Genomic DNA, 137,028 nt, shown 5'->3' with positions numbered 1-137,028 from the left:
TTTATACTTATGGTAGTGACAAATCATGTAAATAAGTTTACAATTTACGTTATTTTTTGGAAAGCAAACTGCACAAGTACCATTTAGGTATATGGAATATTTTGTATGTAAAAAGGAATGCAAATATGGTGTATATGTATTGAAATCAATGTAATGTAACGCTGATGTTTATTTCAGGTTTAATTATATGCAAGTGCAACTGCTGTGATAACATAAGACTACTAAAATTACTATCGTAGAATGGGAAATTATTATTGTGACTTGAGAAAATATGGACCACACTTGGGAATAGATTTTTTCCCAGTATTAAAGAAACTTTTGGAATGTTGCAAGGTTATTTATGAATATGCTAATGTGGTATGGGAATATTGCTATTGTATCTTGTGAAAATATGAAACCCTAATTGGGAAAGATTGTTTCCCATAATTTCAGAAACTAAGCTTTGAAAAGTTTCAATATCACTCATGAATATACTAAAGTAGCTTGAGAATTCACTAATGTCAGTCAAAATAATTCACTAATGACTTATTAAATTTTATGCTTGTCAATGTATAATTAGCTCCATTTGGAATTCACTAATGTGGCATGGAAATATTAGTATTGTATCTTGTGAAAACATAAAACCCTACTTGGGATATAATTATTTAACAAAAAATGACTTCTTTAAATTGAGATTCACAAACGTGACTTTGGAATTCACTAACATAACTTGAAAATTCACTAACGTGGCTTGGGAATTCATTAACGTTAATCAAGATAATTTACCAATGATTTGTCTAGTTTCTTGTAAATTTAGCAAAAAATATTTAGGATTAATTATTGTATCATATACATTGAGCCATAGAAAATACTTAAGTACATAAAATTTTAATTTACATCATACATATAATCAAAACATAACTTGTGAAAGTCTATATCACAGTTGCATAACTTGTGAAAGTCTATATCACAGTTGTTTAATCTATGCATTTAATCTTTTTGTTCCTCGATGCTCGATATTTGAAATAGATATCATCACTTGTGAGGCTATTCTATTCTGTCATTCTGTGGATGAGTTACCAGCCAATACAATAACTTAAATCTCATTTTACTCAACTATTCCTGTACAATTAGAGTAAATCAACTAATGAAGGCATGGTATGATAGCATCATTCCTCTTGTATAATATTGTTGCAGTATCTAAAGTAAATGATGACATACATACCACAATCAACTCTACATAAACAATTTTCAAGATAAAATATGTTAATGATTTATTACTTTACAGCTATCCTTCCCATAATTCCAACTATGACTACAACAATTCAGCATTCATGTTATATTTTTGAACATCAACATACTTTTCATTATAGAACAGAAAAAAATTAGCATCCACATTACATCTTTTTTTAACTCAATTTTTGTCCACACGATCTATTTCAGAAATCATTTATTGTGTATATAATCTATATAATAATCAACAAAATATCTTTTTTTCTTAGCTATAGAAGATAAACGATGTAAAATATCATTTAAAAAATACAAAAGTTGTCTTTCGCCCAAGAGAGAAAAGAAGACATAAAAGATAGGGAAGAGGAAAACTTTAAAACTTTAGTTTTTTCACACAGGGGAGGGAAGAAGATGAAAAGGAAGCAATGAATGTAATTACTTATCACTAAGAAGGGGAGAAGATGATGACCCAGATGACGATCCACTCTACTGAAGACTATGATTTTTTGCTTAGATTTTTTACACACATGAGAGCAAATTTTTCACACCTAAAATGAACATAGAATGCAAGCAAGAGCTGATATCTTTTAGTGTTTAGCAGAGGGCAATTCTGTAAAGTTAGGTATATTTTTTTATTCCAATTAAAGACCATAATCCTTAATTGAGATTTCAATATTTTATGGTCCTTAATTGAGATTAATATTCTTAAGGGATCCTTAATTGTCATTTTTCATTTTTTTATGGAATAAGAAGGCAAGCCTAAGGCTTGAGAAAATTAAAAACCCATGGCCATCTTAGGTAATAGAGGCGTTGTCTTTGTAAAAATTTTAATGAGGGATATTTGATCAAACATAATAAAAAAAGAATTTCTGAATTTTTAAAATTTCACTGAAGGATCTGTATGAATTTTCATTTGAATTTGTGACGGAGATGAAAAATTTGCCTTCATTTAAATGAATAATATAAATAACTTATTCATTCCCCTGCTGTATGTTACTCATTTACTTACGAAACCTTGTTCATTTCCTTACTTCATTTATTTATAGTCCTAGTTTCACTTGATTTCATTCTAAATGTCAGTTTCATGATAAGATGACTTATTCATTCCCATATTGTATATTGTTTATTTAGTTACGAAATGTTATTTGTTTCCCTACTTCACTTATTTATAGCCTTGGAATGAAATCAAATGAAAGTATGACTATAAATAAGTAAAGTAGGGAAACAAATAACATTTCGTAAGTATACGAACAGCATATAGTATGAGAACGAACAAGTCATTTATGTTGTTCTAAATGAGGGCAATTTTATTATTTTTATCAAAAATTCAAACAAAAATCCCTATAGGCCTTTCAGTGAAATTTCAGAAATTCAAGGATCCTCTTTTTCATTATATTTGGTCAAGGGTCCCTTACTAAAATTTTCTCATTGTCTTTGCCTAGTAAAGCTATTACTTGAGCAAAAATATCATGAAAGTAATTAATTATAGACCTTGTACTGTAGCTTTCCCTAGCAATAAAGTTAGCATATTCGAGAACTTCCCACCAGGCATGGTATATCTCAACTTCAATGTTACCATAGATGAAACCTCGAACAACATTGATTTCCATTCTCTAGGTATGATTAGCAAAATCATCTCTTAAAATCATGCTAATGGCATCTAAGGAGTTAGAATAAATATAAACTTTGGGAAAATCAAGTTGGTGATACACTTCTAATCTCGTTTTGATGGCTAGTAGCTCTGCTATCACAATCAGAATGTCAACTAAATCCTATTTGAATCCATAAATCCAGTCACCATTAGAGTCTCGATGTAACCCACCGCAAGTAGCATGATGCCAGAGGCTGATTGAGGCATCCGTGTCTATATGAACAGCATAGCATGGTAGTAGGTTCTAAGTGTAGTCAATTGCAACGGAGTTAGTTAGGATGATATGCTTGAGAGCTCTAGCTGCAATATGTTCATGCATGTGATACATATATTTATTAATAAATTCCTTAGCCGTTAGGTGTGATCCTTTTGAACACGGCTTTGCTTATATATTTTCCAAAGTAATTAACAGCCTAGCTAAACAATCTCGTCTAAGGCCATTTGGAGAAGGTAGTGCTAGATGGGTTACATGTTATGTTTGAATCATTCTTGCAAATCAAGTAAAGAAACTAGATAAAGAGTTAGCATAAATCATTCTTATCCAAAAATTCCCTCGCAAACTCAAAATCACAAATATAGTAAATCGCACTCTCCTCTTCATTACACTTAAAGGGGCATTTACCAGCGGGTAAAATCTCTATTTTGGCTCTTAGTGAATTAGTGAGAAGCCTCCCATGAAGGACTTGCCAAAGAAAGAACTTAACTTTTTCCCAGCATAGACCATTTCCAATTTTTTTGCCAAAGAGGTTATACTATAGTAGAATTTTTATAAAAGACAAATTGATAAGCAGATTTGACACTAAAATGGCCATAAGGGGAAGCTTTCCAAATGCAAGAATATGGATTGACTGATCTAGGAAGGGGAACACTACAAATTTTGCTCACTACCTAATTAGGAAGGAAACTTCTCCAAGTAATGATATTCTAAGATCCATTAAGTTGAACAAAATCAAACATAGTGGCTAATGGATTAAGGTGTTCATGGTTTATCAGCAAGAGTAAATAATGGTATGTCTATGGATGACCAAAGGTCCCACCAGCATGTTGTTTCAAATCCATTACCTAACTTTCTCCTAACACATGAATAAAATTTACCCTACATTATAGTGATGCTTTGCCAAATTCTTAAGGATCTTCGTTTATGACAAATGGCAGGTAGTCTATGCTCTCTATATCTATATTTGGCCTTCAGACTTATGACCCATAAGGAATTCGATTGAGTAAGAAGACCCTAACAGAGTTTCATAATAAAAGCCATATTTTGATTGTAAAGGTCTTTAAAACCTAAACCCTATTTCTTTTGCCTTCCTTAGCTGTATCCCAGGAAATTAAGTGCATTTTCCTTATAGAAGGTTTTGAGACCATAGAAATCTCTTACTGAAGCCCTCAATCTCTTTGAGAATTCCCTTTGAAAGTAGCATTGTCTGCATATAATGATAAGGAAGAGCCGAAAAGATGAATTTAATGAGAATGAACCTCCTTGCCTTATTTAGGAATTATCCTTGCCAAGAAGAAATTCATTGCTGAACCCTTTTAAAGAATAAGGGCAAAGGTTATCTTAGTTACCTAGGAGTGTAATATTAGCACGCTTAAGTGCTTTCCTAAATTAGCTGTAATACTAATACAAAGAATTTAGCAAAGGTCACATATGATTATTAAAATGAACATTCTTATAGCAGAAGGCTTTGGATTTCTTTAGGTTAATCCTATGGCCGAGGCAAGAAAAAACTTCAATATGTCTCTAATCAAGTGCATTTAGTCGAAAGAGGCTTCAGTAAATAGAATCAAATCATTAGCCAAAAATAGATGTGATATGAATGGTCCTTTTTTAGAGAACCAAAGAGCTTTCCATCTCTTTTGAGCATAAGCTTCAATAATTAAAGGTCCTAATCTTTCCATGCAGAGTATAAAGATATAAGGACTAAGAGGGTTACCTTGCCACACCCCTCAAGAAGGCCTAAAAGATGCAATCTCTTCCCCATTCCACATTACACTACTACAAAATAAGTTTACAGGAGCGCTTTTTTTTTACTTTAGGGAGCGCTTTTGAAGCGCTCTCATATCGAGCGCTCCGAAATGTATAGGAGCGCTTAAAAAAGCGCTCCTGTATATACGCTATACGGGAGCGCTTTTCGAAAAGCGCTCCTGTAAGGGAGCTACATACGGGAGCACTCTCTACAAGAGCGCTCCCGTATGCAACCATACCGGAGCGCTTTTATAAAGAGCGCTCCCATATGAACCATATAGGAGCGCTCTCTGGAAGAGCGCTCCTGTATGTTACTTTACAGGAGCGCTTTTCAAATGAGCGCTCCCGTATATTACTTTAATTTTTTTTAAATTAGATTTTTTGAAATTTCTCCTTTTACGTCTCTTTAATAATGACAAATCATAATATCAAAAACTAATTTAAAAATAATATTAACATAAAAATTTATATACAAGAAAAGAATTTGAAACTGATACAAAAATTTTAATTTCCTAACTAACCTAGTTTAATTTCTAACAAGCCTAACAAATGAAACTATTATTATTTTTCTAACATTGAAATCTAACTTCCTATCATAAACAGCCAATAATATATTCTAACAACTCTTCAACTAAATCTTCTATTTGCTCCATAGTAAAATACGAACATCTTACTCCAACAAAATACTACACAAGATATGAAAGCAATATATAAGGAATTAACATTATATCAACTTAATTTTAAAGTTTTTGACTTACATTTTCAGAAATGATCAACTCTTGTTATGTGATTACTTCTCTCATAAACTTCATAACATAGTATCCACACTCCCAACCTTGTAATTGTGTAGGTACCTATAAAACAATAAAAGATGTCATTATCAAAATATGGTGAAAATAAATTCTAACTTAATTTAAAATACTTCAGCGATGAAGTTATATATATGAATCATTTCATCAAGACGGTCAACATCATATGTCCCATTATCACGATCAAATGTTGAGTAGCTCGCACTATCCCTCCAATCATTTGCATCATTCCTTGTCTCCCCATGCATGATTCAACAAGTATAAGTTGGATCAATCCCATTACAGATTAAATGATCTTTCAATTTTATTAGCTTTACTCTTTTTCTATAGCAACATTTCAAACAAGGACATATGACTCCAAGGGGGTCTTGATCACAACAAAATGCAAATTCAATGAATTCATCCACACCATCCCAATATTCTCTAGATAGTTGATTAGCCGACATCCACTTATGATCCATATCACTAATATGATTATCAAAATTCAATAAACAAAAGACTTAGATTTCTATAAAAAAAATTCAACAACATCTTCCTTAAAAGAAGAACCTCCCAAATGATCAAACAATCAAATTCCACAACACAATACATTTAAACTCAAAAAATTAATTCATCCAAATAAAAATTTAGTAGCATAATGCATCTAAATTCTGTCAATCAATTGTAATTTAATTAATAACAATAATCTCCCTTAAAAGTATATTTCATAAATAAAATAAAAATGTTCAAGTAGTTTCCTCAACTTTAATCTAATTATCAACTACAAATACTCCATAATTCTAATATAAATAACTCCAATTCATATATTATCTATAATATTGATTATTAAAAAATATATATGAAATTTATTCTCAAATATATATAAATATATCAATATATTACATTATAAATTAATTATTAAAAAATACCTTCACAGTGTAGTCTTCACGGCAGAAAACGGAAGTCTTCACGGCAGTAGAGGAGGTCTTTGCAGCGTTGCTTCCTCGGCTGTACAGCAATGACACACGGCTACAACAGAGGTCTTCATGGTGTCGCTTCCTCCGGTGTACAGCAGCAGCACAAATCTGGAACAGCAATGTAGATCTAGAATAGTGATGCAGGAGATGGCGGTGACGGCGACGGCAGCGCAAAAACAGAGACAGATGGCGCGACATGACACAGAAATGAACAAACAGTAATGAACACTAATCTGGAACAACGAACAGCAGCAGACGATGATTTGGAACAGCAAACAGTGGCAAACGACGATCTGGAATAGCGAACAGCGGCGGACGACGATCTGGAACAGTGAACAGCGATGGAAGATAGACTGATACAGCGATGATCTAGAACTCGTTGGGAACGCACAACCTCAGCAAATGAGAGAGAGGTTTGAAAGAAACTCATAAATAGGGAAAAGAAAACTGACGGGAGGCAGAGATATAAAAGACCACCTCTTCCGGAGCGCTCTTCAAAGAGCGCTCCGGAAGATCTCTCTTTCGGAGCGCTCTTTGACGAGCGCTCCGGAAGAACAACTCTTTTGGAGCGCTTATTAAAAGAGCGCTCCGAAAGATGAGCTCTTTCGGAGCGCTCATTCCAAGAGCGCTCCGAAAGAGTTGATCTTCCGGAGCGCTCTTTGAAGAGCGCTCCGGAAGATAGTTTTCCGGAGCGCTTAACTACGAGCGCTCCCGAAGGTCTTTTTAAATTTTTTATAATATTTTATTTATATTAATTAGGAGCATTATCTTATTGAAAAGCCCTGACATACAGGAGCGCTTTTCTAAAAAAGCGCTCCGGTAAATTCCGCATTTACATTTTAGAGCGCTTTTTAAAGAAGCGCTCCTAAATACCCGCTCCTAAAGATATATTCTGTAGTAGTGTTACCTTCAAGGACATAGTGGTTATACAATTCATTATGATTTGAATGAGATTTCTGTCAAGGCTAATGTTGTGAAGGGTTTGATCAATAAAATCCCAGTCAAGTCTGTCAAAAGCTTTCACCATATCCACTTTGATTGTCATATACTTCTTGCCAATTCTTTTACATCTCATTGAATGAATGGTTTCTTGGGCAATGACAACATTAGTAACACTTTGTTTTCCTTTAATAAAGTTACAGTGCTGAGGATCAACCAAAACATCCATAATTGAGTGGAATCATCTTTCCAAGAGCTTAGTAATAATCTTAAAGCTAATGTTATAGAGATATGGGTCTAAAGTCCTTAACGGAGCTAGGATGGTCAATTTTTGGAACCAAGATAATATTTGCTTGATTTCTATGTTTCATGAATTTTGGATTTCAAACACATGTCTTTACCATCTTACAAATCTTCACTCTTACATGGTGCCATTGGGTCTAGAAAAAGTATTTTTGAACGCCATCTAGTCCTTGTGCTTTAAAGGCATCCATAGTAAAAGCTGCATTTTTAATTTGAATATCTAAAAACTCACAATTAAGCTTGGAAAGAGTTTTAGGATCCAAAATGGAAAATTTTAAAGGCCAGTCAAATAAGTTGGGAGATAAGAGAATCTTGGTGTATAGGTTTTGGAAGTAAGACAAAGCTAACGATTTCAGAATATCATGATTGTCCACCTACTCACCTAATTCGGATGTCAAAGCCTCAATCTTTTTCGTCTTTTCTTGATAATGATCATAGCATGAAAGAAACTAGTATTTTTATCACCCCCATTGTAATCACTTACATCGAGATTTTTGATACCAAATTAATTACACCTGCACGGTTAAGTTTGAGTATTCTTTCCATAAGGATTTTTCAAGTCTAGCCAATCCATTGTTAGGATTTTGAGACTAGCCTGATCAATTCCTTTCAACCTTCTTAGAATCTCTTTTTTCTTCCCAAGTATATTTCCAACTTTAGTACCATTCCATATTTTAGTTAGATGATGAAAGGAGGATACCCTATTTATCTAATTATAGTTATGCCAAGATTTGGCAACAATATCACCAAAATTTAGTTCGAGACTCCAAGCAACTTGGTATTGGAATGATAGAGGTCAAGAGGGTTGTAAGGTCTCCCTTAGTAATCTCCACTTAACTCCAGCATTAATATAATCAAGAGACTAACCCAAAAGGATTACTTAGTTTGTAAGTTTTGTAAATTAGGGATCTTAAATTTTCAAAATTTAAACACTTCAATATACCTTTACAGATAAAAAATCAGAGTTAAAGGTGTATACGGAAGCATGGGATCTTAAATAAATCAAAGCATTTGCAATAATGTTGAAAACTAAAAATAGTACCACAAAAAATAGAGGAGGACCTCAGCTTGCTATATGTGTGTTGCTGCACATTGCACGTTTTTGATAGTATTGTTGATGTCATGCGATAGCAACTAGGGTAGACTTTTGATGCACCCCATTTCTTCACCCGAAATTTGATTAAGGCGATCTAAATATCTACAGAGGGCTTTCTCCTAACTCTAGCTAATAGCACTAATTTTACAATCAAATTATTTTTTAGTTAAAAATTGGACACCCTTCTCTTAGTTCACTCCTTTTCACAATTCAAACATAACTTGGGTGTCATAAATTCAATCCAAGTCCTAAAAGCCTAATTTACACCTTAGACCATACCCAGTAAATCATAATGAACCTGTGCAATGCACCACATTATATAATTAGCACATCTAACATATTTTTAATGCTTAACCCCATAATCACAAAAGTAGAAGGGGAAGCCTTAATTTCATAATCATCGTACCAAATCAACATAAATTGTATATTTGCTCACCTCTCATTTACACTAATATTTTAATCCTTTCTAGTTTTCACAATTAATACATACACAAACGAGGGCCCAAAATACACACAGTAACAATATCAAACCCATAGTGCAAGTAAGTGTATATAGAAACTCCTGGTTAGGAATATCATCAATAGTTATACACATATAATACTCAAAATAAAAGAGGCCTATAGTTTTAAGATCAAGATCCTAAGTCTTAGTCTATTTCCCTTGGTATTTTTCAAATGAGCTAGCTTCCATGATATTAAAGAGAAATGGGTGAATACAATCACTTGGTAACTAAGATATGTTTGACTTATATTAATACATGTCAATCAATTTAAATGTAAGAGGCAATCTATTATTTCACACACATCATTCTCATTCAAATTCCATTTTCATGAGTTATAATATCATTTCCTCAAAACTCACAATATTCATTTCACAGTTATGATATTAAACTCATTAGCACATGCTCTCAAAACAAGGGACATAATACAGACAACTATGTGCTATCATCATCTTCGAGGCCCCTTAAGGATGGTGAATCGTGAAGAAGTTGATTTGCTATCACCTTTTTCCCTTTAATCTAGATGTTTTCCCTTGTTACCGTACCTTCCTCTGTAAGTTTATTGCCTTGAGAATCAAGACCCTATTGGGTTAAAGGCAAAGTTCTAGTTACTGTAAATTTCATCATCTCCGGGGAGTTTCACCGCTTGCAACAAGAAGGGTTGCTAAGAGCTAGTTGAAGATTCATTGGAAGTAGTTGACGATGCTGAGCATGTTTTCCAAGGACGAGCTTCCTTTTGATGTTTGTAATGCCCACAGTGAAAACAAATTAATCCCAAACCCTTATATTCCACGTTGAAAAGAGTAGCTACTGAAATGATTTAAGGAATTAGTTTTTTATTACGATCTAGTTCCATACATATTCTCACATACCTTCTACGTTCAACTTTAACCCTTTGAATGTCGAAGTAAGAAATGGTGTTTATGTCCACTTTACTGGTTTTACCAATCCTATCACCTAATCTCCAGATGAAACTCTTTGTGTAATAATGCATGGGGATATTTAAGATATAAATCCCACTTGCTACTTTTCCTAAGGGATTGTGGAAAAGGGTCAAAATATGGTGTCCAACATTGAACCATAAAACAATGTTGAGCCATAACCCATGGACCGTCAAAGAGAACCTTCTTGTAATGCATTGCTTAGTTGTTTTCATCAGTGAAGTGAACAACATAGTAGTTGTTCTGGAGATCAATAAGCTCAAAATCTTTGATTTGCCATAGTTTGCTTAGCCTTTCTTTAAGTTTCTAGAGAATGTATGAAATGAGCTCCCAAAACTGTGATGACTAATATGCATTGCTCTAAGGCCTACACAAGTCATTGAACTCCTTACTGGCAATAAGGACTACTGGATAGATATTAATTAATTTTTTTCTCTCCTCTAAAGGTTCTAGTATATCTCCCATGACTAATCAAGTAGATCCGAGATGACATGGTCATCTTCCATATCAGAGCTTTCATAAGCAACGCCATTATAATCAGTCCCTTTAAACCCTAAAAGAGAATCTTTGTATAAACACTGTTATGAGGCCCTTGTTGGAGTCATTGCCTCATTCTTAGAACAAGTTTTAGCATCTTCCATTTTATTAAACATGATAGCATCCTCTTTTACCTCCTTTTTGGTTTTATTCAGTTGATCGTTTGGTGATAATTCCTTTACAGGTCGGTCTAATAACATTTTTTGATGATAAATTTCTTCCGTTGGACGTGGCATAAATTTTAAGAGAGAGCAGGTTGTTCACCTTACTGCTTGCTCAATGCTACGTTTTAATTTTTTGTAGGGTATATTTGGATTAAAATATCAATATCAATTAGAATGAACTGAAGTTTTAATATTTTTTTAGAAGTTGACAAACTAAAAATTATTTAAATGATTTGATTTAAAAATCAATTAAAATATATAATAACAAAAAGACATGAATTATAAAATATATATTTTTGTCACTCATTTGATATTTTTAGAAAAAATAATAAACTTTAATTTACAATTTTTTTCTCAAAAAGATAGAATTTAAGAATTTAAAATAAATACATAAATCATAAATTTTATTTTTTTAAAGGTAGAATTAAAATTCAAAATATTCAATTATGAATAGTTAAAATAAAAAAACATAAATTAAAAAATATTCAATTCTAAAATAATAAAAGATCAAAGTATATTTTTGATTCTTTAACTTTATATAAAATTTTAATATAGTCCTTTTAATTTTTTAAAATATTTTTTTAGCCTTTTAACTATAACAACATTAGTTTTAAATAATTATTTTTATTTTAATCATTGTTATTTTAAAAAATTTAACTTAATATATTAGTATTTGAAAATATTTTGTTAACATTTAAAAATTTAAGGTGTAGATTTTTTATGGCAAAAATAATGATATTAAAATTAAAGGACTTAAAATACACTTTATAAGATTAAAGAGTTAAAATAAAATAATATATAAAATTTAAAAATTAAAAATATATTTTGATCAAGATAAAATAAATTCATAACTTGTTTCGATACTTTTTTTTTTAATGACGTCAAGTAAGTTTGCATTTTTTTTAAAGACACTTTGAAGTCAAACCTAATATAATTAAAAGTATGTTTAGATGTATAATGATATCATGTACTGTGTGTGATTTGATATCTTTAACGTAAAAATATTAAAATAAAATTAAAAAATAAAAATATTTAAAATAAAAATAGGTTAAAATATATTTTTAATTTTTTAATTTTAGATAAAGTGTTTTTTTGATTCCTTAACTTTAAAAATAGGTTAAAATATATTTTTAATTTTTTAACTTTAGATAAGATGTTATTTTGATTTCTTAACTTTTAAAAAATATCTTTCCAATTCTCTAATTTTAATATTATTAATTTTAAATGATTATTTTTTTATATTAATTAGTATTATTTTTTTAAAAAATTAAATTTAACATATATTTAAAAATATTTTATTAATATTTAAAAATTTAATGTATAATTTTTGTGATGAAAATAACAGTATTTTTATGTTAGAGTTAAAAAAATTTAAAATATACTTTATAAAAATTAAGTGATAGAAATAAAATTTTATGTAAAATTAAGAGATTATAAAAATAATTTTTATTTTATAAACAATAAAATCTTGCTTTTAAAATTTTCAGGCATATTCTTTTAAATGAAATAAGTAGTTTTAGCTAGAAATTGTGAAATATAAAAGAAACTTTTTTAAAAAATAAAATCATATTTTAATTATTCTCAACTATAATTATACTATAAAAAAAAGCAATATAAATAAATCATTCCAGAAAGCTTTTCAACTTAGGTGGGAGAGAAAAGGACAACAGGCTAAATCATTTTATTTCCCCCAGACTGAACAATTTCCCTCCAGATTATTGCAGGGGTTACGCCGTGGGAAAATTTCCTTCACTCTCAGCACAACAATGGCTGCTTCTTCTTCTTATAGCAGTGGTAGCAACGCCTACGACGTCCCTTGGGTTGAGAAGTATCGACCTACCAAGGTCGTCGACATCGTCGGTAATGAAGATGCCGTCTCCAGGTTCCAAGTTATTGCTCGCGATGGCAATATGCCAAATTTAATATTGGCGGTACGAACCCTTCTTAAGCTTTTTCGCTTACTTTCGCATTAAGTGAGTTCATTTGAAGTGTAATCGCCGCCTCCTATATTTTGATTTCTTTTGTATTCTTTCTGTGGGTTTCTAAGGTTTAACTCGCAAAATTGCTTTGAACTAACAAGATCAATTTCGCGCGTTTTACTCGCCGAACCCTAATTTACCTTCATCTTCTCTGGTGGGGTATAACATACGTGCTTTCGAGTGTTAGATAGTAGCTTGTGCAAGTGTTTGTTCGGGGATGAAATAATTCAACACAAGTAGTTCCGTGGTGCTTTCTTTTCTTGTAAATTATAAATTTAAAAGGATGAGGATTGGCGTCGAATGGCTGGAATCAACGAACATGCTTACTGATTTCAATGAAACGTATAGTTTTTTTGTTGCTCCCTTCCTCTTCAGTTCACTTGAAGTCACTCCATTGTTAAATTGTGCACGCTGCTATTTTAGGGTCCTCCTGGTACTGGGAAAACCACTAGTGTACTAGCGCTTGCACATGAGCTTCTGGGACAAAATTTCAAGGAAGCTGTTCTCGAGCTAAATGCGTCAGATGATAGGTTGGTCATTTGGCTAATTGATGGCAGTTGTTTTGCTTTATTTGGCTCTAAAATGTTTAATCTAGTCACTTTTTTCCTGTAGAGGAATTGATGTTGTGCGGAACAAGATCAAGATGTTTGCACAAAAGAAAGTGACACTGCCTCCTGGGCGACACAAAATAGTAATACTGGATGAAGCTGACAGGTACGTAGGGATTGTAATTTAATGCTTAAGCTTTTCACTAAGAGCTTCAATAAAATGTTTTTGTTTATGGACTCTAAATTAGCGATATTTTTTCCTTGTCCAATCTCACTCTCAGTCATTTCTTTTCTTTTCTTTTTTCTCTCTATTCTTTCCATTGGGGTGATTGATGCCCATTATGTTGGATTCAATTCAGCATGACATCAGGAGCTCAGCAAGCTTTGAGAAGGACTATGGAAATATATTCAAATTCCACTCGTTTCGCTCTTGCATGCAATACATCATCTAAAATTATTGAACCAATTCAGAGCAGATGTGCTATTGTGCGATTTTCTCGATTATCAGACCAAGAAATACTTGGCCGTCTCATGGTAGTGGTTGAGGCTGAAAAGGTACAAAAAATTTCTGCATTGCATCATTGTCAGTTTCGTTGTGGGATTTTATTTTAAAGGGTGTAGATCTATCCCCTCTTATTTTCTGTTAGTTTGTGGTTGAAAATGTTCTTGTTGATTGAATGTGTTACTATTGTGGTTATTTACATTCAGCGGGGCTGCTGAAGTTTCATGGCCCATTTTATCATGAAATTGTGGATTAGCATTACATATTTACATTTATTTGTTTTAATCTCTCATTCTCCTCCCTCCCTTCTCTTTATGGTGCGAACCCACTCATGAAGGATCCCACGAACCCATAACCAATTCAATTGTACACACCCCAAGATGTGCTCCTTGTTTGGATTTGACTTTCATGTTTATAGAAGATGTGGCATACATATATGTTATACTTGCCTATCTCTTGTCATCGCCCTCTGTTTTTGAAAACTTTTAAAATTTTTAAGTGGTATTTGAATAAATTGATTGGCCTTGTGGTGACAAACATCATAGTTTAATGCTGTTTGAGGAATTTAAGATTATCTGACCTCTGTACACACGCTTTATAATTTCTGAAGTTTTTTCGTTTTTTTTTTAACCTTTAACATGTTTATCACAAACTTGAGTACTTTTGCCATTTGAAGTAAAAGCTTGAGTATGAGACATGTTGTAGTATTTCATCCGTGCCAATTTATGTCTTAATCTACTTTCTTTTGGAATACATGAACTATTGGTTTGTGTGTTGCTCAGTGTTGTTAAAGGTGCTCGCCTTGGTGCAAAGGCAAGGCGCTAAACATGGCCATCACCTCTCAAGTGAAGAGAGGCGATGGTTTAAGTCAGGCACTCGCCTATGAGCGGCTTGTGCGACTTGCATGTCCTAAAGTCGCTTGCCTGATAGCATGTTGAAGCAGTAAATAGGAGATGATCAATAGGGAGGATGGCCAGGACTAGGGATTTCAGAAGAGAAGACGAGGTCGGATGATGGAGGAGTGAGGAACACTGACTAGGTATGGAAGAACCAAAGAAGAGAAGAGTAGAAGGCAATTTGTGTTTGGCCGCCAATTGGGTATGGAAGAACCAAAGAAGAGAAGACGAGGTCCACCGACTGGCTATCACTGATTGGTTGTGAGAATAGTAATTGTGATATTCATGAGTTGTGACTGATGACTGATGGGTATTCCTATATTTTATATCATATTTTAACAAATGACCCATTAAAGTATGATATAAAATGTAGAAAACAATTAGGAAAGACGTATAAAATCCTATCTTCTCTTCTGAAATAATATGCCCAGTCTTCTCTTCTAAAAAATAAGGAAACTTATACCATATAAAAAATTAGGAAAGATTTAAATAATATACCTTGTCTTCCGATTTCTAGTTTGATTATTTGATAGACTTCAATATTGTTGTTTCATGTTTTTAAGACTTTTTCTCCAAATGATTGATTATTGGAACAGTTTATATTGTTTTGCAGAAGTTTATGATTTAAGTAAATATATATTATCATTTTATCTATTGTTTGTTGTCTATGATCTATATATTATGCATTTTCATATGGTAGGGCCTTGCTTCACTTAGGCACACGCCTTTCTAGCTCCTTGCGCCTAAGGCGTCTTACAGGCTTTGCTCCTTGAGCGTGCCTTTCACCTTTAACTGTTGCCATTATATGATATGGTAATGGTATTGTCATGAATTTTTTTTAAGGTACTGAATTTATCTGACTTGGTTTGCAGGTAAATTATGTTGACTAAATCTTGTAGAAAAATGCATTATTTTTTATGTGCATTCTTTGATTTGACATTGTTGTATAATATCATCAGACAAGTTTGATTAACGTTTCTGTCATTTTTGAGGTAAACTTGTTAGGAATAGCCTATTTGTCAACTATATTGGTTTGTGGATCTATAATATTATGATAGAAATTATTAGTGGCCTCTTATCATCCTGCCGTGGGAAATGGATGGCTGAACTTGGCTATTATTGAAGGTCCCATATGTTCCTGAAGGCCTTGAAGCGATCATTTTCACCGCGGATGGTGATATGAGGCAGGCGTTGAATAACTTGCAGGCAACACACAGTGGGTTCCGATTTGTTAACCAAGAAAATGTATTCAAGGTTAGAATCAGCAATGGTTTGTGATCTACATTAGTAACAATATACCTTGGAATCCATGGATAATTGTTTTTGGTTGCAGGTCTGTGACCAACCACATCCATTGCACGTGAAAAATATGGTGCGTAATGTGATTGAAGGAAACTTTGATGAGGCTTGCGTGGGCCTCAAGCAACTGTATGATTTGGGATACTCGCCCACTGATATAATCACAACACTTTTTCGTATAATAAAAAATTATGATATGGCTGAGTACCTGAAGCTGGAATTCATGAAGGTAGACATCATCAATTGACCTATTGATTTCTGTGCAGTCTAGGATGCATCTGATTGCCATTGTTTACTTCAATTTGCAGGAAACTGGGTTTGCTCATATGAGAATTTGTGACGGAGTTGGCTCTTATCTTCAGCTCTGTGGTCTGTTAGCTAAGTTTTCTCTAGTTCGTGAAACAGCCAAAGCTGTTTGAGATGACCCTTGATACAACTGATTTTCTCATCATTCTGCCACTTGGACATTCGGATAGTGAAAATGTTCCTGTTCAGATGCTTGAGTGAATTAGTATTACTTCAGCCTAAAAATTGAATGTTTTGCTTGAGCTGATGAATCTTTGTTACGTATAATATTTAGATATGATATCCTTGTTCTGTGTTCCAATTTGTTAGAAATCAAGCATTATTTCCTGTGCATCTGGAGTATGTAATATTTTGCCTGTGAGGTTGGCTGTAGTCTAAGGAAAAGTATTCGTTCTGAATATCAAGAGGAAACTGATAGTTCAGGACTTGAGATGGCTATATCACCTTGTTACTGAGAGAATAGGACAAACCTTCGGCTTTATGCATGCAAGTAATTTTCTATTTTTAACTAAACAAATATATTAATTGCAAGTTAGTTACAATTGGACGAATGAATTTCTATCCAAACAAAAAATATCCTCAACCAGCGTTTTGCTTCTCAACTCAAGTTAGGGGCCATTAAAAGCTTGTTTAATAGCAATCCAAACAGGGCTAAACTTTAAAGTAACCAAAATCGTGCGTTTTATAAACTGCCTAGTGAAAAGGGAAAAAATAAAAATAAAAATAAAAAGAAAAATGGCATTAAAGACTTTAAAAAAAATTATTACAATTTGAGTATAAATAAATTTGATATTATTCTGCAGGCCTTAGAGCTCTTATTGTAATATTTCTTCACATCAAAAATATAATTTTGTCCTTTGTTTGATTTGAATTTAAAACTTGCGTGAACTCTTGAAGCAACTAAATAAATCATGTATGACACAACATTCATTATAAACAAGATGATGTCCACGCATGTTTGACAAAAAGTCAATGCATTTCAGGAATTTCATTAGCCTAGGCTCTAACAAAAATGACTAGGCAAACTATGCACGACACAACATCTACTATGTATCAGACAATGTCCACGCATGCTCAATAGAAAATTCATACATTTTGAATATTTCACTAGCCTAGGCTCAACAAAATGACAAGTTAGGTAGATCATGCATGACACAACATCCATTGTGTACAAGACAATATCCACGCATGCTCAACAAAAAATCCATGCATTTTTAGTATTTCACAAGCCAAGGCTCAATAGAAATGACAAGTTAGACAAACCATGTACGACACAATATTCACTATGCACAAGACAGTATCCACATATGTTCAATAAAAAGCCCATGCATTTTTAATATTAAAAAGGACAATTATATAAAATATGAAGAATTGCATGTTGGTACTGGCCTAAGTACTAAAACAAGTACCCACATAAAATTTAATATGATATTTCAAGTCTGATATATACAAAAAGTTAGCCACTATATCTAAAACATCTAATAGTTACTTCTCTATATACAAACAAAAAATATTTGTAATTCTCAATTATCCAAAAAAAATTACTTGGGAATGCTTCCATATATATAATTATAATTGTCTATGTACACCAAAAAGGAACAATGTGACTACTTCTCATGCTTGGTTAGGAGTCTTGCATGTCTTGCGATTGTGTCAAGACTCCCCACATCTTGAACAATGATAAATCTTCTTTTGTTTTAATCTACAATGAACAAATTAATCTTGGTAAATGTCCATATATAGAAGCTCAACTTTTATTTTACACAACTAAAAGTTTAACATAAATAACTCAAATTTTATTTTTACATAACAAAAACTCTAACGTCTTTGACAGCAGATTTTCTTCACATTGAAAGTCATATTTTATTCAATTTACATTTCAAAGTCCAATATGAACAAGTCAACCATTACTATTGTACAATAACTAATCCACTCTAAAACTTTCACAACCAACTCAATAGTTTAGCAACATTTAGCTTATATCGATAGGTTAAACTTAACAAAATACACAAATAGACAAACAATGTATAACACAATATCCACTATGTACAACATAAGATTCATATATTCTCAATTGAAAATCCATATGATTTTACTTTATCAGTAGCCTAGACTTAACAAAATACTCAAGTTAGGCAAATAATGGATAACACAATATCCACTATACACAACACAAAGTTTATGTATTCTCACTTGAAAGTCAAGTGATTCTAATTTATCATTAAGTTAGACCTAATAAAGTGCACAACTCAATGTTCAACAACAACTTAAAGTTCATTTTTGCATAAAAAATACTACAACATTTCTGATAGCAGATTTCTTTATACTGGATCATATTTTATTCAGTTTACATGTAAAAGTCCAATATGAATAAGTCAACCATCATTATTGTACCACGACTAATCCACTCTAAAACTTTCATGACTAAAATGGTTCAGTAACCTTTAACTCATATCAACAATAAAATCATAAATAAACAAGTAAACTTACAGGCTTAAACATATGTGCTTCACACGAAAGACCTATTACAACTTTAACAACTAAAAGATACGCATACACCAAATCAATGAGGGAGAAACAAAATTGAAGATCCTTATCTCTAAATAGTAATGATAGAAGCTTCAAGAAATAGATGATGTTGCTCGAATAAGGAAGATGAAGGAGATCAGTAATGGCTGGCGATGTGCAATGCTGGGAAAAATGAGGTAGAGAACCGACTACAATGCACAATACGAGAGGAATAAGGAAGAAGAATGAATAGAGAAGAAGATCCCAACCACCACGGTCCTCCTTTGATGGTAGCAAGGGGCTGAGTTCCACAGGTCACCCCCCCAACTGCAACCAATCGCGACTCAATAGAAGGAAATAAAGGAAAAATTGTGAACTATGCTTTATCTATCAACACCCACGACTTCTACACTCATCCACACTGACGACAATCAATAATGGCAGAGTGATGACTGGTGAAATGAGAAAGAAGACAAGAAAAACAGTGAGCCATGCTTCATCTGTTTCATTTCTTTAAGGGTTCAAGCAGCTTTTCTGATTTAAAACAAACGAAGGGAAAAATTGTATTTTTGGTGGGAAGAAATATTACAATTGAGGCCCCAAGGCCTACAGAGCAATATTAAATTTGTTTAGACTCTAAGTGCAATAAAGTTTGTTTTTAGGCCTCTTAATGCCATTCCCCCAAATTAAAATAAAATGTAACTTGATCAACTCATTATGCTCGTTATGTCGATTAGATGGACTTGTAGGGTACTAGATTACCAATTTATAGTTCAACTCAACTAGTCCAGTCCGGTTTTACATTTAAAGGTTTTATAAATTTTATATGTATTTATATGAATATATATATATATATATATACACATATTATAGGTATATAGATGAGTTGGAAATTTTTTTAAAAGGTACTTATTTGTGAATTTATAGTTCTTTTTTTTCCCAAATGTATGATTCAATCTTATCTCAATTTATGTATCTTTATATTTACCGTATTCAATTTTCTTTCAAAATGTATCTTTAGTTTTAAAAAGGACTTATTTGTGGATTTATATCTTTGAATAGCACATTTATTTTAAATCCCTTGTAAAAGTATGGGGTCCATATTCTAGTTTTGATTAATACATACAATAAATATAATTTTCTTCATTCATGATTATATTCTCAAAATAATTAATTTTGGTTAAATTTGTTCTGTATTTGGAGGATTCAATTGAGCAGCAGTGTACATGGATGATTTTGGGGGGGGTGATTAAAGGATGATTTTGAGAAATGAAATTGATGTAAATTATAATGAATGTGATTTGATTTGGAATTTACGCTTTCTCAATAGAAATAAGGTGGAACGAAGCCTGTGACATCCAATCCAAGCAAAGTAATCATTAATTCCCCGCACCAAAATTAAAGTTAAGGGTTGTTATGTGCACAGACCTGCATGATTACCCTTAACACTGCAACCGCGCACCGTTTGTTGTTAATTCTACTTTTATGAGCTTTGAGCATTAAACCCCTCGAAGATTCTAGTCGCCAAAAAGAGCCTAGTAATCTTCAAAACTTTGACTCTGAATGTCGACATTCTCTTCGGAGGCAGCTAAACAAATTCTTGCCCTAAACAAAGCCAATAAAATCTATATCACATAAACAGATACGGCAGCAAAAATAAACAAAGAATATATAATTGTAAATTGTAAGTTCAATTAAAAAGAAAAAAAAATTTAAATTTAAATTCAAATCCAAATGATCAAAGGGCAAAAACATTTCATTTTTTAAAATAATTAAGAAAAAATGTGCTAAGTAGCAAATAAGGACCATTGGAAGACACAATGGACACAGGGACCACAGCATCCAAGAGGCCTTGATGAGCGGAGTCCAATGGAACAGCATGCGTCATCATCAAACATCCATAGGGTGGCGCATGTCTCTCACTCTCCGACAGCAGGAGTGAGACTTGCTAAATTTTTCTTTTTTTTTTTTTCGGATTTTTAGATTTGGGCTCATTCTAGAGACTCATGTAGGCATGTGAAGCATTCAATTGAGACATGATTTATTTATAAAAATTCCAGAATTCAAGAGCTACATTTTGATATATAATTTGCCTATTTTTAGGCACATGTAAATCAATTTAAGAGGCTTTTAATGCTTGAGTAAGTGAATTTTAAGTATTTTAAAATCATAAAAATAATTATAATTATTAAAATTATTTATCATATAGATAAATATGAATTGTGACTCCACCAAAAGTACTCAAATGTTTAAGAATATCTTTGTAAGAGGTATTCAAATGAAATATTTATTTCAAAACGTAATCCTTTGAGTTAGGATTTTGAATGAAACCTATGGAGACATAAGTACCACTTGGTGAGATTTTTTTTTTTTTTTGACCACCACTTGGTGAGAATTTGAAAAGTGACCAGGAAATTGACCCAAATTAAAACAAATGTTAATCCAAACCAAATGAAAGCCAAATTTCAATGAAAGTAGAATAAATATAGTGAAACAATAATTGCATAAATTACTTCCTCTAAATCACATCTTATAGGCAGTGTTAATGCTTCAAATGAGCTCAATTAAAAAAAGAATTTTTTTCCTAAAAAAGTTTAGGAAAATGCTAAGGAAATGTTGAAAAAATTGAAGTAAGGCTAAGGCCATTTATGGTTGTTGCAAGTCCCAAATTTAAAAATAAAAAAAATGCTATTTTCTTAACATTTTGAAAAGGGTAAGGCATTATGAAAATCCTCTCATAACTCTAAAGAAGCTAAAAACAGGAGTCATCTCGTCTAAATGATAAACAAAACTCCTTATAAGATTTAAGGATTAAAATATTTTATCATGAAAATAAAAATAATAAAACAGCAAGTGATGGGAATGCATTAACATACCCTCTAGTTGAACATCCACTTATATGATTGTCTTGTACTTTTGATTTTGTGTTTCAAACATGTACAAAGACCATGTGTTTATTTTGAATATAATGAAGCATGTTTTAGAGTTTATATTATTGTATGCTTTAATATAAACATTGCATGCTTTATTTGAGTGGAAGCTCTTAAAAAATGAGTTTTCTAAGAATCATAGATGAAAATCAATTCTAAAGTATTTTTATAAAATTCTTAATAAATTTTATTAGTATTACTAAGATCCATGTGATGGAAGGTATAAATGCAGTCTCCTGATTGTGGATCTAATGGAGTCATTTTTATTCTAATTAAGAATGATAAAGCACATGATGTTGTTTGCTTTACTGTGCTATATTGTTAGAATGTTCTTTAATCAGTTCAATTCAATAATAGAAAATATTGTTCATGTGGAATAGTTTTGTAACTAAATCGAGAATAGCTACCAAAAACATAACTGCTGAATTGAACAAAGGGAATAGGCTAAATGGGGACAATTGGAATATCTGCACCAAAAGGTCTTATACATATTAGAGGAATAAAATGCTATTAAGCCATTGACGATAGTAATGATAGAACCTAGAGCTGAGAATACTACCTAACATAGGAGAGATCATGAGGCTTATATGGCATGGCTAATGACTTGATGTGCGAGTATGAAAAGTACACCACCGCTCATGCTATGTGGATTGCATAAAAGGACAAGTTTGGAGGTACTTCTACCACCAAACTAAGAAGGTCAATAAATAAGTTTGCTACTTTTAAGTTAAGGTCCAATACTTATTTGAGAAAGCATCTATGAGATATGGTTAACATGATTTGAGAATTGAAAGAAGCTAAGCATGTCTTATCTAATGAAGAACAAATTCAAGTTGCTATAAGATCACTCCCTCTTAGCAAGGAGAACATGAAAGTGAATTTAACCCCATAACAAAAACATCATCACTTTTGATGATGTAGCAAAACATCTAAAGCTTGAAGATAAATGACTTAAGACTTATAAATTGTACGAAAAGACATATATAACTGAGAGTCGGTCCTTCTAATAACACCCAAACTAATTCCTAAAAAGGCAAGAAGGGTAAGAATGATGGCTCAAATTTTAAGAATGAAAAATCATTTAAGAAGAAGGGCAGAAAAGGTGGAAAGAAAGTTGACTTAAGCATGGTCAAATGCTATACCTACTAGAAAATGAGCCACTTTGTAAGGAATTGCTCTAAGCAAAATAAATAGGATAGTATACTAGTAAATTGAGTCAATTCACATATTTCAAATGTAACTAGTGCTCTATTTTTCTAATAGGACTTGTTTATTCTTCTTGAAATGAATAGGGATTAAGGATCCCTCATAGAGTGCTAGTTGTTGAATTAAAAACAAGTAGCTTTATATTAGCAATAAGGAAAAATGAAAAATTTTGCTTTACATGGTGAAAAAGACATGGACTATTTGAAGTGTCTTTTAATCATCAAAACACTAATGAAACTTTATTTTAATTTTATGTATTAACATTTATTATAAAATTGTAGATTACAAAATGAACAATTTAGTTTTGTTCAATTTTTCTTTCAATGAAGTCCTTTGGGTGTTGTTGGCAACAATCATTTTCATGATTATTTTATCCATTTAACTCTAATATTGACATGAATAATTGACATGCTAGATTTTTTCATTGAAATTAGAAAATAATGAGTAAAACTAGCTAAACAAGGAATGCTAGACTCAATTTCTAATGAGAAAATATTCTAGTGTGAGAATTGTCTAACTAATAAAGCAAAGAGAAAACCTTTTGGATAAAATAACTAAAGTAAAGTATCCATTACAATCCTTTTATCTTAATTTATGTGGTGTTATAAGTGTGAGGGAAAATTATAGAATTTGGTAAATTAGTGATAATTGTTCACGATATGGTTATATATATTTGATTTCACAAATTTGAAGTTTTTAAGTGCTTTGAATAGTATCTAAGTGAGGTACATAATTAAATGAATAGTAAAATTTTTAATTGTTACTAATTGATCGAAATTATAAATATTTGTTTAGTCAATTAAAATAACTCTATAAAAAATAACAATAATTAAGTGGTTAAATATCCATACACTCTACAATAGAGTAAATATGTTAAAATAAAATATTATTAGATGTGGTAAAGTTGATAGTGGCATGGACAAGCTCACAAAATTTCATGTTTATTGTATCTCTTCATGGGACACAAAATAAGTTAGTATAGAACAAGATAAACCCTAAATTTCTCTCATGTGAATTTGTCTTCCAACATTAGTGTCTCAATCAGTTTAATGTTAAGAATACAGTTGCCAAATTGATCATTAATTTTATTAGGTTTGGTACCACTAATTTTATCCATTGTAGATAGGTAGGTATTGAAATCATTAAGCACAATCCAATCTCCAACTAAAGAGTTATTGATAGAATCTTGAGTATCCCATAAAAAGCTATCATTTAAGATAAGTCATCTTACATAAATGAAAGTAGTAAATACAGAGTTTTTCTTTTCAAGGCTAGTAATTTTGTAGTAGATAAGTTGAACATTAGAAGAAACATACGCCACCATAAAATCCTAACTATTCCATAAGACCCAAAGACCCCCTGTGAAATTGGTGGCCTCCACTCTGATCCAGTTATGAAACCCTATTTTTTAAAGCATAAGCTTAGCCTTAATCCCATTAATCTAAGTCTCCAAAATCTTGTATACAATATCTTTAATCATATTAAGAAAGCCCCTACTACTCACACCATGACAATTCTAATAAGCAATAATCATTAAAACTAATCAAATATGATACAAAATCAGAACAAGCCAATTACTTGTTATCATCGATTTCTCGATCCTAAAGTGGTTACTTTACTTTCTCTATCTCCTCTTCCGATTCAAAACCCTTTATATTTGTTCCTATGAATTGAACGATTGCCATAAAGATATTAAGGGGATCTATATTGTTTCCTGGGTCCATCATTCTTCCATCCACTACTACTGTATCAACGTCTTAAACTCTTTATGTCTAACCATGAGGGATATCCCTTGCTTCAGTATTCAACTTGGTTATAATGAGCCCATTCCTTGACCCAATACAGTTTGAACTATTGGATTGGGGGGTGCAGTATAAGATCAAAATTTAAAACCCTAATCACAATCACGGACTAATTGAATTTGTTTAAATCAAGGTGGATAAAAAAATACTTTTTAGATGTCAAACTTTCAAGTTTTCTTCAAGTGTTTGGATATCAGGAGTTGACAACGAGATGAGCTCCATCTATCGGTGTCCACATGAATAGCTCTCCAATAGGAACGGCGTGCTAGAGCTCAAAATGTTCATCCATTTTTTTAAAGGTCGAACTTCTCTTTCCTCAAGAGTGCTTCCTAAAACTCATTGTATTTTTTCCATCAGAACTTTTCTTACTTTCAATCAACTCTTGTGAAGCATGTCCCTTTTCTATAATATATATAGATTAGCATTTTTCTCTTTCTTTTAAATTTTCAAAAGTAATCACAATTATTTCAAAAATCATATCTTGAGCCAACAAAAATACTAATTAAATTTATATCATACATTTAATCTATGATATTATATCTAATTTAAATTTGTCTTATAAATTTAAATTATAGAACTAATATGATATCTTCTTATATCATGTTGGTTATTAAATTTAATCTATTATATAAAATTAAACTAAAAACTAATACAATATAATATACTCTCTCTGTTAAAAAATATAAGGTATTTTTAACCGAATTTTACCTCCAATAAAGTAGTTACCTCTTTTCAAACTAACCCTATATTTTATATTTACCCTTATTAAACACCCTACAATAAATATAAAGTCATTATCAATAGGGGCACTTTTGAAAAAAAGATAATAATTATACCTCGAAAGATTAAAAATGCCTTACATTTTTTAACATTCAACTCTTTAAAAAATACCTTATATTTTTTAACGAAGAGAGTAATATATATCAGATATACATATTGTGTGTGTGTGTGTGTGTGAGTGTATACACAAAAATACACACACACATTTCAAATATATATATATATTATTTTGAATTTTATATATCAAATACACACACACACACACACACACATATCAAATACACACACATGAATATACATATATATTTCAAATATATATATCATTATATTCTAAATTTTATATTTCATATAAATATATATTATCAAATAAATATTTAAATATATATATATATATATATAATTCGTTTACCCTAGATAAAGCATTACATTTATTGAATCGAGACACATTTTAGATTCAATAAACTTAGACATTATAGCTCAAGTTGGGCCGTTCTTGTGTGCAACCCTGTAGGCTCCTATGAAGTTAGCAGTAGGCTAATTACGCTATTAGCCCACAAGTCACAAATAGCCTCTAGCAAGACATTGTAAATACCCAATTTATATGAGGATCGATGATCTGATGTAATCTATCATATAACCGCATCATATTCCTTTTGTCACGTGATATTTTGGTCAAGTATGAGACATGAAATTGTCTCTTATACCTAAACATTGCTTTCTTAATCTTTGAGTGAATTAACTATAACAATGGAAAAAAAATCTTTTTTATTGTAATATGACCATATAATTTTTCAGTCTTACTCATTGAGGGGCCCAATAATATCTCTCACATAATGTGAGGGACTAATTTCATCTTGACCACTCATATTTCTCTACATGAATATCATAAACTTAATCACAGCATTTATGATCACCCGATTAAAGGTAACTTTTGACTAGGTTGAAGTTTAGCTATCATTATATAGGAATCCATGATAATCTCAAGTCAAAGGGTTTAGTGATATGGTTATATATAAGATAAGCTAATGACTTGTACTATGCAAGTTTCTCATAACGAGTTGGTCCAGCATCTTGTACCCTTTCAAGTGCATACGACTTTGATTTATATCTCTATAATTAATTAAAGCCATACTAATCTTGTTTTATCTATGATCCCTCACAGATGACTGATCAAGGACATTTAGGATAATCATTATAGGTTGTCTAAGGATATAATTATCATAGTAAACATACAATTAATATGATAACAAAAAAGAAATTTATTAAATAATAATACGCATAGTGTAACATCTCAAAAATTTAACCTTCAAAAATTAAGTAATTAAGCATCATTAATAGGATTTACATGGTGTGTGGTCAAAGGAGACTAATAAGTGTTTTTAGTTAGAATTTCAAGTATAATTTGGGTCTAAAGTGAAATTGGGTCACTTAGGGATCAAAAAGTGGAGAAAAATAAGTAGAAAAACCTTTATGCCACCTGCTGCAATGCATGCATGGTGTCAAAAGGTAAGAGACTGTCTTCTCTATACCACATGCCACGTTGTGTGGGGACATGCACTGCGGCACATGGTACAAATTATGCAAAAATAAGTCACGAATTGATGCAAAAAAACAAAAAGGAAAGAAAGGGGAAAACAAAGGAACTCGTCTTTACTTTGTTAAGGCACAATCTAAGAGAGCGTTTGAAAAGGTTTGAAGCTTTAAATCATCTAAGGTAATATTTCTAAACTCTTTTCTCTCTTTCTCTTCCAGTTTCTTAAATATTTGAGTTAGGGTTTGAATGAGGATGATGATTTTTGATTCATATAAGTCCCATTGACTCAAATAGAGTTAATGAGAGTTATTTAGAGTATTTAAACCTAGTATTGATTATTTTAGTGGTTGTTGGAAGGTGAGTTTCATAAATATCTAAAAATAGACATTAAATCTATAGTTGTGATAGTTGTTAAGGTATTAATAGAAATGTGGGTATTTAATGAAGCTACATAATGCTAAAGATAGTTAATAAACCTAATAGGTAGGCCCAAACTTATACAAACTTAGGATTGGGTAATCTAGAAGTAGAAGATGAGAGTTGATATGTGTGTGTTTGGAAATGCTGATGAGTTAAAGAATTGATAATTGTAGATTGAGCTCTTAGACATCAAGTTAGCTTCGGAATTCAAGCTTGAAAACTATAATATTGAGCAATAAATCTTTAACCTCTCAAAAGTTTGAGGTAACCGGGAGAACCCTACTTTGGGTAGTTAGATATTAATTGTATTGTGATGTTAAATATGTGTTGTACATGTGAATTGTGATTGAAAAATGTATGTATCATGCAATGAAGAGTTATGTTGATATGTTTGCTTCAAAATGAATTGTCAATGTTGCAAGGATGATTTTTGAAATGAATGGCAATTGAAATGATATGTGAAATTGAATAGTTGATAATGAATGTAATATAGAGGGATGGTTGGATTTGAAAATAGTGGACTGTGTGATAAATGTGAAAGGAGTATTGATGCTCACTTGAGTAGCACATGGTCGTGAGCCTAATGTGTTGTTTTCGATAATAACTAAATGAGCTTGTGAAAATGAGTGAGCATCATACATGGCATGATCAGTAAGCAAGAGTTTGCCTAGGTATTGGGAGTAAAAGAAATTCATATGGTACTTAGGCTGCCCTCTAGTGCACGGGGGTATAGCATTATCCTACAATTTGTTAAGGGACTGTCTCATAGTTTATTGAGGGTTTAAAACCTTGCTTTCTCTACCAGTTTATCAAGAAGAATAGCTTAAGGTGTACAACACCCTAGAGATTCAAGAGTAGGGAAAGCCGTGGTTTAAGAGTGAATACTGTAATTTTTGGCTAGGTCACACTTCATGATTTGTGAGCTTAGGTAGTCCATTCACAAAGATGAAGCCCTATTCAGTATTATAACCCATAATTTTAGTCAGAGAAAATAAAAAAGGTATAAAGTTAGTTGATCAGTGCCTATGTAATCATATAATGTGTCACATATTTGAGTTGTAGCAAGTCATGTGAATATATTGGGTCATAGTCACATGTCTAAGTGTCTTGTGATAATATACCCTATGTTAACATGAAAATGAACCAAATGAGTAATGATAAGTCATGATAAGTGTGCAAGCATGTTTTAAGAACTTTGTTTCATATGCATATATTTTATTATAATTGATATATAACTGCATAAGATAGGTTTTACCTTGATTACTAAGTGGCTAGACTCACCCCTTTCATTTAATATTTTACAAGCTCTAGCTCTGGGGCACAGAGCTAAAGAGGTTAGAAATTAGTTCATTCCTACTATATGCCTCTACATTATGTTTATTTTGTGTAATAGAATATTTTTGCCAATTCTATATAGCTTTTCTAGTTACACTTGTACTATATGGTTATTTCAATGTCTAGAAGGTATTTTGGGCCCTCAGAAATTGTATGTGATAAGTTATATATGTTGATAGGGCCAAAATATCAGTGCAAGTGTAGAAATGATGTTTTCAAACATATTATGATTGGTTTTGATGCAATGCAAGGCAAGTTACCTCCCCCTTCTATTTTTGGTAAAAAAAAGGAGTTGATGAGTGATTTTGTGTTATATTAGTATTTACATGTGTATAACGTGTTGTACTAGTAGTCCTTAGTCTAATGAATAAGATTCGGGTGTGAAGTAAAGCTTTTGACACTCATTTTGAGCTTTGGACACCCTTTTATTGTGAGGGTTGTGAAAAGTGGTAAAAATATGTTAGAGTGTCAAACTTCCTGGTGTGACTTGTTTTGGGAGTAAAACTCATGCCATTAGCTAATTCATAAGAAAAGCTTTTTGAAAACATCTAAATCATGTCATTCAAATGTTGGATGGAGAATCAAGTCGCGTCAGAAGTTCCCCAATTCTACTATCAAATGACAGCAAAATTAGCTGTTAAGAAAACATGCAACACTCTGCGGCGCATTATCGCTTAAGTCACGACACATGGCACAGAGAGCAACACACCACAGCATATTGCCCTGTTTTTGCAGCAAGTGAATTGTTTTTCAACTATTTTCAATTTTTTTCATTCTTCTAAAGTATTACATGCTTCCATAATTTATTTTTACTCTGAATGATGAGTCAATGAATGATTTGAACATATTTTAAATTAAGAAAACCTGGGATCTCTTATTTTGAAACTAAAACTTAGTAATCTCCTAAATGGATTAATATATTGATTACCACGAGTTTATTTGGTTAATTATGATTATTAGTAAAGGTTATTTCATATAATATAATGATTGATCTTATAGTACAATTTCTAACACAAACTTCATGTGACAACCACATGTTCTCTTTGGCCATTAATTTTCGGCTTAGATCTAGTATTTTGGCCCACTTTCAAGCCCATTCATAACATGCTTGGATGTGCTAGCCATGTAATGGGCTTAACCTACTTTGTACCCAGGCCCAAAATTTACTTTATCCTTTCCTTTTGTCTTATAAGTTCACTTGCCTTTCTGTTGATCTCGCCCTTTCAAATGCTGTCTCAAGCCTGCCAATTGTTCAAAGGTCATAGTAAGAACTTTTTTTTCCCTGTGGAGACAATCAAATCCTTTCCCTTGGCATCAGAGATCACATTTTCCTCCTCTGCAATAAGGTTTTGCTTAGTCATGCCGTCCCTTTCCTCTTCCTCTGTGACTAATGTGGCAAATCGGGATGGTGACACCTTGACCACTTCTTTCTTTATTAACAAGGCTGTTTCTTCTTGCCTGAACCCCTATATTATCCCTTGGGTAATCCTTCCTCAAAAATTGAGTATTCCTTGTCCAAGGGGGAAGCATCCAGGCCTTAAAAATATTACCTCCCACTGGAACTTTTTGGTTGGCATAGTGCTCCAGTTTAAATTCTTCATGATGTTCATGTTGATGACTATTTCCACTCTATGAGTTTGTGGCATGGTGCCATGGGAAATTCTTGCATCTATAACCATAGCACCCACAAGCAAAACAGATTATCCCAAGCCCTTCATACTCAAATTTAAAAATTTCTCCGGCAGTAATCAGATGAGGCATAAGTTACTTTTAGAGATCCAACTCCACATACAGTGAAGCAGACCAACCTCTTTCCAACTTTGTTTTCTTTCTCGTGAAATCTGCCAGAGTATTCAGATCAACTTTGATCATTTTCCCAATCCAATCCCTTAGTCTAGAAATAAAGTACCCGTTGTAACAATGAACTAGGATGTTAAGAATACAGATCCAAACAAACTTGCCGAGAGGGGTTAAAGTAAGGGGACCAACATTGTACCAGTACACAATGTTGCTAAATAATCCATAGCCCTTCATAAAGAATCCCCTTGTATTGCTTCATCCATCCCTCTTTCTCAGGAAATTTAATGAAAAAAAAAAATTATTAGGTAGGTCTACGATTTCTAGATCGGGCAGGTTCCAAATTCTCTCGGCCCATGCCTTTATTTGAGATAAATTGTACCTCCTACCCAAAACAGTGATCACTAAAGCATTATCCCATGGCTTACACCACTCATTGTACTCTTCTTGAGTTTTAGGAACTTCTGGATAGATTCCTATCAGTTTCCTAACATCTCCGATGGTTCCAATAGTTTCCACCAAATCTCTTCATTTTTTTTTTTTTTTTTGAAGATGTCATCTTCATCTAGTTCCACTCCAGGTCCGCCGTTAGCAACACCATTAAATCAAGCAAGGAGTCTTTGTATAAGATGGTATTTTCTTATCTCATGTTCCCGTTGGTCCTCATTCCCTGGAGTTTTTCCCATTTCCTCAACCGTGATATTTTCTGTCATAGCATCATCAAGGATGGGGGTTGTTTCATCCTTAGATGAGGCCTTTTTTTTTTTGTTTTCGATTGGTGTTCTTCAGGATCTTTCACTGTAAGAGGATGCTTTGGAGGAACTTTACGTTGACTAGAATCACCCGTTGAGAAGAAAATTAACACATGCACATATCACAAGAGAGAGAAAAGTAAAACTCTCTGGACCACGTTTCGATGCGTCTGAAAATGGATTTAATCTCTTTCAAAAAGGTAAATATTTAAAAAGACGAATGCACAATTCTCTAAAATAGATATTAATATTATTAATTCTATGAATTCAATTCCGAAAGGGAAAAATATGTAATCTATCAGGAAATTTCCACATTTATCCGAATTTCCACATCAATGTTTCATTCAAAAAACAAAATTCAAAAATCCAAAGTTCAAAATAGAGTTAGTTTTGGGTGTCTTTTATTTCCCTGTCTCAAGTTTTCAGGTCATCTAATGAAACTAAGACTTGATTTTTAATCTCTTGTAAATAGAATATTTTGATGAATTTTTTTTCCTGATTTTACTCCCTCACAAACAGATTGTGTCAGCTTGATATATCTCTCGTGAAATTATGCTCTGAATGGAGTCATTCACACATGACAAAAGTGAGTGAAAATAGAGGGGTACAATGCAGGCAGGGAAGATGACGTAATTAGTGCTTTAATTTGACTTGACCTCTTGGCCCAGGCTGCAGCTTCTCCTTCCCCTTGTTTTGACAAACAAAATAAAAAACACGGGTGCTTTCCTCGATATTTGAACGTCGCCTATGCCCAGTTTCAAAAGCAAAATTAAAGAAACAACTATATTAAAATTATACAAGGGAGATTGGTCCACTTCCCTACAAGTAGACATGAATTTAAATTCTTTTGGCAATATTCAATACATGAAGATTTTGTTGATGAGTCTTGGTGGTCCTTCAAAAATTACCAGCTCTTGCCAATCTCAATTCTTAAAAGCCCTAACATCTCAAATATCTTATAGATAGACCCGAGTAGTGCCGGATTGTTCGTCAAATCTCGTGCTTGCCTATTTTATTTTTTACTTTTGGGTATTTCACATGAGGACATTTTGTGAGCTTAACCTTTACTAGTGTATTGCATTGATGATACTCCCTCATTCAATATTATTAGACTTTTTTTGTTATGAAAAAGACATTTTTTTTAAATACTATATTAAAAAATATAGGGTACCTCAAGGTGAAATTAATAAGATTTTTGTTATTAGAAAAAAAAAAGGGTAATCACCTCAAAACGCCCAAATAGAAGAGCCCACCCGAAATAGATCAAAATCATGCTTTTGTAGGAATCAATCAAGTTATTCACTCTAATTATTTTCCCCTTGTTGGCTGCACTGGATCTTGGTGAGAAATCCAGAATCCTAGTACTTGCGTTGTCCCGCGTGCAATACTCAGTACGTCAATTATAATGTAGGATGTGTTCAGGACAATTAAATTTAGATGGATCAAGTAATGCACCGTTTCGCATCCGATTAATGATTTAAAACTGAAATGGCCAAATATTCACCCTTGGCCATTTCTAAAACGATTATAAAAAATTTCGAACCCCTGAAGAGAGCCAAAATATAGAAACAACACTAACAAATCCAAATCCTCTCTCTTCTTCTCCAAGAACGTGAGCTCAGATCTGAAAGGGAGAATTAAGAGGATTGCAGGAATGAAAATCTCTACTGAAATAAGAAGATACCTTGGCTTTCCCCATCCTGAAGATCGAAAATCAACAAATAAATTCAATTATATTGTTGGGAGAGTAAGAACTAAATTAGCAGGATGGAAAGTTAACTGTTTCTCCACGGTTGGAAGAGTTACCTTAGCTAAATCTGTTTTGTGTGCTATCCCTTTTTTTTTTTTTTTTTGAGAATTGGGGAAGGCCATGGCAAAAATCATGGAAAAATAAAAATTATGTCATATAAGTACTTTAAAAGATATCACACTCTAGGGGTGGCTCATCTAAAATCTTAACAATAAAACGATCATTAAGTGTTTAATGTGCAATTCAATCCGTGCAATTGTTAACTTTTCTATAGAAGTGATCAAGAGTAATCGTCCATGTAAGTTGCCAAAAGCTCAATCTTGATTTGTAATGACATTGAAAAGATCCGAAGAAATTTTATATGGGAAAATTCAATATCAAGGGGTTTTCATCCACTCAGTTGGAACAAGATTTCTCTCCCAAAGGCCTACGGGGGCCTTGGTTTTAAAAAATTATCCTCGGTGAATAGATCTTGTGGTACAAAACTTGCTGGGAAGTTGATTACTGGTAGTAAAGGACTGTGGGCTAATATGCTTCAAAAAAGAAAAACATATGTACAGATCTGAAGATTTGCTAAACGTGGAACAAGGAGGTTCTCCACAATGGAAATTCATCTGTCAACATAAAGATTATGAGGATGAGGGCACTAAATGGCAACTTAGGAATGGCGAATCAATCTGCTTCTTTGAAAACCTTTGGTTTTTTTTCCAGACAAGAGAATCAAAGATTTGATTCTAAGACCTCTATCCGATGAAGGAAAAAACTCCAAAGTCTCAAATAAGATGTGTTTTTGTGCTTGGGGCTTCATCAGCATATCCTTTATTGTGTCAAATGAGGTAATCTCTAGCCTTATCTCTGTTATGGCAGCTTCTCCGTCTAGTGGCTACGATATTATGCTATGGGACAAAACTACGGATGGAGTCTTTACTACCAAAAGTGCATACTTTATGATTGAAACCCCCCCCCCCCACCTGACTTGCTTAATCCTATGTATAAGATTATATGGCAATGGAAAGGGGCTAAGCGAATTTAGTTCTTTATCTGGCTCACATTTCATAATAGACTGCCCACTAATAGCTAGAGAAGCTTGTGGACTAGTTGCTCCCCTCTCTAATTATGGTGTGAATCTAATGATGAAGATGCTCTCCACATTCTCCAAGACTACTCTTATGCAAAGCAAATCTAGTTTAAATTATTGCCACAGCAATACCATCTGACTTTCTTCTCACTTTCTCTAAAAGATTGGATAGCTTGGAATCTCAAACCATTCTTAAACTCAGGACTCTATTCTGATTACAGTCTATTATGGGGTGTACCCATCTAAAAACTTTAGAAGTGGAGAAATTGCTTTTGCCTTTACTAAGATTTCCATGAACTAATCAACCCCACTATTATAATTTTGAACTCTTAGAAGTCCTTTGTGATGCATAAGGGCTCTAACCAAAATGACCCTAATGTAAAGTTGGAAAAATGAGTTGAACCTGATGGGCTGGTCTTGGATATAAGACCTCAAAATTGCAAATCGGACTAAAATGGGCTGACTTTACAGGGCCAAGGGCCTGCCTGTTTAATCTCACATATATTTTTTATTTTTATATAATAAAAATAACTCTAAATCTCCTCGCTGTACCCTGATTGACTAACCCTAACTTGAGTCAAACCAAAGCAGATATGAGAATCTAGGGTCCAAAACCAAGGCAACGACAATTCTAGTCTTCTAGATCTCGATCTCATTCTCTCAATCGGCAATCGCATTTGGCCCCCTAATCAACACTCATGGTACACTCCCACTTCTTCTTCATTGTTCTTTTTTTTTTATTTGAGCATCTAATCTAAAAAGAGCTTGAACTATGGCAACATCCATCTAGTCTAAGCTTAGTCACGTCTCAATCTTAATCTCAATATCCCTATCTCTCTTAATCATGTCTTACAAGTTGCACACAAACATTGTTGTTTGATTCTCATCCAAGGAAGAAACGTTTGGTTGATTTTTTTTTTTTATAGGGAATGGATTTGATAATGATATTTGCTTTATGATTTTTATCATATTTTTTTTCTTAATTTTATGTATTTATTAAAAGAAAGAATGAAAATCAATAGAAGAGCCTAAAGCCCATAGGCCAACCTTGAGCCCACTATCCTAAGGGCTAGGCTTTGTAATTAAAGGTTTCAAAAGGAAAACAAGCTTTTCAACTTTAGTCTTTTTAGGTTTTAGCCCATCTAGGGCTGACCCGTTTTTCTAACTTTACCCTAATGCTATTAATAGAAACATGATTTGGAAGCCTCCTCTGTAAGGCTGGGTCAAATTCAACATGAATGGTGCAACTTCAATATCACTCAACAGAGTCAGTTGTGGCAGAGCTCTCAAAGACTTGAAAAGTTCATGAATCGTTGACTTCTCTAAATCACTCAGTAACTATATTCCCTTTAAAGCTGAAGAATGGGCTGTAATGCATAGCCTTCATATGGCTTGGAATAAGGGCTTCAAGAAAGCAATTATTAAATCCAACTCGAAAAGCTTAGTGGATATAATCAATGAATTGCATGAGGGTTTGTACAATGAAAGCTTAGGGCTTGTTTGTTTTCTATTCTTGAAAATTGTTTTTTTATTTTAATATTTTTGAAACAAGAAAATTTGCTTGGCTAATGGTTTTTTAATTTTTGTTTTGAAAACTATTTTTATTTTTTTTGTTTTTAAATATAAAAAAAAATAATTTTAAGATGTATTTGTTCTCATTTTTTATTTTATCTTTTGTTCATGATTCCGGCTCAATTGAAATCGTGCCTCGTCATTTTGGACTCGGTTTCTCTCCTCCTCCTACCCTCCTCCCACCCCCTTATTTAATTTGAAGCATCTAGATCTAATGTTTTTAATTTTTTTTATTTTAAAATAAAAAATTATATAAATTTTAATAGATCTATTTATAAGTTTGGCTAATCTAAATTTAATATAAATAGTCCACATTTAATTCATATAAATCATAAAAAAATTAATATTGAATTGATATTGTTTAAAATATATCTAAAAAGTTAATTTATAAGATATTTAATATTGAATATGGACCATTTATATTAAATCTAGACTATATAGACAGGTGAACAAATTTATAAAAAAATTCAAAAATATATCTAAAAAGTTAGTTTATAAAATATTTAATATTAAATATAAATTATTTATATTAAATTTGAATTGTACAGATAGGTAAACAAATTTATTAAAAAATTTTATATTAAATATATTTAAAAAATTAATTTATAAAATATTTGATGTTAAATATAGATTATTGATGTTGAATCTAAACACAGACAAATAAATAAATTTCTTAAAATTTATATAATATTTTTAAAAAAATAAAAATAAAAAAATATTAAATCTGTATGTTCTAAAGGTGGGCTTTCCTCGAAGGAGGAAGCCAGCTCCCGCCCCTTTGCTTTTGCCTCACCTTTCTTCTCTGCCTCTGGTCTTCATTGCAGCCCGGAGCCGTCGCCACCCTTCTCACCGGCGTCACCTTGCACGGTGCTCCCTCTTTTCGACAAGTCTGTTACTAGTTTTTTGTGGTTATTTCTCATCCATCGCTTTTGATCTTCACTTGTCTTCATCACATTTCTTTTTTTTTTTTTTTTACCCTTTCATCTTTCTCTGCAAGGATGTAGTCGAAACGTTTCCAGAATCGCCGGCGTTCCGTTAGAGCACCTACTTCCTGCACGGTCCACGACGGTGCACGACCCAGACAAGTCCCTGCATTGACTGATCTTAGACCTTGGAAATTGTTCTTAAATGACTTGTGTGGCGTGCCGGAGAAGCAAAAGAGAGCATTCCACTTCCATTCTTGTACGAAGCGCTGCCATCGAGTCGGTTCCAACTTGGATCGGAGACGGAATCCAGCAATTCACAATCTCTCCTACCTTCTGCCTCGTCTTCTTCACAATTTCTTCCTCTTCCTCTTATTGCATCTGACTGAAGCTATCAATGGCAAAAATTGAAGCTCGTGCCATAATATTTTGCTGGGTTCAGGTTGGGTTACTCCACAAGGCAGAAAGGATTTCTCTCACAGATCTTTTTTTATTTTGGGCCAAATTTCTTTCATAGACTGAAGACGGAGAAATCACAACCCAAACACTAATGGTTCATAGGAGTTATTGATTTTCCCCTTCTTCCACAAATATTTTATTCCTTGGAGATACTGTTTTATATCTTTTTATTTGATTTTGTTGTGCTTGACTTGGATCTAGTTTTGTTCGTTTTTTCTGATGGTGGCTACGTTGATAGTGGTCGACGATGATAATATCTAGATTAGGGCATTTTTTGTCTTTGGATGATAGCATTTTATTTTTTTTTAAAAAAATGACATAAAAATTTATTTAAATTACATGAATGATAGATTGGTCTCACAAAATAGCATAATTTTTTTAGAGTCCCATGAAATTTTTTTGTCATTAAAAAATTTAAAAAAAATGATTAAATTGCTCTCAAATAAATCAAAAAATTTTTAAGCTACGAATGATTTTTGAATTGTTGTAAATTTAAAAATAAAAATTGTTAATATATAAACAAAAATTATAAATGAAAAGTTATAAATTTTTAACACCTGATGCATATGAAAACCTACAAATGCAAAATTGCGAATAATTATTGAATTATTACGAATTTAAAAATAAAAGTTATTAATATAAAAATAAAAGTTATGAATGTAAAGTTATAAATTTTTAACACCTAATATATATCAGGACATGAATCAAGACTTACAAATAGTTATTCAATTATTGAAAATTTAGAAACAAAAATTATTAATATATGAATAAAAATTTGTGAATGACAAATTATAAATTTTTTTAATATAAATAAAAGGCAAAAGTATCATTTCTTATAATTTTCTAATGATAACAATGTCACTTGAAACTTCAAGAGAATTATATCATTTCATGATATCAATCTATCATTTATATAATTTAAATAAATTTTTTTATTATTTTTTTCTTTTTTAATTATAAATATAAATATTAAATAAAAATAATATCTCAATTTCTTTTACATATTAAACATATCTTTAAAATCGATAGCCATCTTCATATCCATTTGACCATTTCTATCAAAATCAAACAAATTTTATTATATTTTAGTTTTTAGAATTTATTTTTTGCCAAGTTTTTTTTTTTAATTCTAAATTGTTTTTAGATTATTACCACCAAACAAGTATTTTTTGTATTTGTTTTCAAAAACAGTTTTCAAAATTGTTTTATAAAACAACTTTTAAAAACAAAAAATAAAAACAACAGCCAATTAAACCCTTAGTCTTTTTAGAGATCCAAAACATCCTACATGTCTGGAGTATGCTTGTGAAATTTGTTCCAAGGGAACAAAACATAGTTGCTGATTTGCTAGCAAAAGAATGGATTTCTTCCTCTTCTCTTTTTGACGTTGTTCCCCAGTTTCTGAGGGACCTTGTTCTGAAAGACTACGGGATTTTCAATCCCCTGACTTTGTTTAGTATTTAATATAATGGGCTCAACCACACCGGGGTTACCCAAAAAAGGAAAAAAAGTATGTCCAACATCAGATTATAGTACAATGTGAAAGCTTCCCGCAGGCACTTAAAATATTAGAGATACATTGCCATTGGAGACTCATAAAGATCACTGACAAGTGCAGGAGGATTCATTTTCTGGGGTTATACCAATACAAATCTGTCTTCCGACATCATTAGAAGATCACCGCAATAGTTACAATGCCCATATAAGTTTGTAAAATTTACAGACACTAGCGATTACATATACCACTGCCCATCCCCATTACTCTAAGAGGTAATACCTTTAGATTTTTGAATACATACTATATAATTGGATGCAGATTAAGATCTTCTGGCATCATTTTATTCACGAGCAGTTTGTGTCATAACTAGCAAGTCCCAGCAACTCCGGACCTTCCAAGCGAGGGTTATTTGCAAAGCTACAGATTGAAGCAAAACAAGGTTATCTCACGGGGAAAAAATGGCAGGAAAACAGACAGTAGAGAAACAAACTTAGGAGAAGGCAACATTTTTGTGCCTTTCCAGATCAATGGACTGGATGTATCCAGAATCCCAATCAGTGACAAAGAAAAACTCATAGCAGAAGATTTTTGCGCTCTTTCCAAATCAAAGGACTGGATGTTGAAGGGAAGGTGAAGGAAAACATCAGAATTTCTGAACATAGATAATTGCTCTCCCAAGGATACAGACTTTCAGGCACAAAAGAGATACCAATTAATTCAAGCAGAATTTTTATCCTCAATGAGCAGTGCAAGAGGTGGGTTCAAGGGGTCAGGAACTCAACATAATCTCAATTTTTCCGTACTTGACAGCATGTGAGCCAGTCTGATACACTTCTCATCTCTAGGTTTTACAATAATAATTGGAAATACACAAATCACAAAAAGAGCAATGGGGCAGCATAGCCGACAAACATGAGCAGAAGCAAAATGGGATAACAAGTCTATTACTATAGTCATGGCAGTTTTACAGTGGCTGGCAACAGTTATACTTCCTACATTCAATGACATTCCATTCTAGTCATTTGCAAACCAAGAATGAGTGGGTATGGGCACACAGAATGTTTAGTTGAATCAAGTTGTGACGGGGGGGAAATAACTTTAAGCAAAAATTTGCAGAGATGATATACAAGATAGACTACGAAAGGCAAAATCACGTCTATGGCTGTTATGGTCCACATAGGAAGCATGTGAAGATGCAAGCAACATATTAATCAAGAAGCAACACAAGGGCACAAACAGCACTCGAATGGAAGACACAGGCAGATCTTAAATGTTTAATCCTTAGAGAGAGAAAGATAGTGAGAGAAAGAAGAAGAATAAAATCCTAGCTTTCAAAGTTGAAAATATAAATTAAAATTAAAAATAAGATATATTGGGAACCTACTTTGATAATGGAATATGCTCAAACGGTCCAGTTGTAGGAATTGTTCCACACAAATCATTGTTGGAGACGTCCCTGAAGAGAAAAGGAGAATGGTATAATTGTTTTTGTTTGAAAGCACAATGGACCGTAAAACCTCCAAGAATTGTATTTTTAAAAAAAAAAAAAAAACTTACACTACTTTAAGGCTTGAAATAGCAACAAGTTCCCTGGGGATTGGACCAGTCAATCTGTTGTCATTAAGTCGTCTGCAAAGAAGATGATGATATGAGAAATGCAACATGCTGAATTTTGTATGACACAATCATTTTTGATGCACAAGTTAAGGAGTTTTACTGGATCCAAAGAAGAGTAGCTAGCAGGTATTAGATCATTGTGTCACTGCCAAATAATTTAGTACAGTATCAATGGTTGTTTGCAACTTCTCAAGTCATTATCTACTATATGTTCATGTTGAAACTTCTTATTAGGAATTTTTGAGCCATCAAGTTTGGATCAAATGAATAAATCTCGGGACTTGATGAATCTCGGTGTAATAAAATATCAAAGACCTTCGATGTTTGTAAGCATATATTAGACTTGGAAGGATAATTCATTAATTTAGAGTACCCATTGCTGCTGGTGCCACCAGAGATCAACTTCAGTGAATTGAAGTCAAATAGTCTTCTTTTTTATTGCCCATATATCCTCCTTTGTTAACTAAGCAAAGTTAATATAACTTTTACCACCTTTCATTCTTTCTGAGATCAATCCCTCCACTTTGAACCCTTCCATACAATGACTTATATTTAGAGAGATCAAGGAGCTGAAGATGTCATTTCCTTAGTTATTCAAAAGTGGCAAAAATTCAGCCATTTAATGCTCAATTATATCCCCATAAGATCAATCCCTAAACATCAAATCTTAAACCAAAGATTACATCAACCATTCTAGAAACTAGGGAAAATTACATCTAGGTCCCACATAAGGAAATTTATTACCAACTAATCTCATGAAATTCACAAAATACTCCTAAGTCTCAAATCCTGTACATTTACAATTTGACTAAAAGCATTAACAATAGGGCAATGGCCATTTACAATTTGTAATTCTATGAGACCTACATGTAATTTTCCCCAAAAACTATACAACTAAAGAATCTGAATGTCCACAATAAGTTGCAGTTGAAAGTTTCTAGAATCTGTCCCACTTGACATCAACAGATTCAACTGAAAGGCAGGGACAAAAGCATACAAGAGCTGTAGCACAACCCAACCAATTGTGCTCAAGGAGAGTCCTAATAGATTTAAGCAGACTTACAAAAAGACGAGACTCTTCAACTTCCCCAATGAAGGAGGAATTGTCCCTGATATGTTGTTGTTATACAAGTCCAAGCTAATGAGACTCTTGAGGCTTCCAAGCTCTTGAGGAATAATTCCTTGAATGTTGTTTTTGTACAGCTCACTGCAGCAACAATAAGCATATAGCTTGGCATCAATAAAGCTTCGATGGTAATTATATAATAAAACACTGCAATACACAACAAGAACATGTATTTGGGAATTTCAAATATTGGGAATCTTTCAATACACAATGATCAACCATGAATCAGAATCATCAGAGAACATACAGATACTGTAGATGCTCTAGTTTCCCAAGTTCAGGTACCAAATGTCCAGATAGGTTCGAGTTACCGAGATCCCTGCAGAAAGCATCATAAGCATGTTAGCATAAACTCCAAAAGAAATAAAAGCCAGACTGCAATCAATCGATTCAATAATTTGAGTTGCTCTTTCAACACCAAGTGGTGAGCTGATAGCAAAATTAATCTTCCTCAGGTACACTCTAGATTAAGCCATAAACATATCTGGATATAGATTAAGTCCATAACTTATGAGATATTGTTGGAAAGTGAGAACATATAAAGACCGTTTAATAGGCAGAACCTGACGCTTAATAGGGGCATCACAGAGAACTACCCACAGCAAGTCAATAAGCATGACAAACTAGAGGACTCTTCGGACTTTAATCACACACAGCCAGACAATCCCTCCGTTATCGGAAGTAATAATCTAAATTAAGGATATTCGCAAATTGGCCACAAACATCTATCTGTTAAAGCGGGTAATGAAATTCAGCCCAACCATACCTTCATTCAACCCCTACAAAATCGAAAGATACAGAAAATAGAAGCTATGCAGAGCATAAATATAGCATAGCAATAATACATATGATGTACTCTCCTCCCTCTTCATGGAGCCTCCTCCTTGAGCCGGTCCATGGTAACGTGATTTTGAAGTCAACTATCATTGACGAAGCGGAGCGAGAATAGAACTGCGCCAACACGCTTGGGCAGTTGAGCTTACACATCTTAGAGAAGAATTGCCACACAGTTTCAACTTGCAAAGAAGGAGACAGTAAAATCACTAAAAGCAAGCAACTAATACACATATTGCAAACGGAAGATCCTCTGATCCAAGTAAGGTAGCCTGTCAGATTGACCCCATTAAACAAAACAAGCTAATTGCTAATCCTTTCCCTTGGAAACGAGAATGAAAATGAAGAGGGTGAAGCTATCACCGCAAAACAACGTTAACAACCAACAAACGCAAGAAAACACAGCCAAAAAAAGGAGGAGGAAAGGATGAGGCAATACACTCGGGTGACACGGTTATCCTGGTTGCAGGTGACATGGAACCAAGTGCAAGGGTTAACAAGGGTGGGATCCCAGCTCTGGAGCACGTTATCGGGATCCGATAAGCTCCGCCTGAGGGTGTAAAGTGCGTCTCCTTCGGAATTAGCAGAAACGAGCTGAGCTGTAGTTAGGGTTAGTGAAACAAGGAAAAAGCCCCAAAAGGAAGTCAAGCTCGGTGCTTCCATGGCTGAAGCTTCTCTGATCTGCGATTACTCCAAGCTGAAGCAGAAGCAGGACACCACCAGCTTCTAGGGTTCGCTTTGCCCCTTCTTATTCTCGAACGAATGCCGAAAAAGCTGCCCGGGTAGCCTTGGGAGAGAAATGAAGAGTCAAAAATAATCTAATCTAATAACACAGTAGTAAAACTTGGAGGCATTTTTCATGTTAATGACCTTATATATCGATCTCGTAATTTCCGTTTTCAACGCCGGTTTGGATATCCTGGTAAAACCAATTTTAGATTTGAAGCCGCTTTAAAAAATCTTCTCCAAACACTTCCTTTTCATTCATTTGAAAATCAATTATTAGCGTTTAAATATCTTCCAAAAAATATTACTCCCTCCGTGGTACTTTAAAAAAAATTAATCTCAAAATATAAAATAATTTAAATAAATTAATATTTTATTAAATACATTAATTTTAATATTGTTCTTTTTTTCTGTAATTAATTTTTGTCCCTTCTCTTTTTAATATATAAATTATGAATATTTTTAAAAATTTATATTTTTATTTTAAAAAAATAAGATTGTTAAATGTATTTAATGAGATTTATTGATATGTAAGATTTTATTTAAAAGTGTCTTATAATTTAAAACGAATGAAGTATTATCTAAATATTATTAATCAATTTTTGACAGTTAAAAACCAGATACACTCACATGTTACAAAAATGATTTGTAGTGAAATGCGTCCTTTATAAATCTTAAATAATGTGACTCTATTAAATTTTATTATATTCCTTTCATTTAAAAATATAAAATATTTTTAATTAAATTTTACTCTCAATAAAATAATTATCTACTTTTTAACTAATCATATATTTTTATATTTATTCTTATTAAATACCTTATAATAAATATAAAGCAATTATTAATAGAAATATTTTTTAAAAAAGATAATGATTACACTCGAACGATTAAAAATACCTTATATTTTTAAATACCTAACTCTTTAAAAAATAATTTATATTTTTTAATGAAAGAAGTATGTATTATTAAATTAAATATCAATGATTATATCATATTGATAATTGATTATTTTTCATATATTTTCCCTCTTTCTTTAGATTTCCTTTTCTATTTGGCAAAAGGCGGATTCACTGAATTGGTGTGGTTGTTCCCCACTCACAAGCGCTGCTGATTAAATATACTGTGGATTTGGTAGCATTTTGTGCTGACAAGCGATCTGCGTGTTAAAATGATATCTCCTTTTTGCCAACCAAAAAAAAAAAAAAAACAGATCTTATTCTTGCATTACAATTTACAAGCGATAATGACAGTAAAGGATCAGTTCAATGGAAAGATTGATTATATATATATATATATATATATATTATTAATAGAAGAACAAGGGAATGCTCATCATTTGTGATGAGTACAGCATGATCATCAGATCAGGAGGAATCTTAACTTTTTATTTCAGCCTTATTTAATCCCTACCATTTATTTAAATTAATTTTTTAAATGTTTTTAATATTATATTTATTAATATAAAAAATTTTAATATATTTGTTTATTACCAATGTGGTTAGTACAGATTTAATCTAGCAGTCTAATTTAATATTAAAAAATTATAATTTTATAATTTAACTATACAGATAGACTCTGTGCAGTTCAGGTATAATTTAAATGATTTAATTTAACATTAAATAATTTATAAATTTTATAAATTAACCATTTAGATGTCCTTTAAATAGTCAAAATTTAATATTAAAATTTTTTATATTTTTTATTTTAATAAATATAATATTAAAAATATTTAAAAAATTAATTTAAATAAATGATAGGGATCAAGTTGAAATAAAGGGTTAAAACTATTTCTGAGCTTGATGAGCACGCGATGTTCATCACCACAATGAGCACCAAATGCGGACACGAAGAATAAGTTGTACGTTGAGACTTAAGCATATAGTTGTTGGGAAAAAAACACTAGTTTATTATTATTTGTTTTTAAATTATTTATCGTGCGTAGACCGAGTAAAAAAGGCGGGATCATGGCTTGGGTGTGAGAATAAAGCAGTTCATCCACAGTTCGCAATCACACCCTTTGAAATAAACAAATTAAAAGACGCATGTAATATAAAATTAATATTAATAGTGGTTGGGTATGGGGCTGGTAAAGATGAAAGGAGACGCATTCTTTTTGCAAAATGGGTTTGGTAAAACTATTAATGTTAGTTAATTTCTTCAATGAAGAGGGCGGCTGGAATCTATTATGGAACCTAATGTTCTCATATATGCCAGCGCAGTGAAGAGTGATTTATGTCTAATATTTTTTCATGATTATCTGTAATAAATTACTATATTTTACTATTACTAACTAGTCTAGCATATTGTGAGTAGCATGACTTGTTCCCTTCCTTACTTTTTATAAGGCGATTTTTAAAAGATTTTTTCGTTCAGATTTTTAAGATGATTTACAAAATATAGCAGGAAATTTGAAAAAGAGAACTTTTGTTTAATTAAGAAAAAATATGAAAAAGGAGGGCATTCCAGTGAACTTGTGGGAAGAGAACTAATGTAATTCTAAAGATATTAAATAGTTTTATAATATTGAATTGAAATTGATAAAGGTTTGGCACTTGAAAGAAGCTACTCCTTATAATCTTACTTATAAAGTAGAGAGAGAAAAATAGGTCATCTTATTAAATTTTTCAGCAAAAATTTTTTCCTTCATCCTTTATTGAATGTTGGAGAGAGAAAATAAATTATTAAAATATGTATATCTAATGAGACAAAGTTGATAACTTATTAAATTTTAAGACAAAAATTAATAAATTTTAAAATTTTTTTATTTCAATAAAATATATTAAAAGTGATTTATAAATAAAATAAGAGGAGAATTAATTTGGTCACCACTAAGATCACACTAAAATGTTGCAACGAGTTTTTGTAGCACCGTGCTCATCAACCAGGGTACTCATATTTTTATATTTATTTTTATTAAAATAAATATTTTAATAAATCAATTTATTTCCAACTTGAATAACGCAAATTTGATGCAGATTGCGTAATTTAACATTAAAAGCTTTATAATTTTTATAAATGGACTATTCATATGTATTTTAAATGGTCTAAATTTAAAATTTTCAACTCACAACCTTTTTCTTAAAAAATTATAAAAACTATAAAAAAACTAATATCATATATAGATTGTTTAGAATACAATTTTTAAAAATTCTAAATATGTATTGTCCAAATAGGTAATAAAATAGTTTTATTAAATTTTTTATGATTTTTATTTGAATTAAAATATAATTATAATTATAAATTTTAAGTATAAACGTGCCTGAATCTCATCACTGCGATGAGTTGAGCACTGAGACTGATCCTCCCAAATGTTAGTGCTATTTGGCGGAGCAGTGGCGTCCACTAATTATTTGTTGGTCTCAATTTGACCATTGATTGATGGAGCTCCATGCATTTTTTTCAAAAACAGGCACAACCACCAAACTTAATCCTCCATGTCATCATTTTGCTTAAAGCTGATTCTTTGATTGTAAACTTTTCGGGTGGCTTCTAATTTCTAATTTGGCTATGTAACTGTGTGTCTTATTTGGAGCGACTTATTTGGTTTCATGTGCATTTCCTCAAAAAAGAATTAAAAAAAAAAAAAAAAGGCATCGCAGGTCAGTTACGTGTTGGGAGACAGCTGTTTATTATTGTGTACTCTTCCCGTTTCTATATATAAAAATAATAGTACATTCATACAGTTTAATAAAATTGATTATGTTAATCATGCCTAAAAATTTAAAAATTGGACTGAATTATTCCTATAATTAATGAAATAAATTTGTATAGTAAAAACAAACACTAACTATATGAGAGATAATTTAAAAAAATAATATGATAAATACTTCTTGAAATTTGTAATTTTACTTACAAATAGAAGTTTATCCAACATTTCAAAACAAAGTAGCATATCACCGGCAAACTCTCTTTAAGTTGAAATGAAATTCATATTCATGTTATCACGTTCTAATTCATTGAGAGATGTTTATGAAGTCATATGGTGACTAGTTTTTATAAGATTGAATTCGATGACTGTAAGCATTGAATGTATGTAACACTTAAGCTATTGAAATCCATATAAATAATTCAAATAAACTCATTTATTGATTAATCTCAAGTGGAGTATGAATGTAAAATCATTTATCTGAATTTCAACAGTTTAAATAATACAGGCACTGTACTAAATACAATCACTGAATCTAAATTTGGTTCTTATGAGGATTGATCTATTGACACAATTTAGATATTTTTGTGTTTGTAAAATGCATTGTAAACAATATCTGAAAATAAAATTTTTATTGAAGTAATTGAATAGCAAGAAATATAGTAATAATAGAAAAGCAATATCTATAGTTTAAAAGTCAAGTAAAGCTCAATGGTATGTTTAATATACAAAAAGAAGGAACAATAAAGACGTAGATAGAACTACTATATATGCAGCGATCATGAACCTCGATCATTATGGAATTATTTATAATTTATAGCATATGAGGTGAGTGGGGGAGTAGGGTAGAGTGAAAATATTGTTGTTTGTTTGTCCCATTTCCATTGATTTTGGAAAAAATTGCCCATAAAGACTTCACGGGCAAATTAATTGCTAAAAAGGAGTTCAAGAGTTTTGGAAAACAAGGTCCTTTTGTGGCAATATTATAGTGAGTTAAAAGACCAAAATGCGCTTGAAAAATTAAATTTGAAAATAAAAGGAACGTTCAACTAGAGGAATTTTGTAGGCAATGGAAAGAACGAACAAACAAAGATGAAGAATTGGCACCACCGACAGCTTGTTAACTTCTCAACAACTTTAGGAGTAATTAGGGTGACAACGATACTCAGGTGACATCGGTTACAGCATTAAATTTTTACAGCTTTGGTTCTATGGTTCATCATTCGACACCCATATATATTCAAATATCGTAAGCGATTATCATGAAAAACTAATGTAAAAAGTTTTAGCATTCTACATTTTGAACATTTATTTGAATATACAGGTGGGTTATCATGAAAAATTGATGAAACAGAGACTTTGAAGCATTGTTAATCCATATGCAAGGTATTTGTCGTCAAATATAATAAGTTTTTAGTCATATACAATCAGTTTTCACATGTGTAGACACGAAGTGTTGAGATTTTCATGATAATAATAGAGTATATTTAAATAAATGGGTGTCCTTAGGCTTTGTATGCTTAATTTATTTGAATATACATGTTGTTTATCATGAAAAATTGATGACATTAAGGCTTTGAAACATTTGTAACCTATATGCATTTTCAAAATATTCATTTGCGCTTTCAAAATATCCATAAGTGTTTTCATGAAAAATGAGTACATTTTCAAAATAACCACCTACATTTTAAGAATATCCATATGAATTTTAATAATATCCATGGGTTTTTTCATGAAAAATGAGTAAATTTTCATAATAATTATTTTTTCAAAAGATGATTGTCATTCCATTGAAGATGGTTGCATATAAAGGAATACCGGTTGCATATCATTGATGTCATTTGCACCAGTATCAAAATGGACATTTGAGGAAGATAGTAGCATATGACAAATGATTACTTGCATATATAAAAGATTTTTGCACATGAGGGGTATATATGGAAGACCACTTGCATATACATAGAAGCATTCTCATTCGTTAGAAGATGGTTGCATTTTATTGAAGATTGATGTATATTAGGGAAAACCAGTTGCATATCCTTAATATCAATGGCACTCATAACAAAATGGACATTCAAGGAAGATCATTGTATATAAAGAATGATTACTTGCATATATAAAAGACTTTTGTACATAAGGGCATATATGGAAGACCATTTGCATATGCATGAAAGCATTCTTGTTTATCAAAAGATGATAGCATTTTATCAAAGATGGCTACATATTAGGGAAGGCCAGTTTGCATATCCTTAATGTCAATTGCACTCATAACAAAATCGACATTCAAGGAAGATTGTTGCATATGAAGATCGATTACTTGCATATATGGAAGACTTTTACACATGAAGGAAGCCTATTGCATATATGGAAGACTTTTACATATGTAGGGAAGCATTCTTATTCATCAGAAGATGATTGCATTTCGTTAAAGATGATTGCATATCAGGGAAGATCAGTTGTATATCCTTGATATTAATTACACCCATAAGAAACATTGCATCTCAAATGTTACACTATTTTTTCAAAATATCAAGATTATACATTCAAATAAAAGAAGGACCTTGAGTTTTTTTTCATGAAAATAATAAGGGATATTATGAAAATGCCTATGAATATTCTAAAAATTTGCTCATTTTTTATGAAAAAACCTATGGAAATTTTAAAATCGTAAATGGATATGTTGAAAATTTACTTATTTTTCATGAAAACACCTATAAACATTTTGAAAATGCAAATGGATGTTCTAATATCTAAATGTGAAACTTAAGATCCTCTCTTTATTCGAATATCTAATTATGATATTCTAAAAATAAATGTCATATATGGGATGTACGGGTGTAAAAACCATTAAGCATATGCAGGTGGTCTTCATGTATATGCAAGCATTCTTAAGGAAATGCAAACATCTTCCACGAGGGAGCAACCAAACCATACAAATGCATAAGGTCTCCCTTTTCATGTAGGGGGCTCCCTCATATGCAAAAGTCTTTTTTATATGTAAACATTCAGTCTGTAGATGCAAAACATCTTCCTTCGGGTCAATTTCATCACAGATGCTAACATCATCAATCATATATAGCTGGTTTTCATGTACATACAAACAACTTTAAGAGAATGCAATCATCTTCAAAGAATATGCACTTGACCACGCATATGCAACATATATCCCTCTGATGCAATAACCTATTTGCATATGCAATCATCTTCTAGAAATGCATATAATCTGAGCCCAGGGATCACCATTTATTTGAATACACTCTGTGGTTATTATGAAAAACTCAACACTCCTTGTGTGCACATGTGAAAACTAATTGCATATGGCTAAAAACTTATTGCATTTGATTGAAGATATCTTGCAAATGGGTTAGAAATGCTTCAATCTCAGTTTCAATGATTTTTCAGGATGTGTGACTAATATATTCAAATAAATGTAGTCATTCAAAGCCTAAGGATTGCCATTTATTTGAATATACTTTATGGTTATCATGAAAAACTCAATACTTCTTATCTGCACATGTGAAAACTGGTAGCATATGGCTAAAGACGTATTGCATTTAGTTGAAGATACCTTACATATGGATTAGGAATGCTTCAACCTTAGTGTTAATTATTTTTTAGGATAGTTGACCACTATATTCAAATAAATGTTGCATTCAAAGCCCAATAATCACCATTTATTCAAATGTTAGGTTTTCATGGTAACCATTTGAAATATCCTAAAAGTTTAAGGGTAAAGGTGTAAATTTATCTTGAAACTTTTCCTTCAAGGGCACCTAATATCTTGAACTTTTCTCGAGAGCAATGTTATCCTAGAACTTTCCAAAACAATGCAATATTATCCTGTCATTAGAGTTGTCAATCTATTGACCGTTTTGTCTAACCGAACTTGCCACATGGCTGCTATGTGGCATTTTGTTAAAAATTAAAAAGTAGTAAAGGTGCAAATTTATCCTGAATCTTTCCTTCAAGAGCGTCTAGTTTCCTTAACTTTTTTTAGGAGCAATGTTACCTTGGAACTCTCTAAAATAGTGTAATGTTACCTTACTATCAGAGTTAACCGTTTTGTTTGATTTCACTTGCCATGTGGCATTTTTAAAAATTAAAAAACTAAAAATAGCTATGCTTCGTTCTCATCAGCTTTTTCTTCTTCATCCACAACACTAAAAATGCAAAATAACCCGAACACAATAACATCCCAAAAATTATTCTATTGATTAATTAAGCTAATGAAAGATAAATTTATAAATTTAAATATAAATGGATTTGAAAATAGTTAGAGATGGCTATTTGATTTGGTTTTAACTTTTAGATTAGGTTTGAAAATGAATTGGGTCACCCAAGCTCAAATCAAAGAGAAAAGAAAATGGATTTTGGCTTAGTGCATTATACTGCAACATAAATTACAAAGTCATTTTTTTAAAAATAAGAAAAAGGGTCTAAAATGGGGAGAAAAGGCTAGAAATAAAGGTAAGGCAACGAAGACAGTTGTTTCTCTACTAAAGCATTAATTTTTGGGCATTTTAGAGGTGATTAGAGCTTTGATTTCACCTATGTATATCTTCCTTATTTCTTCTTCTTCTCTCTACACGTTTTGGAAGTGACATTTAAGGTTGGGAGATGATGATTTTTGAACTTAGGAATATGGGTCTGAATCCATTAGTTTAAATGGGACTAATAGGAGTTGTTTGAATTATATAAATAGTGGTTTTGTACATATATAAGAGTAGGCTCTCAATTATGAATGAAATTATGCCTTAAAGTGCCATAAATAGTGGTGCTTAAAGTAAGTGGTTGTCATTGATGTTAATTAAATATTTTGTTAGTATTAGTTAGAGCTAATGGAAGTTAATAAATTTAATATGGTGATTAAACCCAATAGTTGAGAGCTTTGTGTTATTAAAGTGTTGAAATTTGAGAGTTGGAACTTAGTAATTTGTGACATTAATGATGATTTTAGGTTGTTGGATGATATATTAGTGATTATTTAAGTTGTTGAGAGCTAAATAAGTTAATGAAAGTTAAAGAACTCATTGGATGTGAGGTTGATCTTGTAGTTGAGAAATTTATTTATTAAAGTATAAAATTAGATGTTGGAAGTAGTGATTTTAATGATTATTAGTGATAGGTGTTAATGTAATTGTAGATTAATCTCACGAAACACCAATGAGCTTGAATGAAGCTCGAAAAGCAAGCTATGATTGAGGGATAACCTTTGACCTCTCAGAAGTTTGAGATAACAGAGAGAAACCTAGTTTATATAATTGAATATTAATAGATTCTTATTGAAATGAATGATTTGAAACATGTTTACTATTTTAAACTCTTGATGCAAAATTGACATATTTGAGAATATGATATTGTTGAAGTGTTATGTTCACTTACATATGAATAATGATGATGATTGAGATTATGCGAGCAGGTACTGTTTGTTATGTGGTAAATGATATGTGGAGTGGATTATGTGAATATGGATATGTGAATCCATGTTACGTGATTGATGATTGAGATACATGAATATGTGGTATACATGCATACATGATCATTAGCAAGAGTTCGCCTAAGGAAATAAGTATATTGGTAAATCCACATAGTATTGGTAGTGACTGTTAGAATCGGGAACTTGCTTTAGCACCAACCATTGGAATCAAAAGGTAGCCTATGTCCCATGATTGATTCGGGACTGTCTCACTTATTCTATGAAAGACTTGAATTTAACTAATCTCCACTAGTTCATGAAGAGGATATATTAGAGGTATGACACCTTATGATTGTTTGTATTAAGGAAAACCTGGATTATACAAGTGAGTGTATTGACCCTGGCCCTGTAGCTCCTCACAAGTGGAAGACTAGGTTAGTCCATGAAGGACATAGCCATCGAATAGCCATCGGTTTCATGTCAAAGGTAATCAAGAAGGTATCAGGTTGGCATATGATCATGCATTTAGTCCCAGCTACTTGGTTGTTAGTATTGTGGTTTGACGTGGTTTAGGGGCGCATGGTTGGTATTATTGCAACTCAGGTTATGCATTATTGATATATATGTGATCATGTGTTTGACGCCGAGTCATATGATTATTATTATTATGGCCGAGGCTAGACATTATTATATATGCTTTACACGTGTGTTTATTGCCAATTGCATCTATTTTTAATTAATATGCAATTGTATAGATTAAGTAAACCTTGATTACTGAGTGATTGTACTCATCTCCTATTTAACATTTTATAGGGCTAGCTCTAATCGGGACAAGAAAAAGGCATATGAGGTTTAGGAATTAAATTTTCTACTGTAATGCTTTAAATACTTTTGATTAATATGTAATTATCATGATATTGCCAACTAGGATAATTATATTGATTACTTGCACCATTGCATTCATATGTGATTGTTAGTTAGTGTTTTGATGCCTATGCTCAGTTTGTATGAGTTAAACATGCTTCTTTAAGGTCAAAATGCTATGCAAGTATGTTTAAGGCTATTTTGAGGGTTGTAAATATGCAGTTGGATAATTTGAATAATGATGACCTCCATCTTTGCTTTTGATGAATTTGGAGTTGAGAAGTGAAAATATGATCTGTGGTATATATGTATATTGTAGTGTGTTACATAGGTCATCTTAAGTTCCTTGAGTATGGTTTAGGTAGTTATGTGGGTTAATGGTACTTGGGTTGGGTTTTATACACTTTGGAAGTTGAGATATGTGAGAAAGTAGTAGTTTTGGTTTCGAGTGTGCAATTTTTTGACATGATAGAATTTGTAAATGAGACCAGTGCCATTAGCTAATTCACTGAATGAACTTTCTGTGAATACCTAGATTATCTCAATTTGACATCGGACGGAAATTTAGTGCATGTCAGAAGTTCAGGCAGGAAGTCCGCTATGACAGCTTTATGCTGCTATCATGAATTTTGCTGTTTATGTTGCAACATAAAATTTTATGCTGCTACATAATTGTGCCAGAACTAGTTTTTTGCTATTTTGACCTCAATTTGATATTGTCATACCTTATATGATATCCATGCTTCTGTATATAAGTTTTACTATGATTTTAGTTTATGAAATGATTTTATAACATTATAAGTTTAAAAAACTTAGAATCTCATTTATGCAAATTTTACAAACTTAGTAATTCATTTAGGTTATTCCCATAATTACATTGATTCTTGGGGTTAATTGTGAATTAGTAAGGGAAACCTTATAAACACTAAGATGAAAAATCAAACTCTAATTTTCAATATGAAAAAACAATCAAACCAATATTTTCAACATGAAAAAACAATCAAAGACAAGGGGCAGAGAGGAAGCAAACTAAAAAACACAACTTAAGAACCTAACAATTCAAGAACAATAAAAATATCTAAAAAAATAAGAACAAAAAATTAATAACTTAGATTGACCAATGCCAAGTAGAGAGAAGTATACATGGTCAGATTGACGAAAAGAATCTCTATAAAACTAGGCACTTTCAATAAAAACTCAAAACTTCCAATTCCAATAGTAATAATTTTTAAACCCATGAAGCAAAAACATTAGAAATCTCATGGAAGAAGCCCTGGCTCTTCACTAATCCTAGGTTTCTCATGAGCATTAGTGGCTACTGATTTCCATGGATCTTCATGTGGATGATGGCTATGGGGCTTCTCATTTAGCTCATGTCTTACAAGTGCCGATGGTGGAGGAGGAATGAATGAAGACGAGAAGAATGGCTGATTGTGAAGGAGGAAGAACGATGTGCAATTGAGACACAAGAAGGGAGGGGATGGTGAACCAGTTACCATAAACTAGTGAGTGATGTGCATAATTGAAGAAGTCAGAGAGCTAGGGATGCTTTGGTGGAGGCTACCTATATATACATTTTTTTATTTTCTAAAAATGCCACGTGACAAGTAAAGTCAAACAAAACAGTCAACTCTAACAGTAGGGCAACATTACACCGCTTTAGAGAGTTTTGGACCAATATTTCTCCAAAAAAAGTTAAAGATACCAGATGCCCCTGAAGGAAAAGTTTTAGGAAAAATTTACACCTTTACTATTTTTTGTATTTTTAAAAAATGCCACATGGCAGCCATGTGGCAAGTCTAGTCAGACAAACGGTCAACAAATGATTAATTATGATGGCAGGGTAATATTGCATTGTTTTGAAGAGTTTTGTGGCAACATTACTCCCAAGAAAAGTTTAGGATATTAGGTGCTATTGGAGGAAGAGTTTCAAGGTAAATTTGTACCTTTATCCGAATTTTAACAGTTGATAATATTACTAAGTTTCTGTGACCTCAATTTTCAAAATAACCGTAAAGAATATTTGAATACACACACACACATATGCATGTGATAGCAGAGCCTATATAATATATATTTTCACGATAATTATAAAAGATATTCGAATATATATGTATAATAACATAATTTTCATCATAACAACAATTAATATCCTATACAAATCTTCATTTTTTAAAACTTTAAATATTGATGATGTTATAGGGTCAATATATCTAATCATTTCTGTACATATTGCATGGTATAGTTTTGTGCACCTAACATCTAAAATCCTGCAAAACCTAATTTTTTTCAACCCTTTCCTTCAAGTTAAAACATAAAGAACAACCATTGAACACCAATAAATCCATTTATTATTAAACAATAACATATTTTTACATTGCTTGATAACATAAACTATATTATATTACAACAAGATAGTATAATAATCTAGATATTATTTACCAAACACTTTTAGGTACAAGTGCAACATTCTCATAGTAAAAGTAAGGAGGTCTAATGTCATTTTCTTCCACATCTTCTTGAATTACTTTTGAAATCAATTTTTAAAAAATCTCATTTCAACAAAGTGATTGAACATCTTGAAATTTAATGAGCTTGCTTTTCCATTCTAGTCATAACTGTCACTTTTGAAACAAAAAAATTATCTCCATCCATCTTTAGTCTCTCAATATTAGTTCTCATTGTGTCGATCCTTAATCTATACAAGAAGAAAACAATAATAAGAAGTGAGTAGAACATAAATTTTTCAATGACAATGAATATAAGAGATACTTGATTAATATTTACAAAGATAATAGATATTACAACAACTTTCTAGTTCTAATTTGAAAAAGGTTCACTATAAGTGTCACCAAAGAACTTTGAAATTGATGTATATGAGCCATAAGATTTAATGTAATATCAGAATCAAGGTGAATGACTATGGACTCTTGACTTGTTCCTACATTCATTATTAAGGAACTACCACCACCACCACTTAGAGAGTAATTAGTATAACTAATTGGCTTTCTTGGAAACAAAAAAGAATTGCATCATCACAAATGACTAACAGCTCAAAAAAGATATTCCTAAGCACTTTAATGCAAGTTAAAAAGGTTCTTCTAGCTAACTTCAAATTGTTCCTAACTTTACCTCCATCAAGCACCTTAAACTAGTCTTAACTTCAACATAGGCCCTCTCGATAATTTTGTATAGCATTTTATAACTTGTATATTTTATAATTCCTTCTCACTCAATCAACACATTAATTAGTATATCTTGCCAAAAAACATTCACAAAAAAATTTAACATGAGATGATACCATACAAGTAGTATAATAACACATTAATTCGTATACGTTATACCTTTTGTGCATATCGAAACTTACTTATATTTTTAATATTGGTTGAGTTCTTTAATTTTTTTGGTCAATTAATGATCTTTTTCCAAAATATTGCATTACCCAAATTTAATACTCTCTATATGATATAATGTTATGAGTAAAATCAAAAATATGATAATTAAGACCAACAAAAATGACAATAAAAGTGTTTATTTGAAAGATATCGCTTATTCCATTAATGTATTGCAAAAAAAGTTACTTAACAAGAAAAAATGGAGAGATGAGGAAAAAAATTCCTTGGTTAATTTGGAGTTTCATTCTCTTCATTTTTAATAAAAATTGCAAAATATTAAAATATTAAATTAGATGGTGTAATGTTTTAAATAGTAATATTTAAATTATTAAATATTAAAATACTTAATATTTTAACAAAAACTTCAGGGTACCCAATGCTCCTAGAAAAAAGCTATAAGGTGTTTAGTATTCCTAAAAAAAAAGTTTAGGGATAAATTAGTATCAAAAGATATGGTCTAAGTCTTATATGTTACTATACATGGCTCCACGCACATGCCACGTCAACATATATGACAAAGTTAATGATTCATTAATAGAGCAGGTTTTTGGCTCCTCGAAAAAATAGTTTAGGGGTAACATTGCCCAACTTAAGAGTATAGAGTACCCAGCGCCCCTAAAAAATAAGTGTATGGGTAAAATTGAACCTTAACTCTCTAATATATATGTTTTCAAACCCCTTCAAAATCTAAATTACCCAAAAGCATCAAAACAAACTAAAGGAAATAAAAAAATTAGTAAAAGTAAACTCAAAAGAGTGAATAAAGGAGGAGAAAGTGATGAGTTAACTAAAAGCTCTAATAAAATAGAGCATTTTGAATCAAATAATAGAGGTAGAGTTAGATTAGGAACAAACCGACATCAAATGAAGATGCAGTGGTGAACAAGATTCAATAACTCGATCTGCATGAACAATGCCAAAAACACAATAGCGACAATGGTGGTGCAATTCTTACTCTAAAACAACATTTATGGACACAAATTCACTCCTCTCAGCGATTGTCAGAGAGACACCATTAAGGCAAATAAGGAGATGGAAAAGTGCTCCCTCACTGGAAGAGAGAATGTGGGGGAAATTTAGTTAGGGGTAATATGGTCATTTAGTCTAGTGAATTAATGCCAACGAAGGACCTCACTTTGAAATCTCTCCCAACTCTTTCTAAGAGAACTCAAATCTAGTCAAGTTTTTTGGAGCAATTTTCCCTTGATTTTAATTTCTATATATAAAATTAAAAAAATCTATATTTATCAATGCATAGAACCAATTCATTTTAACTTGTTTGTTAGCAATCATAAAAATGTATTTGTTATGTCACTATGAAGAATTGTGGTTACATATAGGGTGGAACCTGGAATTGTATGTTTGCGTGTGAGAGAGAAAAATGATGTGACTAAAAGTTATGTGCAAATATAATTGTCATCACGTAAAGATGCACTACATTGTACTGGGTATAATGTAAGATAACTACATGTAATGCTTGAACATACTATGAAAAGTGTTGCCTCTAATAACATAACATATATGTGCAATTAATTTGTGAGGGCACCTTGTTGATAATGACAATCCTAGGCATTAGGAATTCAAATTAATTTAAACTTGAGATGATAATATTTTTAAGTTTTTTAGGATATTGAATGAAGAAAAAAATAAAAAGAGGGAAGGGTGCATTAAGAGTGTGAGAACTAATGTGGATATAATGTGGATTCTTATTTAATTTTTGTTTCACATACATATTATCCTTATCCTCTTATAGGTTTACAACATCTCTCAATTAATTGATGAAATGCTTAGGACTCCATTGGGATATAATGGGGGAACTCTACCAAGAACCCTTTGGTTCGCTCGATACCAACACTCCTCCTATAATAGGGGAAGGTAATGGTTCAAGCCTAAAAGTGGGCATAATGGTAGGCATGTGAGTTTCATTTTTATGAAGAAGGAATGTAAATATGGGTGAAGGAATGGGTGTTATTGATAATTACACCTATTTCTTATGTGATCTAGAGGGTAGCCATGCAAGCTTTAGAATTCTAGAGAAATTGGTGTTTTTGTTTGACTCATCCTTGTGAGGTTTAGGATGCCTCCATGCATGCTCTAACTTAAGCCTTCCTGAAGCCTTTATGCCTTGCTCATCCACATGAAAATGAACATAAAACACATGAGTTTTAGAAATCTGACAATAATTAATGAGTCTACCAGATAAAGTGCCTTTTTCACAGTTTGTATATACCTTTATACAACCAATGCAACAGCTCTGGATGGTTAGTTGAGGTTTTTAATGGCTATAATCATCCTCACACTATATATAGAATCTTATTTAAATGAGTAAGTAAAAAATTCATGATGCATGAACCGATTTCTACTATCATTTGCATAAGTTTTTAAAAAATCTCTATGTTACTAGCTTATAGGCTTTAATTCTTATATATATATATATTCTTTGAGTGCACTTCATTTGTTTCCATCATCTCTTGTGAGACAATTTATTAAGAAACACTATTTCATTATCTTAAGAGAAGAGTCCCCTTAGATAAAGCTTAAAGAGAGATATATGATATCCTTAGGGAATTGTAAAGTGCTGATGATTTAAAAGTGAGAGGTTATACTAACTCACAAATGTCTAGTTAAACTTGTGATATTTAGTGGAGAAAATCACCAATGTATTATGAGGATTTACTTGAAAAGCCCTAACTCATATCAAACTTTTTAAAGAAACTAGAATGTAATTGAGTATACCCTAGGTCATTAAATTCCAAGAGAGCAAACTTAAGCAACCAAAGACAATTTATAAATCATTTTCACAAGTTAAAAACAATGTTGATTTGATAAAAATCAAGAAAAGAAATATTTTTGGCTTTCTAAATTTTAAGTGAAAATGAATGGAAGTAAAATTGACTCAAACAAGAAAATGGGTGAATTATCCAAGTTTTGAATCTATTCCACAATCATTGACTCCTTAATTCCATGAGCTTGGTCCCTATGTGACTCAATTGACAAAATAAAAGCTTAATGACTATTAGGACTAAGTAAATGTGGCTTAGACCAAGACACATAACCTCTGAATAATTGCCAAACTTTGATAACACCAATCACATTAAATTTTTACCTTGCTAAAATCTTGCTTTAACACTTTGAACAATTAAATTTAAACAATCAACTCCTCACTAAGACATAATGAAAGCTGAATGAATCAAATAAATCAAGCAAGAAACAAGAAGAATTTGAATTTCGCAAGTAATAAACATTAAAGCATAAACTCAAATGCTTGAGATGCACAAATTCAATGGAAAATGTAACCAAAATAATCTGATCCTCAACAAGATAAATGATATTAAATTAATTTAGTCAATCTAACTAGAGTCAATGAATTAAATTCAAAATCATAACAAGAATTAGAATCAAATTTAAGCTGCAACATAACCGAAACTGAGAGAATATGAAGCTCAAGTGGAATTTCATCATCTTGGAGAATCCTTGAAGATTTAGCCTCTCTTTTCACTCTCCATAGCTACTAACTGAAGGAGAGGTCCTTGATAAACTACCATGAACGAGCTGAATCGTGAGCTAGGTGAGTGACTGAATTGGAAAATGAGAGAATGAGCATCTGATGTGTGAGATGGCCAGCCTGTGTGATAATTGTGTGAGCGTTGAATGAGCCAGAGATGAATATGTGTGATGATCTGAAACCTCAAAGAAGATGAGCGATCAAGTGCATGTGATAGGCTATGCGTCTCCGGTGGCTGAGCTAGGATAAAAAGAATACGAATGCTTCCATCCATTTTTTATGACCGAGAAGAGTTATGCAATGACTATGTGTGATGGACTGAGCTCAGGGGAAGCAATGCAGTGGTTGAGCAGTGGTGGCAGTGCGATCTCTTTCTGACCAAACTCAAACTTCATGAGAGATTAGTGTTTGCGTGTGCATTGTTCCCCAAAAATCCCAGCTCTAATGTTCCTACCGTTCACGTCTGTTTCTTCTCCCTCTTGAGTTCCAGCTTTTGAAAAGTCAAAGCTGATTTGAAAAGGAAAAAGAGAAAATCACCATATTTGACCTACAACTTTCTTAAAACACAAAACAAACAAAACAAAAATTAATCTTATTTAACTGAACTAACTAAAGTCCTAAAAATGAGAATAAAAATTGCTCAAATAATAAAATGTGTCAAGGAATTGAAATTCTAAATTAAAAAGAATTAATTCCAATAAATTGTGTAAAATGATCAAAATGCCTTTGATGCCAAAACTCAATGCGAATGAACTGAAAATCAAATCTAATGCTAAAACCATGCATATAAGGGTCTAAATCAATGAAATATAGTCACAAATGTAAAAAAAAAAAAAAAGTGTGCAAAATATGTGATGTATCATGTATAAGTCAAATAATTGAGTTGAATTGGAATAAATTGACCTACGCAATTTATTTGCTCTTATTAGTTAATTTCTACACATATAGTTTATTATTGCTTTTAACTTGCCTAGTGGGAAACTTGATTTTAATTATAATCCTTGACCATCTTATTCATTTAACTTAGTTAACATCTCTGCAACTGATGCTTAACAAGTGAATTCAAACTTTATTGTGGTAACCTTCTTGCTTTTGGTATTGTTTGAGTTCTATTTTACAAGAAATATTTTTTAAAATTAAAAATTTGTTAAACACCCAATTTAATTCTTTCTTGAATGTAGTTGCTTGATCCGACAAAAACATGGATGCATTTATTATTTTTCTTGAAATAATATTGCTTTGTTTAAGGTCAAAAAAATAATCTCTTGTTATTTTAGAAATGTTCCAATTATAAATATATGTGAAAAACATATTTGCAAATTCTTACAATTTCACTTAATTTTAAATTAGATCCTTATAATTTATTTTATTTTAATTAAGTCCTCATAGTTTAACCAATTAAATTTTTTAACCCCCTGAAAGTTAAAATTCTTACATTTTTCCTTTAAAAAACACAAAATTAAGAATTTTATATTTTTATTAAATGATTATATGACTTCAAAATTAATTACATAATTTTTATAACTCAAAATTTATATAATTAGGATTTCTTCTAAATATTTTTTATACATGCAGAATGTTCATAAGAAATTATAATAAAAATATAAACAGTGGATTAAATCAATTTTTTAATTTTGGCTAAAAATATTAAATTAAATTTTCTAGAAACTTCAAGAGTTTTTTTTTGTAAAATTTAATAATTCATTATTAATTTTAATCTTCAAGGGTCATTATATATAATAGATAAAACTATAAGGGCTTAATTAAAGTAAAATAAACTATAGGGACTTAATTCAAAATTGAGTAAAATTGTAAGGACCTGCAAGTATATTTTTTTTAAATATAAATATTTTAAATCATGTACTCCTAATATTTTTTTTTAAATTATAGCAGTAGCACATTAAAAATAAGTCATGCCACAAATCTAATCAAACTACCAGACAACCATTTTATCTTGGCCAAACATAAAATAGCCATTTCTTCATCATCTAAAAATATGGTATTTTTGCTCATACTCTAACTCAAAGTATTAAAAACTACTAACAAGACATTGAATCAATTAAGATATTAATTTAAAAGTTAATGATCAAAATTATAGATAAATTTTGATTATACCGGTCCTAAATAAGGCATTTAATTAAATTAGTTAAGGCATTAAATCAATGACTTTAAATGGTCAGATTGACTTAATTTTCAATACAATGCTTTACACATCCATAATATTTAGGGATGCATGTGTATATATCATATCATACAACTTATCGTAATGTTCAGGTTATATATATAAAAGCAACTTAATATTTATAAAAAAGTTTTTTTTTTCATTTTATCCCTTATATTTATTAAATTGGATCTTCATGTTTGTGAATTTATGGCTTTCTACCTCGCCATAAATTGAAACTAAGAGTAAAAAAGAAAACACTACTCCCTTCGTTTAAAAATGTAAGGCATTTTTAACTAAATCTCATTTAAATAAAGTAGTTACTTACTTTCCAACTAACTTTGTCTTTCTATATTTATTCATATTAAATACCCTACAATAAATATAAAGTCATTATCAGTAGGGGTACTTTAAAAAAGACAATGATTACACCTCAAAAAGATTAAAAATGTCTTATATTTTTGAACATCCAACTCTTCAAGAAATGCTTTACATTTTTGAACAAAGGGAGTATATATTTTCATGAAAATAAGAATTTTATTGATATGTGAATTAATGTTAAAAGATACTTATATTTTGGATACTTATATTTTGAATTGAATGGAATATATATTATTGGAAAAATTTCAGTGAGGACCCATTGGTCCAGCTTAATTTTAATTAAAACCCTACAATTCTAAAATTTTACTCCACATGTAGGGGATTGAAATGAAATTAAAGAATTGAATGAAATAATCTTACCATCCTTGATAACATGAACAACTGATATATGAAAAATGAATAAGTGATATATGAAAAATGAATAAATGATGAAGGTAAAAGTTGTAACTTTCATTAATAGCATAACATCACTATAAATATAAATAAGCGAAGCTAGGCACATAAACAACTTGTGTAGGAAAAATGAACAATTAACATAAATGAAATGAGAGTTACAAATTCTTAGTGATGTTACAATATCAATGATAGTTACAAATTCCACTTACGTCAATTGTTTTTTTTTTTCGATATATTAGTTGTTCTGCTTTATACAAATTGTTCATAAACCTAATTTCATTAGGGATAATGAAGTCATTTTAGTCGGTTCTTGAATTTCATTCTAGTCCCACGCATGAGGAATGAAATTTTAAAATTTTAAAAGTTTTGACTAAAATTAAGTTGGACCAAGGAGTACTCATTGAAATTTTTCCTATATTACTTAATATTTAGTAGTGTTTAATTTTAAATAAAAGGAAAATATCAATAAAGGATTTTTGAAAGAATTTAATATTTGATAAAATTTCTAACAAATAAACGTTAATAAATTAATAAGTAAAATTACTGTTTTAACATGTTTTTAAATCCATAATCTTGATTACATATTAAATTAAATTAGATTTATATCCCGTGTGATGTTTTATTGTATAAGAATAAAAATAAAAATAAATATAAAAAATTATTGAAATATTTTTAAAGTAAAATATATAACTTTTCCTTTATTTTATCAGATATTATCCTTTTGAAAATAAGAACAAAATTCTATATTTTGAGGTACTAGTTAATTTTTTTAAAAAAATATTAATTACAGGATTGAAAATTTTCACGTTCTTAACCTAGGGAGGGAGAGAAGAGTCTCAAGAGACGAGCAAGGAACCGAAACGTTGTAGCATGACGGAATGTGGGCCCATATAAAACCGAATCAGCTTCATTTTTCTTTGTTTTTCCCAATTTACCATTCTCCCCAGTCCAATAAATCAATAGTGTCACTCGGCGTTGGATGACGGTATCACTGCATACATCCGTCATTTCGGATTGTCTCAGTCCAAAACCGTCAAAAAAAAAAAAAAATGAGGCGTGGAGGCTCCCCCAGCCCGGCGGGACACGTAATCCACTTTTGTACGCTGCACTGCCACTCTCTTATTGGCAATAATAAAGTCTATGAGTAATCTCATCCGTCGATTTCATGAATCATAGATCAACGACCCAAATCTTTTTCATAATGTGGCTGCTCCTGCCCTGCCCCGCTCAAGAGAACTCTGTACGTCGGAGAGTGGCGCAATCTTCAGCTGATATCACTCTCTTTCTCTACTTAAAGGGGAGGAGAGTGTTCACACTTCGCACAAATCACCCTCTCGTCCATTTTCTCTTCTCCTGCCTCTCTGGCTCTAGGGTTTTGCGTTCTTTCATTGCTCTGTCGCATCTCTGGTTTGTTTTTGTTTTTTTTTTTGGCTCGTTCTGCTACTTCATGATCACCCCTGTGTATATGGATACATATTCTCTTGTATGGGGAATGCTACGCAGATATATTTGGTTTTTGGTGGTTGTTTTGGGTTATGCATGCGTTCATTTGGCTTGATTTTCTTTGTTTTACGGCATTCTTGAAGAAATGTTTCTAGTTTTTTCTGAAGCTGCATTTTGCTCTACATTTTGCGTTCTATCATTGCTCTGTCGCATTTCTGGTTTGGGTTTTTTCTTTTTGCTCCTTCTACTACTTCATGATCACCATTGTCTGTATGAATACATGTTCTCTTGTATGGGGAATGCTGCGCAGATATATTTGGTTTTTGGTGGTTGTTTTGGGTGATGCATGCGTTTGTTCGGCTTGATTTTCTTTGTTTTACTGCATACTTGAAGAAATGTTTCTAGTATTTTCCGAAGCTACATTTTGCCGGCAGAGAAGCCTGAAATTTATTTTACAACGTAACTACTATGATATCTGAGCATGACCTGTTGCTGGTTACTGGTTAGCCTACCTATTTCCATTACATGTTTATTTAACTAGCTGTTGGTTTTTTTTCCCCCGCTATAAACTAACCTTCGAAGAGTGATTTGCTTCTTTTCTCTGGTTCCTGTATTGGATTTGGCCTCGACTGGCTTTTCCTTAGTCTTGCTCTATCTCTTCGAGCCACTGTTAAGCTTTCCCTATTACTTTCGGATATTTAAGTGTTTAGTCATGACAACGTGCTGGGCGTCTTTTGGTCACTCTGAATGTTCCTTTTCCTTCATTTCTATTCGTTTTTATCCTACAAGTCAATTGCTTATGTAATCGTTTTACCTTCCTTTGCCTTATTGGAACGTGTTGATGGAATTATGTGATATTTTATTTATACTCAGGGTATGGATTCATTTCAGCCAGAAGGATATGCGTCGGAGGGCTCTTTGCCGCCGCCGCCACCTCTCCCACCGAATGCTGTACCACTGATAGCAGATCAAGGACATCCTCTTGAACCTGTTAAGAAGGTTTCTCGGGTTCCAATCGCCAGAAGAGGATTGGGATCCAGAGGAAGTAAATTACCTCTTTTAACTAACCACTTCAAAGTCACTGTTAAGAACAACGATGACTATTTCTTCCACTACAGTGTACGTGCCTCATGTTCCTCATCTCTTTATAGGTTTAATGAAGCATCTGTACTGAACCTGTTGCTTCTTAATCTGAGCAGGTATCATTTTCTTACGAAGATGGACGCCCTGTAGAAGGTAAGGGTGTTGGAAGAAAAATCATTGACAGGGTGCAGGAGACTTATGACTGCGAGTTAGCAGGGAAGGATTTCGCCTATGACGGGGAGAAGAGTTTGTTTACTATTGGCCCTCTTCCTCGAAACAAGCTTGAATTCACTATTGTTTTGGAGGATCTCACATCAAACAGGTTAGATACTTCGGTCTTTGTTGACTCCGTTGGTTGATTTTATGCCTTCATTTTGGCCAAATGAATTGTTGCTTTTCCTTTGTAGGAGTAATGGCAATTGCAGCCCTGATGGTCAAGGGAGTCCGAATGAGAGTGACAAGAAGAGGATGCGACGCCCAAATCGTTCCAAAACATTTAAAGTGGAGATCAGTTATGCTGCTAAGATCCCTATGCAGGCTATCACTAATGCACTGCGTGGTCAAGATTCTGAAAGTTTTCAAGAAGCCATAAGAGTTTTTGATATCATATTAAGGCAACATGCTGCCAAGCAGTAAGTAAAACATGCTCTTTGTGGTGGTGTATTTCTGCATTAAAATGTCGTAAAATAATTGTGCACTGTCTGTTGCAGTGGTTGTTTACTTGTTCGCCAATCTTATTTCCACAATGATCCAAGGAATTTTGCTGACGTTGGAGGTGGGGTTTTAGGCTGCAGAGGATTCCATTCAAGTTTCAGAACCACACAACGTGGTCTGTCACTTAACATAGGTTAGCTATGTTCTAAGTACTGTATCTTCTCTTTTCAAAGTTTGTTATATTTTGCTGACGCGCCTTTCTTTTATTTTGTTAAGATGTATCTACTACCATGACCATACAGCCTGGGCCCGTGGTGGACTTTTTAATTGCCAACCAGCGTGTGCCAAATCCTTATTCAATTGACTGGGCAAAGGTATACAAAATTTGAGTATTTCCCATTTGCGCTTCTTCATTCGGTCGTTTAACGGAGGCATCGGCCTGTTTAATCAATTCTGTTTACAGGCCAAAAGAACGCTTAAAAATCTGAGGATTAAGACTAGCCCAGCCAATCAAGAGTACAAGATAACTGGGCTTAGTGATCTCCCATGCAGAGAGCAGACGTACCTTATTTCTTTTATACTTTATTTTTCTCCATTGTAGTTTTAGAGTGGCATGTTGCATGATGAGCTGAGAGTTGAGACATGGATTATGCAGGTTTTCTCTTAAAGTCAAAAGTGGAAAGGATGGCAACGATGCTTCAGAGGAAGTGACTGTTTATGATTATTTTGTTAATCATCGTAAAATAGATATCCGTTATTCTGCTGATCTTCCGTGTATCAATGTTGGGAAACCAAAACGTCCTACTTTCTTCCCACTTGAGGTGCATTGAGGGCTTATCTGTCTCGGTAAATAATTCAGTGAAAAGTAATAATTGATCTTTAGTTCTGATTGTGTTTTTCGGGTTCTCTTTCTAAGCTTTGCTCTTTGGTATCCCTACAACGATATACAAAATCACTGTCTACCCTTCAAAGGGCTTCGCTGGTGGAGAAATCTAGGCAGAAGCCCCAAGAGAGGATGAGAGTTTTGTCTGATGTAAGTATAAGTTAAATTGAATGATATAATTTTATAATTCATGGTTAGGGTTGAAGAATATTACTCTCATTGATGTAGGCTTTAAAAAGCAACAAGTATGATTCTGAACCCATGCTTCATAATTGTGGGGTTTCAATAAGCAACAGCTTTACCGAGGTGGAGGGTCGCGTTTTGCAGGCTCCAAGGGTATTTCACAATTTCTTATCTTGGCACTGTGAAGTTGTAGATTCTGTCTGTTTATTTTCTTTATTCTTGTTTCAAAGCTATTTGCCACAAACTGTGCTCCAGGCTTAAAAAAATCATATCAAGTACGAAGTTTTATTGCTCATATTGGCTGCAATTTATTACATGATTACCTGCAGGTTGAAAGAATTTTATAGAATAACGCACTTCATTATGTGATTACCTCATATGTGATTGTATGAATGTGAAGTCATGTATTGCTGACGTCTCCAATTTCCTTGATCAAACTCGTTTCTCTGTACATATTTTTTTCCGAACGTGTCAGACTGTCACTACTCACAACAGAGTAGTGCTTTTGGTATCCCCTTAGGGTTAAAGGGTAGCTAGAAGTGATAGTTGGGTGATTCAATTTTGGTGGGAAATGCTTGTTGTTGCATTGTGGGAATGAAATTGATCACAAGATATTTGCCTAATTGCCTTATGGCAAGTGTCTCATGTGTTCAATTTTATGCTCACGTAAGGGACATGAGTGTTATAGAAGAATGGTAATCCTGCATGTGGGCAAGTTTATTTATAGAACTAGGGGTGCTATTACAGTCTTATTTTGGCCAACCTTCTGAGTTTAGGTAATTTACGCATTTGAGTGGAAATATTATTTCCTTTATCCTTCTTCGTTGTGGTTCCAAAGTGATTATTATTTTATCTTAGTATTTTATCTCATATAGTTGATGTTTGGTGGCCGGGAGGATAACCCAAGAAATGGGAGATGGAACTTGAATAATAAGGTAATTAATCCTTTTTCTTTCTGAACAAAATTTTGATACTCTTTATCTGCTAAGAAAAAAGGAAAAGAAACAGTTTCTTGATGTGGAAGTTATACCAATGTGAGTTATTCTGCAGAAAATGGTGCAGCCATCAAGGATAGAAAAATGGGCTGTGGTGAACTTTTCTGCCCGTTGTGATACAAGTGGGCTTGTGCGAGATCTGATTAAATGTGGAGGAATGAAAGGAGTTGTGAGTTCCGTGGCAGCTTAGTAAATATTAATTGAAAAGCATAAATGTATTGCCAACGTTGAATTCTGCTTTTGTATATTCTGGCAGCAAATAGACAACCCGTTTTGTGTCTTTGAAGAAAAACCTCAGTTTAGACGTAGCCCACCTGTGGCAAGAGTGGAGAAAATGTTTGAAGAGATCCAGTCAAAACTTCCTGGGGCACCCAAGTTCCTTCTTTGTCTTCTTCCTGAACGGAAAAACTGTGATCTCTATGGTTGGTGATGTTATATGATTGGAAATTGTGTTAATGGTGTATGTGTTCATCTGTTCGGTGTCTAATTGATGTAAAAAAAATGGATATTCAAGGTCCGTGGAAACGGAAGAATCTTTCAGAGTTTGGAGTGGTCACTCAGTGCATAGCTCCCACAAGGGTCAATGACCAATATCTCACTAATGTTCTGATGAAGATCAATGCTAAGGTATATTTTTGTCCAGTACATTTCCTGTTATGTTTTTTAATCACTCAATTGTCAATCTAATTTGAAAACTTGCATTTGCTTCCCTTTGAATAATTTTTTTCTATTGTAGCTCGGTGGCCTGAATTCAATGCTATCAATTGAACATACACCATCAATTCCTGTTGTTTCCAAAGACCCCACCATCATTCTTGGCATGGACGTGTCACATGGTTCACCTGGACAGTCTGATATTCCTTCAATTGCAGCGGTAAATAATTGTTGTTCGTGGGTGTTCATTTATGACTATGTTATTTCACAATTGAATATATATAACTGAACGTATAAGAGTTGGGATATAATTACTTGGGACATTCTGTTTTCTGTCCCCCCCCCCCTTTTCTTCCCCAAACACACACATGGTCAATGCTAAATTGCAGGTAGTCAGCTCTAGACAGTGGCCTCTGATATCAAAGTATAGGGCATGTGTCCGTACCCAGTCTCCGAAGGTTGAAATGATCGATAATTTGTTCAAACAAGTGTCTGAGAAGGAGGATGAAGGCATCATCAGGTCTAAATTACATCATATTGGGAATCAACCTCTCTATTATAGCGGTCTAAGATGATTGATGCGTACTTTTAATTTCTTTTGAGTATTTCTTGATGTCCTATAATAGTAAGTCTTTGATGCAGTCTTATGGTAACTAATTTTTTTAACACATTTTATTTTGGCTGGCCAGTCATGTCTGTTACACTTTCTAGCTGATAGGTTTCCTTAATAATATTGCAGGGAACTTCTGATTGACTTCTATTCAACCTCCAAGAGAAAACCACAAAATATTATAATATTCAGGTACTTTTTACGTTCAAAGCACATCTTCTGCAGAAATATTCTATTTTCATTTCTTATTAATGGATGTTTGTCTGTTTTTTGAAAGTACCAGTAGCATGGTACACCTCCCTGTAAATAACTTTAATTCCATACGTTTGATTTCATCAATATTAAAAAAGGCCAATCTTGTATATTTAGCAAATTGTAAATGTAAATTCTCTTGATAAAGAAATAAAAGATTAAAAGAAAATATTATTAAATTGTTTTTTATTTTAATAATTTATAGATAAGTTAATAATTACTCCTTCTGAACCACAATATAAATCATAGTTAAATAATTTAGGATTTACGAACAATATTAATTGAAACTTTAAATTCTTAAAAATAATCACATCTTTTCATTTATCCTCTCATTAAATACTCTATACAAGAGCTTTGATAATAGAAATTAAAATTTCAATGCATGATTTTTTTTTATTCAAAAAGAGTAATAAATACAGTAGGGATATAGTTGGAAAAACAAATATAAAAGTTATCCAATGCCCTATATTTTGGACCAAGCAAGGTTTTTAGAAGATGTCTTATATTATGGTCTAGAGGAAGTACAAGATTATTTTTGTTGAATATATAATAAACATTTGTTTTTGTACATTTGGTAACGTTTAGATTAAAATAAGTTTATAGTTTCCAACTGCAGTACGGGCATCTTTTGTTCTGTCTGTTTGGGGGAGTCGTAAATTAACCTTTTGATTAATGCCATATCTTACTATAGAGTTTTAATTTATAGGACTTCTTAAGCTGCCTGTCTTGATTGCTTCAATGAATGGCTGATGTTGGCATTTCAGTGTCTTGCATGTTATGATCAGTCTTCATGTTGTGATGTTGGCTATACTTCTGTTAAAGGTTGTTCCTAACTGCTTCTGTCTTGTTTCTTTCATGATTTATTTTTTCTTCTGACATAGGGATGGGGTAAGCGAATCACAGTTCAATCAAGTGTTGAACATTGAACTTAATCAAATCATTGAGGTTCTTGAGCTGAACTATGGTTTTTTAATCCAGTTGCTTCAATCTCAGTCGGGCTAATCTCTTTGATTTTGTGCTTTTTAGGCCTGTAAATTTCTTGATGATCAGTGGTGTCCCAAATTTGTTGTAATTGTTGCCCAGAAAAATCACCACACAAAGTTTTTCCAGCCTTCATCTCCTGACAATGTTCCCCCAGGTGTAATATTTCATATCATATCTTAAGTTATCTATTATTTTACTATTCATGTTCATCTCGCTCTTTATTGGTTTGCATAATTTTGCAGGAACCGTTGTTGATAATAAAATATGTCATCCACGGAACTATGACTTCTATTTATGTGCACATGCTGGAATGATTGTAAGTTATTCGTTTCCTTTGTTTTTTTTTTTCTTTTCATTTTGATTTGGTTTGTTTGTTTTTGAAATTTTGATAATCCACGATTGGTGCTACTGCCACTGATTATGTTTAAAAAGTTCTTATCACTTTTAAATTTTAGACAAAACAATTTTCTCGTTCTACATATATAAACGCATATATCTTGTTTTTTCTCCATTTCTTTTAGTCATGTATTTCTTTGCATGACAAATATTTTCATAGTTGTGAAGTTGGGAAACAAATATTGCTTTTTAGCAGGTAAGATGTTTTCTTGAACTCTTGTCAATATTAGCCTGATGGGCTCAACTAAATAATTCATTTGCTTCAAATCAGACTCGATTCAAATCTACGGATTGTAACGAGTTATAAAACCAGCAACAACAATAATTGGCAATTTATATGCCAGAAATAACATTGCTTTTATGATTAAAAAGTTATGTGAAAATAATAAATTGGCATGGCATGTTTTGAAGTATTGTCTTTTCCTTTTGTAAAGGAAAAGGTGGATTTATTATTGAGTTATTTATAAATATTACTTAGTTTGTTATATGAACTTGTTTCGTGAATTTGTTATTAATAAATATTTAGTTAATTTATGAGTATTTCCCAACAACTGGGTCGGATTTATTATGTTGAATATTTGTGCATGTTGTGAAGGTATACATATATGTCATGCTTTATAATTTAATTAAATAAGGTCAGATGGTTTCCAACATTAACATGACGTGTGTATGCCTTTACTATTTTTAACAAAATAAGTTTGTTGCACGTCATTTCTTTGGTTGGTTTTGGAGTCTGTTATACGCCACTATTCTATCTTAACTTATCCCCCCGTCTTTCTCAAGTGACTAGGGAGCCCGTGTTATAGTGTTTTTTCTTTTTTTAAAAAAATAAATCTCCCCTCCACATACAGCTCTGCACTTTGCTGTGGTCTTCTAGTGCATATGCCAGACAAATATGTCTGGCTTCTTTGAAACATGTTTTCTTTTTCACTTTGATTTGATTAAAAGGTTATAGTCTGGCTTGGGCATTAGGGCTTTACATAAATGTGGGCTGCTTTCTTTTTGAAACCTTGCTCCACAGGGAACTACCAGGCCTACGCATTACCATGTTCTGTTAGATGAGGTGGGTTTCTCGCCTGATGATCTGCAGGGTCTTGTGCATTCGTTATCATATGTGTAAGTGAAAGCTTGATTTCACAATTGCCTTTTCATGAGATTCATGTTTTAAGCTACATCCACCAGGCTTATTATTAATTATACCTGTTAAATGACAGGTATCAGCGGAGCACCACTGCCATATCTGTTGGTAAATTCTTGCAGCGCATGCTATTATTAGATTTCTTGAATACTTGTATGCTGGGTGGAAGTCTTTGCTCATCTATTCTGTTTCCTGGTGCATGTTTATCTGACACTGATTGTATCTTGGTTGAGTAAAATCTGTGATTGCAGTTGCTCCCATATGCTATGCACACTTGGCTGCAACTCAGATGGGACAGATGATCAAATTTGAGGACAAGTCTGAGACTTCTTCCAGCCATGGTGGGCTGTCATCTACTGGACCGGTTCCCGTGCCCCAGATGCCTAAATTGAAGGACAACGTCTGCAACTCCATGTTCTTTTGTTGAGGCCTAATCCTCTCATCTCTTCTCAAGACGCTCAAAATGCTTGATTATATATAGATATATAAAACTAGCATCAAAACTTCCTTCCTGGACAATTTAAATTATGTCTTGTCATATTTTTGTGGGATTAGGTCTCGCACAAGGCAGTATTTTGCGCGCTGCAACTTGTGCATTTTTTTTCCTTGCCACGCTTCAAGTATTGGATATTGCTTATGACTTAGCATTTCAACTTTCTACTGTTATTATACTTTTGCTCAATGACCTGCCTAGTTTGAAATTTAGTTAAAGTTCCAACGGTCACACAATTATATCTTGAGACTTAAAAATGAATTTAGTGATGATGGACGAGATGCTGCGGAATCCATGTATTTATACAAGTAAAATCCATGTAGTTAAAATTCCAACGGTCACACAATTATATCTTGAGACTTAAAAATGAATTTATTGATGATGGACGAGATGCTGCGGAATCCATGTATTTATACAAGTAAAATCTGTGGACACTGTTGGGTTCCCAGAATTAAGGATTGAATCTAGTTTCCCGATGAAGGAAAATGAATTTTGAAACACATATCTGTTAGTTGCACCGGATGCGGGAATGCTTACCATGTGAACTTGGCTTGTGCTCACGGCAAATGTAACAGAGAGGAAGAGAAGGGAAAATAAAGAATTATAAGATTTTTTTTTTTTTTTAAAGAGTGAATGAATCTGTTTTCACTAAAGCTTCCACTCGTATAACTCTCATATACTTATTGGGTAGTCTCTTTGATGGTGCATCTATGTGAAAGTTGATTTTACAAAGCACACAAATAAAGAAAATGAGAATATTGCATTTATGGACCCGAGCTTCTTATCAATATGTAGATAAGTTCCATTCAACAATGTGGGCTTAGGTTTGGGCTACAACAAGATCTATCTAGAGTGGACTTGTTAAACTCAATATCTTTCACTCACATTTGGTGAACTAAATATTATTGGTCTTATCATTTTTTTCTTTCTTCTTTTTATACTAGATGCTTAATTGTGACTGTGATTGCATAAGCTTGAAGTCTCCAACGAGCATTTATACTAGAAATCTTATTATGAATTAGTACAAAATAACATTAACGGTTATTTATTCTTACGTTGACTTTGTGCGTTAAATGTCATAAATTTACTTATATACACTTTTTTTCAAACAATCTAATTTCTTTTAAGTTAGTATAAGACTTAGATTGTCTTTTTTGTATACACAATGTTCACACTTAAGAAATTTGCAAAATGGTTTCACAAGGGACGTATCTCAAACATTAGCATAGGCATGTATATATCAAGTAATATTCCTTTCATCCATATATTTCTTTGATAAAAAACGGTCACTTTTATAGCTCTTTACTTTTATATTGCATCTATTATGATCATAGGATATATACTAAAGTAGTAGGTATTATAATTTACTTCCATGGTATTGTCAAAGTCTAAGGATATTATTGAAAGGATTATTCCTTTCTAGAACTTACACAGCAATGAAGTAGTGATCTTTTCATTTGCTTTTCGATTGTAGTTCTTAAGTACATGCTATGTGAATTGAATGTTACAATGTTACTTTTATCTCACAAGAGTGTATGTTATTTTGTTTTTATCATTAACACCATATGGACTTAAGTCTAGGCACACACAATATCTAAACCTAAATTCTTCTACTCATTTCATATGATTTAATCTTGAAGAATTTGTTACTTAGCTATAGGTATCATAAATGTGGGAATTCATGATTTGATCTATATATATATGTAGATATCATCTCAACATACTCTTTTTATATTGGGTAATATACAATTCATGTTTCTTCTCCACCATATCAGCTCTCTTGTTGCTTTGTTGGTAAACTTATATGCCTTATCTTTGTTTGCTCCTCTTGAGTATCAAAGGTAGTTGGTCATGTGAAAGAGTCAACCTTACCACCCTATACAACATACTAGATAGTGTATACTTTCACACATACATATATAGCTATGATGAAATAATTTTCATTAAAATGCTACTTTATGTATGTTATTTCATTTCCTACAAATATTAAGGGACTTAACACATTTTATGTACATTTCTTTGACTATAAGCTTTGTGAGGAGATTTCTTATCACACAAAGTGTAACAATTAGTTGTACAAATATAATTTTCTGTGCTATAACCTTCCATACAAAGTTATACTTTGCATTCACATTTTCAATCTTATTACCATATTGGGAGTCTTGCATCGCAATGGTTGTAGTGTTGCCATACACATTTACATTGGATTTGAATTCTCATTTACAAATCCAAAGGGTTCCATAAAACTTTTTAGTCATATAGCCTCTTTTGCCATTACAATTCATACTATAAAGTCAATTTCTTTGACAACACAATGCCTTTCAAGTATCTTAAAATCCTTTTTATTACTTTTCAGTGTTTTTTGTCATGGTTGGACTAGTAACACTTTACAAATCTTACCATAAAATAGATAATTGGACTTATATGTGTTATTGCATACAAAACCAACAATACTAATATAAGGAATTATTTTCACTTTCTTCTTCCATTTCTTTCTCTCACTCATACAAAAAATGATTCCTCATTCTCTTTTGGAGTAGCTATGAATGCTTCCTCTTCCATATAGAAACATTTTTAGGACATTTTCTTTATTACTCTTAAAGCTCCCACTCACACCAACATATAATAGGATGATTGATGTCCAATTGTTTTATTCCACCTCTTAGAAAGAAAAGAACTTAAATTAAAATACTTAATAGCATGGCAATATATTTATACAAAACTTCTACCCTAAGCACATGCAATGTAGCCATAGACAGTCAAGTGAAATCCAATCCATAAAATAATTTGATCTATGGACAACATCATTGCGGTAAAGGTTGTAATGCTAGAGGAATCATTACCGCAGGGTATAGAAAAGCAGGCCAAAAGTGTCTATACAATAATGTTTGTTGGTCTATCAACTTTCCACACTTTAAAAACAATCATCATCCTTGCTATAAATAAGATCATCGAGTTTGGGTGGTCTTAAATGGGATTGATGACGTAAGTCTTAGAACTTCCAAACCTTTTCCACATAAAGCTGTTTGGAATTTTGAGGAGGCTTTTAGCAATCTAGTTTCTGATCTTGGAGGCATAATGATTGGCAGAGAGGCTTGCAATGTTTCATGAAAGAAATTAAATCTTGGGAACCCAACGAGTCAAAAAACTTTCCTAAGAAAAAGAGGGAGCTAATAAGGAGGTTGGAAGATATTGACAGGACTAGGGAAAGGCATGATAGAAACGGGTTATCCAGGCTAGAAAAGAAACTATAGGAACAATATCACAAGATTAATGTAAAGGAGGAATTACACTGGTTCCAACAATTGTGGTGTCAATAGCTAAAATGGGGTGATAGAAATACTTGTTTCCTTCATGCATCTATTGTTATCAAAAGTAAGAAGAAAAGAATCACAATTAATGAAGCACAGATACTTCATAAAAGTAAACATATCCATATCCGTTACGTATCCGATACGATACTTGTAGAATACTTCTACATACGTATCTTATATTACAACATTTATAATATGATTTTTTCCAACAATTTTTTATTAAATCACTTAAAAACTTGATAAAACACTTAACATTTTAGTTTATTGCTATAAATATCCTTATATTACTTTAGAAACACTTGTTTAAAAATCAAAATACATATACCTACACCATAAAATGTTGAAATATATATATTATAAATATTCCTGTACTTGTATCATAAAATTTTGAAAATTTGTCGTATCGTCGTATCATGCTATAACGCATCAGATACTCGTACCCATATCTATGCAACCTAGATCACAACCTTGAAGAATGACAATGATGAGTGGGTTGATGATCAAAATGTTTTGAAAAATTTAGCTTGTGAATTCTTTAAGAACCTCTATACAAAGGATGACACTATGGCACCTAATTTCCAATGGCCTGTTGAATTCGCTACCATTCCTAATGGGGATGTAATTAATCTGCATAAGGAAGCAAATAACATTGAGATTAAGAACATTGCATTCTCAATGGGGGCTTTCAAGGCTCCAGGCCTAGATGGGATGCAAGCCCACTTTTTCCATAAGCATTGAAATAGTGTTGGTGATATGGTGTGTAAGTTGGTGAAGGATATTTTAGGGATCCCAAGAAGATTCGGGTGTTAAATCATATTAATATTGTACTGATTCCCAAAATTGATCAACTCTCCACCCTTAAAGATTTAAGATCAATCTCTCTTTGTAATATCAATTTCAAGATTGTTACCAAGATTTTTGCCAATAGAGTTCAACCCATACTAAACACTCTAATAGCTCCTGAATAATGAAGCTTGCTTACAAGAAGACAGGGAAGTGATATTGTAATTATTACATAGGAAGCTATCCATATGACGTAGAACAAGAGGATTGGGAAGGGTATGCAGCTCTCAAAGTGGATGTGGAGAAAGCATATGATAGACTCAACTGGGTTTCATTGAAGATATGCTTTTTAGTCTATGAATTAAGAGACCAATTGTTAAGCTCATTATGGCTTGTACTAATTTTGCTACTATGAAATTGCTTTGGAAAGGTAGTAGCACTAAGGAATTTTCTCCGATTATGTGATAGTGGTTCTTGGAAACCACTTAGTTTTACTAATAGAGGGCCTTTTACATCACACATATGTTTTTCACTGATGACCTTATCCTGTTTGTTGAAGCCTCTCTTGAGCAAATGGAGACTATGAAGGGAGCTGTAGGATTATTTTTTAGAGTCTTTTGGCATAATATTAAATCAAAGATGTTTTGTTCCAACAATATGCAGTTCAACTGAGTAATGGAACTGAGTTAGGCACTTGGTATTAGTCTCATTGCAGATTCAGGAAAATGCTTGGGTGTTCCTCTCCCACATAAAAGGGTTACCAAAATGACCTTTCTCCCAGTCATCAACAAAGTCAAGATGAGATAATCATCTTGGAAGAAGGGGTACCTGAACATAACAGGTAGAACAGTCCTTGTTAAGGTGGTCCTCTTTGCTATTCCCACATATCTCAGGTAGGCCATGCTCTTGCCTAAAGTTGTCCTGTAAGAAATTGAAAAAATTAGCAAAATTTTTCTGTAGGACCATGACTCTTCACAAAGGAAATTGCATTTGATTTCCTAGGATACTATCAAGAAACTAAAGAAGTATGGAGGATTGGGGATCAAGGACCTTCATAAGCAAAATATTGCATTCATTCTTAATTTGCGTTGGCATATGGTCACTCATAAGGATGTTTTATATGGATTAAGTCCTTAATTAAAGAGTGAAATATGAGTTTTATTATTAATAGGAAACGAAACCAATCTGTGATTTTGTAAGCTATCACTTTGGTTTGGGATGTTTTTCAACAAGGTTTAAGGAAGAAATTGGCTAGCAAGCTAAATACAAACTTTTAGCTTTGAAAGGTAGGCATCTCTTGAGCAACCTTTGCTGTGTTATGCTAACTGTATAGATGATAGAATAAATATCTTTGCATCTATTAGACACTTTGTTCTTCCTAATGATTTATGGAATGTGGAGGTATGGAGACATATCCTTCCTTCTTGGGTGATACATAAACTCAAGCAAACCAGACCACCCAAAGGTGAAGAGGCTGATGGTTTTTGCTAAAGATAGTACTCTGATGGCAAATTTAGTGTCAAAGCGGCATATGACTTTATACAGAATCAGAATCAGAGAATTGAGGATCCTATATGGGCAAGACTTTGGAGGTGGCCACTCCCAGAGAAAATTAAATCTTCATGTGGCCAGTAACACATGAGAGATTATTAACTAATTCACTCAGAGCTAAACGTGGCCTTACAGACAATGCCAATTGTCCTTTTGAGTGTTTGTATGAGGAGAATGTTATACACATCCTTCGTGATTGTGAGATTGATGCTAAGGAAGTGTGAAAATATGCTATCTCTACCAACAATTATTCTTCTTTTTTCTCTGATAACTTGTAGGAATGGATGGAATGAAACTCTAAACAAAACCCAAGCTGTAAAAAATATTAAAGATGGCCATGGTTAAAGGTGTTCAGACATACATGTTGACTTATATGGAAGGTACGTTGCTGTAGAATCTTTGAGGAATCAACTCACACTTCTCAAGACATTGTACACCAATGTTTTAGATTGCTGGTCGAGGAATCAAATGGACATCACTACAGACATGATTTTTCAATGACTTCAAAAGGAAAATAAAAGATGGACTCCACCTCCGGTAGGAACTTTTCGCCTTGACGTGGTTGCTTCTATTAATTCCCATGGTCATGCAGCTTGTGGAGGAATTATCACAGATGTATAATGGGAATTGGGTCTTAGGATTTTAGCATAGCATCAGCATAATCTACATCCTTGAAACTGAACTAACAGCCATTAAAATAGGGCTTGATGTATGTTAACAGGCTAGACTTGGTGCTGTTCAGGTTTATTTAGATTCCCTTTGCTTGGAACTTGATTTTTCGCTATTGTGGACCTTGCTATCCTCTTAGACAAATGGTCAGAGATCTTTGAGAAATTATCTATAGTGCTAGAGATATTACCGTATGGAGTACTCCTGGAGAGACCATTAGATGTGCAGACTATATCGCAAGACATGCTCATGAAGCTGGAGACGATATTCAGCTACTTTGGTCGTATCCCGTGGAGTGTAGGAACTGGATTTTGGATGACAGGATCTTTCCTATGTAGTCTTTTGTTCCTTTTTCAAGTTTAACTTGGCTTGTATTTGGAAAAAAAATAAAAGAAAAAGAAATGTGCTTCATTTGAATCCATTACACATTCACCTGATGAGCACCAAATATTTATTAAAGGATCAAAAGGGAAAGATGCCCTGAATATTTTTTTTGGGAGACGCTTAATATTTAAATTTTTTTTTGAAACAATATCATTCCAGAATCTTTTCTTTTTATAAAATATAATCTTTTATTATTGTTTGTTCTGAAAATAACAGTAACATATTTTTTCTTAAAAAAATCAGTAAGGCTGTGGTGTCCCTGTATGTCGTACAGGGGCATACTCTAGTTTTATAAAACGGTACAAAGTCATCAACAACAACAACAACAAACCTTTATCTCATTAGGTAAGGTCAGCTACATGGATTGCAAGACATCATTGTGCTTTATCATTTATCAAGCTTTTAGGAATATTATTAATTAAGAGATCGCGTTCAACAACTTCCAAAAGTGTTCTCTTAGGCCTTCCTCTACCCCTCTTAATCGGACTCAAAGTTATATGTTTCACTCTTCTCACTGGTGTCTCCCTTGATCTTCTTTGTACATGCCCAAACCATCTCAACCGATTTTCTACCATTTTTTCCTCAATAGGTGCTACCCTCACTTTTTTGCTTACATGCTCATTTTGAATTTTATCTTTACGTGTATGTCCGCACATCCATCGTAACATTCTCATCTCTGCTACTCCAACTTTATGCTCTTGCTGTCTCGTTAGAGCCCAGCGGTCACTACTATATAACATTATCGGTCTGATAGCAGTGCGATAAAACTTTCCTTTAAGTTTATTAGGCACCTTACGATTGCAAATAACTCCTTTAGTTTTTCTCCAATTAAACCACCCAGCTTAACTCCTATGTGAAATATCTCCACTGATTTCGCTATCATTTTGAATAATGGCTCCCAAATATCTATACTTTTCCACTTGAGATATAATTTGATCTCCCAATTTTACTTTCAAATTATTGTCGAATAGTCTCTTACCAAATTTACAATATAAATATTCCGTCTTACTCCTACTCAGACGGAAACCTTTCGACCCTAATGCCCTCCTCCATAACTCAAGTTTGCAATTAACCTCTTCTCTTGTCTCTGCTATAAGAACTATATCATCTGTGAAGAGCATACATTTGGAAATTTCCCCTTGAATATGTTCCGTCAAAACATTTAAGATCAAGTTGAACAGATAAGGATTCAAAGATGATCCCTGATGTAGTCCAATCTTTATAGAAAAATCCTTTATTTGACCACTAGGCGTTCTTATACTAGTTTTTACCCCCTCATACATATCTTGTATGGCTTTAATATAAGCAATTCGTACTTACTTTTTTTCCAATGCTTTCTATCGCCACCCTTAAATTTTCTGAACGTTGACCATTAAATGTAATTTTGACCAGACAAAAAGCCTGCTGATTTGATATCTCCTCTCACTCTCTTCTCCCCCCCACCCCTTGTTTCTCACTCTCGAACAGACGGACCAGTGATGCACAACCACATGCACAGATGAGAACCCAGAGACTCAATTCAAGACCCGAAGGAAAACACAAAGGATTCTCTTAACATCTCTCGTCACTCATTAAGTCTCTCCTGATGAATTTTAATATCACAAACAGGTTGCGAGCAATAAACAGGTCATGCGATGCGAGGCTTTGCATGTATTCAAGTTGTGAGCAATGCGCATAGAAGCAGACCCACACCAACCTTGTGAATTTTGTGAGAGGGCCATATATATATATATATATATATAAAATGCCGCAATTTAATCAGTATATACAGGAGCATTAGATATAAAAAGAATATCTTTTCACAAAAGAACTCGATTCTTAAAAACGTTAAATTTGAAGTTAATTAAGAGATTTGCCGTATATACATTGTGGATAGTACTTGTCTGTTGGGATTTTTAGTTTGAAATTAAAAAAGCAAAACCTTAGAAGGTTTTAATAATTTGAAGACTTCAGAATTGGAGCTTTATCCAAGAGACTTTCTTCCTCTTCTCCTTTTAATAATTTGCTTAGAGAAGCCATGGAGAGGCTTTTATCCTCATCTTCTTCCACTTCTCCCAAAATTAATTCGAGCCTTTCTACTTCTTTTCTCAATCTAAAGAGTATTGCCTTGCGCAAAGTCCAGTCAAAAATTGGATATATATTATGTGATTTTTCTCAAATGAAATGCGACATGCATTTAGGTTTTTGTGTGGTTTTAAATGCGACCAAGACAAAATAGCAAGTTCATTTAAATATGTTGATGTAATTGACAAAAAAAGAATAGATTTTTTTTTTAAAAGAAAGATTCTATATTCTAGATCTTCTTCTTCTTTCCTGCAGGATGTGGCATCGCAATATCTTCAGTTTTGTAGGGAAAAAAGACGTTGCAGCGAATTACTCTGAATTTGTGTTCAATATTCACGAAGCTAGGGCAAGTAAGCTTTATTATGCAATTTACAGCCCAGGCTAAGCTAGAGAAGGGGTGTGTGTGTGTGTTATTTTGTAACATGAGAATGGAAAAAAATATTATTCATAAATAGAGCGGGGCTTTTTTTAAATTCTGTGTAAAACATGCATGAGAATGTGGAAGAGAAAAGACGCGGTAGGAAGAATCTGGATTTTGACATGAGTATCCCAAATCTTCTTATCCAATAAATGTCTTTCATGATCGTCAATTTAATTAAATGACTGTCGAAAATATAGACATAAAACACAAAGGGAATACCAAATTACAGATGTATATTTTGTTGCGTCATATGTACCTTAATTCAGCTATTCATGAAATTATTAAAAAAAATGATTGAAATATGCATGCATTATTATATAATGTTTTATTCATTCATGTGATAAAAGTCGGACGTCGGGGAAGAGTAAAGGAGAAGCGAAGAAGGTCAGGAGGGGGCGTGTGGGGCTTCTGGGTTCCACCCACCACTGTTATTGTTATGATGAAAAACCCATCAATGGAATGATTAAAGCAGAGTCACACATGAATATTGGCACGTGCTTCATTATTCATATTCTTTTGTACTGAACTCCCTGGCCTGCTTTCCGTTTCTTCTTCGTCATGCCCTCGCTTTGTTTCCATTCGCACATGCACTCACCCCACTCCTCCTTAATTATCTCATCTCTTTCTTCTTTATCTTCTCAACATATATAATATATATAATTCTCTTTTCCACTCTATATCTTTTCAATCTTCAACATTTCACGTAAAAAATTGTTTATAGATAAAGATAAATATAGAACAGATTGTTTGTTAAAATGAGAATATATATATTTGTTTTTTTTAAATGAGACTTATTATTAATCTTTATTTATGAATAACTTTCTTTCCAAATCTTTAAATGTGATTCTTCCTTATTTATACGAATGACTTTCTTTCTAAATCTTTAAATGTGATTCTTCCTTGTTTATACATTACCAGTCCAAAATGTTTCAAACTATCTTTGGATATGTCACAAATCTCGCGTGCCATATATTGCTTCATTATATTATGATTAGTCATTCCTCTCTTACCTACTCTATATGTTTATTATTTCTTTATCATTGATAATTACGAACTCCATGCCAATTTATATGACAATTTTAGGATAGTTTAGGCGTTTCACAATATAAAATATTTTCACAAAAATAAGGTTTTATTCGGTGCCTATTGTGAAAGCTTATATTTTTGTCTTTAAAAATAAGATTGTAAAATATATTTAACGAGTTTTATTGATATATGTGATGTTGTCTAAAAGTATCTTATAAATTGGTGTGAAATATTTAGCAATATGATCTTTTTTATTATTCTTTTGAAATAATAATACATTAAGAATCATCTATATTTGTTTTCATTGGTAAAAAAGCTAGGCTGAGATAAATTTAGGTTGAATGCTTATAACATGAAGAGGAATTAATTTAAGAGATGGAGGAACTAAAACAAGGTTAAACCTTGAAAAAGGTTGTCACAAGAAATATGAATTAAATAAAATAGTATTTGGTTCATCAAAATTAGAGTTGAGAATAAAGGTTGGGCCTGCAAGTTCTGTTTAAATAAGAGTTTAAGTTTTTAAAATTATTTTTTTAAAAAAACTGGGCTTGAGGGCTTGGCCCTGATAAGCCCTATAAAAAAGGGTTTGGGCCCAGGCAGCCCTCCAAACTTTGATATGCTTGATTATCTTATATATGTATATACACAGTACATACATATATTTGATTGATAATGACAGTTTGTTTAATATTTATTATAGGTGATGAAGAAGAAGTTGTAAAAATAATTGACATTGAATTTCTATCTTCATCTTCAACAAGTGCACTTACATCTAAGGAATTTAATGTTTTATTTGTAGATGATGAGGATGAGGAGGATTTGGATTTTGATTGATGAATATATGTTGTTTAGATTCTAAATATGTTGTTTAATTTTTAAATATTGTGAGAATTTTTTTTAATTTTAAAATATTTTAATTAATTTATAATGTTTAATTATATTTTAATTTTTTTAATTTTTTAGAACAAGGCTTCTGGGTCCGGCTCTGAGCCCTTTATATAAGAATCAGACTTTAGAAAAGGGGTTAAAAATGAAAAACTGAGGTCAAGGGCCCAAACTCTTAAAGGTCGGACCCGCCCGTATTCCCAATTATAATCAAAATGGACTAGAGTACGTAGGAATTTCTCATTTGGTAGAATACAATTTTAGTTAGCATCAATTGTTGAAGAATGGATTTCACACGTATTTTACATTTAATCTTGCATGTGTTGCACTATATTCATGGCTTGTGAATATCATTATTTCATATAAATTTTGTATTATATATATACAAGGTTCACAAAGTGAAGAAAAAGAAAGGCACAAGGTAATTAAAGTAATTGAATTAATAAGTTCAAGGTCGCATTCACTTCGTTGGAAGGATATTTTCAAATGGAATGAAAATATTATATTATTTTTTTATTTAGATATTTGGCAGAATAAATAGGAGTCAGAGATGGACAAATTAAATACCCAAAACAGCCTTAAGAAATATTTGTGGCCTTTGTTTCCAAGTTGAACACAGCGGAATGAGTCCCATTATAGTTGGGGTTCTGGTTGAAGCACGTGGGATTTAAATTACGACAACCCGTCTCGAGTAAGATTGTGGACCGATAGGTAAATAATTTTTTTTAAATAAGGTTTGGGAAAGTTTAAGTGGAATAATTAAAGAAAGCAGATTGACATCAACCGAATTGTCCTAATGATGTTGAGAAATTCAAACTAGCCATTGAATTGGTTGGAACATTGATTCATGCATGGTTTAATGGTTGGGTCGTAATCCGACCAATTATAAATAAATTAATATATTTTAACATTAAATATTTAAAATAAAAAATCATATATAATAATAATAATGAATATTTAAATTTCAAATAAAATAATATACTGTAAAAAAATAATATTCATCAATAGTCCATCATTTTCATCAATACACACACATTTCATAATTCATGTTTTAAATAAGTTTAAAATATGTACATCATTTATACATATTCTTTACCTATTTGTTCATTTGTTTTCATTTCTTAGTATTTTTTAGGTATAAATATGCATAAATTATAGTTTAAGAATATGAAATAAAATTTTTAAAAATAAAAAATAATATGTCCAGCTCAACTGGTTTATTTGCAAGTTTCACCAGTTTTGACCGACTCTTAAAATTGCCAGTTTCCTGCTATGATTGGATTAGGCCTGGGATTGGTTTCCAATTCAAGTGGTGGAAATGACCAATTTGATCCGGTCTGGTTTTCAGAACGTTACTTGTAATGTTTGCCAATAGTTAACGGATTTAGGATCTGCCTCCACATGGTGTGGGTGTCAACCCGGAAGCAAGTTGAGGGCAGAATCGCAGAAGAGAAAAAGAAGATTCGGCCGCTAGTAGCCTGCACTACTCCACGCCTTTATATATCTCTATGCTTGGTCACCACCTTGGATCAGGGCGTGCTAAGGACTTTTGGGACATTTGGCAAGATTATCCAAAAGACCTAATATATTATCATTCACATATTTTTATATCATTTTTTCAATTTATTAAAATCAGATTCAAATTTTTTATTTAACATTTTGCCACTTTACGTCCTATAAAAAATTAAAACAATCACAATTTCAAATGAAAAATGAAAGAAGAACAAACACACCTGATATAGCCAATACTTAAAATCATAACTTGTGTTTTTTCTTTTTAAACAAAACTCCCACTTTCAAATAAAAATATGTAATTAACATTAATATTTAACGGAAAAAATATGGATAAATGTTTTTGGAGGCCTAAAACAATTGCCTCATTGACCTAACAGTTCACACAGCCTTGCCTTGGATAAGTTATTTAACTTTTCACCATTCCTTCATGTTTTTTAAATGTCCACTATTTTTAAATAAATTAAATTCTCAGAAAGATTTTTCACGTGTTCTGCAAAAAATTCTTTTGATTCTTTATTTTCTAAAAAATATTCTAAATTTCCTTAGTAATTAAAGTAAGACAACGAGTCATCCCCCCCTATTTTTTTTTTTTGTTATTTGTGCAAATGCTTTTGCAAGTTAAACGCAAAAGCAGAAGATTAATTCATCTTGGATTGGTTGACAACTAATGATTCAATTTATTTTTATTTTTGTAAAACACTTTATAAATAGCATCAGATCGAGTAGAGTCAGATATCATCTTGCGCGTTCATGCTCTTTTCAAAATAATTTAAATTTGAAGTGTATGTATACTTCCTCCAATCCCACATATATAAGTCAATTTTTAGGAGAAATTAGCAATCTTTTTTATAAGTAAAAGAGAGAACATTAATAAGTCTACTTCAATTATTTTTACCACTTGGCAATTGAATTACCACACTCATTATAAAACGAGTTACACAAAAAGATCTTTTCTGGACCAAGAAATTAAAAGATGTGATATCTAAAGAGAGAAAGCATGGGAGCCAAACAAATAGTTAGAAGCAGTGCTATAAAAGTAGCAATGCTGTTCATGCTAGGAGCATCCCAAACAGGAATATAGAATTTCCTGCAAGGGAAGTAGCAGCAGCATGAGCATGAGCATGAGGGTGAGAGTTATGAAGTGGGTGCGTTTCGTTTCGCTGCTTTTCTTCTTGCTGGGGCTACAGGCTGTATCAGCAGCTAAAGTGAGGCACTACAAGTGGGACGTGGAGTACATGTACGGCTTGCCGGACTGCATCGAGAGCGTTGTGATGGGAATCAACGGCCAGTTTCCGGGCCCCACCATCCGGGCTCAGGTCGGAGACACCATCGACGTCGCACTCACCAACAAGCTCTCCACCGAGGGAGTCGTCATCCACTGGCACGGCATCCGCCAGAAGGGGACGCCGTGGGCGGACGGAACCGCTTCCATATCACAGTGCGCCGTTAACCCCGGAGAGACTTTCCACTTCAGATTCGTGGTGGACAAGGCAGGAACATACTTCTACCACGGGCACTACGGCATGCAGAGATCGGCGGGCCTGTACGGGTCGCTGATAGTGGAGTTGGAAGACGGGAAGAGAGAGCCGTTCCACTACGACGGAGAGTTCAACCTGCTGCTGAGTGACTGGTGGCACCAGAGCTCTCACCACCAGGAAGTGTCTCTGTCGGCGAGACCGATGCGGTGGATCGGAGAACCGGAGAGTTTGCTGATAAATGGAAGAGGGCAGTACAATTGCTCGCTGGCAGCCGGGATGATCAACACGACGCTGCCAAAGTGCAGGTTCAGAGGCAATGAGCAGTGTGCTCCCCAAATCCTGCACGTCCTTCCCAACAACACCTACCGTATCCGAATTGCCAGCTCCACCGCTTTGGCTTCCCTCAACTTGGCCATTCAGGTTCCATTTCCATCTCTCCCTCTAACCCGAATAATCCCGTTAAGATACTAATTTAAAGTTTAATGCCCGAAACAAATCCTGGTTAAAATGATCATGACTAAAATGTTTTATTAATTACAGTTCAATGTCCTGGTAATTACCGGGTTAACCTGATTTTGAATATTATGCCTTTCTCTGGATTTGGATTTGGTGGCGGTCAAAATCAACGTGCTAAATGAATAGACACAATAATAATAACCATTAAGTGATTTTGTCAATACCCAAAAAAAAAAACTCAAATTTTTTGGAGGGAATAGAAGTCATAAAAAATGTTCTGATAATAAGAATTATTTTAAATTTTTGAATGAAAATGTAATTGAAATGCTGATCCAAATCCTAGCCCCTCATCTCCTATACACAGACTCTCTAAATAGTCCGTACTCGGTAACTTGCATGAATCTTGAATGAGATAATGAAAGTAATATAAAATTATTAGGGATGATTTAGTTGGTAAGAGTATAACTCCTATCCAGTAAAAGTAGTATAGGATGAATCTAAAGTCCTGTCTTGGATTTAAAGATCAATACTTCCTCAAGTATTTTTTGAGTTGTAACTCTCTTGTTTGGATCTTGCTAAATCCCTATAGTCCAACCCTCTCCCCCTTTAATTATTAAACTTGATCTACTTCTATGAATATTTCTATAAGTATTTTTTTAGGATCTTGGATCACTTCTAATAGATAGTGTCAACCTTCTATTTCAGCTAATAATGAAAAAGATTTATCTAATTTTTCAAATGAAAGAAGAAAGCTTTCTTACCGTTATTTTTTATTAGTATCAAGTCGGTGCTCCGACACTTTGATCTTCATCGGCAAAAAAAAAAGGTTTAAGTCAGTCGAGGAATGCATGCTTGCTTTCATTTCACGTGAAGACGTTAGCAAGAACAGCCGATGAAAGAAGGACGGAGTCGTGACAGGGAAAGGTTGGCATTTTTTTATTTATTTACTGTACATCGAGCCAGAAGTCAGACTTTTTTATCTTACTATTAAAAGTCCCAATCCCATTAGTCCCTGGGTCCAGCCTTTTCTCAACTAGCCTTACTAACTAATTTACTGCCTGTTTGGATTGAGGACTTAATCAATTTTAGGGATAAAAAAATTGATTAAGTTATAGTTTATCCAAGCACCCACCTCTTCGATTTCTTCCCAAAAAATTAATTTTTTCTCAATGCTCTAAATCCCAACTTCTCCACTGCGTGTTTTTATTATAAAGTTATATGAATAAATTATATAAAAAGTCTAAAAAAAAATCACAAAACAAGCACAAAATTTAATAAAATTAAAACAAAACTTTTTTTTTCTTAGTAAAATTTAAATTTTAAAAAAAATTATTGATATGAGCCAAACAAATTGTATTATAACATAATTAATTATGATTAAAATTTATCATTTAATTAATTATTTTTATAATTTATTATATTTAACTCAAATTCAAGCGAGCACCTAATCAGTGTGATTAAAATATTTATTCGAGGGATGCGTGCTTAGGCTTTGGATAGCGATAAATAATTGGGGATGCAGTTATTATAAATTATGAAAGAAATTATAAATTACTAGTCTCTCTAGGAGCTAGATTATAGCTAAGAGAAAAACTCAGGTAAAAAAGAAAAAACAGAAAAAAAAAAAAAGAAGCTCAGAGCAAATCAGAGACAGTCTGTAAAGTGGTTCTGAAGTCTGAACGACGGTCAGTCTGAAATGCACACGTTACAGAAAATAGAGACACGAACTATTTGTGAGGAGGTTAAGAAAACTTATGGAAAATAATAATTTGGATTATAATGCAAGCATGGCTCTCAATAAATGTTCATTCCTCACCGTAGATCCATGATCCAGACAGATGGATGGAGGGGAAATTTTCAGATTATAGTAGAGAGCATATTATTTGGTGTTTCACTCCAATTTCAAAAACTCTAGATCAATTAATGATTAAAATTATAATGTAATGTCGTGAATAAAATATTTGAATGACGATGAAATCAGGGCACTTAATTCCACAATTTTTTGATTCAACTAGTTTTAAATGTTATGGTTTCACAATACAAATCAATGATTAAAAAATTAAACTGACTTGTCAGTTTAGTTGGACTGTCAATCAATCAAGTTAATAGTTAAGTCAAATTAAAAAAATTATTTAGAGAGTTGGGTCTAATTAAATTATTTTAAACTGCCAATCAAAATGAGATCAAGCCAAGAACTAAGTATGACTTTCAAAAACTGAATTATTGAACAAAATTTCCTTTTTCTTTTTTTAAAAACTTTTTCATCAATTTTTTTTAAAAAATAATTAATTTTTTTAATTATTTAATATTATATTATATCATCTGATTTATTAAATTATAATAAACTTAAAATATTTTGCTTTATTTGTATGTGAAGTAATAATTTTATATTTATTATATATATAAATGATTATATATATATATATAATTTTTTTAATTTAATTATTATGCCTATTGATACAATTTGATTGAATTATGTGGTTGTGAACGATTGACTTTTTATGTTAAATGTTCTGTTCAATTTTTAAAACTTTGACAGAAATAAATGAATAAATGGATGGCATTGCACAGAAGTGGGGTGGTGGATCTCACTTTCGAATGGCGTATTTTCGTGAGTGTCATTTTTGAATGATTGTGTTTTTCATAAACTGGGTGGGGAAAAGCTGGGAACGTTGAAGCACGACAGGGTAGCCTGGTAGGGACTGGCACTAGTAGTGGCGAGAGACTAATAATGAAGTATTGGACGACCTTTATAAATGGGATTGTGGTGATTGATAGGGAACACTGGAAAAAAAACGCTTATATACTGACAAAAGCTATCGAATAGAGTGGTATCACGAATTATTGCAGATTTTTCTTCCTCTAGGTTTCCCCTTAACGTTCCTACATGCAACATCAAATCATTTTACTTTGACCTGGTTTCACTGCTTTTATTAAATTATGTTTATCCCGGTCGTACTGATTTGACTATTCCCTAAAAAAGTGGAAACGCAATTTTAGAATCTCAAGCATGACGGGATATTGTGCAAAAGAGTGTTCCCTTTCAAGTTTGAATGAATGGTTGATGTCCGATATTTTACAAAAAATGTGTCAATGAAACCCTCCACTTGTTCTGAGTTCTGACCTCAATGTATAATCATCAATTTTTTTTTAACTTTAACGTTTATTTTGGGCCAAGTCTTTTTTATTTAATAGTTAAAGATATTTAAAAAAAATCATTTTTTACCTGAAAAAATAATCATTTATTCCTCCTGAAAGTTTTTAAATAATCTTGTGCATATACAGAAAGTTAGGAACACCACAAGAAACATGGTTTTTAGTGGTGAAATTTTGGTCAAGTTGGATCAAGGGCTTTAGTTATTCTGGCAGAAAGAGATCAAGGCCCTTATAATGAATTCGTTGCTGCAATTGTGGTCAATTTTAGTCAAAATTTTTATTATTAACATATATTATTGCCACATCAAAAACACATAATTGCACGTCATTATTAGGAGCATTAGTCAAGTTGATCACAACTCTAAACACTGATTTCTTGTGCGGGTATCATTAAATACACTGATTTATTCGGAAGTTTAATTTAGTCAAGTTGATCACAACTATAAACACCGATTTCTTAATAGAAAAAACTAAAACCGTTAATTTATTCAGAAGGTTTTTTGTGCGGGTATCATTAAATACACCAACTCATGAAATGGCATTGTAATTAGGGATTAATTATGATCTATTAATGAATGAGAATGGATGGAGTAATTGTGGCGGTTGATGCAGAACCACAAAATGGTGGTGGTGGAGGCGGACGGGAACTACGTGAAACCATTCGCAGTGGATGACATAGACATATACTCCGGCGAGAGCTACTCGGTGCTGGTGACCACAGACCAAGACCCTTCCCATAACTACTGGATTGCCATCGGCGTCCGTGGCAGGAAGCCCAGCACCCCTCAGGCCCTCACCTTCCTCAACTACCACCCAACCTCCGCCTCCAAGCTCCCTTCCTCCCCCCCTCCCACCACTCCTCTCTGGAACGACTATAACCGGAGCCAGTCCTTCGCCGAGAAGCTCTATTCCCTCATCGGTTCCCCCGCCCCTCCCCCCACCTTCCACCGCCGCCTCATCCTCCTCAACACCCAGAACCTTGTCGACGGCTTCACCAAGTGGGCCATCAACAACGTCTCCTTGTCCCTCCCCTCCACTCCTTACCTGGCCTCCCTCAAGTACAGGATCCCACGCGCCTTCGACCCCCGCTCCCCTCCGGACAACTTCCCCGCCGAGTACGACATCATGAAGCCGCCGGCCAACCCCAACACCGTCACCGGCAACGGGGTCTACGTGTTTGAAATGAACCAGGTGGTGGACGTGATCCTGCAGAACGCGAACGTGTTGAACAGTACCTCCAGCGAGATCCATCCGTGGCACTTGCACGGGCATGATTTTTGGGTGTTGGGGTATGGGCACGGGAGGTTCCATCCGAAGACGGACGAGAAGAAGCTGAACCTTAAGAACCCGCCGATGAAGAACACGGCGGTGATATTCCCGTACGGGTGGACGGCGCTGAGATTCGTGGCTGACAACCCCGGGGTGTGGGCGTTCCACTGTCACATAGAGCCTCACCTGCACATGGGAATGGGGGTGATATTCGCCGAAGGCGTGGATCGCGTCAAGCACATTCCTTCCGACGCTATTACTTGTGGCCTCTCCGCCAAGATGCTCGCCGCCGCCGCCGCCAACACCACCCTCCACTAGTTGCTACTTCCCTAACCCTTTGCCATGTTGATTCCAGATCCCAAGTGATGGTTGCTCTCGTTTATGATGACACCATCATTAATATATGCCTATCATGCCCTTGGTCATGCTACTCATCCATATTATGTGCCATCGTTATCTTTATAATTATGAAAACATGAACTCAGAATTAGTATTTAGTAATTTTATTTGATGAATGGGAGGTGATCATCCTTTATTATTTACTTTATATTTGATTTTTGCCCCAAGAAAATAACTGATAGTGTTACATGATATATTAACCATAATAAACATTTCCGATTTTGTTTCCTCTCAATGGAATGGATTTCATTTTCTTTCACGAAACAAATGTGCTATATATAATTTTGATATGTTTAAAAACTAATATAAAAAAAATTAGTTGAAAATTACATAGGTTGAGTAATAGTTAAATTAGGATCTCCCAAAGTATTTTATGGGGTGAAGGGGAGAGAAATTAGAAGAAAATAAATAGTAGATTCCTCATACGTGAGTTCATACGCATGAAAGTTATTTGATCCCATGTCTCCTTTTCAATTTCTATTCCAAAGCATTTTAAAGCTTCTATACGGTAATCACAAGAAAAAGGAAAAGAATAAAAGAAAAGAAAACATATAAACTGTTTCACATTTGTGCTGATTAATTGCTAGGATGTTGAGACACTTGCGTCTTTGAACAAATTATTGGCTGCAAAATAGTACAGGGAAACACATGGATGCGCACCAATCACATTGTCAGCACTTGGTAATATGAAACACAGAGCCAATGTAAGAAACGAAGCTCTTATTTGGTGGCTTGTGCAATAATGTTGCCTATTGAACTGGATTGCTCTTTAGCTGCTTCCACCAGCTCCTCCTGCACCTCATCCATACCATCACACCAACATTTTTGTCATTAAATTTGAATTCAGAAACAGAGTATGATAGGATAAAGGAAATGTTTAATCCAACATCATTAATCTTTGTCCTGGATGGTATTATAAGGAAAAATCATTCTCTTTTGGATTCACAAAACACTAGATATAGAACGTCTATTGTATTCTTATTGTCATCATTCAATTAACAACATTCATACCTGCGCAACTATTAGTCTCAAAGTTGTTCTTTTGCTAGTCTCCTGCACGTGTCCAGCTAGCAGAATTTCATCCAGCATATAATATGCCTGCCATGATCAAAGCTTTCGGAATCATTACGTATTGAATCCAAAAGCAACATCGGCAAGGCACGACACCATTTTTCTCTTGTTTCTCGTCACCATCCCTAATCAATGATTTGAGTTCATGCGCATGCTCATGCCATGACATATAACCTAGACTTGAAACGCATGAAGCGTTGTATTGGTATGAAATACAAAGCTTGAGATATGTCTAATTAAGTGAGCTAAACTATTTTGGTGGAAGACAACCCTCGGGCATGCGGAGAAACATAGTATTTCATTATAATTTGAAGTGCAGTCTAAGATGAATGTATACCAGATATGATATGATTATTTTTGAACCATTTAGAGTCTCATCATTAGCTACAGAGAAACAGCGACAGGCGACTGAACATTATAAGAATCAGAATGAAAGCTTCATCTTTTATTATTCAACTGATGAATACAAATGAACCTGACGGAATAAACTATCATAAACGTGATCAGTTTACATTCCTGACACTCGTAATTTGAAGGTAGGGATGGATGAAGCAAATCTAACAATTAAAAAAGAACAAGCACATGTTTATATGCACAATTTGGAACAAAAAGAAAATACATGAAAATAAGTTGAGGTTAGATATATACCTTGTGGAAATTAAAGATTAAATCCAGCTCGCAGACCTGATAAGAAAACCAATACAGTCGTTAACTTTGGACATGGGCAATGCAGTAGAATTTGAAAAAGGGGAGATTTAAGAAATACTCACACTACCAAAATAACGGTCCAGTGTCTCAACGTAATGGTGAATAATGGAAAGGGTCTCCAGTTCATTATCATCTTGATCAATGCAGAAGCAGAAGTAGAGGCTGGCATATCTAAACATAAACCAAAACCAAAACCAATAACACCCATAACTTTCTGTTAATGGCTGCCAATTCGGTAACAGTCTTTTCCTACCTTTTATAAACAACTTTAAGTCCTCTCCACTCCACAAAGTTGCAAAGCTTTGGAGGGCGAGGAAGAATTTGCGAACTTAGCTCTCGAATAACCTTTCAAAATGAAAGATATCAGAACAAGATAAACAGGCCAAGCATAGCAGTGGATAATTACATGTTCTTAGGACTTTTCAGTACAGAATCAATCAAATTGGCCCAACACCTTCCAAAGGAAACCAAAAAAAAATCCATGTAACTTAATTAATTTCTGTACCATTTATAACTCTTGGTAATTGACTCAACACCATAAATGACAAACCAGAACAAGAAATAAACTAAGCAGTGGATCACAAAGAGGTAATATAATGCAATTTGGATTGCGATTCTTGCTGCTGTAATGCACCATTCATTTAAGAGAGAGAGAGAGAGAGAGAGAAAGCAAAATAGGTCCGAATCAAAAGTATGTAAGAATCCAAATTCTAACTTTTTGACCATAAAAACAGTGGACAATTATAAAAGCTATGGGGTTATCACTTATCATGGGGTGTTGGGAAAATAGAGGTAAGGATCAATGGTACAAAAGATTTCAAAATGTAACTTCTTTGTCAACACTTAAATTTCCTTAATTATGTAATAATAGAAAAAACCCATAACACATAGTAATTAATTATCTATATCTTTTATTTAACTTCATCAAAGAACCATTAATAATAATGGAGGCACTTAATCAGATGATTCAAAAGACAAAATAACATATATTGTAGAGTATTTGGAATTCAGAACAACATAAAAAGGAAGAATCAGTGTTGGTAATACAATGATTGTTGGTTTCAAATCTGAGGAATACCTTGGATCTCTCCTTTTGGGAATAAGGTGAATACCATTTGGTAAGCCTTACTTTCCCTTGTCTACTGATAAGAATCACAAAGTGAATCTGCAATATAATTAAGAAGCCAACGAATTTACAAATTGTATTTGGAATTACACACACACACATCTAATGCAGCTTCAACCATGATATAATATTATCACACACAGTAGAATTGGTGCTTTATAGCAAATATTTTTCACGAGCAATAATGCAAATAGATGATATGCGCAAGGCGTGAAAAGAGATCCTTTGGGAAATCTAGAGCACTAAAGGAAAAACAGATTGTCCAAAAGCACGAAGAAAAAGGATTGTGATTTCTGGCCAAAAAGAGAAGTTAAAAGATCATGTAGAGCTCCATGTTGACGGATAAGAAAGAGAAGAGAATATTAGATTCATATTAGAGAGATCAAGGAGAAGATGAAATGCATTTACCATTAGGATTTCGTGGTGTCTCAGAAGAACTGAAAAACTATGTTGCTTTCTGATTATGTTGTTTTTACAGAAATAGAGAATCTTCTCTAATCTTGACCTCCCATCTTGTGGTCAAAAGTGAAAGGCTTTACTTTGTTTTATTTTATTTTTTAACGTGTGGTTTTTTCTGTTGCAATGTGTCTCTACCCCCAAAAATACAGTATCACCTTTGAAATTTTCTCAATTGTGTGCTTCAACTCAACTATTTTATTAACAAAATAAAATGTAAGACTACATATCATACAATTTATTTTTAAATAATACAAAAAGCTAACATTAAAATGTTTTTGCGTGTATGTATATTAAGAATTATCTACTATCAAAGCTACTACAGCTTTTGGTATTTGAGGCCCTCAAACGGAAAGTAACCTAATCTGAAATTTTATTTTTCATTTACAAGGCTCATGTCTAATAATTTGTTTAAAAACTTGAGTTTCTTTCACTTATTGATTATATCATTGGCATGTATGATAGTTTAATAATTAGACATACCTTTAAAATATATTTTTATGTAAAACTATATACTTCCTCCCTTAAAAAATGTAAGACATTTTTAATCGAATCTCACCCCCTAATAGAATAGTTACCTACTTTTCAACTAACTCTATTTTTTTATATTTATTCCTATTAAACACCCTATAATAAATATAAAATTATTTTCAATAGGAACACTTTTGAAAAAAAAGAAATGATTACACCTCGAAAGACTAAAAATACTTTAAATTTTTGAACATCAAACTTATCAAATTAAAAAATACCTTACATTTTTGAATGGAGGGAGTAAGTATAATCAATATAAAAATTAAATAGTTAAAGTGCTTCTTTATTCATTTAACTTTACATAAAATTTCATTTTGGTATCTAAATTTTAAAAAGTATCTTTTTAATTAATTTCACCAATAAAAAATTTCTATATTGAATTGTCCATATTAATTTTTTTCAAATATTGACACATTATATTTAATTTTTTAAAATAATAATGAATAGCACAAAAAATAATAGATTGAAATTAATGATAGCAATATTAAATAATTAAAAATATACTTTATAAAATTAAGACATTGAACTGAAACTTTAAATTTACATTTTACACAAAAAAAAATAGTTTATGGGAGAATTACACAAAAAGGGTCCTGGAGAAATGACACTAAAGGGCCACAAATTTGTGAACCAATAGTGAAGAACCATGGCAAAAATAATAAATGAAAAAGCTCTTTGCATGGTTGATAAAATAACTCAGTTTTAAATTGTGAAAACTTAATTTTAAACTTTAAAATATTAATTGCAAATAGATTATGGATTGTGAAAGCTTTATAAATCTGCGGATCTCGATTATAAATATTGAAAACTCAATTATTGTCGTTTCCCATTTTTCAATTAAACTTTTGAAATTATAAATTTTTAGCAATTTAAAACATATTTGCAACTTTCTTTCAATATTTACAATTGAGCTATTAAAATTTACAAAATTTTTGTAATTTACAACCTTTTCACAACCAAACTTTTAAGATTTACAACTAATCTTTCTAAATTTAAACTGACCTTCTAAATTTTACAACTGAGTCATATTGCTAATTGCGTAAGGGCAATTTAGTATTAACATCCAAATTCATGGTTTTAAAATGGCATTTCTTTATTCTAGTGGTCTTTCTATATCATGCTTCCATAGTTGAACTAGCCCAAGAGTTAATTGAGTCCATATGTGGCCATTGGTCCAATACTAAATCAGACCGGCGTTTGCTTGAGCAAATATTTGCACAATTTTATAAATAAAATAAAAAAAATGATAGGGAGATTTTAAAAAAATTAATTAATTTATGTCGAGTTTTATATGTCAAAATTTAAAAATTTACAACTCAATCTCTTAATTTTAGACTTATATTATGATAAATTTATAACTTATATTTTAAATTTTAACAGAGAAGATAAATTTTTTTATTCTTCATCCATGTTAAAATTTAAAAAATAAGTTATAAATTTATCACAATACAATTATAAAATTAAAAAATAGAGTTGTAAATTTTTAAAATTTGACACTTAAAACTTAATTTAAATTAATTGGTATTTTGGGACCCTTTTGTCATTTTCCCAATATTAAGGGGTTTCTTGTACATTTATATAGAACTTTAGATGAAATGCATATTCAAAGATTATAAAACAAATTATTTTTATATATTTATATATTAATATAAATTTTAAAATTTATACAAATTTGTACTTTCTTCGTCTCAAATTATAGAAAGCTTTTAAAAGAGTTTTTTCATTTCAAAATATAAAACACTTTAAGTAAATTAAGGTTTCACTAAATACATCAATTTCAATATTACCCTTTCTATCTCTATAATTAATTTCTGTCTCTTTTCTTTTCAATATATTAAATGATGGATATTTTTAAAATTTTATATTTTTATTTTAGAAAGATAAAGTTATTAAGTATATTTAATGAGGCTTATTAATATGTGAGATTTTTTCTAAAAGCATCTTATAATTTGGGACAGAGGGAGTACACTTTAGAAGTCATAATGTGATTTATTTTTTAAATTTTATTGAATGCATAGACGTAGTTAGGTATAGTGTTTTGATTTATATTTATTATAATATTTCATTTAAGTTGATTTAATTCGTGGGAATATTGTGAATGAAATTTAAAAGTTTTAATCTTTGCAAAACATCATAGTGTACTTCATATAATATAATTACCTCCTATTCCCATACCTATGCTTGTTTTTCGTGTAGATTTTTTCTATCTAATATAAAATATATAGTTTTTTGAGATTTCTCACATTGTAAGTATTACTGAGTAGTTGTAAAATTAGAAATTTATTTGATTAATATCCCATAACTTCAATTTCTTTAAAAATTATATAATTATACTTACTTCAATTCAAAATATAAGTATTTTCTTTTAATCAATCTTGATTCAAAACATAAGCAATTCAATAATTTATAAAAGAAATTTTTTAATTTATTCCTTTAATTTATTAATCTAGATTCTCGTGTATCTAAATTTATTACCCTCTTCCTATTTATGATAAATTGAAACTGATATTAAAAATGAAAAAAATATATACTTTTATAAAAGAAATTTTTTTATTAATATGCAAATCATTGTTAAAAATTACTTATAATTTAGATTGGAAGGAGCATAATTGTTGTCTGTTGATATAATTATAGTGGATAACTTCTCATCAATATGTTACAAAAATATCATTATTTACTTTATCTTTTACAATACAAATATTTCAATGATTTGTTTAAATAAGATCAACTTGCATGCACTAGCCACTGTCGCATTGATATAAAATCTTAAAATACTAATATACTCCCTCTATCCCAAATTATTATACTTTAAGAAGATTAAAATTTCATTACATAGGTTTATTTCAATTGTTTTGACTAAATGTGATGCGCAAGGCTTAAAGAAGGAATTATTGAGGCCCAATTTAGTTTTAACAAGAATGTAAGCCTAATAGTTAACCAGCCTTGCAAAGATTAACTAGGACACCACAGTTAAAGGCACAATGCCTCTTTCTATGATCTCCGCATAACATGGAGCACTCACTCCCCTACTCTCCTACAATGAGGTGAACTTTTGGTCCCTTGATGATGCTAATAGTTACCTATTCCTATTAGTACCAAGGTCCAAATTTTGAAGGAATGTGCCATTGCTTTTACCTATAAATAGGCACTAAGCAAATGATTAAGGCTCTCTCTTAACACTTTGCAAACTTAACCTAGTCAAACTAACTTGCCCAATGTAATACTTAAACAATTGACCTAGCATCACTCAAAGTTTGCCTAATGTGAGTCTCTTTGTTATTATAGTTTAGACTCCCTAGGCTATTTTCTTTATATTTCCCTCTATCTAGAAGAGCACTCTTTGTATTTACTAGTAAGCCAATCAAATATCATGCATCACTTGGCATGCTCCTAGTTTCTCATTCTACTTTGGCACTCCGAGGAAATTATAGTATAGGACCTTGAAAACCCACACAATCATTTGATCTAACTTTCACCTCGAGAATCTACTCATTTGACACACCTGGCAAAACCTTAAGAGGTGCGACGCTTTGACCCGAAACCAAGCTAACACCACTATTACCCTTTCTCTCTCTATTTAATTTTCATCTTTCTTTCTTTTTAATATATTAAATGAAGGGTGTTTTTAGAAATTTATATTTTTTTGAAAGAATAAACTTATTAAGTGTATTTAATGAGATTAATTAGTATGTGAAATTTTATCCAAAAGTATTTTATAATTTGGGACGGCAAAAGTATATAGATGATTTGCCAAAACAAGGATATAGAAAGTAAATCCATAAATACTTGATTGATGAAAAGAAATTTTTATTTTATTTTTTCCAATAAAAGAAACATTATAGTCATAAGACAAAAAATTTATGGAAATACCATAACTATTAGTTTGCTTTACTTGAATTAATTATAGGGCTCTAATAACAAAATTTAGTGAAATAATAAAAGTCAAACTATGCATTGGGCTGCTAATTTTACTACTTAATATATTTGATGCATGTATTAATAACATTTAATATGACTATGCAATTGTAAAAGTCAAAATATGACTATATCATACGAGATTAAATTGTCATAAAAAAAAAACTATTCTAGACTTCAATATAGAGCCTTTTCTAGATGTTCTGTTTGATCCAAAATATAAGATATTAGGTAAGTTTTATATATTCTTTCAATTATACCCATATTTTTTTATATTATACTCAATTATTTAATAAAGTGTTTTAAGTAAGTCAAATATTATATTTATTCCATTCAAGGGCATGATTGAAAAAAATGTGAAGTTTTTTAAAAAATCAAGATTTTAACCAAATTTTTTTGAGAAATGTAAATTAGTTTTTTATACAAAGAAATGTAAATTAGTTAATAATAATTTATATCTTCATGCAAATGAAGTATATTAAAAGAAGCTAATAATAATGTAGATTGGCTTGTGATTATCATCACAAAAATGATAATTACACTTACAATTTTATACTCCCTTCTTATAGGGTTTAGAAATTTGCTTTCAGTATATTGTTGTCACAAGCAGCATGCTAATCAAGGTATTTTAATAGATTATAGTTTTATTAATTTTAAAACAACTCCATCTAATTTCTAATTAATATTTTAATTAACTTACATTTAGTCGTTCCTTATCTCACTCTTATAATTATCTTTAAAGGAATATTGATAAGGTATTTCTCTTCTTCTAACACACACACACACAAACAAAAGAAAACAAGAAATTTAAAATGGATTAGTAGAAATTTATGAAGGAAAAATTTTATCTTTTTATGGATTTGTGACATAAAAGCAAATTTTTATTAAAAAATTATGATCAAAAAATTTACAACAAATTTGTCTATGTTATGTCAGTTGCAAATTTATTCATTATAAATCTATCCCAAATTTCATGTTATAAATAGTATATAAATGAGAACTTTATGATTGTTTAGGTTGTTCAAGTATGTGTGGACAAGAGATGATGTGAAAAGTCTCACATCAGATAAAGTTGGGCACAATAACTTATTTATAATAAATGAGAAAAGCTCATAAACTTGAACCTTGAGATTGAGTTAAATTGTGATGTCCTTATGCTAATCTTGCTTATTTTTCATCTCCCTCCATTTTCAGGTGGTCATTCTCTATTTTCAACAAGTGGTATCAGAGTTAGATTTCATTTAGACTTGTAGGTTCATTATTATGCTTTCAATTGATATTATAAAAAGTAGGATTGACTCTAGTTTGAAGGCCATGAAATTGGATTTTCTTAAAGTAGGGACTTAGTGTTTGGGATGTCTTTAATATAGGGAGATTGTGGACTCACATTTGAGGGAGAGATTGTTAGGTTATCCTTGGACTTAAAATGATATGAAAAGTCCCATATCGAATAAAATTGTGTTTAATAATTAGTATATAATAAAAAAAAATGACTTATAAACTTAAGTCCTGAGATTTTAAAGCATATTTCCCTTAATTTTGTTCATTTTTCCTCTTTCCTATTCTTAGGTGGCCACTCCCCTTCCTTACAAGTGGTATCAGAGTCAGGTTTCACTCAAGACTTAAAAGCTCGTTATTGCACACACGTTTGAAGCTAAAAAATGAGACTGATTTTATTGTAGTAGGAATTTGTATGTTCTATACCATTTAAAGCCTGTATAACATTAAGTTTAATAACTAATATATTACAAAAAAAAAAGATCCATAAACTTAATTAAGCTTTAAAATTTTAAGTTAAAGTGTAGTGTCTTTCTGTTAATATTGCCAATTTTTTATCTCCTCCTAGGGTGGTCTCTCCTCATTCTTAACAATGATATTGAAAATAAACAAAAAGAGACTATTATATTTTTTAGGATCATTTAAGCTAAAGATCAATTTCAACTCGGACTCACTATCAAAATATCATATATTTGTGACGTTTAGATTCAAGAACTTAATATTAAGAAGAAAAGAAACCATGCAGTATTGTAATATCTAACAATTCTTACTTAGATTTTATTTTCAATAATGAATGCCAACCATTCATTTTAAACAACTACTAGTTGAATTAACTTGTAACTTCAAAAATTTTAAATTAGTGAGATTGTAATCATTTAAGTTTGAATTATTGTTTACTAGTATATTTAAGGAGAGAGATTAACCATTTCAATGATGTCAGACAACCGATATCAAATCACTTAATTTTGTGTGTCAAAACTACTTGAATTCATATGCGTATAGCATATAAAACTTAACATTTAAGAGTTTGTTGTTAAATAAGGATTTTAATTCAGTAACTAGACGCATTGAGTGCTTGTATCATTTGAGCTGTTGAAATCCATATTAACGGTTTAAATAAACTCACTAATTCATTAATCTTAAGTGGAGTATGAATTTAGAACCATTGATATGAATTTTAATGATTTAGATAGTTCGTACAATCACCAAATCTAAATTCATTAAATAATTATTGCTTGCAGTTAAATTTATAAAATGGAACTAGATTTTACAATCAGATATACCTAATACCTAACTTCTTATTAAATTAACAATATGGCTGCACTTTTCTAGGAATAAGGAAGCTGATTCTACACCAATTGACGATATGTCAGTTACTATAATGGTTGGGTAGTTTAAGGGTCAATATAGCCAAAGGAAGAATGAGAAAACCCTGCTATTAAATGTTGGTTCACTAGGTTATTAAATGACCATATGTCAGTTATTTAATTTGCCATAGGATTCATAACATTAATTATATTGTAGGCTCAAATTCTGCTGTCAAGACGAGAATCTTATGAGCATTTGTAAGTGCTTATACAATACTCTGAGTTTAAACATGCTCTGATCCTAGTAAACTTCCGGGACTCAACTCACTAAACTTTTACATGTATAATAAAAAAAGGGAAAGCTTGAATTTAAGTCTCAAGGAAACCATAGAAATTGCTTGAGAGAATATTCTATAATAATTAATATTGAAGTCCAACTCAGACTTGTATGTATATGAATCATCTTCAAAAGTTTTGCATGCAAGGCTACGTGGTAAAAGGACTTTAAAAGATTAGAACACATGAAGTTTGAGAATTAATTGAAGATTATTGATTTTGGAAATTGACAGAGAGATATTGAAATAGGAGAAACAGAGAAATATACCTAATCTAATCAATGAGATTAGATTTTAATTAAGAGCATGTAAATTGTGGAAGCTAAAAGGAGGAAATATATATAATGGCAGGTGTATTGTTGTCATCTCAAGTAAGCCATACATTATCAACTTCACATACGCATTTATGCACATACAATTATCACAGACATGAACTAACAAATCTAACATATATAATTAACTCACAATAGTCCTCCTCAACCTTGGTCAGCAAGTATAAAAGAAGACATCTGGAGGTGTGAGGGGACAATGTGTTAGCATTGGAAATCAATGTTATACAATATATATAATCACTGTTGGTGAAGTAAGGAATGATATTAGCCGAAAAAAGGTTAACTAAAAGTAATATAATTCATATAATAATATTATCAATATCAACATATGATACAAAATAATTTATAAAAAATTGTACTATTCATAAGTGATGAATGATACAACTCATTTAATTTGTTGGATATAACTTTATATATGCACTAATACATAAAATAATTTGTCTAGACCAAAACACAACTAGAAATATTAGTAAAAAAAACTAGATCGAGATGCTTGGAATCTCAAACTTTAGACAGTAGGAACAAAACATGATCATAATAATGGGGGGTCACTAGGCACGTGCAAGCGTGCACCATTGTTTAAAAGAAAAAAGAAAAAAACTTTAGCGCACAATGCGCAGGCATGAAAAACACAAAAAAATTTTTGGTAAACACATGCATTTTGCAACTCTTTTACATTTTTGTTCTTTTTACTTACAATTTTATTTATGGCTTTTATTCTCATCACTTCATTTTTTTTAAATCAATCTTCAACGATGATGTGGCTCATCATAGAACAAATGTCATCAATATGCTAGCATATATAGCTCTATCCTATTTTTTGATTAGCAACAATTTAGCTACAAATAAAAATATATCAAGTATTAAAAAAAAAGATGAGTGAATGTAGACAAAGATGAAAGTGAAATCTGTTTTCCCTTTCCATTTACTCATGATTTTTCGATTAAATGGCTCTTTCAATTTTTTCCTTGTCACCCCATTATGCCATATATATCTAAAAGCAAGAAATCAATATCATTATCAACGTAAAATATAGACAAAATGTACATAGAATTTTACTATTTTCAAATTATAAATAATTCAACTCATCTTTGGCTTCATACAATGCATGGGCTAAGCCTAATTATTATAAATATTACCTACCATACTATTTGTTTTTTAATAATATAGTATGTAACAAATGTCTACAATAACTATGATAACCATGTGCATTGTACAAAATTCAAAACGCAAGTTATGATATATTTATATAAATATCGTCAATTTAATAACGTCTCAGCCCAAAAATATACTGAATAATTTTACAATAATAATGAATTATTTACATGTAATGATGTAAAACTTAAAAATTATTAGAACTTTATATTATATATTGATATATTTATATTTTATATTATTGTTGTGACATGAACATTGCAAGAGTTCAATTTATAAATTTAAAGAGAAGATGCAGCCCTCCGTGTAAGATTAATATTTTATATTGACAGTGATGAATCGAAAAAAAAAAATTAGGAGATTCTAAACAATTATTCTCTGGGGCTTGTTTATTGATATTACTTATTTATTTATATAAATATGGCCAATTAAATAATGTCTCCAAATATATTACATGCTAAATAAATCCATATGAATTATTCACATGTAACTAGATTGTGGGTCTGTGCATTGCATGAAATTTAATTGAGTCTTATTTTGTGACCTGATAATATACATATAGAGGGATGATACATATAAAAGTTAAAAAAAAAAATGGTCAAAGGAATTGTAACGGTGGGATTAAAATGAAAGGAGGGATTTCCAAGAAGTCGTGACGAGCCATTAAATGCGTTGCCATCCATTAAATGGCAGAGAGGAGGCATTAACAATCCAAGAATGAAGCAGAATCGCAGCGATATTCCAATAAGGGAACTTCATAACTTTCAGAATCTGAAATCATAAATTGCAATTCTTTCAGGTGATTTATTAGCAAACGACGCAACACTCCGACACGATCCCCACACACTACTCATTTATTCTTCTCTACCGTCCCTGCCTATAAAAACAATCCCTCATTTCGGCTCTCCCACATCACTTCACATCAATCTTCTCTCTTTTTCTCTGTCTTCCTGGAGATATTCTGGTATGCTTATTAATTCGCTTTCAGAGTTTCAGTATCGTCTCTTCTTGTTTGCCTGCTCTCCCGTGTTTGTTGGTCCCTCAAGGACGCTTTTATTTTCATCCTTTTCTTTTTTCCCCGCGTCTTTTCTACTTGTTTTTGCCTCACTCGTGTTTTCTGTTAACTTTGTATTCCGCTGCGCGATGTCGTATGTGTTCAACGGCACTTTGCTTGGAATTTTGAATGTCTGTTTATTCCTTTTCTCAAAAAGTTTCTTTTGAATCTTCTCTCTCTCCGTTAGTCGTTATTTCTCTTATCTATGATAGAGTGACGCGAGAATCTTTATATTGAGACTTCTTCGTGATTTAAATTTGCGTGCAACCAAAATGGCAAAACTTGTCTTTTTATCTGAAATGTCGAAAGTTTCTTTTTGGTCTTTTAATGTCCTGGAAAATAGAAAATATTAAAAGATCAGAGCTATGAGATAGAATATGTAGTTGTCGGTACTCTTAATGTGGATTCATGCATACTTTGGTCAATAGTCACTAGCGAATTTAAAAAAAAAAAAAAACACACACACACACACACACGCACACGAGTATAGGTCGGAATAATTCTTTATTTATATTGAGAAAATCATTGTAAAACACATGTATGCCATTTAACATAAAGTAGCCACTAAAACTTCAAAAAACCTAACTATGCATAGAGACATTGATTACAAAAATATTCAATTTTCTTCTAAAAATGTGTTTGACTTTATTTTATGTACTGGCTTAATTAATGTTGGTTTTATCGCTTGTTGACAGATATACAAAGGGTAATATTAAAGGTGAGATAGAATCCATATGATGACAATGTTCGATGACATGGCAACCTTTAGTGGCGATCTGGATATGATGGTTGCTCCCTTTGTGGATGGAAATAACTCTACACAACAATCTGAACCCGACTTGACAATCGAAGATGATTACAGCGATGATGAAGACCTTGATGTGGAGGAATTGGAGAGGAGGATTTGGAAGAACAAACTTCGCCTGAAACGCCTAAGAGAGCAAGGTGGAACAAGAGATGGACTTGAAATCGCTAGGCAAAGGCAACAAAACTCAGAAGAACAGGCAAGGAGGAAGAAGATGGCAAGAGCTCAAGATGGAATATTGAGGTACATGCTCAAGATGATGGAGGTTTGCCAAGCTCAAGGCTTCGTGTATGGCATCATCCCTGAGAATGGAAAACCAGTCACTGGAGCTTCTGACAACCTCCGTGCATGGTGGAAGGATAGAGTCAGATTTGATCGAAATGGTCCGGCTGCAATCGCTAAATATCGAGCAGATTCTCTCGCTAGTAAGAATAATGGGTTGAATACTGTTGGTCCAACGCCTTGCACCTTGCAAGAGATTCAAGACACAACATTGGGTTCTCTCTTGTCAACTCTAATGCAGCATTGCGATCCCCCTCAAAGGCGATATCCACTGGAAAAAGGTGTCGCACCACCGTGGTGGCCAACTGGCAAAGAAGAATGGTGGCCCCAAATCGGAATGCAGAGAGACCAAGGTCCTCCACCATACAAGAAGCCTCACGACTTGAAGAAGGCATATAAGATTGGGGTTCTCACTGCTGTTATCAAGCACATCTCACCCAACATTCCTAAGATTCGAAAGCTAGTGAGGCAGTCTAAGTGTCTTCAAGATAAAATGACAGCCAAGGAAAGTGCCGCGTGGATTGCCATTGTGAATCAGGAGGAGGCCTTGGCTCGACAACTTTATCCTGATTATCGCCCACCATCATCATCCCCTGGAGCTAGCAGCTCTGTAGTTGATGACTTCAATGAGTATGACGTTGAAGGGATGTTGGAGGCATCCATTTTGGACCTAGAGGATCGCCGAAAATGTGACAATTTTATCAACACGCCCAAGATAGATGTAATCAAGGGAGGGATGTCATTGCACCAACCTGCTTCTCATCATGCAATGAAGAGGAAGATTCCTTGTGACTTCAACAACACAATGATGAAAGAGCCACAGATTTTCACATGTCAACATCCTCTGTGTCCTTACAGCGAACCTCGTGTTGGTTTTCCGGATAGGATTTCTAGGGACAACCATCAACTCAATTGCCCATACAAAAGTGTTTCTTCAAATTACAGAGGTTTATCAAGTTTTCATGTTGATGAGGTTAAGGCAATCATATCGACCTCATCCTTTGTTCGACCCAAATCAAATCCTCGGCCTCAATCTGTTACTTTGGCTCTACCAGCACCACAACCACCACCAATAACGCTAGCAGCGTTAAATATGTCTAGGCTTGGAGTTCCAAACAATAACCAGAAAAGGATGGCTGATCTAGTGCCAATCTATGGCTCAAACTTTCAAGGCAATGGTGGTGGCAACAGCATGAGTTCAAGTGCTAACCTTGTAGTTGCAGAAAATCAACTGATCATTCCCCAGCAACAAATGGTTCAAAGGCATCAAGATAATTTTTGTGGTGATCAAGGGATGATGAATGGGGTTAGCTTCTTTCAAGATTCAAGCATGACTAATAACAACAACCAACTTCAGATGTTTGCACCACAGGAAGCTCATCAGTTTGACCCCTTCAAGGCTTTGAATTCTTCTTTTGAGACAAGCCACAACAACTTCATCATCAACAACAGCAGCAGCAGCAACATCATCAATAGCAGCAGCAGCAGCAACAACATCATCATCAGCAGCAATAGCAACATTATCAGCAGCACCAACAACAACAACAACTGCATCATCAGCAGCAATAACAACAACATCATTAACAACAGCAATAACAGCAACACTACTATCATCAACAGCAACAACAACAACAACTCCAACATCATCAATAGCAATAACAACATTAACATGGGCAATGACAACAATGATGTGATGATCAACAATGAGACCAATTTCAATGTGATGTTTGGGTCCCCAAGTGATTTTGGGTCTTTTGATCTGAGGGAGAATATGCAAGGAGCGGGAATAATAATGGATAAGCAGCAGGAAGCAGAGATAGCAGCATGGTTCGAGTGAAGGAGAGTGTGGCAATAACAAGAGGATCGGATGTTCATCAATCCTTTTACGTCTCTTTGTTACATATCAGCATAGCCCCCGTCTCCCCTCTCCCTTTCTTTTGTTTTGTTTTGTTTTTTGCCAATAATAATGAGGGTGTGTGCCCCCTCTATCACTTCAATCTCTGCACTGTCTTGTGTTTATAGATGGTCGTATCAATAAATAAGGTCTTTATTATGCTACGTGTTTATATTACCTAGATTCTATCGATTTTTCAATAAATTGGTCAACGAGCGCGCTCGCATTTATATAGATTTGATAGTAGTGTGTATGTTACTGCACGCACAATGAAATAACATTAAGCGTGGATTCAACTTATATATATGTCTATATATTATAAATGATGATTAATTAACTAATACAAGTATCGTGAAACTCAAGTGGAATAAATGCAAAGATTTTAAAAACGAGCAAAAATATGTAACTTAAAATAATGTCGATATAAAGAAAAATTAGTATCTTCTATTCATGTTAAATTTTGCTGACGGGATCAAATATAATATGTATCTATTCACTGGGACCCAGTATTCTCAAATTAAATTAATTAATTATGGATTTAAGCGTTAAAAATATTTATGGTGGTGTTTTAATTAAACTAAAAATGAATCGACTATTCTACTCGTTTCATTGATTACTGAGAATATATAAGTATATAACGTCAAACGTTGAGGATTTAGAAAACAACATACCGGGATTGAACTCCAGAGTCACAATCTGATAATTAAAGGAGGTCAGTACTCCTGGATAATATATCATTGAAAGCAGATATATAAAGTGTCATCTATCAAAACAAATAAAATTGACAGGAATAAAATCCTTTTTATGAAGAATTTCCGTTTTCAATCTTTAATAAATAGACAAGACAATCAACCCAAAAAATCATGGGATTTAACCAGATCTATTTCCAATGATCTAGAAGTTTTTCATTATAGATTTGTTGAGGATAATTATTTATTTGAAAAATTAATCTATTCAAATTAATATTGCACTATAAAATTTGATCAAAATGAACTATTATAGCATCTTAAATACATATGACCTATAAGCTCGCTTGTGGCACATCTATTTGAAATAGAATTTAACCAAACAATAAAATGTTACACACACACACACGTTGAAATAATGCGAAAAACTAATCGCATGCCTCGAGAACGCTTAAAAGGTGATTAATTCTATTGCGCTTAAACGATAATTTTGACGAGACCTGAATTATGGTTAGTGTCGATATGAATTACAATGATTACAATTAAAAAAAAGATAAATAGATAACTTTAATTTGTACATGGTTAAGAGGAGGCAATTTAGTTTTTAAAAAATGGGAGAGACAGATATCTTTCCATTTCTCCTGCCGAAATTAATTGCTTGTAATTCATCACCAATAAAATTTAAAGGCAGCAATCACAATTAACATAAGACATATCCAAGTTATTTACACCCAAATGTTTGGCTTTAAGTTGACCTTTACAATTAAGGTTTTAAGATCCGAACTAACCCGAATGATTAGATTGTTACCCATTGAAGAAAGTAGGCTAGTTCAACCAATTGACTCGTATTACCAGCTGGCCTATCTCAAATTAGATGGTTTTTAAAGATCAGGAAAAGACTCAAAACTCAAAATGGGTTTTTATAGGTCAAAAGCGGGTCATAGAAGGGCAAAAATGGTACTTTGAAAATCTTAAACCCTTTCATTCTTTTCTAAGTCAATTGAACAACCACATGTCCTAAGTCCTCACCGAATCTTCAGTTTCACTCTTCTCTTCTTACTTCTCTCTCAGTCTCGCTATGCATTCTTGGCCTTCTCGATTCACTCTTTAGTCTCCATCATTCACCGTCACCCAGGTATCTATCAAATGGTGTTGTGCTCGACATTCTTCTTCATTCTTTGTCTTCACTTCTCTCTTAGTCTCACTAGTCACTTCGCATTCTCAGTTGATCCTCGTGCAGGTACGTAGCTATCAAAATAGTTAGATGGTATCAAGCTCTACCTTCTTCATTCTTCATCTTCTTCATGGATTGTTCTCTCTTAGTCCTAATGAGATTTTCTTTCTCCCTTATTTATCTCTCTCCCTAATTTAACCTAATCTCCATAGTCCTGAATGGTATCGACTAAAGGATTGAACCTATTTTTTATTATCTAAGAGTTTATTGCAAATAGGGGTTTTTTTTTTCAATTGACGATGCCAAAATCTTGATGCACATGAGAGCCTGCTACTTTGCTATGTAATTCTATATTGACAAATTAGGAAGGCTATATTCTTTGTTTACTTTTGATTTATTAATTTACTTGTTTAGGTGTATAAAATGTCATTAGAACATCCTAAATTCTTAATTTTGAAATTAATTACTAATTAGGGGTAAATTAGTGATTGATTGGAATTTTGGATGATGAAGTAATGTTTTAACCCTTTAAGGTGTTGATTGTGTAGATTCGAGTGGAAGGATTGCATCTCAAAGTAAAATGTTAAGTACGGTGATGATTTCCCTCACTATACCACCCGCTGTGGCACATGATACATCCGCTGTGGTGCATAGCACAAAAAGTTGCACAAAGGAGATGTGTCTAGCTTATAGAACTAGAGGAAGGAGGAAGGGAAAATGTGTGAGAAAGGAAGAGAAGGCCAAATCTATGCTAGGGTAAGAAATTTTAAGAGCTTGGGAGATATTTTCAACTAATAACTTGCTAGGTAAGTTTCATACCACCTTTAGCTCTGATGCTATCCTAATTTTGTTTTAGTATAAATTATAGAGAAATTGAATCAGCAAGTATTAAGAGGTTTATTTTTTAGCCTTTAGTAATAAGAAGATTTTTGAAAATCAAGTGAAGCTTTTACAACTAGTTTAGGAGTTAGTGATAAAGCTTTAAAGTTGTAAGCTTGAAATAGCCCTTATAATATTTGACTTACTTAATCATAATCAACTACTAAATCCAAGGTAATCAAGGGTCTAACTCTAATAAGGATTACCAAGTTTGTTAAATTACACAATTACTCCCACACACTTTCTACATTCCCAAATCAAAGTTTAAAACATATACGAAAGTATGAGAATCCAAAAATCAAAGCATTTACAAAAGAAATTAGAAAACCTTAATTTTCCCAAAACAATGTGATGCGTAGTGGTGAATTGCATGAATTTTGACAGCAAATTTTGTTGTCATATGATAGTTGTAACATCTAGAAAAATTAAGTATGATTAATTAGCTTAATGAGTATTACTAGTATATTGAGGAGTTGTGCAGTCAAAGTGGCCTGATTAGTGAGTTTGGCTTTGATTTCAGCCTAAGATGTGGGTTTAGACTAAAGTTGGGCCATTCGGACATGGAAAGGGAAGAAAAAGTGAAGGAAAGTTCTCTGTGCCACATACCACAGCGTATGGACAATCCGTCATAGTACACAGAGGCAATTAGGTGTGTTTTGGGCTTCTCTGTGCCACACTCCATGGTAGAGGATAGCATGCGCCACAACACATGGCCAAAATCCTAACTTAATCTGTTTGTGCTTTGCTTGTGAAAACAAACAAGAGAAAGATTTGGGAATGAAGAACACAACTTGGCTCTACTAGGGCATGTGCATTGGGACTTTTGAGAATATTTAGAAGCTTTCCAACATAAAAGGTAAGTATAATGAGCTTCCTATCTTCCTTTCTCTCCCATATTTATGAAGTTTTGAGTTAGGGTTTAAGTTGAGAAGTTAATTTTTGATCTATAGGAATCATGGGTCTAACCCTATTAGTTAAAATAGAAATAATGGGAGTGGTTTAGAGTATTTAAACCCTACATTAATGATTTCATGTATAGTTAGTTGAGAGGAGCCATTAATATGCGAAAATTGTGATAAATGAGGTTGGTGGTGTTTATGGCTCATTAATAGTGGTTTAATGATTCCTTGAGGTCAATGTGCATCAATAGAACCTAAAGAACCCATTGGATATGATGAGTAATAAATTTATAGGATTGATAGAATAGAAAAATGTGAAATTGGTGTTAATAAATTTTCAAGAGCGAGATTATGATGATATCTTATAATGTGATTGTAGTGTGATTCTTTTAGTACCATTCGAGCTTGTAAGAAGCTTTGTAAGTGATTTGTGTGAGGGGTAAACTTTTAACCTCTTAAAGATTTAAGGTAACCGAGGAAAACTTAATTTGTATAGTTGTATGTTAATTTGATAATTTTGAAAATTATTATTTGAAATTTGTTTGATTCATGAAACTAATTGATGCAATTTGGCAATGTGATTAATGGTGATAAAATGTTTTGAAAAATATAGAACCTATTACATGTTGCACATTGATGGCACTTAGTTATGATTGATGGCATGACATGATAAAATTGATAAGAATGTGTTAATTAACATATGGAGTATGTGAGGGTGAATATGTGAATTTTTTTGACATGAATTAATTGTTTTGAATGCTTAAATATGAATTGTGCATAGCATGATCATGGGCAGGAGTTCACTTAGGGAGAGGAGTAGTTGGTCAAATTCACATGGTATTGGCAGTGACAGTTAGAATTGAGAAATCACCTTGGCATTGATCATTAGAATCGAGAGGTAGCCTGTATCCCATGGTTAATATAGGATTGTCCTACTTATTCTACAAAGGACTCGAACTTAACTAGTCTCCACCAATTCATAAAAAAGTTAGATTAGGGGTATGATACTATATGGTTATTAGTATTGAGAGAAACCAGATTACATAAGTGAATGAATTAACTCTAACTCGGTAGCTCCTCACAAGTAGAAGGGTAGGTTAGTCTGTGAAGGATGTAGCCACGTGATAGCCACCAATTTCATGTTAAAGGTAACAGGACGATATAAAGTTGGCATTTGATCATGTACTTAGAGTTCGGTTACATGATTGTTATTATTGTAGTCTGGCATGTGTTAAGGGCACATGGTTGGTATTATTGTGACATCTTGTTATACACTATCATTTGATATGAATATATGTGCCTTCAAGCTTGGTTACATGGTTGTTAGTATAGTGAACTGTGGCTAAGGTCATCATATGTGTTGTAAATATGTGTTTTTGCCTAATTGCATATGTTTTCAATTGATATACAACTGTATAAATTAGGTGAAACTTGGTTATTGAGTAGTTGTATTCACCTCTCAATTTTTAATATTTTTAGGGCCTAGCTCATCAGATCAAGACCAGGGAAAATGTGTCAAGGCATGGGATTATAGAATAATCCTTTTTATATGCCTCAATTTGTCATTTATGTGTATGAACTTCATTAATTTGCCAACTAGGAATCTCATGATATTTTTGTACTATTTGCATTATTGTAGTATGTAACTTTTTGTGCCCCGGGTTAATGAGTTTTAGTTGTAAACTCATGAATAGGGTCGAAATATTTATGCAAGTAGAAACATGTATCTTTTAAATGATTTGGAATGAAATCATTTTTTTTGTGCAAAGTTTTCCTCCCTTTTATATTTTGTGAAAGTTTGGGGTTAGGTGGTGAAAATTTGATACATGTGTTTTTGGTTGTAAATGGTGCATTGCACAAGTATGCAAGTCCATTGAGTATGATCGGAGAGTTGGTGTAGGATTTTGGCACTTGTAGTTGAGTTAGGACACCATCGTTATGGGATTTTTATAAAAAAGTAGTAAAATGGGTTTTGGTATTCAACCTTTTTGTAGAAAATGAATTTGGGTGTGAAATTTATGCCATTTGCTTTAGCTTAGAGAATGCTCCGTGTAGACACCAGAACCACCTTAATCGAATGTCGTACGAAGATTTGAAATGCGTTTGAAGTTCACTCCTTGTTCTGTCAAATTGATAGCTGATTACTGTCATATTCATACAAGCATCGCAACGCATGGCACAAAGAGGGGTGAGCTGTAGTGCAAGTGCACTTAGCCATGACACATGTCACATTTTCTGCACAATATAGTTTTGAGTATTAAAACTCGATATTTTGGGTTCCAATTAATTTTCTAGCTTTTGTATTGTTTTTGAATTTTGATTTGAGCATAATAAGTGTTTGTTAGAGATTGAAAATGTTAAATTTTGAAATCCTATAATATATGATTTGAGAATTTTTCTCACTTACAAGCTTGGTAATTCTTTGAGAGGTTTAATCCCTTAATTACCTTGAGATTGGAGTTAATTATGATTTAGTAAGGAACCTTTACAACAGCACTTGGGACGAACTTCTAACATGTCTCATTTCTCCATCCGATGTTCGATTGAGGTGATTTAGGTGTCTACAGAGAGTTTTCTCTTAACTCTAGCTAATGGCATAAGTTTCACAATCAAATTACTTTTTTCTTTCAAAAGTTAGACACCTTTTACAAAATCCACTCCTTTTTCATATTAAGTCACCTCTACGATGCCTAAACAACAACAAATGTGCCTTAGACCACACTCAATAAATCATTTTAGACTTGTGCAACACACCACAATCAATCCAATACACATATTATGCAAATTCAATACTTACCCTTTGATTCACAAAAATAAGAGGGGGGAATAACTTTGCATGAAAGAATTAATATTCATCCAATGACAACCAAATACACTTTACCCTACTTATATTAGTGTTTTTGATGCTATATAAGCTTTACAATCACATGCCACTAGCTCATAGCATAAAATACACAAGATATTCTTAACTATAATGCCAACAATTAACAAAAATGAGTTGTTTGATGTCCTAATTGGAAAATAACTTCAAAATACTCATAAATGCATTTATGAGGCCTACAAGTAGGATTTTATTCAGAATCCTATGCCTCAGGTCATTTTTCTCTATCCTAATCTGATGAGCTAGGCCATAAAATATTGAAGAATAAGAGGTGAGTAAAACCACTCAGTAATTAAAGTTAACCTACCCTATACAGTTGCATATAAATTAATTATGGATGCAAATGGCAATAAACAATCATTATATGCATATATATCAAATATAGCCTCGATTACAAAAATAACAACCATGTGATTAGGCGTACAATGCATATAATCAAAAATATCTCAATTATGCACATCATGGGTCATAAAAAAAACATGCACCCTTAAAAGACATGCCAAACTATAATAATAACAGTCATGTGGTTGAAATAATAAATGCATGATTAATGCTAGTCTGACATGAAACTAATGACTATTTAGTAGCTATGTTCGTAATTCAAAATAACCCAACCTTCCACTTGTGAAGAGTTACCAGGCTAGAGTTTACTTACTTGTGTTCTACGATTTCCCCCAATACTAACAATTATGAGGTGTTGGACACCTAATCTAGCCACTTCATGAGCCAATAGAGACTAGTTATATCTAAGCCGCTTGAAGAATAAGTAGGACAGTCCCAAATCAATCATGGAATAATGACTACCTCCCGATTTTAATGATCAGTTTTAGGACAAGCTTCTGATTCCAACAATAAGTTGCCATCACCACGTGGAATTGCCAATCTACTCCTTTTCCTAAGTGAGACTCTTGCTAATGATCATGTTATGTAAATAATAACAAGTTGTATGCCATTCAACACACATTAATCACATCATAACATGTTCACATAAATCTCTTTCTCTACTATACTCCACATACCAATTTCAATAATAACATACTCTCAATCACCGTCATTAATTACACATGTATAAACATACATATTACTTTCAATAATTCAATACAACTTCAAATAGTGTCAAATTTGCATCAATGGGTATTCAAAACACCAAATAAGTTCCAAATCATTAAATTCAATAAATAACTAAATAATAAACAACTATACAAACTAAATTTTCCTTCCAATTACCTCAAACCTTTGAGAGGTCAAATATTTCTCCCTCAAAACACAACTTCCAAAAATTTTATTAATTTCTTATGAAAACTTAAAAATTATTTAGAAGATATAACCTGATTATATAAACTTTGAATTATAAAAATTATGTAATTAATTTTAAAATTAAATAATTATTTAATACAAATATAAAAGTGCTTAGTTTTTTAAAGGAAAAATTAAAGGATATTAATCTTTAATGATTAACAAATCTAACAAATCAAACTATAAGAATTCAATTAAAATAAAATAAAATATAGAAAATCAATTTAAAATTGAAAAAAACATAAGAACCTACAAATTAATTTTTTCATAAATATATAAATAAACCACAGTTGGGTCAGCTTAAATAAAATTGTGTCATTCAGTTAAACCTGTCCCTAAATTTTTTTAAACTTATTCAGGTTGGCCCGGATTATTGGTGCTCTAAAAAATAAAAACAAATTATCTTATTTAGAATATTTATTTTGAGAAAATTAATTTTTTTTAAAAAAATCTTGCAACGCAGGATATGTACTTTTTAATATGTTGTCTAAATTAAATTTATAATTTTATTACAAACATTGCACCTATAATTTTTTTTTTTACTATGAATCGTATATCCACCACCATTTTTTAACAAGCCTCACACGTATTTTACCGCACAAAAAAGGAAAACAATATTATTGTGCATGTTGAAAATATGAATAACATGTGTACATAATAAGAAAAAATATGTCAACTTGTTTTATTTCCACACAAATTAATTTAAAATTTGTTATTTCATGCATGTTCAAACTATAAAAGTAAAATACAATGTTATTGTGCAATTTTATCATAATTGCATATACTTTTCTTCAATTTTTAAAACTTATGCGAGTTTTCTTTAGGATAAATAATCGCTATATTTTACTCAAAATATAAAGAATAATTTATTATTTTATGTAATTTTAATCTTTTATGGCCACATAATAAAAAAATTAAAATTTTTAAAACAATCTAACCCATTAAATATTTAATTTTTAGTTTTTACCTTTTATTTAAATTAAATTTGTAATTTCATTGCATATCCAACACTTACTCTCCTTGTTAAAAAATGTAAGGTATTTTTAACTGAATCTCACCCTCTAATATAAAGTAGTTACTTACTTTTTAACTAACCCTATCTTTTTATATTTACCTCTATTAAACACCCTATAATAAATATAAAATTATTATCAATAGGGGCAATTTTAAAAAAAAAGACAATGATTATATTTTGAAAGACTAAAAATATCATATATTTTGAAACATCCAACTCCTCAAAAAATACTTTATATTTTTAAATAGATGGAGTATTATTTTTACTATATAAGTCTTTTATCCACTATCATTTTCTAACATGGATCCTGCGTCTATTATTTTTATGATCAATCTCATGTGATTTTTTGAAATATTAAAGTTTTATATTTTTAATTTTAAAAATAATTTTTTAATCTCATTACAAATTTCATATTTACCATTTTCATTAAGTTTTATCTTTATTACTTTTTTTACTATTGACACATAGATTCTTCCTTATAATTGAACCAATAGTAATTTTATTTTATTCAGAATATAAATAATAATTTATTATTTTATGAATTTTTATCCCTACATAATTTGAATGAAATTTAAAAAAAATTCCAGTCAGTCAAATACTTATTTTTGACCTTTCATTTAAATTAAATTTGTAATTTTATTACATGTCCAACACCTAATATTTTTATTACCAATGTTATATCCACCATTATTACATTTCTACTTTTCTAGTATAGATCCTACACCTATTATTTCTATCATGAATCTCATGTGATTTTTTAAAATATAGATTTTTTTTTACATTTTACATTTTTTAAAAAGAAAAATTATATATAGATCTCTTGGAGCAAACTTATTTATAAATAAATTTTTAAAAATTTAAAAATCACAACTATATTCCTTGAAACCTAAGTGTAATCTAAAATTAGGTGAAAAGACAATAATTTCCTTTTTAAAAATATATCATATCAATTACATAATTTACAACTATTTCACTAGTAATTTACAACTATTACTTCAACTTTTTACAACAATAATTTTAAATGTCTAATGGTTAAATGATCATGTATTATTAAAACTTTTAATATTAATTGTTAATAACTATCTTATTAGTAATTTATAAATATCACTTCAACTTTTTACAACCAAAACTTCACGTTTGATAGTTAAATCGATTATGTATTACTAACAAGATTTAATTCTAATTATTTACAATTACTTCATCACTAATTTACAACTATCACTTTAACTTTTTATAACAGTAACTTCACATATTCAATAATTAAAAAGTTTGAACATTTGATGTAAAAAATTAAATTTTACAATTGTAAAAAGTTAAAATAATAATAAATTATTGATGAAGTAATTATAAATTATTTTATTAATGTAATGTATTTTTAATAGGGGATATTACTATCTCTACACCCTAATTTCAAATTACATTTAAGTATCAAGGGACTTAATTGTGATTTTTAAATTTTGTAGAACTTATTTATAAATAAGTTTACTCCACGGGACGTATATATAATTTTTTAAAAAAATTAAATTTGTTATCTTATAATAAATTTCATGTTTATCATTTTTTGATAAAATTATATTTATCATTTTCATATTTTTTTCACTGTGAACCATACACCTATTTTTTTTTATAATATGGTCCCACATTATCATGCAAAACTTAAAATAATTAAAATAATTTTTTTAATATTATAAAGTACTATCCAAAGGATATATTTTACAATATAGTGAGATGAGATTCATCTTGGTCAAAAATATATTATATACAAATTCAGACAAAGTCAGCATGTACTTGAAACGAAGCCCCCCTTGGTATCCACAGCCTTCTTCGATACAAAATTGATTTGTCTATTGTCTCAGCCTCTCCTAATGCCACATGTCAGCCTACCAAGTTGAAAATTTAGGATTATATTACTCATACACATGAATAGTCTTTATTTACATATAAAGTTATTTTAAGATTCCACTTAACACAATTAAGTATTTCCAAATTTATTAATAATTAAGCTTAGGAGAATGAGTTTTATTCTTAAACTCAATTGTCAATAAACTTAAAAGTAATTAATTATATCAAGTAGAACTTATATGTCCCTTATTTATATCCCCTCTTGCTCTTATCATATGAGTTGATATCATCTACCTTTTTTTTTTAATTTTTAATTTATTATTACTATTACTATTACTATTATTATTATTATTATTATTATTATTTTGCTCCACTCACACTTGGCCTCCAGCCCTACATAGTGCGAACTTACCAAAAAACTTTTGGCATCCTTCTATATTTGTTTTACAGCAGCCCCCCATTTTTATAGGAGTTTTTTAATTTTGCCCCCAGTGCGTGCTACCCTCGATCGGTCACTGGAACTGAAAAAACTTACCTATCCAAGCCTCCCTGTAAGTAATTTTTTTGGTTCCAAATTTTCAAGGAATATCAACCATATTTAAATATACATAATTTAAATGATATGCATAATTAAGAGATGAGGGTGGGGAGTCTAACCGAAGACAGGCACTAGGCACATGCTAGCTCTACATACAACCTCCTCACCACCAGCGCCTAGTAATTACAGCTTTTGCCTAATTATCTTGTTACATGGAACACCACCATCACGATTACTCCCACATGTACAGATGCCATGTACATAGAGCTTGTATCTGAACATTAAGTTCACTCCTGTGTTCAAATTGCTTTTACACTTCAACGTGACTCTTATGACTTCCATTGTTCATCTGGATTGATTTTTTTCCTGATTAAACTTGAGGTCGAGACATGGGTTGATTGTCTGGAGGCTGAGAATTCGAATTACCTTATTGAGAATGAGAACTCTGACTATCAGAAGAATGAGAATTTCACCGATGATAATGACTCTTGGCATCATGAATGGTTTGTGTGAGTTCTGCATACATGTTGACAGATGATCTGGCAAAATTAGTTAGCTGACCAAGAAATCTGATCAAGCTCGCTCGAACTTGATCTAAACCCAACACCCTCTCCTCTGAAGTGTCATCTCTAAAGAAATTTTCCACCGATCCACTACCTTTTTCAACCTTCCAGGATGTCGTGCGTGGATTATTGGCACCTTTACCCTGGTTCTTCTCTTGATGTGGTAAAAAGCGGGCAATTTCACTAGCTAAACTCTTTATAGAATCAGTAACGTCCTTGGAGGGTAAAGTATCGAGCTTTTCTAACCAGACACCGCAAGTGGCATATATTAGAGGGCCATAGTTCCTGAATGGAGGAGGTTGAAGCCTCCGTTTTCTCTTGTTTGATGATTTTTGCTGGAGAGAAACACATTTGTAAAGCCATCCATTTAGAGCCTCCAAGTAAAACTTTTGAGCTCCTGTCCACTTGGAAAAACTTGATTGCAGAGTGTGGAGTTCATTTTCAAGATAAACAGCCATCTGCCTACGTAATTCAGATTGCACGGCTATTCTAGCACGGCTGTTACAATAGGCTGTTGACATGATCTGAAATTGAAGCTTGTGGCATTCAGACATTACTTCCCACATTCGACTTGAACTGCCATCAAAGCAATAAAATAACAGAGGAAATACAAAACTAAGTTCACCTTTGAGTGTAAAAGTTCATAAAAACAGGAACAGATAAATATTAATCCACAAAGCATATGTCTTGAGCCTAAGAAACATGCAAACATCTCTTGCTGAAGATAAACTGCCGCAAGGCCATTCATTGCATTAAGCTACGAAATTTGTCCGAATCTAGGCAAAGTTCATTTGGGGAAATGGGTGCTAATTTTTTCTGTTAGTGTTTAAGAAAGATATAATAACTTACTTCTTATTCGAGAGTGTTTGTTATTTAGAGATTGGTCACTTTCTGTTTTCACTTGGTGGACCTTCAATCCCACTGCAACTAAAAGTTCCTGAGCTATGAAAAGCTCTTTAAAAAAAATAAAAAATGGCAATCACCAAAATGTTTGCTGGCACGACTTAGACTAGCAATGTGAGCATCACAATGATGCCTTAGTGCCCCTCGAGCTAAATGTTCTTGGCTGAGCTATGAAAGCTCTACAAACCATGAGTGCAATGTAAGATTACCAACGCTTTGAAAACAGGGCCGGTCATGAAACCACTCAAAGCACAGGTTCAAATTCAACAATCAAACATAGTCGAATTGTGGTTGAATCAGTAGTAATTCGATTAATATATATTGAACTTTATATTAAAAAAAATCATAAAAACTTATTTGACCAATTCTTGACTGGTTCTCTTTTCTTGCAAGCTCTATAGATTTCTGCATTAGTTCCAGCATCGATTGACCAGTTTGGTTCAGTTCTAATAACATTGAAGACTGACAAACACACATCCTTTTTAGCATGCAATTAAAAGCCACAAGATGCCGCATAGATCAGCACTTTGTAAGAGAGGGGGGGGATCATACCCTTCAATCAACTCCTCAAGTTGTGGCTGAAGCTCTTTGTCCCGCAATTCCTCAATCCTCTTTGATATAGACTCTATCCTCTGAATTGCAACTCTGATTCTTGAATGCAGATCTTTGACAACAGCACGAGTTTTATCAATTGTGGAGCTCTTTTCTCCTTTTGATTCTAGGCGTCTTAAGATTTTACACTTCATGTCATATTTTTTACTTACCAATCCACTAGCCTGAAACCAACAAAAAATAAAAGAGGAGATCAGGAGATTATTGAATAGACATGGAAATAGTTATACCAAAATCATATATAGTTTTGAAGGCATGCCAAACCAAAAATTCTCATTTAGTTATATTTGCTACTCTATCTAGAAAAGTGTTACTGCTGCGCATTACATTTCTATTTAAATGGGGACGTAGAATTAGAAGTGCATGCCCACTGAAAGTCAACATTTGTCAGAGCAGATAGCAACTTCTATGTTGTCTCTGTAGTTTCAAACAAAAATTTGGTGTTCCATGATGGTTACTATTTACAGTTCGCATAAACGAATACCATTTAAGATTAATCCAACCATTATCAAATCAATGCTTAATTAAGATTTTACTCTGTATCTGCACTTGGTATGATTATCAATCAATAAGCCTCATGATAACCAGAAGCAATCAAGGAATGGAACCAAAACAATTCGTTCCTTATTGGAGATCCAGAAAGAAAGCTACTTTAATGATATTATTGATGTAACTGACTTAACATTAGTCATGTAGAACTGTAGGTGGCCAAATAATGAGGAACAATTGGGTGATAATATGAGATGACCGACTTGACACTAGCTTTCTCTTTTTATTTAAAAATTAAAAAAAAAAAGCTTGATGGTACCTTGACATGAAGGAAAGAAACCAATAAATTTAGTCTGCTTCACTCTTTAGCACTGCCAGCCGCCAGCTTATTTCCCAACAGGCTGTTTTGCCTTCTCTGAAGTTGGTTTCAGTTGTAGACCATGGTGTGTCCAAGAATCTTATTATTTCAAGGATTTGACTTTTCAATTACACTTGCTTTTTAGATATTTCAACTTAAACCAATTTAAAGTAGCTCATCAACTGGCTACAAAATGATAGTTCAAGTTCTTGAGAGCTTTCCTAACCTTTAATTATAAACAGTGGCTTAAGAGGCTCTTTAAAGGATTTACGTTTTAAATCCTTTGACAGCTGAGAGCTTTAAATGTGCTGCATCTGACTATATGCTTCGCCCAATCAATATTCACAATTGCATGCTTGTGTTTACCCATGTATGACATATGGTCTACCAAGTTACTGTGATTAGTCGGAGTAGTCAGATCATATGACTATCATCATAAGCCACTTCAGTGCCATTAGGTCGGTTGGGCATAAAAGGATTTCCTGCAGAGAAGAGTCACTAGAGAAGAAGCTATGTTATCAAGAGGAGAAGGCTAATTGCATCGTTCAAACCTTGGGTCAGAATATCTTTCATGAAAACGGCTGGCTATCAAAGCAAAGTTCCATTACTGTGAAGGGATTCTAACATAACAGTATCCGTGGGTACCATCTAGGAGTTTCTTTAGGAGTCCTACAATTATGCTTTTAAAATTATCTTCAGGAGTTTACCTTGAAGTTAATTTTTATATTTAGAGTATTATAATTAAGAGAAGAGAGGGATTGGCGAACAACAGTGAGCATGCAAGCAAGCTTTCCCATATGCCACAGGTCTCAGCTTTTTTGAAAAAGAAAAGTAAACAAAAAAATTGTTGGTTGCTTTAAAGTTTCCTAGGTAAATTTGAAAGGATCCAGGGATTTAAGAACCCAATGAGAAAAGGGACTAGGTTTAAATTTGTTACAAGCTAAGTGTCTTGGGATAAGAAAAATATATTTCTTTCAGGGATGGAGACCGAAGTATCCTACCCATTGAGTCATTAACCCCTTGGACCACGTATAATTTTCAACTAACACTCATTTGTATTTGAAATGGGAAATCAATGTTGTCCAACAAATTTTAACGGGAAGGCCTTTCATTTATACACCTGGCCATCTATGAAATTAATATTACTAATTGCCACTGGTCCCCTTCATGTCTAATTGTCGATTACTACTGGGTGGAAAAGTGAATTTCCCTAAACTTAGAACAAAGAAGCATAAGCTCCCCACAAGTTTGCCAAGAAGTTATAGAAATTATGGAGATACATGTGTAGGTCATCTCTTGTGATCAAAAATTGAAGATTGCATGCAACATGACAAGATAAATTGTAGGACAGCTAAATTTCAGTTGATATGTTGGTTGATGTAAATTGAAAGAGAGATTGAATTGTTCATAAAAGACACAGTACCTTGACTTCATCATAGAGCTTTCTTTCCCATGCATACAGTCTATCCAAGGTTGATGCATGGCTGCCCGAGATCATGCAGAAATTATCGAAGATATTACTTGTGATGTTCTCTACACCATCTTTAGAGTTTTCTCCTAATGGGTTCCTTGAAGAAGAAGATCGAGATGATTCCGTGCCATGCCAAGTTAAGTACTTAACCAAGTTTTGAGAAGGTTCTGAGAAGATAAAAGGAAAGAATTAGAAATAGATTTCCAAGAAAACTAGAAACTAAACGAGAGTTTATTCCATATGTTCCTATGGTCACAACGCATTAAGTACTTGTTTGCTTCACTTTTCTCTTGCTTAGAACATTAAGCAAAAGAGTTGAGAAACACCTTCCGGAACTTGACCCAGGTCTTCCCCGCATGAGAAACATGCCTTCAATATTAAAGATGTCACAGGCCTATCTGCTACAATCAATGATTCCCCTGTTTAGAACATTTCCATCTGTAAGAAAATTGTATAGAAATGATAATCCAAAATTTTAGCGCCAATAATGACAGGATATTTGGTCAAAAATGAACAGTGGTCTTGGTAATGAAATTGTTCAATTATTTATTTATTTATTGGTCAGTGTCTAACTTGATATGCCTTTACATGCGGCGCTATGTATTTATATATTTATTACTGTTGCTGTTTATGTCCAACATCCATCAGATAGTAACTTACAGACAGACACCCCAAAAAAATAAAAAAATGATAGATAAAAATATTACTTTCTTTTGCTGGGAATATCGGTCGGAAATGCAACTTATTTGCTCCAAGCATTTTTGGAACCTCCATGCCAGATTCTGAAGCTTTTGTAAATAGAAATTCAATATCTTTCATGCTAGAAAACAAGTCCTTTGGAGCAACTTTATTTTCACTATGATTTTCTTTCTCCACTGATTTATTCGTTTTAGTTCGAACTAAAGCTACGGCAGATGTTGTTCCCAGTGGTGATAAATTAGGGGAATTGCCCTTCTCTCCATTCATGAGTTCAACTTCAGAATCAGGATCCCCTGTCAGAGGCTTGGTTGGGGCAAGTGATTCATTAACTGCAGTTTTGTCATTAACTCTGTGAAGATTTTCAAATCTTTGGACCAAGGAATTTGGGTCAGGCTCATTGCCAAATTCATCTTCAGAATTCTGAGAGTCTTCCTTTCCATGAGAAGAATCCTTCTCTTCAGCCTTTAATCTGGTTATATCATCAGGACTCCCCATTTCTTGGCGCACACCTTTCCCTTCCATAAAAGAAAATTGATGGTGAACAGGATCAAAAAGACCAAAGTAATCCCAGGGCTGATTTCCAACTGGATGAGAAGAGTCATCAAATGCTAACCTTTCAGCCCTTTCATTTGAACCAGGCATGGTATGTTGCGGTGTACCTGATGATGTTACTATCCCTACGGAATGAACAGGAGACTTCTCTTTGACCTTTCTAGAAGAGAAACTGCTGAATTTCATATGTTTTGCTTGGATCTTACAAGAGCTAGGAGGAGAGGGAGATGAGGAGAAGGTTTCTACTGCATTAAGACGTCGAGACACAGATTGCAAAGGGGCTGGGAATTGTGAAAGAGTCTTCTCAGGTAAACCAATGGGATCTGCTGTTGAATTAGTGGAAGTGTACAAGGAAGATTGAATTGGTGCTTCAGTTTCTATGAATCTTCTCAAAGTTGTTCCTGTATTTTTCAGTGACTGGACATATGACACATGAGCAGCTGCTAGTGAGCATCGCCCATCAAGTGCTTGTCTAACAAACTTCTTCCTTTCATGGCACAGTTGAAGTGCCTTATCATCCTCCATCTTGGATCTTGAGGCCCCCATTATCCCACACCTTATTTCGACTCCTTTGTGCTAAATCTAAGGGAGGTGGGACTCTATCTGCAAATTAATTTCAGTATCATGGATATTAGAGAAATAATAAAAGACTAATATATGCTAGTGAATAAGATATTAGACCAAGTAATAGTAACCACGAGAGAATCTCAGCCCAGAAAAATCTCATTTCCAGAGCAACCAGATGCTTAAACGTTATAAAGGATCACTAGCATCAAGATTAATGTGGTGATGTTTTCTAGTTATTATTATTACTATGAACTGTCACCACAAATTTTTGAACGCACACAACCATAAAATGGAAGAGCATTGCAGATTGAAGAAATATATGATAGTGAAATCGTCACCGTAATATGCAGCACCGACTACTGCTAAAAGAAAACTAATTAAAATTTCAAAACAATGAAAGAAGACAATGGGTGTCCACTCCGTGAATCAATTACCACTGCAGTGAGAAAAACAATCACGAAGGATAAATGCAGGAAAAACAGATAGGAACTTCAAATAAACAGGATACAGAAACCAAGGGAAACCAGAGCTTGGGGTTGAAGAGGCAAGAGAGTTCTACGAATAACCCCAGAGACGAGCTCAGCGAAATGGATTCCAAACGACATAAAGTATCATACATCATTCATCACAAGGCTCGTGCAGTTAAGTGTCCGTAAGCAAAGCCGTGCTCATCATCCAAACATATCAGCTGGGTTCAAAGTGGGGGAGAAAAAAACAGTACGAGCCACGTTTTGATATGTGTATGAAATGCAAAAGAGAAGAGGCAAATTTCAAAGTAGATATTTGAAAAATCAGCAACAAAAATAATAAAATTAGCAAAGGCAGTGAGACCCGAATACAACTTGTATGTCAAAGACAAGGAGAAAACCAGAGAAGCAATAAATACAATGGAATATGATAAAAGTTTGGGAATTTAAGCGTACCGATTGTGCAGCGAAGCAGAGCAACACGTTGAGAGCTTGGACTTAGAGAGACGAGCCGCCTAAGGGAAGCATCGACCCAAAACAAAACAAAAGCGAGATTTCAGAGAATTCACGAAAGAAGAGCGGGAGGAGTGCTCCCATGCAAAAGGGTCACAGAAAGACAGACATGTGAGCGTGAAGGTGGAGCCCACTTGTTGCAAGATCCGAGTCCCGAATCAGCGAACGGAGCGTTGCGGTTCAAATTTAAGGCAATGATCTGATCATGAAAAGAAGCAGAAACTAGAGAGAAAATCAAGAGGTTTGAGAATTGAGGGTAAAGCAAACACGTCTGGCTCTCTCTCAACTATTACAGTAACCATGACTCTCCAACCTTTTTTCTGGCCAATAGACTATCCAACTAAACATGCAATCATGTTAGAGGCCATTCAGTATTATATGGCAATCATATATTAGAGAATTCACCTTATTATGAACTTGTTGAGTGGCATCTCTATGTGGTTGGCGGTTGGCATTTTGGATTGATCTTTCTACAAGTCAAGTCTTTATTGATGCCTTCACGCTGATGTTCTTTTTCAGGCCCCAAAAAAAAAAAAATGTAACGTTCTTTTTATATCTTTTTTAATTAAACTTTCACCAAACTATATAATATATATGCTGTCTCCTTTATAAATTAAAATTTAAATAAGTTAACGAACCTCCATTAGGAAAACAAATCTCGTTAAGAAATTTCTAGAGGCAAAGAGATAGCGTGGGTCTTGAAGCACTTTGGAGATAAAAGGCTATTCTTCTCAAGACTTCTAATCTTATCCCTGAAAAATAGCCCAAAATACTGTCGTGTAAAAAGATTAAAAGAGAATTATTTCAAATAGGAGAAAAAAGGGAAGAGAAATAAGCCACAGCAAAAGGATAAATAAAATGCCTTATACTTATCGTTTATTTAAAAAATGATAAATAAAAAAGGAACAATATATTTTATGGTTATTTCTAAATAACTAACAAATAAATATATTATTTTTTTAAAATATATATATATATATATATATTTAATGATTGATTATAAATAAATGTCAAATATATACTTAATATAGTTTACAATTATGTAGAAAAAAGTATAAAATAGATAATAAGTTTATTTTTGTTTAAAAAATACATCTATTAAATACTTGTTTCAAAATAACAATCAACACTGTGAAGCATCAATTTAATGATTATTTATAAACAAAAATCAAATAAATAATATTTTACGGTTATTATGAAGTAATGATTAAGTATTGTGCTTTAAAATTCCTTGACAATCCCATTTTCATTTCACACTTTGAAAAACCTTGAGTTATCAAAAACACTCTGGATGACGCGACAAGCATTTTCCAGCAATCGAAACACTATTTAAGCCATGTCTGTGTCTGGGTTTGTGATTTTTTTTGCTTGTTGCCTCCATTGCCATCCTGTTGTGCTCATGGGTCCATATGTTCTTCGTTTCGTGTCTTCTCGTGGCATGTTCCTCTCTTCTTTCTTTAGTTACGTTTTATGGCTTTTTTATTAGGGTTTTTGGCATTGTTTCTTCCCATTTCGATTAAGCTCTTTGAAATTTGTTCTTTCTTCCCATTTATTTGTTTGTGGCATTGTTTCTGTTGAGTGAATATGATGATTGAGTTCAAATGAGTTGAATCTGAATGAAATTGAGAACAATGCAATTAATGTTGATTCTTTTATTGTAGTTGACACTAATTAATTGGCATGTTGTGAATTCAATGGATTTTGTGTGATTAAATGTCATGCCTAGATTTGGCCAAAAAAAAAAAATTGTCATGCCTAGAAAGTGTTTGTAGAAATCACTCATCGATTAACTTTGTTTTTTTTTTCCTAGAGAAGTTATAATTATTTTCAGTATAAATATATTGTTTTTAAATGTGATTAACAAAAATATTTGATCCATGTGTTTAATGTCAATGACATTTGTTAAATTAATACAGAATGGCCTCTCTTGTTCTTGGTGCAGTGTAAATTTGTTATTGTTGTTGTGCTTGATAGGTATAATTTGTTGGGTAACTTTGATTATGTATGATTAAGTTAAATTAGACTTGCATGATGAAATTTTAATATCAAGAGCGAAAAAGAAAAACTCATTTTTAAGCTTTTATGTTAATGAATCTTTCTAATTATTGTTAGGCAATTTGATTGTATATATAATTGAGTTAGATTAGACCTACATGATGAAATTTTAGTATCAAAAGAGTATAAAGCTTGGAAAACTTTCATTTTAAGTCGTCATGCTATTTATTTATTTTTTTTCAATTGCTAGCATTTAGTTTTATGGAATATGATCATTTTGTAGGATAAGATCTCTGTTAAATTATTTTGTAGCAAAGATACTTTATTCTGAGTTCCTTACTCTCAAGGGTGAGACACTATGCGATTAAATGTTTTTATATTTAACTAGTTGTCTACTGACATTTATCATTTCTTATTAGGGAGCACTGGATATCAATCATGTGGCTAAGAAATTATGATATTTGTATCCTATTAGTGGGGAATCGACCAACAGGAAAGACATTTTAGAACTTTTTAATAAATAAGTTGAATAAGTGTTGCACTTATATTTAATTTTTATATATAATTTCTCGTATCAATTTTTCACTTGAGAAAATTAATTATTTGGTCCTTGTAATTTTAAAATAATTATAATTTAATTCTTAAATTTTGACTCATTGTAACTCGGTCATTATAATTTTGACTCAAGTATAACTCAATTCTTAAACTTTAATTCTTACAACTCAATCTCTATAGTTTAAACATTTAAATAGTGATTTTTATAATTTAAAAAAAATAAAATTATAAAGATTAAAACCATTTTGAAATTTTACTCTTCATAATTTTTATAAAGATTAAAACAGTTTAGTAATTTAAAATATTAGTCCCAAATTTTAACATAATTTTAATCTTTATAATTTTATTTTTAAAAATATAAGGACTAATATTTTAAATGGTTAAAAATATAAGAACTGAGTTGCAAGAGTTAAAGTTCAAAGACTAAATTACAATTAAATCAAAATTATAAAAATTGAGTGACAATGAATTAAAATTTAGAAATGAAGTTATAACTAAGTTAAAATTATAAAAATCAAATAATTAATTTTTTTCCTGTTTACTTCCTTGTTACAGCTGTGGTGATGCACCATGCTATGGTCAATAAGCCCTACCTCAACCTCTTGAAGTCATATGACATTATATGTATATGGAACAAAATAAAAGTATTCATTTAATTAGCCAAATTTTATATCAAGAAACTGTCAATTATTATAGTATTTCAATTGATCTTTGCTTCTTTTTTTTTCCAGTGTTCACTTCATTCAAAATTATGACTATTGCCTCATGAAATTCATGAAGAACATCATTACGCATGCCTCTCAAACAATCCCTAATAAGGTATATATAAACCTTAGCTTAAATTATAAATAACTTTATTTGACTAATAACTTGATTTTTCCGTGAATATATTAAGGAAAAAAAAACTAACAACTTGATTGTAGTTTTTTGCATATAGCACTTTGAGAATGCCTGCTATATATGGTAAGCAGCTACTTATGTAGAAGTCCTTGAAAGGTTGGTCATGAGATTGTTCTAGCAATGGATCGCGTCATTTGGTAAGGGCAATAATTGAGGGATGGCTATGTGTTAGTATGGCTTTATTTTAGTACATAACTTTGGCCAGTTTTGATGTGTTATGCCACTTAGTTTATTTGCAAATTAGCTAAGGTTTTGGATGGTTTAGGTACTATAAAGGTTTTACAAACATATTTAGGAATGATTTTAATGAAAATATATATCATCTGTTATTGCTGCTATTCTTTGTTTTGGATTAGAATTTTTTTCACCCAATGTGCATGGGATTGCTTTAAAAAAAGTTCTATCTTTTAACAAAAATATCATAATTACTTGATAGTTATTTTAAAATAAATATCAAGTATTATACTTGAAGGTTAATTTAGTGTACTCAACTAAAATTACTAGTAATTTAATGTGCTGAATATGGAAGTATCCTTATTCCTCAATGCCAAAATACTTTAAAGTTTTCTAAACAATTTTAGGTTGCATTTGGATGAGTGAATTTTAAGTTAAAAATTTGAATTTAAAATCTCACATTTAAAATTCATAAATTTTAAATTCTTTGTTTGGATGATATAAAAAATTTTAAATTATAATATTAAAATCATTTTCTTAGATTTAAAATAAAATTTTAAATTTTAAATTCTATAAGGTTGTGTTTGGATGGGTGGATTTAAGTTAGGAGTTTGAATTTAAAATTTCATATTTAAAATCTCACATTTGAAATTCATAGATTCTAAATTTTTTGTTTGAATGATATAAAAAATTTTAAATTACAATATTAAAATCCTTTATTTGGATTTAAAGAAATTTAAAAGATTAGTTAAACTCGACAATTCGAATGGCCAACTTTCAACAAGATCAGACAAATAAAGTTGACTAGAACTGTGGCATCGGTGACGACCGGGATGAGACCTTCGACTTCGAGACCAAACTATTGCAACAATAGGGGCGGAATGGCCAACTTCCATTGGGACCGAACCGATGGTGATTAGACAATCGACTTCGACTGAGACCAGACCGACGAGGACTAGAAGGTTGACTTCTACCAGGACCGGACTAATAGTGGCGATAGGGATCGAATGGCCTACTTCCACTAGGACTGAACTGATGATAAATTTGGGGATTAGACTATCGACTTCTACCAGGACCAGATTGATAATGATGACGGGGATCGGACGGCCAACTTCAACAAGGACTAGACCGACGACTATAATGGGGACGGGACAGCTAACTACCACTGAGACTAGACCGAAGATGACAACGGGGATCAAAAAGTTAACTTCCACTAAGATCAAATCGACAACAACGGTGAGCATCGGACGGTTGACTTCCACAACGACTAGATCGATGCCAACGATGAGGACCAGATGGTCGACTTTCACTGGGACCGAATATACTATGATGACTAAGACCAGATGGTCAACTTCTACTAAGACCAGATGAAGGCGACTTTTCGATCCTCAGCTGATAGAAGTTAGACTTTTGATCCTCATCATCACTGTAGGTTCGATGGAAGTTAACTATCCAGTTCCTGTCGTCGTCATCACTTTGGTCTCGATAGAAGTTGGCGATTCGATCTCAGTCATCACTATTGGTCCAGTGCTAGTGGAAGTCAACCTTTTGGTCCCTGTCATCTTCGTCAGCCCACTCCTGATGGAAGTCAGTCGTTCGGTCCTAATGAAAGTCGATCATCTAGTCCTAATCATCCCCATTAATTTGGTCCTCGTCGTCACCGTCGGTCTAGTCTTGATGGAAGTTGATTGTCCTATCCCTGTTGTCGTCATCTATCTAGTCTTGGTGGAAGTCACCCGTCTTGTCCTGATCGTCATTGTCGGTCCGATCTTGTGGAAGTCAATCATCCTTTCTCGGCCAACAGTGTCAGCTTGTTTTCATCAACTTTAGTGATTCAGTCCAATTATCATTAGCAGGTCGATCAATAAAGAGCTTGATGCATTTGGGTCAAATTATAAAAGAGCTTGAGTTAGGATTTGAAATAATAGAGTTTTAGAAATGATTTCAAATTATAAAGAGATGGAGAGAAAACTTAGATTTGGATTTAGGTCAAATCCAAATCCATACATTTTTAATTATTCAAACAATTAATTTGGTTTAAATCCAAATCCAAATCTAAATCCATATGTATCCAAATATAGCATAATTGAATTTAAAAGAAACTAGGATGACGTTGACAATCCATTCCTAGTCGAAATCGATGGTTCGAAAGGCTAACTTTCACCAAGACCATATTGTCAATGTTGACTGGGAGTGTAAAACCAACGACTATTGGGATCAGAACACTAACTTTTATCAGGATCAGACAAATGGTGATGATCGGGACTGGGCGACCGACTTCTACCAAGACAGAATTGACAGCGATGACTAAGACCCAACAATCGACTTCTATCAAGACTGAACCAATGATAATGACTAAGAATGGACGACCGACTTCAATTGGGAGAAGACTGGGATTAGATCATTATTACTGATCGAGATTGTGCCTGCAACCAGGAATAAATAACCGACTCCCACCATGTTTGGGTCGACGACTTTGATTGAGATTGAACTACTGATAATCTGATCACAGTCAGCACTCTAGGCATCTGGTTTAGATTGTTGCCTACACTCCAATCCTTATTGGGACGAGCAATTCGATTCCAATGAAAATCGATCATCTGGTCTTAGTTGGCATTGGTAGTGCAGTCTTGATGGGCAACAATTATTCAGTTCTCATCAATAGTGGCTGCTTGATTTTGTCAGCTTCAATGGCCCAGTTCAATTACTATTGCTCGAGTTAAATTGCAAAAGAAATTGAGTTAGTATTTGAAATAATAGGGGTTTAGAAAGGATTTTAAATTATAAAGAGATTGATATATAATTTAGAATTGAATTTGAATCAAATTCAAATCCATACATTTTTAATTACCCTAACAATACATTTGGCTCAAATTCAAATCTATGTGTATCAAAACATAGCATTGTAGAATTTTATTTTATTTTACTATTAAACATTTTAAAAGGGATAGCAAAACTTTTCATCTTTCAAATTTATCTTAATTATCGATTTGATCTAGAAAATTTAATCTTTATTAATTAGATCTCTATAGTTACATAATCATGCAAATTAATCTTTATAGTGTTATATCCCTTTCAAATTATAAGGACTAATTATATATAATTATAAAATCTTAGAGATTCATGTGATAAGGATTAAATTTCAACATCCGAAGTTTAATTATTCCTTTTAAAAAATTCAATTCAACTCATGGTATATATTTAACAATAGTTTTCTCCTAACTTTTAAGGTATGGGTTCATGTAGTTCTACACACATGGAAAAAAATGTAAGGTAATGTTTGGATTTGAATTTAAAATTTAAAATTTTTCATTTTAAATCTCATATTTAGAATTCATGTATTCAAAATTTTATGTTTGGTAGAGTTTAAAAAAATCAAATGAAGAAGAAAAATGAGTTGAGATTAAAAAAGAAAATGAAAAATTGAAATGACAGGTTTATATATATTTTTGAATCGATAAGAAATTAGAAAAGATATGAGAGTCACCAGTAAAAACATGAAAAAATAGGGTATTTAAAGTGATTGAAATTTTAAATAATTAGAGTATAGGAATTTAAAATTATAAATGAAATGTAATAAGAGATTAATTTGAATTTGAATTAAATCCAAATTTATAAAATTTTATTTATCTAAATGAGATATTTAATCCAAATTCAAGTCTAAATCTAAATTCTTGTTAATTCAAACACTCCATAAAAGCATCCATATATGATTTTTGCATGGGTTAATGAGCAAAATGAATCTTGAAGTATTGCCTAAAAAGTGCTCTGAATCCTAAACTCATAAAATGTGTAAAATAAATACTAAACTTTAAAATCTGTAGCATTTGAAACCTTACCGTTAACTTGTGCAACGTTGACCGTTATTGAGAAGACTGTTTAACTAGAAACTACCAAGTAGCTAGCCACATGTAAATTAGTCGGATAGGCTGAAGGATATATTAGTCTTTGTTAGTTAAAATTGGCGGTAAATGATGCTATTTCTTCTGGAAAGGAAATAAGTAAACCCTACCTTGCGAATTAAAGAGGATTGCACGATTAAGGAACTGGATTTTAAAAGGATCATGACTGAGTCAACCTTGCAGTTTCATTATCAGATGAACCAAAGGTGAGTATGATACTGGATTTTGGTATTATAACTTCAGTGGTTTGGGTTATAGTGAAATCATCTCATTACCCTTATATATTGTATTTTTTAAGCATGTCGGACAACAACAGTGACCATGATGACACCGTTAACTCCATTGACAAGGGAGACAGTGACAATGGTGCAATGGATGCTGTTGAGCATAGTCACAATGGCGAGAAGGACGTGGTGGAAGTAGATAGCAACGGTGAAGAATACAAGGGTGTAATAGGAGTGGGTGAAATTTTGACCCATTTATGCTCTTCTATGGAAAATGCTAAGGAGGTATAGATACAAAACTCACATAGATTGTTTGGTGACATAAGAACATCTGGTATAAATAATGAGGAGAATAAGGAACAAGTAGTGAGTGGTCAAAGTGAGAAAATGCAAAATGAGGAGGTTATAGATGTAGAGAAGTTTACGTTGAATGCATTTAAAGGGATTGATAGTGATATAAGTGACAATGAGAATGAGGGTATTGATACAGAAAAAATATCTTCATGATTGTTATGTTAGGATAAGAAATGATAATGGGAAACATAATAAGCATGTGGATGAGGAGGAAGAGGGCAATGATGACTCTATTTCTCGTAAGAGCATTGAACATGTTAGTAAAGTTAGTAAAGGTGAGAGGGAATATAATGGTGAGGATGGTAGCCAAGATGATAATGAAGATATTGATTACTATGACCTTATGGGGGAAGATGAAGGTGCTGGTGATAGTGATGAGGATTATAAAGGGGAAGATAGTTTTAGTGAACCATAACTAGACCCATATAAGGATGATAGACCTTTAAAGGAAAGTATGGGTCCAACAAATCAAAATGGACCTCACTTTATGGTAGGTATGATTTTTCCTGATGTAACAGCAATTAAGAAGGCATTGGACACATATTCCATCAATGTTGGAGTGAATTTACATTACATTAAATCTGAGCGTAGAAGAATAAGGGCTAAATATCAAATGGGATGCCCTTTTCTTTTATATGCAACCTCTACAAAGTCCATGCCTAGATTAGAAATTTGAACCCTATGTATAGTGCATAGGTGTGTTAGGGTGTTTAAGAACTGTAAGGCTTCTACTAGTTAGATAGCCAACTTTTTCAAAGAGTGCCCCCAATTCAAAGTGATAGACAAGAAAAGATACTTGAATATGATTTGAAGGTGAGCGTTAGTGTGTACAAGTGTATAAGAGCTAAAAAGATCATCATAGAGGAGTTGGAAGATAGTTACAAGGATGAGTTTAGGAAATTGGAAGCCTACTACCATAAACTTAGACATTTAGACCCTGAGAGTTATGTAAGTATTCAACTAAGTAAAGAAGCTTCACAAGAAGGGAAGAGGGTTTCAACTGATTGTATATATGTTGGAGTGAATTTAAGGTTAAACTTGTTTTTTAATCTGTTGCTATTTATGACTAATATATGCTATAAAACTATTTGAGTAATGTTTATCTTAGATTAGGTTGGGTGGCGAGCTGGTTGTAGGCCATTTATCGATGTTACATTGATGGAACTTTTTTAAAGGGAAATGCAAAAGGGATCCTTCTTACTACTGTTGGAATTGATACAAATGATTTCCTTTTTCCTATTATTATTAGCTTGACACACACAAAAAATACTGTCAATTGGACTTGGTTTTTGGAATGGCTTAGGAATTCCCTAGGACTTAATGATGGATCAAGGGTTACTATCATGTCTGATATGTAAAAGGTTTGTTTTTAATTCTTGAATTTGAAAAGCTTGGTGATATATATATATATATATATGGCATTATGTGACATGTTAATAGCCAATTCATCTTTTCATCACAAGGACTAAACATTGTTGTAAGAAATGTTCTCCCTAAAGCTGAGCAAAGGTTATGTGCAAGGCACATATATACTGATTAGAGTAAGAAGTGGCAAGGAAATGAATTGAAGAAAAGATTCTTTACAACAACATGGAGCACATATGAAGAGGAATTCCATGCAACTTAAAGGAGGTTGGACACGTTAGTAAGTAGGCTGCAAAGGCAATGGTGAATTATCCTATCAAGAGTTGGATTAGGGCTTATTTTATAGCCAGGTGTTAGTCTTAGGTGGTAAACAACAATATTAGTGAGAGCTTTAATGCTTGGATAGATGAATATCGTTATTTGCCTGCCATTAGAATGCATGAAGGAATTAGGTTGAAGCTGATGAACAAGTAGGCTAAAAGTGACAAAATTGTTAAGAAATGAAAGGGAAACTATAGTCCCAAGTGTTTGCAACCATTGGAAAAAAATAAGTTACTAGCAATGGAATGTAATGTATCTTTCATTGGAAAAATGGGGTATGAGGTTAGTAATGGCCCGGATAAACATATTATGTTATTAGAGCAAAGGCAATATACATGCAGAGCATGGGAGTTGATTGGAATCCTATGCCAGCATGGTATTTGTGCAATGTTCCATGTAAATGTTGATCCCAATACTCACATATCTTATTATTAC

General features: G+C 32.4%; 7 protein-coding genes and 1 long non-coding RNA gene across 11 annotated transcripts; 5 read left to right on the top strand and 3 right to left on the bottom strand.

Moving 5' to 3' along the window:
* Nucleotides 1-12,733: 12,733 nt before the first annotated feature.
* Nucleotides 12,734-16,902, top strand: LOC129301712 (replication factor C subunit 2). The gene is made up of 7 exons (XM_054940307.1): nucleotides 12,734-13,002; nucleotides 13,474-13,580; nucleotides 13,663-13,764; nucleotides 13,958-14,153; nucleotides 16,122-16,250; nucleotides 16,330-16,524; nucleotides 16,604-16,902. Exons 1-7 carry the CDS (start codon nucleotides 12,838-12,840, stop codon nucleotides 16,712-16,714), a joined length of 1,005 nt encoding a protein of 334 aa, XP_054796282.1. The 5' UTR covers nucleotides 12,734-12,837; the 3' UTR covers nucleotides 16,715-16,902.
* A 19,855-nt stretch (nucleotides 16,903-36,757) lies between these two features.
* LOC129304197 (uncharacterized) lies at nucleotides 36,758-37,647 on the top strand. The gene is made up of 2 exons (XR_008591626.1): nucleotides 36,758-36,952; nucleotides 37,063-37,647. It is a non-coding gene; the product is annotated as an uncharacterized LOC129304197 (long non-coding RNA).
* A 1,360-nt stretch (nucleotides 37,648-39,007) lies between these two features.
* On the bottom strand, nucleotides 39,008-43,360 carry LOC129303119 (leucine-rich repeat protein 1). The gene is made up of 6 exons (XM_054942187.1): nucleotides 42,962-43,360; nucleotides 41,936-42,007; nucleotides 41,626-41,769; nucleotides 40,503-40,574; nucleotides 40,330-40,401; nucleotides 39,008-39,362 (listed from the first exon to the last, which is right to left on the bottom strand). The coding sequence occupies exons 1-6, from the start codon at nucleotides 43,183-43,185 to the stop codon at nucleotides 39,290-39,292; spliced, it is 657 nt and encodes a 218-aa protein (XP_054798162.1). The 5' UTR covers nucleotides 43,186-43,360; the 3' UTR covers nucleotides 39,008-39,289.
* Nucleotides 43,361-64,245: 20,885 nt separating this feature from the next.
* LOC129304009 (protein argonaute 4A-like) lies at nucleotides 64,246-72,998 on the top strand. 2 transcript variants are annotated; one of them, XM_054943623.1, is made up of 23 exons: nucleotides 64,246-64,419; nucleotides 65,329-65,574; nucleotides 65,655-65,860; nucleotides 65,946-66,170; nucleotides 66,249-66,385; nucleotides 66,469-66,566; nucleotides 66,656-66,753; nucleotides 66,848-67,013; nucleotides 67,109-67,225; nucleotides 67,304-67,411; nucleotides 68,134-68,193; nucleotides 68,309-68,422; nucleotides 68,510-68,675; nucleotides 68,768-68,880; nucleotides 68,990-69,127; nucleotides 69,297-69,427; nucleotides 69,647-69,709; nucleotides 70,651-70,714; nucleotides 70,796-70,907; nucleotides 70,996-71,069; nucleotides 72,171-72,265; nucleotides 72,364-72,395; nucleotides 72,539-72,998. In XM_054943623.1, exons 2-23 carry the CDS (start codon nucleotides 65,332-65,334, stop codon nucleotides 72,712-72,714), a joined length of 2,736 nt encoding a protein of 911 aa, XP_054799598.1. In that variant the 5' UTR covers nucleotides 64,246-64,419; nucleotides 65,329-65,331; the 3' UTR covers nucleotides 72,715-72,998. The 2 variants fall into 2 exon arrangements, with proteins under 2 accessions (XP_054799598.1, XP_054799597.1); XM_054943622.1 differs by lacking the exon at nucleotides 64,246-64,419 and adding an exon at nucleotides 65,188-65,256 and having other exon boundaries at nucleotides 65,347-65,574.
* Nucleotides 72,999-86,390: 13,392 nt separating this feature from the next.
* On the top strand, nucleotides 86,391-92,298 carry LOC129303456 (L-ascorbate oxidase). Its single transcript, XM_054942787.1, has 2 exons — nucleotides 86,391-87,290; nucleotides 91,095-92,298. The coding sequence occupies exons 1-2, from the start codon at nucleotides 86,502-86,504 to the stop codon at nucleotides 92,067-92,069; spliced, it is 1,764 nt and encodes a 587-aa protein (XP_054798762.1). The 5' UTR covers nucleotides 86,391-86,501; the 3' UTR covers nucleotides 92,070-92,298.
* A 402-nt stretch (nucleotides 92,299-92,700) lies between these two features.
* LOC129297870 (AP-1 complex subunit sigma-1-like) lies at nucleotides 92,701-95,543 on the bottom strand. The gene is made up of 7 exons (XM_054936213.1): nucleotides 95,464-95,543; nucleotides 95,008-95,094; nucleotides 94,183-94,274; nucleotides 93,992-94,100; nucleotides 93,870-93,905; nucleotides 93,162-93,248; nucleotides 92,701-92,942 (listed from the first exon to the last, which is right to left on the bottom strand). The coding sequence occupies exons 1-7, from the start codon at nucleotides 95,464-95,466 to the stop codon at nucleotides 92,871-92,873; spliced, it is 486 nt and encodes a 161-aa protein (XP_054792188.1). The 5' UTR covers nucleotides 95,467-95,543; the 3' UTR covers nucleotides 92,701-92,870.
* Nucleotides 95,544-106,152: 10,609 nt separating this feature from the next.
* Nucleotides 106,153-108,518, top strand: LOC129300210 (ETHYLENE INSENSITIVE 3-like 1 protein). Its single transcript, XM_054938756.1, has one exon. The coding sequence runs from the start codon at nucleotides 106,153-106,155 to the stop codon at nucleotides 108,340-108,342; it is 2,190 nt and encodes a 729-aa protein (XP_054794731.1). The 3' UTR covers nucleotides 108,343-108,518.
* Nucleotides 108,519-118,972: 10,454 nt separating this feature from the next.
* Nucleotides 118,973-127,174, bottom strand: LOC129302208 (protein ALTERED PHOSPHATE STARVATION RESPONSE 1-like). 3 transcript variants are annotated; one of them, XR_008591208.1, is made up of 7 exons: nucleotides 126,747-127,174; nucleotides 124,713-125,859; nucleotides 124,332-124,424; nucleotides 123,958-124,172; nucleotides 121,628-121,851; nucleotides 119,729-120,748; nucleotides 118,973-119,109 (listed from the first exon to the last, which is right to left on the bottom strand). XR_008591208.1 is itself a non-coding variant. In XM_054940917.1 (7 exons), exons 3-7 carry the CDS (start codon nucleotides 125,800-125,802, stop codon nucleotides 120,079-120,081), a joined length of 2,292 nt encoding a protein of 763 aa, XP_054796892.1. In that variant the 5' UTR covers nucleotides 125,803-125,859; nucleotides 126,747-126,805; nucleotides 126,913-127,174; the 3' UTR covers nucleotides 119,624-120,078. The 3 variants fall into 3 exon arrangements, 2 of the variants coding, with proteins under 2 accessions (XP_054796892.1, XP_054796891.1); XM_054940917.1 differs by lacking the exon at nucleotides 118,973-119,109 and having other exon boundaries at nucleotides 119,624-120,748; nucleotides 126,747-126,805; nucleotides 126,913-127,174; XM_054940916.1 differs by lacking the exon at nucleotides 118,973-119,109 and having other exon boundaries at nucleotides 119,624-120,748.
* Nucleotides 127,175-137,028: the final 9,854 nt, after the last annotated feature.

This window comes from Prosopis cineraria, unplaced genomic scaffold (genome assembly GCF_029017545.1).
Source record: "Prosopis cineraria cultivar Desert tree isolate PC_DT_omini unplaced genomic scaffold, ASM2901754v1 PC2, whole genome shotgun sequence".
In the NCBI taxonomy this organism is placed as follows: Eukaryota; Viridiplantae; Streptophyta; class Magnoliopsida; order Fabales; family Fabaceae; genus Prosopis; species Prosopis cineraria.
The sequence above is the reverse complement of the archived record's forward strand: the minus strand, read 5'-3'. Positions and strand labels throughout refer to the sequence as shown.

Excerpts from the sequence above, each read along its gene's own strand:
- LOC129304009 (XM_054943622.1), top strand. The coding sequence starts at position 65,203 with ATGTTCCTTTTCCTTCATTTCTATTCGTTTTTATCCTACAAGTCAATT. Across the intron at positions 65,257-65,346 it reads CCTACAAGTCAATTGCTTAT|CCAGAAGGATATGCGTCGGA; the intron begins GTAATCGTTTTA and ends GATTCATTTCAG. Across the intron at positions 71,070-72,170 it reads GTGCACATGCTGGAATGATT|GGAACTACCAGGCCTACGCA; the intron begins GTAAGTTATTCG and ends CTTGCTCCACAG.
- LOC129300210 (XM_054938756.1), top strand. The coding sequence starts at position 106,153 with ATGATGACAATGTTCGATGACATGGCAACCTTTAGTGGCGATCTGGAT.
- LOC129302208 (XM_054940916.1), bottom strand. The coding sequence starts at position 125,802 with ATGGGGGCCTCAAGATCCAAGATGGAGGATGATAAGGCACTTCAACTG. Across the intron at positions 124,173-124,331 it reads CCTGGGTCAAGTTCCGGAAG|AACCTTCTCAAAACTTGGTT; the intron begins GTGTTTCTCAAC and ends TTATCTTCTCAG. Across the intron at positions 120,749-121,627 it reads CTTGAGGAGTTGATTGAAGG|TTCAAGTCGAATGTGGGAAG; the intron begins GTATGATCCCCC and ends CTTTGATGGCAG.
- LOC129303119 (XM_054942187.1), bottom strand. The coding sequence starts at position 43,185 with ATGGAAGCACCGAGCTTGACTTCCTTTTGGGGCTTTTTCCTTGTTTCA. Across the intron at positions 41,770-41,935 it reads CTAGAGCATCTACAGTATCT|TGAGCTGTACAAAAACAACA; the intron begins GTATGTTCTCTG and ends TTGTTGCTGCAG. Across the intron at positions 40,402-40,502 it reads ATTTCAAGCCTTAAAGTAGT|GGACGTCTCCAACAATGATT; the intron begins GTAAGTTTTTTT and ends TTTTCTCTTCAG.
- LOC129297870 (XM_054936213.1), bottom strand. Across the intron at positions 94,101-94,182 it reads CTTAAAGTTGTTTATAAAAG|ATATGCCAGCCTCTACTTCT; the intron begins GTAGGAAAAGAC and ends GTTTATGTTTAG. Across the intron at positions 93,249-93,869 it reads TAATCTTTAATTTCCACAAG|GCATATTATATGCTGGATGA; the intron begins GTATATATCTAA and ends TGATCATGGCAG.
- LOC129303456 (XM_054942787.1), top strand. The coding sequence starts at position 86,502 with ATGAGCATGAGCATGAGGGTGAGAGTTATGAAGTGGGTGCGTTTCGTT. Across the intron at positions 87,291-91,094 it reads CCCTCAACTTGGCCATTCAG|AACCACAAAATGGTGGTGGT; the intron begins GTTCCATTTCCA and ends CGGTTGATGCAG.
- LOC129301712 (XM_054940307.1), top strand. The coding sequence starts at position 12,838 with ATGGCTGCTTCTTCTTCTTATAGCAGTGGTAGCAACGCCTACGACGTC. Across the intron at positions 13,765-13,957 it reads ATACTGGATGAAGCTGACAG|CATGACATCAGGAGCTCAGC; the intron begins GTACGTAGGGAT and ends GATTCAATTCAG. Across the intron at positions 16,525-16,603 it reads TGAAGCTGGAATTCATGAAG|GAAACTGGGTTTGCTCATAT; the intron begins GTAGACATCATC and ends TTCAATTTGCAG.